At 33.9% G+C, this 121896-nt stretch overlaps 9 protein-coding genes and 2 pseudogenes across 11 annotated transcripts; 7 read left to right on the top strand and 4 right to left on the bottom strand.

Annotated features, from left to right (window-relative positions):
• Positions 1 to 6878: 6878 nt before the first annotated feature.
• Positions 6879 to 14048, top strand: LOC110731648 (N-alpha-acetyltransferase 40-like). Of its 2 annotated transcripts, none has more exons than XM_021911519.1 (8): positions 6879 to 7305; positions 7405 to 7507; positions 9844 to 9923; positions 10318 to 10626; positions 11053 to 11129; positions 12115 to 12157; positions 12271 to 12339; positions 13726 to 14048. In XM_021911519.1, exons 1-8 carry the CDS (start codon positions 7246 to 7248, stop codon positions 13771 to 13773), a joined length of 789 nt encoding a protein of 262 aa, XP_021767211.1. In that variant the 5' UTR covers positions 6879 to 7245; the 3' UTR covers positions 13774 to 14048. The 2 variants fall into 2 exon arrangements, with proteins under 2 accessions (XP_021767211.1, XP_021767212.1); XM_021911520.1 differs by having other exon boundaries at positions 6882 to 7305; positions 13695 to 14048.
• Positions 14049 to 22434: 8386 nt separating this feature from the next.
• Positions 22435 to 25199, top strand: LOC110731647 (NAC domain-containing protein 43-like). Its single transcript, XM_021911518.1, has 3 exons — positions 22435 to 22911; positions 23068 to 23345; positions 24175 to 25199. Exons 1-3 carry the CDS (start codon positions 22728 to 22730, stop codon positions 24904 to 24906), a joined length of 1194 nt encoding a protein of 397 aa, XP_021767210.1. The 5' UTR covers positions 22435 to 22727; the 3' UTR covers positions 24907 to 25199.
• Positions 25200 to 48638: 23439 nt separating this feature from the next.
• LOC110731646 (protein IQ-DOMAIN 1-like) lies at positions 48639 to 51836 on the top strand. Its single transcript, XM_021911517.1, has 5 exons — positions 48639 to 49570; positions 49686 to 50024; positions 50114 to 50359; positions 50448 to 50591; positions 50691 to 51836. Exons 1-5 carry the CDS (start codon positions 49421 to 49423, stop codon positions 51561 to 51563), a joined length of 1752 nt encoding a protein of 583 aa, XP_021767209.1. The 5' UTR covers positions 48639 to 49420; the 3' UTR covers positions 51564 to 51836.
• Positions 51837 to 53896: 2060 nt separating this feature from the next.
• On the top strand, positions 53897 to 58286 carry LOC110731645 (probable L-gulonolactone oxidase 6). The gene is made up of 5 exons (XM_021911516.1): positions 53897 to 54197; positions 55733 to 56155; positions 56237 to 56492; positions 56645 to 56746; positions 56843 to 58286. Exons 1-5 carry the CDS (start codon positions 53922 to 53924, stop codon positions 57562 to 57564), a joined length of 1779 nt encoding a protein of 592 aa, XP_021767208.1. The 5' UTR covers positions 53897 to 53921; the 3' UTR covers positions 57565 to 58286.
• Positions 58287 to 58322: 36 nt separating this feature from the next.
• On the top strand, positions 58323 to 62126 carry LOC110731642 (annotated as a pseudogene).
• A 90-nt stretch (positions 62127 to 62216) lies between these two features.
• Positions 62217 to 63160, bottom strand: LOC110731644. The gene has a single exon (XM_021911514.1). It carries the CDS (start codon positions 62985 to 62987, stop codon positions 62448 to 62450), a length of 540 nt encoding a protein of 179 aa, XP_021767206.1. The 5' UTR covers positions 62988 to 63160; the 3' UTR covers positions 62217 to 62447.
• Positions 63161 to 67948: 4788 nt separating this feature from the next.
• Positions 67949 to 70138, bottom strand: LOC110731643 (3-ketoacyl-CoA synthase 1-like). Its single transcript, XM_021911513.1, has one exon. The coding sequence runs from the start codon at positions 69764 to 69766 to the stop codon at positions 68189 to 68191; it is 1578 nt and encodes a 525-aa protein (XP_021767205.1). The 5' UTR covers positions 69767 to 70138; the 3' UTR covers positions 67949 to 68188.
• Positions 70139 to 77711: 7573 nt separating this feature from the next.
• Positions 77712 to 83218, bottom strand: LOC110731640 (annotated as a pseudogene).
• A 15421-nt stretch (positions 83219 to 98639) lies between these two features.
• Positions 98640 to 103943, bottom strand: LOC110731639 (probable protein S-acyltransferase 12). 2 transcript variants are annotated; one of them, XM_021911512.1, is made up of 8 exons: positions 103341 to 103943; positions 101184 to 101415; positions 100582 to 100673; positions 100164 to 100290; positions 99983 to 100068; positions 99366 to 99446; positions 98991 to 99114; positions 98640 to 98747 (listed from the first exon to the last, which is right to left on the bottom strand). In XM_021911512.1, the coding sequence occupies exons 1-7, from the start codon at positions 103542 to 103544 to the stop codon at positions 98998 to 99000; spliced, it is 939 nt and encodes a 312-aa protein (XP_021767204.1). In that variant the 5' UTR covers positions 103545 to 103943; the 3' UTR covers positions 98640 to 98747; positions 98991 to 98997. The 2 variants fall into 2 exon arrangements, with proteins under 2 accessions (XP_021767204.1, XP_021767203.1); XM_021911511.1 differs by having other exon boundaries at positions 98640 to 99114; positions 103341 to 103942.
• A 2613-nt stretch (positions 103944 to 106556) lies between these two features.
• Positions 106557 to 110701, top strand: LOC110731638 (GRF1-interacting factor 2-like). The gene is made up of 5 exons (XM_021911510.1): positions 106557 to 106692; positions 106797 to 106919; positions 108828 to 108904; positions 109809 to 109893; positions 109975 to 110701. The coding sequence occupies exons 1-5, from the start codon at positions 106582 to 106584 to the stop codon at positions 110410 to 110412; spliced, it is 834 nt and encodes a 277-aa protein (XP_021767202.1). The 5' UTR covers positions 106557 to 106581; the 3' UTR covers positions 110413 to 110701.
• A 1885-nt stretch (positions 110702 to 112586) lies between these two features.
• LOC110731637 lies at positions 112587 to 114315 on the top strand. Its single transcript, XM_021911509.1, has one exon. The coding sequence runs from the start codon at positions 113686 to 113688 to the stop codon at positions 114136 to 114138; it is 453 nt and encodes a 150-aa protein (XP_021767201.1). The 5' UTR covers positions 112587 to 113685; the 3' UTR covers positions 114139 to 114315.
• Positions 114316 to 121896: the final 7581 nt, after the last annotated feature.

The following is a 121896-nucleotide window of genomic DNA, read 5'->3' as shown; positions in this document are numbered from 1 at the left end:
ATTGCCGTAACTCCCTCTCGAGAGTTAGAAGGCAACAATCATACTTAATTAACAAACTTTATTTATAAAACATAGAAATCTATCCATTACAAACATTCTTCTGATCTCTATAATAGCAGATCTATCATAACATAAACTTACTAAAGTAGTTTTGTCTTACTATTCAAATTAAACAACTTAAAACTGTAAACAACTAAGTGGTAACTGGAAAAAAAAAATCCTCGCCACTACTCCTCTCCATCATTCCCAGCAGTACCTAAAACATAAAAACAGTGAACCGAAGACACAGTAATGTAATACTCTAATAGTGTAACATCATTTCAATTCATTTTAGTTAACAAAACAGGGAGAATGGAATATCGTAAAACATTTAATAAATTTCATATATTCATAACATGCTAGTCGGTGGCAAGTATGACATGGCGGAATGTCTTCCGCGATGGGCCGGTGCCCATAGCATAGAGCAGGTGCTCGACATATTTGGGCTAATGCCCATGGGTACATGCATGACCGAAAAGTAACCTGTAAACATATACTGCCGAGTGCCGAACGGACTAGGTCTTTCACTGTTATTTATCATGTTGTGTAACTTTTACATAGGTCATCTATAGAATCATAACATACTTTCGTGAGATCCAAAGATCAATAAAACATCGTATATTCATAAAATCGTTCATATAAAATCATGTGACGGAAATACATCAATAATCATGTTTATCATCCCGCAAGTCATTAAAAATATATCCAAAGATATAAATAACTTTCAATGTGACATCATGCTTTCATAAACATATTTCGAAGGGAATTGCGGGTACTAGCAATAGCCGTTATCTCAATTTATAGTCTGATACCCTTCCGATAAGCTTTTAATTTATCGTTCTCACTGAGCTCCGAGTTCCGATTCCACTTTTTATAAAACAAGAGTTTAAATTATAGTATTAGTAGGGAAATTGATAGATATAAATAATTTAATCATTTTAAATTAAAGCTTTTACAAAAGAGGCTAGCAATCTTAGTTGAAAATTCGTAGCACTGTAGGAGTATAAGCAAGTAAACAGCAAAAATTCATTTTAAGAAATGATAAGGTATTACCCTTTTTTTATAATCTGCTTATGTAACTACTTAGAAAACTATAGGTATTACGTTACTACTACTATTCTTTTTAATAACAAGAAAGGAATAATTATATTTATTTACAATAAATATACTAGTACATAGTAGCAGTAAAAACAAGGGTATTATAGCTATTGTAAGCAAAATAAGATTTCCATCGTACTACTATATACACTACTAATATCTAATCACCAAAATGTATCCATAATCATTTTCAAAGAAAGTAAGAGTTTTTATCTCAAATAAAAGATAAGCTTATACTCAAAATTATATTAGAGAAGGGTAAAATACTCACTTTGACTTTCACGAAATGGAGTAGTGGATATCCTTAAGAACATGCCATAAATGGAGGAGAAAAAAAAGGGCGTGAGTTGGTTGGGTGCGTGAGGGAGGTGACAGTAGCGGCTTCGGGCAGGGAAAGGGTGGCGTGATTGGGGGAGTGGTGGTGGTGTCCTTGAGCTTGATATGTTAGAAGTATTATTTGTTACTAGAAACTTAATATGGAGTAAAAGAGAAGGGAGGAGGTGATAAGATTAGACGTGTAAGTAGATTAACATTAACACAATCTGATCTAATTGTTTTTGTTTGCTTGGTGATAAAAAGAAGCAAAGTTTGTTTGTTTTATTTGTCCATCCACTTTTGTTCTTAACGGTGAAGGAGGTGATAAACGAACTCGTGGTTGGACTCAAGTTGATTGGTTTGGGCATGCAAAAATATTAAGCAATAGGTAAATGAAGAAGCATAACTAACCTTGGCCTCCAATACTTAATCGTGAAGAAAAGAAGGAGATGGGTTTTATCTCTTTTGGTGTGCAAGAGCATTTTGGTCATTTCACTCTATCGGTTAAAATACAGATTTTTGGTGTGCTAATCTCTGGACTTTTAACGAAACATAAAAATAAAATTTGACCCGAAATAGATTTAAAAAAATAAATTACTTTCCTTTGTAAAAATTAGCTTCCGAAAACAATGCGTTTTTAAAATAAAATTAAAGAGTAAAACTTTCGTACTTGGTAAAATAAAGGTTAAAATTTAATTAAGCTTATAAAATTGTAATTAGAGTTTAATAAATCGAGTTTTAAAATAATCCCTATCTACTAACTTGACCATTGGAGCTAAAATATGCAATTAGCTTGGTCAAGCAAATTTGTTGGGAAAAAATACTTGTCAAAATAAAAAAAATTAGAATAAATAAAATGAAATATATAAAAGTTAATTAAGGAGGTGGGGTTTATTTAGATTGTAAGCTAATAGCTAACCATTGGAGCTCAAAGTAGCAAGAATAACAATTAGCTTAAAGTTTATATGGCATACCAAGCTAATTTGACAATTAACTTGTCATTGAAGTTGCTTTTAGAACTTTTGTTGGTCATACAATCATACTCTCTTTAAGGCTCGATCAATTTAACAATTTAACCCCTAAAAATTAGGTTAAATTTTATGCATGGACCCCTTCCTAACCTACCAAACATGGATTTCTAACATTGATTCATTAGAATCATTACCATCAAATTTTACAGGTAGATATGCAGTTGATTAGTAAAATTAACTCCATCCCAATTAACCTCTAAAGTGTTACTAATAAAAGATTTTAGAAAGGGTTTAGATCATGATGACAAATTTAACCATCAATCATAATTATGACAATGAAATTTGTACCACTTTTTGAAGCTTGACTTGTCAACATTAGACATTAGTTATGAGCTCATGACGTACACTTGATGTTTCGATTGAAAAATCCTGTATAACATTTGTGTAGAGTAGCCTTTTATTTAATAGGCTATTCTTAATTTATGTATCCAAATTACTTTCCAATTACAAATATTATGTAGAGATCTTATGCTGGACACATATTACCGATGTAATGCATGTTCAAAAAGACCACATGACTGATGACACCCCATACTAGCTATGGAATATGTGATAATTTGTTTATTAAACATTCATTCCACTTTTAATAATAATTATATTATGTTAATACATTTGCCGAGATATAGCTTTAAATATTAAAAAAAACGAATAGAATGCTAGGTACCATATACAAAGGATACTTGAATAACCAATGTGAAAATTGTTAGTCATTTTATTTACATTTTGTTTGGACAGATAATTCAAATATGGTACATTATTGACACTTTTTTTTACAACCAAATTATTGACATTACTAGTAAGGGTGCTTTGAGATGAGACAATTAGCGGGCTATTTGAGCTTAACTCAGTCAAAACTCGACTCGAGTGAGCTTGACTTGAAATGTTAATGAGTCGAGTCGAGTAGCTAAATAATACTCGACTCAAAAACACGTGAGAAACTCGAATTTCCTTATTTATTATTACAATTAATAAAAGTAAAAATATTTTGATTAAAAAACTTTATTTTACAATAATTATTAATATATATACAGCATTTATGTACTCATATCATCACATGTATATTTTATATAATAAAAAATAAAGAGAAGGAACAAATCTAATATTTTATATAAAGTTGGCATTTTTTAAAAGCATTCGGCGCGCCACATAAGCAAAGACATTATTTCGATCAATTAAAAATCAGATTTCTATTTTATTTTAGAATTAAAAAATTCGTTTGCCACCTAAGTAAAAGTGACGAATGAGATTTAAGAGTTTTGCCACGTAAGTAAAAACAACGAATATTGATTTATTAGGATTTAATTTATTTTAAAAACTAAAAGTTATCTTTTAAACTATTCATCTTTAGATATAGGATTTATATACCTATTGTTATAAGATAAATTTTGATAGTGTTTATGATAAAAAAATAAAAATTATTCCTTAATTATAATTAAATTAAAATTCGTGCTATTTACCATTATAAATTGATGTATCATATCACACCAACAAAATTTCGTATCAATACAAAACCAAACCAAGCAAATTTTGTGTCATTAATTTGTGTCAGTTTTATTAGGTCATCAATGACTGGGTAATTCTTAGCCTAATTTTTAAAACCCATGTTTAAATGCATATTTGTGATTATTGATTAAATTGTGTTTATTTGGGGTACTTAATGATTATATGTTTATGTTTTGTATACTGAATTTTGTTTTTACATGCATATCTAATTTAATCGGAGAATTAAATTCGAGCAAAAATCTTTGGAATATCAAAGTACGAGTTTCTCGCTTGATAATCTTATTGGATGAGAAGGTATTATATCTTTATAAATCGTTTACATTTATTAACTTTTAATGAACCTTTAAGTTTTTATCAATTAATTTTATGATTAAAACAAATTTTTTGTGATTTAGGTAGCTTAATTAAGTCATAAAATTAACTTAATTTTTTATTTTTAATTACAGGGTGATTGCATTCCCTCAATTAAAGTCAACTTTGTTCTACAATTTTTTTCAAAATTGATTATTATAATTTTATTTTTATTTTTGATTTTGTTCTACGTATAATGATTTAGGATTTAAATTATTTTTAAAATAAAAAATTATTATCTTTTCACATTAAAGATTTTATGCTAATATGTAATCAATGAAATATCATATTTACATTTTTTTTAGAGATATCATATTATTGTCATATAACCAACAACAACGAATAAAATACAAAACAACAATAAATTAAGTGGCATTATAAATTACATTAAAAAAATATAATTTTGTAATTGGCAATATCATTTTAATTAAATTATTATTTGTCTTTTTTTGTCTGAAATTATTAAATTGTAAATAAATCAAATAATTATAAAAAAAAAAAAAAAACTTAGAGTATATAGGAAAATATCTTTTCTTGAGATATATGTATGACAATTCGTGCATCGCACGGTATTATTTTAACCAATTAAAAGTTAGATTTGTATTTTATTTTAGAAATAAAAAGTTCACTCGCCACATAAGCAAAAGTGACGAATGAAATTTAAAATTTTTTCCATGTAGGTAAAAACGACGAATAATGATTTATAAATTAAATTATTTTAAAACTAAAATTTATCTTTTTTAAAAGATGAACTTTTGATATTAGGATTTAAATTAAAAAAAAACTATAAATTATACAATTATTATATACAAAAACTTTAAAATTAAATATTTGAAAAAGGATAATATGTGTTCATTTTGTTTTTAAGAAAACGTTTTTTTAAAAGAAATATAAATTTTTAATAATTAACTAATATTCTTCAATTTTTTTCAAAAAAATCAATATTCTTCAAAAAAAAAAAATAACAATAATGTTCAGTCTTTATCAATATTTTTTTTAAAAAAAAACAATAATGTTTAATTTTTATCTTATCTAGCAACCCATTTCATGATTAGATAAAATTTTATAAGAGATTTATTTGCTACTCCGCAAATATATAAGATAGGATGATATTAAAGATTTGTATACATCCTCTCAAAAATATAATTTTGATTTTTTTTCAATTGTAAATAGACAATATATATATATATATATATATATATATATATATATATATATATATATATATATATATATATATATATACAACAAACACAAACATGTGAATATTATTTATCTACACTTTTTCATGGTGTGAATTTTTTTCAGGTCTAATTCATTGATTAACAAAAAATATTGGAAATAATGTAAGTATATCAAGGCTTTCTGATGGTAAACAAAATAAATTGATTGTTATTCATTATTTTATAAGATGTATGTTTTGTTTTATTTTACCTAATCTAATTATGTTACTTATCGTATTAAATTTTGTTAAACAACTTAATTGTAACTTAATATTAATTATTCTGTATTTGAAGGGATTATGTCCATGCGCCAATTGAAAGAAACTATTGGAAAAGTAAGGGTCTATTCTCTTTAGCTTATTCTCAGTTCAGTTCTGTTCAGTTCCTAATTTCCCTCTCTCATAAAATATTCAGTTCAGTTCAACTTCAATCAGTTCAGTTCACCTCAGCTCAGTTCAGTAAATCAGAACAGACCCTAAGTTAACTATAATGTTACAATAGTAGGGAAAAAAAAAATTAAAGATTGTAAGAGATGTCTCTAATAATTTTTATTTTTTGTGTATTGTAGTTTCTGGTAGAATATCTATATTATTATTGTAAAAATCATTGTAGTAGTGTATACATATAACTCTATTATTAAGACATATGATAATGAAATTTCATTATAAAGATTTAATTTTATTCAATTAGATTAATTTAGTAATGCAACACTCTTGGTAGTATATATATATTTCATTTAACTATTTAAAAATTTATAAAGTCATATCTTTTACTATCACTCCCACTGTCTTTATTTTAACCTTATACTTTTGGGTTTACTTTATTAATTTTTCATTGTATAAAGTTGATACGGAGTAAAAGAATAATGGTGGTCTAAGTTATTGGTTGTGAAAGAAAAATAGTAATTCTATAACTATATATGTATAATGGAACAACGTGTTTTCGTTATACAAACGAATCATAGGTTAAAAAAATACGAACAAGATTATGATTTTATTCTAATATCTATCATACTTATAACTTTCATATAACTAATATTAGTAAATTAAGGTCTCATTATAAGTTGCATAAAAATAAAACAAATGATCCGTTTTCTAACAAGCAAAATAATAAAAAAAATATAGGGTTTAATTAAGAATTTTTTTTTTATGAGATTTATGTATAAAAAACCGTGCATCGCACGGACTTCCATCTAGTGTTACACTATACAGGGGTTCTACTAAGACCGAATTAATTAGCAAGTTACTCAAAATCAACACGATCAAAGCTCGATTCGATTAAACCTCAACTCGGTCAAAGTTCAATCAAAAAATCCAACTCGATTAAGCTCGACCCAATATGTTAACGAATTGATATACCCTAAACTCAACTCGACTCGCATCATAAGCAACCCTAATTGCTCGTATTAATATTCCCTTCTTGTGCAACTCCAATTAATTAACAAATTCATCAGAAAAATTAGAATACAGTGATATAGTGAATACCGACTATCGAATTCTACGAAGAAATAGTCAGAAATTTAGAATTGATCAATTGATTTTGAAGACCCAAATTTACTTCTCCCTGTCAATCGCCTTTCGCATTAGCGAGGAATTATGAAATTAGGGTTTATGGATTTCGATTATTATTAAAAAAATTCACATGGAATACAAATGTAGGAAAAATTCAAAGCTTTGGGCATTGTTATGGAGAGAGAAAATGTAAATATCTATAGAAACAAGGAGAGAACAACGAAGAGGAAACAGGTGAGCAATTTTCATCCAAAATTACTTTTTTTTTTAGTTGGGAATTTGTTTGTGATAAATTTCTTACAGATTTTTGGTGGGTGTTGTATAAATTTGTAGATATTAGAGAAGAAGAGAGTTGTAAATGGGTTGATCAAAGCAGCTTCTTCCCTAAAAGACCCTCTTGCTTCTTTTCCTGAATTTCTTCACTATAATCAACAAGGTAATCGTTTCTATCTCCGTCATTTTTTCTAGTAATTTAATCAAATTGATTGAAGAAAAATAGTTTTTAAGTAATAAAATTTAGATGAAATTTAAGGATTACTGAAGGAATTAATTTGCTGATTGCTATTAATTGCTGATCGTTATAATTGCTGAACATTGTAGTTGAATTGTATGAAGACAATAGAAGAGGTGGTGGAAATTGACTGGAATATACTTGGTATATTTTTGATAGCTTAGGTAGTTTTGAGATGCATTTTAATTAAATAGCTCGATGTGTTAGTAAAGACTAGACGGCTAGAAGCAATAGGATGTATGGATGATTTTAAATACCCAATCGGGTGAACTTCATGCTTTGGATCTTGTAGGTACTTGGGTTGGAGTTATGCATTCGCTCACTGGATGAAGTTCACCCGATTGGGAATTATGAAATAGTATCGAATATAATGCTTCAATATTGATGAAGTTAGATTGATTTTGGGTACACTGGATGCTAGTATTTTCCAAGTATAATTTTGAGGGATTCTTAATGAGATGGATATTGTTTCAGCTTTGGAGTTTTAAGATGATTACTGTAGTTGTGATTCTTATGAATGTGGATATCAGGGTTTTCCATGGGCTTAATACTCTAGACTTGCTATTATTACTGAGATTTTGTAGTGAGTGTAGTTTGAAGAGTGAGGATACAAACTTATTGAAACATATAACTTTCAGAACAAGAACCGGATTTTTCTGTTTTCAAATCGCAAATGACCCTGAAAACTGTTTCCTAATAATAACTACAGAAAGTGAGGCATTGTTTGGACTTTCAGGATTTGTTTAACTCTGGTATACAGTTGAGGCAATTTCTTCTACCTTTCCGCCGCTGAACTTTGTGTTGCTTAGTGAAGGGAGTGATTGAATGAGGGCTCATCACATTACTGCTTGCTATGGAGTTGTTTGTTACTGTTGAGGCAAATAAAAGAGAGATTATCAACAGGAGGTTGAAATTTTGGCCTGTATTTGAATTTTTTTTTTTTTTAAAAGCCTTGTTCCTTCGTAGATTCTATAGCATTTAACTATAAATATGCAGATGATTTTACTTAAGACTTTTACTTAAGACTGGTAGTATTTCTGTGAATCAACAACTGAAACCCCATTCCATGCCTGATTTTATATCCAAAAATATGTACTTTGTATGGAAATTACAATAAAAAAAAACTTCAGCTATGCTTGTGCAGTTGTGCTGTGTTACGGTAGGACTTATCCTCCAATCAATTGAGATTAAGGTTTGAGGAGTGAGGACTACTTGTCGGAATTTATTTATTTATGTGTTGGTTCTCTAAGATAGATAATTAGTAGATGACTTTTTGTTTTAGACATTGATCTTGCTAACATAAAGGGATCCTGGATTTGCAAATCTGGCCTTTCATCCATGGAATGAATGGGTTGGTTAACAGTCCTGCATAACTCTTTAAACTGGGGATTCTATAGGTAGCCTGCATGATCCTCTATTTTTCTGCTTACATTCTGGTTTATGGTTTCTGATTTTCCTAATATAGTAATATGCATGCCAGAGAAACACTCATTTCACTTGAAAGAAATAGCTTTTTGTGTGTTGGGCTGATTACATAATTAAGTAAAATGTTTCTGCACAATGGAGCAATTAATTAAGCACATTGTTTCATGATACTTAAGATGTACTTCGTATTTGATATTTAAAATATATTGACAGTAAAGTTGAGGGTGACTAGAGCTTATGAAAAAAATGCACGTCATAACACAAAAAAAATACACATTGTGAGTTGTCCTTTGGAGAAGAGGAGAGATAATAATAACCGACTTATAAGCTCGAGGAACTACTGTTCAGATTCCCTATTAGTTTTGGGGTAGAACCTCCTGTTAGGTTTAAAGTGGACAGCTCTACTCCTCCTTGATGGGTGCAGCCCAGGTCCATTAGAATAAGTCAACAAGGAGAGATAGAGAAGTTTAATAAAATCATCACCGTTTTTTCGAATAACATGCATCAAAGTTGGAAAAATAATACTTTGCTACAATTGCAATATTTAAATCATTTATGCTAACACACCAGCACATTTGATGGTCGTGATGTCTATGTTTGGTAGAGTAATTATTTTATGAGAGGTTCCAGAGCGTAGTCTTGTTAAAATGAGATCATTGTCTGTGTATTAGTAATGTTGAACAATTTATGTGAAATCTATATATACTGAAGAATTAGATGTTTTTTGGAAGTAGATTTTGAGATTAGCTTTAGATTATTATGGTGCAAATTATCAACTTTACTTTTGATCCCCATTGATGTCTTCATATCTATGTCTATGTATATGGCTACATAAGGTCTCTGTTTATGCTTGGAGGGAGGACGTGGGACCAAGCTATCACGTTTCTTGAAGCAGTATGTTCAGAAACTGGTTAAGGTAATCACCAAAATATATATCTATGGCACTTCTTTTCTGCTTACTGTGTTGCCGCGTCTTGTGATTTATTTTGGTATTACAAAGTCATATGATATAAGGTGTAGGCTCCTTTTGCTTTCTCATGTTTTCCGCTCATTTTGCTTCATAGGAAAATAAGCAATCGCTAGATTTCAGCCATGACCTTATATTAACACCCAAGTCTGCCTTCATAATATTACCTATTCATGCCATATTAAAGACTGATGATGATGTGAATACATGACAAGGAAGTAGGCTAAATCTGTACTATTAAGCATTAATGCTACTCACCTGTACAGAAATATTGTGCACATAAATAAGACTGTGGGTTTTTTTTTTTTTTTTTTTTAATTAATTAATTAATTTTTTTATGCAGCAAAACATGGAGCAATATTATGGAACTGAATGGCCCAAAGAAGAAAAGGTGAAATGTAGAGAAATGATTGCTCCAGAGGCACGCTACATTTTTGTGTATGAAGTTCCAATTGTGATTAGCAATACTAAGAAGAGATTGATGCCTACAAATGATCATAAGGGTGATGTTGTTGGATTTGTGCACTACCGTTTTATAATGGAGGAGGAGCTTCCTGTTCTCTATGTATATGAGTTGCAACTTGAGCCATGCATACAAGGCAAAAGACTTGGGAAACTATTGATGCAACTTCTAGAGCGTATTGCTCGTAAGGTGGTTTATTTACTTCCAAGTTCCATCTTCTATTTCTGACTGGTAATTCAATTATAATATTATGAGAATAATGAATGTGAAGTCAATTTTAAACTTAAAATATCAAAGGAAGTGTATACATACTAGCTCAAGCAGCTAAAAGGGCGAGTCTATGTGCTGCCTTGTGCACAATAGTGTAGGAAGTAAGAATTCGAAATGACGTATATCCCAATAAATAAGGTCTGTGTAGCTTACATATTTGTATTTCAGTGATATATGTACTTTTCTGGGTTTCTAGATCTTGAACTATTCTGTTTTGGGGTTTCTGCTGAATGATGGATGGTTTTTTCTGTACATTTAATGATTCCAGTATGATTTATTGGGTAATTTGTTATGTAATATTGGTATGCTAAGATAACCTTTAATATGTCTTTTTCACTTGTGCAGAATTGTATGGCTGCTATAATGCTTACAGTTCAAAAGGCAAACTTGTCAGCTATGTTTTTCTATACTAGTAAACTAGGGTAAGTTTTGTACGCTGATTGTTTGGTATGTTTTACAGTTTATGTAAATATGATTAATGTTTAATGACCCCAAAAAACCTGTCAACCTGTGATATTTTTATTTTACAACAGATTGTATCTTAATGAGGTCCACCAACGTAATATTATATCTATAACATTTTTTTCTAGAAATGCTGAAGCTAATATAAAAAGGAGTCATAATGCTGGACTGGTTAAAAAAGATTTTTTTAAGCTTATGTAAAGGAAATTCTCTAGGAACAGGATTTCAAGTTTGCAACTATGGATTTTTAAAAATGGCTATAGATCCTGTTCCCAGGCGAAAATATAATGTAATTGCCTTCCCTATTTTTTACCCGGACCTGCCACTAGAAAGATTTTCACTTCATAATATGTCTAATGTATGTATTTGGCAACAGGGGAAGGGGTCAGATTTATCTTGACAGAAGCAAGATAGAGTATGTTTGTTATAAAAAACCTAATAAAAAAATTAAAGACTAAATTTTCTCTCCCCTGACCACACACCAATTTTTAATTGGTTTGAGGATAATTTTGTCACTTTGCCACATGTTAGTTTTCTTACTTATATACAGTTTATCTTTACTCAATGAACAATTAATGAAAAACCACAGGAAGCTATACTGAAAATTATTCATTAAATTTTGGAAGTTTGGTTTACAAAATGTAAGGAGTTATAATTGCTGGAAAGTCATGCTTCTCACAATATGTCGGAAATTGCTTACCTGACTGGCTAACGCCCCAAGACAAGTGGTGCTTCATGTGGTCAGCCAAACAGATTTTAGGCTTTTTTATGGAAGTGTAGCATCTAGCAACCCCTTGGTGAAAAAAATTGAGACTTAGAAATAGGAGCATGTTGAGTTAGATATCTGCTGGTGCAAGCCAACGAAGAGAAAATATAATTTTTTTATCGTGAGATTTTTGTTTCTTAAAATGAGTATTTCATACCTTGATTTTCTTATCATTGCAGGTATTGTATATCACGTATTTCCCCATCAAGAGTTGATCCAGTGGTACGGCTACTGATTTTTTGCCTAACGCCTGTAAATTTATTACAAGAAATTAGCTGTTTAATTAATCCTGGTTAAGACTTAAAGCTAGTACCTCCTTACTATGTTTTTTGCAGGTAGGATTAGGAAAGAGTTATGAGATCCTTTGTAAAGCATTTGATCAGGAAGCTAAAAACAAATTGGAGGTATTTTGAGTACCAAACTGTATTCTTTCTTGTAGCATGTCATTTAGCAACCACCTTCCTACAGACTACCAAACTCCAATAACAAGAGTAGAACACTGATTGATCTTGTTGACGCATTTTCATAAGGGCGTGTGTTTTTTATAGTGTCTCTTTTTGTTGCTTGTCTCTTTCTTCTTTACTGCGACTTTCAAACTACATTTTCTGTTAATTTCATGCATGACCATGCTGCATAGAGCATTATATTGTAGTTTTAGGCTTCTGGAAGCTTTCAGTGACAAGTAGTTGGAGTTGAAATAACCAGCTCAAAACTGTTTTGAGATTTGATAACACTATAATCGTTGCCTCCAGTGCAAGTAAACATGTTTGATCTGACTTAGCTTGTAAAATCTTACTGATAAGCTTTTAGTGTATTGGGGTTGCCCGAGTAGCTGTCGGTGCCAACCCAAAATCTGATATGGCATGTAATTAAATTACCATGCCATCCCTCAACATAATTCTACCTTGTTAATCTTGTCACTTTGTCCATATGTCTTAAATTTTTTACCTGTATACCTGATGGATTATGATTTAAGTGGATTTTCATGATATTGACCTTCCTTTACTTGCCATTTGGACATTTGGTGGTGGGGAAAGTTTCTTTTACTTGAGTGGAGTAAATAGGACCCTTGTATTTTGACGGAGAATTCTTTTGTACGGGACTACGGGTAGTTTCTGTTATCCCATACTCCAGCTTCCCAATTGTACAAAGCCTTATTGGCTGTAAAGTTCAAATATTCAACCTTAATATGAGACAGTAAGGTGTTTAAAGTAATGGTTGGCGTGGTATCAAATTATCAATTCTTACCCACTATCTCAAAGAACTTCTAGACGTTCACCTTGACAAACTCATAGGGTTGCTACAACTGGCCACAGGTAGGCCGATTATCTTTGGCTAGGCAAACAGGCTTTCCTCAGTATGAACGCTAACCTGTCAGGAAATTTATGCCTCATCTTTTCTGAAGGAATTATTTTTAGGGGGGGTGTCTGATTTTATTTTTTTTTTTTTTTTTTTTGTTTTATTGTCATACAGAGTATTATTCAATAACCCTTTAGCTTGCTCTAAGAAACTCAGTAGCTTACTTCGAGTACTGAACTAATGCTTCTATTGAGTATTGAACAAAATAACTGACTAGATAACTACATGATCATCAGTCTACTTAAACACATTTCAGCATTTCACCAATTTGAACCTTGTTCAGTGGAGTATTTCTTTTTGGCTCTCTTTTTCCCAATGTGTCATTTTAGATGTTGATCATGTTCAGCTTTCTTTAGATCTCTCTTTGAGCTCATCAATGATATCTAGCGTTCTGCTGCAGTAATCTGATAAGGATACTTGATGTTTCTTAGCAAGAGAGGCGGCAGCAACACTTGCTAGCAAGCAAGTGCACGGGGTAATCATAAACTTGAATTGAAGATTTGAAGCTTCGGATGTTGATCCACTTGTTTCAATGAATCGAGTATTTATTGTTATTGGGATCATACTCGATTACTCGGTTTTGAATGATCTTACAAAAAGGAATAGTAGTCATTCCTATACTTATGCTGTATATACTTTATAACCTGTTATAATCTTATTGATTTCTCTGTAGTCTATTGCTGCACAGGTAATTAAGGTTAATGTCGTTTTCAAATTATAATTAGTGATAATGGAATTATGTGTTCTCATGCAATTGGATACAGCGCTGTTTGAAGGTACGTGGCGTTTACTGTTTTGGTTATAGTACTAACAAGGCTTGTTGTGTTTGAAGATATTTTTGAAAATTTTGGAGTCTAAAAGTAATAATGTACCCTTTTTATTTTAACAATAGGTAGTATTTGATGGTTTAATTTTTGAAAGAGTTGAATCAAAATTTCATAACCATCATTTGCTATATTTTTTTTACAGACTTTACTATGCTATCATATTGTTTTTGTCACATAAAAATAAGTTAAAAGAAAAACAAGTTTCGATAAGGGTTTGAAAGTTTAATTACGAGTACATAAATAAATTAAAAAAAATAAAATAAATAGATAGGGTAAGTAAATTCGTATCAGACAAATGTATGTATAAACAAGAAGAAACTTGGAGCTTTACATTTGAAAATGACTACCTAATGACCTACACAGTATTGTTTAGGATGGAGGAAGCAGTATATTAGTGATTAATTACAATTTGAAGATTAATGACGAGGGCCCACGTCAAATACATAGGATCTTGAATTTGTTTATTGCTACAGATTTTGTTGTTGAGTGAATATTACAAGACTTATAAAAATATAACAGAAATGTTATTTGAAAACAAAACTTAAACGACACATTAGACTCTTTTCTAACGTATTATCATGAAGTAGAAGAAGGTCGTTACGTACATGTCTATGTAATGCAAACATGCATTATCTACGATTCTACGTTATTACAAAATAAACAATTATGAAGAATTGTACGATTTATTAAAATATAACGGGAGATACTATATGTAAATCGACAAGAAGAATAAATTGGCTCACTAAGCTAGATTCTTCTTTTCTAACTTATTACGAAGTTGGAATGTGATGAAATCGATCATTTTCTGTACTATTTCTAGAATAAACAAACAGTTGTTTGTTGCATGATTTCTTTCAAAAATGGGAATGTTATTTATCTGAAAACAAATATAAAATGGCTCATTAGATACTTCTTTCTAACTTATTATTATTATGATGAAATTGAATAATTCTATTGCTATATGATGAATCATTATCGCAAGATATAGAATGGTTGCATACAATTAATCAGTGTATACATTCTTTTTGCATGGTTGATTTGATGTAGGAGTCGCAATCTCTTTAGACATAAGAGTAAGATTATATTCATACTTAGACTATAGTACGAAGTAAATAATATTATACGAATTATTTGATATGAAAGACTGATGTTCATATTTACATGCACTTACAAGAAAGTAATTTCCAAAAATAATGTAATAACATAAACTAATTCTTTATATACATTGGTTCAAAAACTATTTCCCACAATCCGTTTCAAGGTTCGGTATTTTCAATTATAAAACCGCTAACATTGTTGGCGGTTTTAACTAATATAGAAAAGCGGTTCTTTATATAGTGTTCTATATAAAGAACCGCTAATACCAATGAGATTTTATATAATTTGGTTTTATTACTAGTGGTATTATATAATCTAGCAGTAACCAAACTTAGAACCAACCATTAGAGGTTCTATTCTATGCCCATTATAGGTTTTATGCATAAAACCTCTAATGATATTAGCGGTTTTATACTGTCAAATTTCAAACCTAGGAACCAATCCTAAGTGGATGGTATTGTGGGAAATAGTTTTTAAACCGACTTATATAGAGAATTAATTTGTATTTTAGCATTATTCAGGGAAATCAATTAATTATTTTATGAAAACAATAAGAAAAAATCAACTTGTGATTTTTTCACCAAAAACAAGTTGATTATATATTAAGAAATAGTGATCTTTGTTGCTACCGCCATCGAAGATTTTATGCTTTAATCTTCTGCCTTACGTTCACCATAATTAAACTCAAGAAAAATAATAAATTTGATGATAATTTAGGCTTGTGATTTGCCCGAAAGATTAGGTGCAAATAATAATCTGTGAAAAATTTAGCAGTAGAAAGCTTTAGTGGTTAATCAGTCGATTATCAGGCTAAACAGATACCATGAGAAGCAAATTTCTTTAGCAAAAGGGCCATGCTATGATTATAATTGTGACCACAAAAAGTTCTTCATTAACTAGATGTGTATGTCTAATACTGTTTTAGTGTTTCCAGAAAAAGTGATTAATATAATTGACTACCAATTTTTCAGATAAAAAAAGACTTGAAATGTGTACAGTCGTATTACATTATTTATGTCTTTCAAAGATTAAACACATTATTGGTATTATCTTTCTCCATTTTAGCTAAGTAGCTTTAAATTTCATCCACTCACACTTTTAGCTTAATATATATAAACATTGCTGAAAAGCTAAACTTTTTTCTGAGTATGCTTGGTATGGCTCTAATGTTACCTCTAATGCCTCTAATATGTACTTCCTCCGTTTATATTGGTTACGTTTTGTTTTGTAACACTGTTCATAAGATAATAAAATCTTTTAATCTATTCCCAATAAGTAATAAGACATAATATAATTATGTGGGGTTTTATTTAATTTGTCTCAACGAGTACTTTATTAATATTCAATCACTATAATTTTTTACATATATGCAATTAAAGATATTAATGGTCAAACAAGTGCATTGGGAAATATAAAGAGTTAAAATGTAACAAAAAAAAAAAAAGGAACGGAGCTGAGGGATTACCTTTTTTTTTTTACTTCTTTCAAGAAGAAAATATACACCGTACTACTTCTATTACATATTACTCGTATGTGTAACTTTTGGGTATTATTTGCGATATATAAAAAAATTCAAAAGTAGCACTATGTAATGGAGGTAGTATAAGTTTAGATGACAATCTTATGAGAAAGTGATTATTATCCTCATAACTATTGGTAATAGTGATTAGTGAAAACTCATTAGTAAGAACAGTAACCCTATTAACTCATCAATTGTAAGGTCATTCTCTTTTATAGAGTAGTTCTATGCATGGTTGGTAACCCAAGCTATAGTAGCCCTAAATCCTCTATCTGTTCATTTTTGTCAATCATACTATTACCTTTTAGGCTTTTATCACCTTATATCCTTACCGCACTTTCTACAACTTGATCCACTTCATTCTTATATAATATCAATATTACTTATCATTTTACTTCAACTCTCATCATCGATTTTTTTTACACCCACTAAATTACTTTTTTACATTTTGAAACAAAAATTTACAATAAAAAAAAGTTAAACTTTCAAGAACGAAAAGAGTATGCAATAATATTAGTATCCTCATTTGAATCGATAATCAATAATTAGCTCATTGCTTATCACGAAATCCCATAATCCATGCATGCACGCACAATCAAAACCCTCATCTATAACACATTAACACTCCATTGTCTCCATATATCCATCGTCATGTGTCTTATTTAAATTTGTCCCACCATCAACTAATATAAAAATGTAATAACACGCAATATATTATAGTTTGTTTAAACTGTCGGTCTGTAGGTATGAATGAATTGCTTAATGGCGGCACTAATATGAGTCTATTAGAGCAGACGTAATAAAGAAACACAAAAGAATAAAAAAAAAAAAAAAGAAGAAAAAGAAGAAAATAACAAGTCATGTAGTAGTGAAAGATGTCATGCACATTATTTTCATGTTTCATGTGTGCATGCATAGCATAGCTAGTAGCTAGACTAGCCTCTGCAGCCAGTAGATAGGCAGTCCCATTGTATACCATCAACCTCAAACTTTCCATATTAAAGATAAAGTTGATTTACATTCCTATACAGCTAGGAGCAACTTGTAACCATTTTTACATTATTTTCATAATATGAAAAAAAAAAAGATGAACAATAGACATACATGGTTCGATCAACATAATCTACTCCATGGGGCAAGGATATGAACATTTTCTTACTAGTTTATTACATGGAGGAACGAACAACTAAGAGTGAAGTAGAGGAGATACAACTATCTCCCTTACACAAACTCTATCTCATAAGCTAAGTGTACTTATAACTTGACTTGAATTGGCTTTACTTGGCCATTTTGTGCCCTTTTGATAGTACAAATAATTGTTCCTTTTACAATATGATATAAAGAAAATTAGAAACCCTAAATTATTCCCCAAAAAATATCCCCGTAGCCATCAAGAGAAAACTATGAAAATAGAGAACAATTTCAAAAAAAAAAAGGGAGAATGAAAATAGGAAAAAGTTTCATGTTAGCCTCCGAAATATTCAAAAACTTCCAGCTTCGAACATTTTTTTGTAATACAACTATAATTTTCTCATTTCTTGTAAAAAATGAGCTTATAAATAGACGATGAAAAGTTATTGAAACAAGCTTTCACCTTCCATTCAAAGAACCTATGATCCAAAACATTTGCATACATTGAAAAATATGCGCATCTAGTGTCAATCTTTCGCCCTATTCCTTAATTTTAAACAACAATTTACAAAACTTAACTATCGTAATTAATAAAAACGGAAGAAATATGAAATTATCACATTGCAATTCTAAGTAATAAACAAAAGAAAGCATCTACTTTTAAAAATTATTATTGACATCCATCTCATAAAAAAAAAAAAAAAAAAAAAAATCAACAAGTATGACCCCACAATATATCTGAATGAAAGCAAAATGGCTCCCAACCCATCATCTCCTTGTTGTTGCGGTAGTTGCGGTAAGAGAAAAGGTAATTGGAACTTTAGAAAGATCCCCACAATTCACATTCAAAAAAGAGAGAGAAGGGAAGGCCTCTCTTTCCCAAGATATCATAAGGTTGCTAGTCACCGTTACGATAGCGCCCTTCGTCCTACATTCTTGTTTCCACAACGTCCTTTTGTGGGTCCCTTTTTTTTCCCCTACATGTTTTCATCCTTTTTTTTTTTTTTTTTGATGACCAAAACCTTCTCTCTCTCTCTGTTTAGGTTTCCAATTTTTTCTTATTCTAACCACTAATTTGTTAAATGTTTTAAACTTTTTATGCCGTACTAACATGCGTCTAATACTTGCTCATTAGTTTTATATATATGCTTAGCCTAATGATGTTTTTTCAAGTTACGGTATTTATGAAAAATAAAGGTTTGACTGTGTTGAGATGTTATTTGTTTGATATCAGCAAGCAAGCAAAGTGAAACGCCCTTAAAATTCCACTATTCAAAGTTACTTATTACGAGAATTTCATCTTCTTATGCCTATTACGAATAGTTTTGCTCACTTCCTATAATAGTAAAACACATGAGAAATGCAAATTGAAGGGAAAAATAACTTCCTAGTTACATAAAACAAAATTAAAGTACTTGCTATGCTGTCATAATATACTTAAAACTTAAACTATATATTGACCACATTTATAATTTATATACAACTATACAAGGAAAACGTTAACAATTGAGAATTTGTAAAATTAGATTTATTTGACTTTATTTTAATTTTTAATGTATCAACTTTTTCACAATTTTCACTAATACTTAGATCAAGATGTCAATGGTCCAACATGTATCTTAGAAATCTACAAATGGTAAGTAGACAAAATGAGACTAAACACAAAGGGTGTAACTTTGTTATGTTATTACTACGGTTATAAAATATGAGATACTTTAGAGATGAGGATTTCCTTGTCCCCTTCTTTTTAAAAAAGGGGTTTCCCATCTTATAGGGTCTTTTGCCCTTTTCCTTACAATAAATAAATAAACATAACAATTATAAAGCATAATATAATTTGTTACGCACATGTGGTTTTTATGAGCCTAGAAAATAAATTAAAATAACTTTGAAATAAATTGAGATGACATCGAAACTGCAGAAAAAAAAATGATAAAATAAGGTTGAAGAGTAGTTAACATGATAAATAGCCAAATTAAATTAGGGTATAATATAATAATATGGCACCAAAAAAAGGGAATCCAAAACGAGAATCGTCCAACAGTTGCAACAAGCCAACAAGTAGTTGTAGCAGTGTAGAGTGTTTTAAGTGTGTGTGTGTTTTTTTTGTTTTTTTTTTTTCCTCAAAAAAAAAATAAAAAAATAAAAAAGTGTGTGGTATCTCTTTTTTCAACATTTTGTGTAAAGCGTTTGGTGTTGGTGGCCCTTTATGGAAGAAAATCCACCAGCAAAATTAAAAAAGAAATAACCATGTCTAAATTCTTCATTCATTGGTTTTCATATTTCATATATTCCTACTAATTACAAAGTATAAAGTATCATTTATCACTTCATCTATCTCGTAATATAAATACATTGAATGTTTTCACTGTATTTAATTTCAAATCTCATTTTGATTGACCGTATCTTGCCAGTATATACTATCCTCGTTTTACATACAATAAATGCAATGTTTTGACTTTTGTACTTTCTAAGACACCACTTTGACCATTAAATTTGTACAAGTTAATCAATAATTTTTTTAAAGAAATATACGAAGTGTTATGAAATCATTCATTGAGGCTAATTCAACAATACTTAACATGTACAGGTTTCATTTTTATATATGTAAAAATGTGTAGTCAAAATTTATATTAATCCAGAAAGTAAATAGTGTAAAAAGTCAAAATATATTATGAAATAAAGGTACTCGTAGTATGTATTTTATATCTATAAATGAATAATGTGATCTCATTTTCTTTGCAAAGTATTAAATTAATTATTTGAGCAAATCAACAGAAAATTGTATTTGATAAAATAAATAGTTAATTTTGACAAATTTATACCTCTAAAGTCATAAAAAGTCTAATTTTCACTCCTTATTACGAAGTACTTAATTCTCTATTTCAAATTCTTCATTAGTGACTTTGTTTAATCTTTCTTTCAAATAAGCCTATACATATGAAGTTATTTACATTTTCAAAACATTTTTGATGATTTGTGTATGTATATTCATTTTTTCACAACTAAACGTGTAATATGTCTGATAAGATACCAATAATTACCAAGTTGTAATAACACTTCAATTTTGTGGACACGTAATGAACTCAATGAAAAAAGTTGAACCATATTAACCACTTATATCATCAACTTAAAATAATATTATAATGTATTACATGCCTGAAATCATGCAATCATGCATGTTCGTTATTGGTAGAGTGACAATATAAGTTACTCTTGTTCTTGGCTTTCTTGCTTAGCTTAAATTGGTCAATCCATTATCTGTGCTCATACATGTGATTTCCAAGATCAGAGTGGTGAGATAATATTAAGGACCGCAACTACAATTGAGAATAATTTCATACAGTACATGAAATTGAAAATAATAGGGCGGCAGCTACCGTACAATTTTCTGATCAGATTATTGAGCATATAAAACATATTCTTGAGCTTTAACCATCAGCTTAAATTTTTGGTTGAGTTAGTCCTCTAACAAAGCCAATGGTGAATATTATTAGGGCATGTTGTGTAACTTGATTTTTACTTATTAAAATCTATTTGAACTAATTTTGAACTTGCATTGCATGCTATAGTTTATCTTAGTAGGTAGTAAATCGAAATTAGATAACCCTTATTAACATTTATCTAAAAAAAATTAACTCTTTTTTGTGGAATCATCTTATTCGAGCTTATTTGAACTTAGTAACTATATTATTATCTGAAGTTATTTTTCCTAAAATATGTGGAAATAGGCTTTATTGCAATTTAGAATGCACAAAAGATTGTATAAGGTGATTCATTTTAAAACAATATAAATAAAGTGTTCTATAGCTAGATATGTCATTATTATTATTATTATTATTATTATTATTATATTATTATTATTATTATTATTATATTATTATTATTATTATTATTATTATTATTATTATTCAATTCTAATTATACAAAGTATATATTTATACTTCGTATACTACATGCGTTAAGGTATATTTGCGAACATAAAAAATTCCTTTATTACAACTAAAAATTAATGGAGGTAGTATATAATAAAGTTAGTTAGTTTAATTAAATGATAAAAAGAGACGGAGAGTGAGGGCAGTATTACTACTTGGATTCTGAAAGCGCACACATGACGAATAATATGGTCGTATTTCTCATATAGCATGGTAAGACAAAGTTGATATTTTATTAGATAAAAGACGACTTTGATAATTGATTCATAGTTTATAAAGTGACATTATATTCTATGTCTCATGCACTATGCTAGCATTACTTCCCTCTTGAATAATTTATGTACCGATTTGGACAATTTATACATAATCTTAAATTTTGGATTCATTATAATAGACAAATTACAAACTGAGATTAGCTTTTATTTTATACAATGTACTTGTACTATTTTAAATAACCTAGGATATCAAATTTTTTGTCTATATATCATAGTTATATTATATAATTAAATATATTCTGAATATGAAACTAAGTAAATAGTAAAGTGGTTAGCTAGTAACTGTAGTATATTTTGGACCTTATATTATATAATGCCCTAGCTACCTTTTCACATATAAATAATAGACCTTTCTATGCCCCAGTTCGGGTACCACAAAGGTTGACATTAATCATTCTATCAACCCTTCAACCTCTATTCCTATTTTTTTTGTCTCCCTTTATTTTTCTCTCTTCTTCTCTCTATAATCATCGCATAAACATTAATTAGTGCTGCAATCTTAATTATCAAAGCAAATCTTAATCTTCAATTTTTATTAGTTTCTTAAGATAGAATCCTTTGTTTGTTAGAAAAAAAATAAAAATTCTTTTATGTACTTTTTTTTAGTTGGGCCACTATTCTAGCAATAATAAGTATTCTTGCTAGGTAATGCGAGCGAAAATGAATATATCTGTAAATGGAGAATCAAGGGTACCTCCGGGTTTTCGATTTCATCCGACTGAAGAAGAGCTCTTGCTATATTATCTAAGAAAGAAGGTTGCTAGTGAGAAGATTGACTTGGATGTCATTCTTGAAGTTGATCTCAATAAGCTTGAACCTTGGGATATTCAAGGTATGTAATAAACTTTGCCTACACCCTCCAATAAGCCCGTATGCGCATATGTCATTTAGTTTAATTGGTAAATTTGTCTGCACATATGAGCCTTTGTTGTATAGTCCATATCAGAAAAAGATGTGAAATAATTATGTACTTTGTTTTTTTTTTTAGAAAAATGCAAGATAGGAACTACACCACAGAATGATTGGTACTTCTTTAGTCACAAAGACAAGAAATACCCAACAGGGACAAGGACTAACCGGGCCACAGCGGCCGGGTTTTGGAAGGCTACTGGGCGTGATAAGGTGATCTACAGCAACTCTAGCAGGATTGGGATGAGGAAGACGCTTGTTTTCTACAAAGGAAGAGCTCCTCATGGTCAGAAATCTGATTGGATTATGCATGAATATCGACTTGATGAAAGCACCAACAATAACAATGATAACCATGTAAGATTATACTTGTATTACTCTTTTTAGTATTCTTTCTGTTTTTGTTTACATAAGCCTATTTCAGATCATAGTTTATGCTCAATTTAGAATTTGAGTGCAATTTCTTATCCTCTTAACATTTTTTACTTAAATCACAATTTTTTTTTTCTTAGAAAAAAAAATCTAACAAAGGAGAGTGTTTATTTAGGTAGCTATATATTGAGCTAGCAGCTATGTAGTCATCTATGAAGTATAGGTTTTATTTTTCAAGTCAAAAACGGAATAAAGTATCCAAAGTTTCTGTTTATTGATGTTCATATGACTTTATAATTGTATGGTTAGAGAATGAACCACAACCTAATTTCTCTTATAATCATTGATTATTTACTTATTCTCCTTCTTCTGTACTTTTTTTTTTTGAATATTTGTTTATTTCTACAATTCTATTCAATTGATTTACATCATTTTAAGTTATTCTTTGTTTGAATAATTTTTTAATGATCTTATTGAAAAAATTTATATACAACGTACTATGTACATAAATTCATTCCTCTTTATAGCTACGTACTTTGTATGAATGAAAAAGATCAAAAGTGTGTGTCTAGCTATTTCTGAATTGGACAAGTTTTGATAAAAGACCCAAATTAAATGGGAGCAACAAAAAGATATTTCTTGTCACCACCTTTTTTGTAAAGAATATTTACAATATAATAATTTTCGAATTGAAAATGTTATTGTGCTACATATTATATTAATGACTTGTGATATTCTTTTTTTAAAGCATGCAATAAATATAATAATCAATGAATTAATAATATTTTATATTTTTTTATCTTTTGGCATGAAGGTTACAAGTTTGAGAAGTGGAGATTTTGTACAAGAAGAAGGGTGGGTGGTTTGTAGAGTGTTCAAGAAGAAAAACCACCTAAAAGACCTAGACAGCCCAATCAAGACATCATCATCTTCCATGGCATTAGAATCACACTCATCAATAAGCATGCTTGATTCACCAGGTGATCATGATCAACATGATCGCGATGATCAAGGGGCCTTAGAGCAAATATTTCAATACATGGGGGGCAAATCTCAAAAGATCAACAATATTACAAAATCATCCTCCCAACATCAACTTGAAAGGTTCATGAAACTCCCAGGCCTTGAGAGCCCAAACAATAATAGCACCACCACCACCCTATACTACCAAACCCTACCCGAAAACGACCTCGTTTCGATGACCAAACCCGAGACGGATCCCGTCTACACGGGACTCAGTGATTGGGCCACCCTAGACAAACTTGTTGCAACACACTTAAATGGTCAAACCATGACATCCATATACTCACCCTTATCAAATGATCATGAACATGACCTAGATCAATTACCGCCGTTGAGATCATCATCATCAACATCATCATCAGGTGATCATCATAATAAGATATACCATGCAACACTGGATAATTATGGCGGCAGCAACGAGATAGATCATCTATGGAATTTCGCAACAACAAGAACAACAACAACATCATCAACATCTTTGGGGATTGACCCATTATGCCACGTGTCGGACAGTGGTATATAACAGAAAAAAACATGCTTGGAGCTGTCCTAGGAATGATTAAGTAGTATTATTAAATATCATGGCGTTAGTTGTTAAAGTCAGAAAGGGTTATCATAAGGGTAATTATTATGTGGTTTAATTTTACAGTAACTTTGCATATATATACCAATAATAAAGTGCCGTGACGTACGGCTTGCATAACATTTGTAATATAATTAAGGTGAGATTATTAAAATGGATGATTACCATATATAGTTCTTGTTTATATTTTATTTTATATTTTATATACATATATAAAAATCCATTTATCTTTTTGGGTTTCCAATTATGTTGTCTTCCATTATTATTCTAATCGATGTTCTTCCTATAGCTTGGCTAAGCTAGCATGCATGGAACTTTTTTTGTTTCTATAGTTTCATACATCCATTCATGTAATTCTGACGTGGTGATTATCATTGATTATATATAGAGGACATATTTTATCATAACTTTGATTTTAAACCAGTAATTTTAGATATGTTTAGATAAAGTTTATTAACTACGATCAGATCGATAAGTCGAACTGAAAATCAAATGAATAAGACGCTATTTTGACTAGCTAGAAATTTAGTGAAAATGCAAAATAAAACTTATATGGGAAGGAGAGAGATCGAGAAGGTGGGTGGGTGGGGGTGTATAAAGCTATACGTTCTATTCAAAGAGGACTGTAATTAGCGAAAAGAAAGGTACATATGTTTTTTGAAGTGAAAAACCATAACGTTGAAAAGCTAAGCTAGTCAAAATCATTGTGATAGTGCAATGAAAAAAAAGTACGTACTATCATCATAAAAACCTTCAAGTAGCTAACCTTGCAAGTGAGGTGTAAATAATATTCTTGTTTGGGTCTATTTAATTAAGAAAAATGCTATATATAGCCCTTAGGGCTATATATAAAGAGATAAAAATGAAAGAAAAAAAAAAACATTAATTACACTTATTTGTGAGTGATTCCTAAATTAATACCAAATAAGGAAAGTTATTAAATACTTATTCATAGCCCTAAGGCTATATATAAAGAGATAGAAATGAAAAAAAAAACATTAATTACACTTATTTGTGAGTGATTCCTAAATTAATACCAAATAAGGAAAGTTATTAAATACTTATTCATAGCCCTAAGGTTACATATAACATTACCCTTTAATGAAAAATGTTGTTTGATTAAAGCATGCCATTGTTTTAAGTAATTACTATTAAAATTCTATATTATACTCTTTTATATTATGGGCTTTTACTAGGTAGCTCAAAACGGGATTGTATATACTTCTTCCGTTCTTTTAATATTGTACCATTTATCTTTTAAGGAAGTTTCACAAATATTGCACTATTTCTAGTTTAATACAAAAAATATTTCTGTTCACACTGCAAATACCCAACATATCCTTACTTTTTCACACTTATTCTTTAGTTTATGTTTACATCATATGGACACTTTTTATATTTTTACCTTTTTGTCTCTTCCTTTTTCCCGCTACCAAAATTATTGTGCCCAACTTATATGGTGCAATAATAAAAAAACGGAGGAAGTATAAACTAATTATAGGGTTAAAGTAGCTTTTGTACGTCCAACATACCCTAGCTATAGTTGTAAGCTAAACTCCATATAACTATATAATTTTGGATATTTTTATAATAAGTTGCTATTCTAAAATTCCGAATTTAACACGATACACTTTAATTATTGTTTGAACTTTGAAGATGATATTTCGTTCATATCCTCATTAATTATTTTGTGGGTGGATAAGGCACTATGACAATTTCAAGTACTTGTAAGTTATGACTTGTGAAACTTTACTACTCCTTTTGAAGTATTACCATAACATCTGATTATCACATTATTAGTACTACCCTCAACACCACTCAATCACGCACTCATGCATCATCTCTACCTCATCTCTATTTTGTCTCTTTGCAGCATTTTGCACGTATTTCTTATTAAGAGTATCTTATCTCGTCTTTATTGACCTTTTGTTGTCATTATTAGTCTTAATCCTTCTAAATAATCGTCGTATATGCAATAAGAATATATATTATTTTGATATTTGACAATAACTAACACTCGTATAATGTTTTAATCCTATTTTCTTTTGCAATAAGAATATATATATTATTTGATATATGACAATAACTAACACTCGTATAATGTTTTAATCCTATTTTCTTTTCGGCCGAATTATTAATTATAGCTTGATACTATGTCTTGGCAAATCACATAAGACCCCAATTAATGTTGGGTCAATTTTTCAAAAGAAGCAAATAAAACAAAAGGGATCAAATATTTCATTGTCTTAATTAAGATAACTTAGTCAATGAGGGTATGGAGAGAAAAACAGATTTCTATATTGCGTTTCTGAGAATTCACACTATCGTCTTTACGTCTTAAGACGTAAATCGTACTTCCAATGAATGAAACAATAAATTGATGAAGGGACATTTGCTTAATATTTTAAAATTTTCGGGCCGATTTAAAAAAAAAAAAAAAACAATATTCATAGAAAATGTCTAATCGTTATAAATAATATGATCAAAACAGAGATAGTACAATACAAAGTGAATAATACGAGTAAGTGACTCATCATACATTTGTACGTGATATATTTCTTATCATGTGAAAAAGTTACTGTCCATTTCAAATTGAATTTTTTTATGCTACCATTAATATTGATGAGCCACTTACAATTTGAAATGGACATAGTAAAATTGATAACGTACTGAATTGAACTAATCTTTATAACTAATTAAGGCAGCAAGCGGCAAAACGACATGATTTTTATAACGTAATGAATTAAATTGATAAATATTTCATGAATTAATAGATTATTATAGTATAAAATTCATGCAATAATATAATAAGTTACAGGAACTAAATGAAAATGACAAAATGGGATGGGGGGAAAGCCGACAAGCATTTCCGGTACAAACTCAAAGGAAGTAACAAAGTTGGCTAGCAAGTCGTTGTTTGAAGGGAGTGACCACAGCCCACAGATTTGAAAGGCCATCATGCTCCCTGAACCTCAAGTGGTAGTTGCCAAAGACCTTCTCCTTTTTTTGACCCACGTACTATTGTATACATGTCGATTATTCCCTCTACAGACCCACATACGTAAGTACGTACTATTATATTCATGTCGATTATTCCTTCTAATCCTCTACTACTCTAGTGTATGTGATATCGTAGTATCTGTTTCACAAAATTTGTAATACCCATACTTTGACTTTTGTACTATTCAAATACAAGTATAAATTAACCAAAAGATTATTTAATTTTTCTCACAAGCTAAGTATATAGTAATCAATAGTAAATACGAAGTATTATTTTTCTCAAACAAGCTAATTATATTTAAAATCACACTCACATTTTTAGTAATAGTAAAAGAAAAGGAGTTAAATCACACAAACTACTAATGTATATAATCTTTGTGAGACCGTCTCATATGAATCATATGAAGAAAAAAAAATATTTAATCAATTACCAATCTTGATAATTTCAACTTTTTTTTTTTTGAATATATACTACCTTAAATATTTGCAACAATCTTGTGGTTGATACGCTAGTTTTTTAGGTATCAACATAGCTTTTAGGTTATAATATATGACCCCATTGAAAACTAGCTACGCAAGAACAACAATCAATTGATGTCATGTACAAAAGCTTATCATGCACTAATTTGACAAGAAATTTCTGAAAAATAATTGATAACCATATCTCTTTATTTCCGTGCTTATGATGTGTTAAAAGGTTAGACATATCAGTGAGTTGTTGCTCTTTTACTAATTTTTATCGTTGTTTAAACCTCTTTTTCTTCAAGGGTTGCTTTCATTGTGTCTTTCTTTGGGCATCTTACTACCTTTAGACTGTTTATTTATAGAAGTTGTGTTGAGGAAATTCTCTCTTTTGATTTGAGATGACTCGCTCACAAAATTTGACCTCAAGATATTACTACCATATATGATTTTTTTCGATATCCTCTTGTAAAAATTAAAAACTCTTATTGCCCATTTGGTCATGAGTCTCATGACAATATGGTTCATGTTTGACTTTTGTGGTCAATTATTAGACTATCAATCATATTAGAGTAGAAAGTACGAAGTATAAATTTATTACGCGATGAAACTAAGGGTGCGTTCTCTTCATTTGAAATTATCTGAACTTAACTTATTAAACCTAATTAAACTTGATTTTCATCACCATATAATTTTACCTAATTGCACCCGATAAGACTTTAATTTATTTAAAAGGTGAAAAGATTGCACCCTGTTTCGGGGTTTTCTGATGTCCTGCGGGAGAGTTACAATTCCGAGACTGGAACCGGACGCCTGTACCTGCAAAACAACGGAGACTCCTGGTGGTGGGAGCTCCGCCTCCAACGGTCAAGTTAGTACCTGATTAAGGAGTAATTAATGCGGAAATTAAAGTGATTGAGTCTCTCTAGGTGAGAGTGTTTAATGTGTGTAATCTGCTTTTTAGCATGTTCAGCGTAATCTCCCTTAATGAGGATTAAGGGAGGTATTTATAACCTCGGGAAACGTGTCAATCTAGGTTTAGGTTAACCTTGGGCTGATTGGGCTTCCCTCGGAAGTTGGGCCTAGGTGACCGGTTATCCCAGGTGTCATGGGAAGGACACGTGTCGTGTCGTAATTGGTCCATGGTGGACGGATCATTGCTTGACACGTGGCAGGCTCCTGTTGGCCCATGTGACGGACACATGGCGGAACCTGATTGGTCCACTTGTCAGATGGTGATTGGTGGGGAAAAATCCCCTAATCATTTGCCCCTCACAGGTGGCACGTGACTGGTCACGTGTTACCTGTGACAGGTATCGCCCTGTAACAGGCGACGGCCTGCTACAGGTGTCACTCGGCGAGAGGCCGAGAGATTCTCCCGCCAAAATTTTGAATTCTAGAAGTGACCCTTCGCCTTCTCACTTCGCCTATATAAAGGAGTGTTGACTTCGGTCATTTTCACACTTGAAAACTTTGTGAGAGAACATTCGGACCCCTGAACTTGCTCTGACATTTTGGACTCTTTCTGCCTACCGCCTGCTCTGACAAGCCGACTGCAAAGGATTTTCAGAACTTCATCAATCGTCACTCGTTCAGGTAACTGTCGGTTCTCTTACTCTTAATTTTCTCTTTACTTTATTCTTTTTTGAAATGGCATCACGGAAGCACACGACACGACCTAGGTTAGTGATCAGCCGGTCACCGGGGACGGCTGAATCTAGGACTAGGAGTGCCGCCTGCCCTTTTCTGGACCCATCTTTGCCCTTTATACAAAGTCCGACTGTATCTGTGTCTATGCAGAACATGATGGCCAGAACAAAAAAGACTGCCAGGATCTCAAATTCAGACGGCTCCTCCCACAGGGTGCCGATTAGTGAAACATCTGACCAGGCGCCAGATGTGGAAGTGAAACAAAGCGGCTTGAAAGCCGGCAGTTCTGAGGGAGGAGTCAAAGTGACCCCTTTCCATTTTACAGTTGACAATTCTTCATTCTCTCCTGCTCCTTTTAAAGGAGAGGAGGCGGGCCCCTCCGGGAGAGGGGAGGAGTCGTCCTCTTCGGACTCGTCAGAGGACGATTCCGAGTCTAGCTCTTCTGGCCATGCTTCTCTGGACACAGAAGAGAAAAACAGTCGCCTACAAGAGGCGAGGCTTTCTCACGCAGTTGAGAAGGGGGACGATTGGGTGGAGCCATCTGCCTCTCACCGAGAGCAAAATACCCCCTACTACTGCACGGTACCTCGGGGCCGGATCACAGCCATGCAAGAGAAAGTGGAGAGCTTTATTACAAACCACACAATGGGCCCCGGCTTTTTAGTGTTCGTGCCGGATCCAGAAGACACAGTCGTCTGGCCGGCTGGTACCAGTTATGATGGCGCCTGCTTTGGCTGCTACGAGGCGGCCATCAAGGCTAGGCTGCGCTTCCCACTACATCCGGCTGTTCAGCGGATCTTGGATGGGTATGAGTTGGGGTTATGGCAGTTAGCCCCGAAATCCTGGGTCAACGTACTCGGCTATGTGGCCGGGTGCGAACTGCACGGGGTGGAGCCAAGCTTCGAGGCTTTCGCCCACATGAACTACCTCAGCCGGACCCCTAAGGCAGGCGGTACCGGCTGGTATCAATTGACGAGCCACAGGGGCTACCTCATGACGAGAGGTAAAGCAAACAAATGGAAGGACTGGCGGAGCACCTTCCTCATCATTGAGAGTTCAGACACAGAGCTGAACAAGCGCTTCAACAAGTGGAACAGGAATCCGCCCTTTCTTGCAGGCGGCCGCAGCATGCCGCGTGTTCCCCCAAGGCTAAGAAAGAGATCCTAGATAAAGGACTCTTCAAAGTAGAGTCAAAGGTGAACTCTACTTCAGGGGTACGAGAGCAAGTACCCCTGCACTGCGTCCCGAGCTTCAAATGGCTCTACGACGAGTACTTTTTGGCCGCCTGTGGCCTCAGCAGTCGGTGCTCAAGAGGTAGTCGGCCTGTCGAATACTCTGCTGTTCCGTGCATTTCTTGTTATGACTTTTATTAACTTTGCTATTTGTTTTTGCAGCGGACGCCATGAGCAAAATTACCGCCTCCAAGACTGCGGCGGCCATGTTGCGGGCCTCCATCATGCAACAGTCTTCAACCGACTCCCCCAACAAGGGGGCACCCTTGGTGGGCTTCGAACCTTTCACCCTCTTTTTGGAGTTGTGTTTATGTATATACTGACTCTTTTCTTCTTTTTTAGACGGGCGCTCCAAGAGCTTCTTCTTCCCAACAGCCGGACCCCAAGGCCCGGAGGACGACTGTTGCGAGCTCTCCTGGTTCTGCCAGGAAACATGCGGCGGCTGAGAAACAGCCGGCCACTTCTTCTAAAACTCCAGCTGGGCCACCTAGAAGTATGAAATTGTCCTTGTAAATTTTAGACTTGCTCCCTTATTTACTAGGTCTAATCCGTTTGTTTATGCTTGATGCAGCCGGCCCTCAGGAGCCTGACTTGGTCGAGGTGGCCAAGTCTATGATCAAGGTCGTTCCTCCAGCTGAAAGGGAGGCGGTCAGGGGTGTCGGCACCCTTGACCTAGACGGGATTGCAGGGGTCCTTGTTGAGGTATACTTAGCATATTTTTGAGTATTTGAATTCCAGGACGCCTGTTTTCTTTTTTGTTTGGAAACTGACGCCTGTTCCCCTTTTTACTTAGGCCCTGCTCCGAGTGAACGACCTTCGCAAGCCGCTTGTCCGGAAGAACAAAGAGGTAAAGGCTGCAAAAGCTATGGCCGCCTCTGACTGTGATAAGGCAATGTTTCAAATTGCCCAAAATGAAGTTCTGACCATTGATATTCTTTATTATCAGGCGCAGGCTACCGCCGCTATCCGGGCTCAGTTAGAGGCGGCCCAGAAGAGGAATAGCGAGCTGGAGGCGACCATCAACAATCTCAAGGCCGAGCTGAGACCTCTTCGCCAAAAGATGTCCTCATACGAAACCTTGGAGAAATCCTTGGCGAGCGTAAAGGTACGCCTGGTGACCCAGGAGAGAAGAGTCTTACTCAGGAGCTCTCGGAAAAGGCCGAGCAAGAAACTGGTCCGGGAGATGATGCAAGACTCTGCTCAAATCCAGCGCATGACTTGGGGCCGCCTCTTCCCCAATGCCGACTTTGCCTCATGGGAAAAAACGTACCGCTAGTGTTCTGATAGATATAATCAAGAGATCCTGGCGGCTGCTGAGGAAGAGGCGTTGGAGGAGGCGTTGGAGGAGGAGGAGCAGCCGGTAGTGGCGCTTGTGCCGCTTGGGGGTAATGCATCAAAAAAGGATGCAGCTGAAGCCGAGTCCAGCAAGAAGAGTGTTGACCAGGCGGCAGCTGCTAATATTGAAGATCTGCCCCCTTCTTAAGCTTTATGTCTTCTTTCCACGGCCTGCGTGCCGTTTGTTTGTATTTACCCGACCAGGGGGCCGGGGCTCTGAATATTTTGCCGGTCTTTAATGACCGGCTTCTTTTTAATGAATTTTTTTTGTTTTGCTTCAAATTTGTTTAAGTATTGAATATTCTGATATCCAATTGTACACTATACCGACTGTTTTACATGGCCGATAGTTGCAGACAGGTACGGATAGTTAGTCACGCCGCCTATGCCCCTGGACGACTGGTTGTCTGTTTCCAGGCTAGACGATCAGTCGGCCATTTATCCAATCGGTATTCGAACCATTTTAAAGACTGGATCCCCTTTAGGCAGGCGGTTCTGTCATATAAAATTAACCAAGTAGGAAAGTGGTTTCCTACTTGTCATGTTTTTAGGCTAGAGACTTTAGGCCGTCTAGGCCGACTGTATGAACACCTTTTTAGTTTCAAACTAAAATTTTTAGGGAGTGACCAAGTAAACATGATTGTTACCTAGTCGCCAAGTAACTGAGTAGTAGAGGTATCAAGCGGTGGATACCGGTTGCTCCCCTTTATTCGCCAATGTTTGTTGGCTTTTAACTCATAAGTTGTTAACCTAGCAGGAGTAGTGGTTGAGAGCCCCTGTTTGCTAAAAACAGGCGGACGACTCATACCTTTTAGGCTCCATACTAAGTTTGAGAGAGTGACTATGAGTTAACTTTGGAGTTACTCAGTCGTCGTCACTCCTGCTTGAGTAATAAAGGTACCAGGAGGCGGAGGCCGGCTGATACTTTTGATTCGCCAATGTTTGTTGGCTATTAACTCAAGAGGTACCCCCTGCATTTATCCCAAGTAATACAGGCGGTCATCTGACTTAGATGTCAACTGCTACCACTGGTTTGGTTAGTGATAGAGTTATCCTTGTCTCAAAAACGGCTACGTGGTTGCCCTTGGGGACAGTCGTATAGGTGTCGTGTAATTAGTTTATAGAGCAATGTTCCACCCAAAAGGGAGCTGCTCTCTGCGACGAATTTCATCCGGAGGGATGCCGCCGGACGCCTGCTATGATGTTGGGACAGGTCGTATTAGTTTTGAAGATTGGATCAGTTGGCTTGGCGCCTGGTCAGATCATTCGGCCTGTGGCCTTGGTTAGTTCTTGGTGAACGTAGGTGCTAAGTAAAAGGAGGGTAGCCGCCTGTTTAGGCACAGGGTCGGCCAGATCCTGATCATTTTTAGTTAAGTATAAGGGGGGTGGCTGTGTGTTTGGAACCAGTCGGCCCTCTTTTATGGAGAGTAGCCGACTATATGTCCAGACGGCATGCCCCTATAGTGATAGAGTAAAATATTTAATGGAGAGTAGCCGACTGTAAAGGTACAGGCGGCATGCCCCTCTGAAGATAGAGTAAAATACTCAATGGAGAGCAGCCGACTGTAAAGGTACAGACGGCATGCCCCTCTGAAGATAGAGTAAAATACTCAATGGAGAGCTGCCGACTGTAAAGGTACAGACGGCATGCCCCTCTGAAGATAGAGTAAAATACTCAATGGAGAGTATCCGACTGTAAAGGTACAGGCGGCATGCCCCTCTGAAGATAGAGTAAAATACTCAATGGAGAGTAGCCGACTATAAAGGTACAGACGGCATGCCCCTCTTAAATACAAAATTAAACATGGAGAGTAGCCGGCTGTTTGTTAGCAGGCATGCCCCTCTTAGTACAAAATTGAATATTAAGTATGCAAACTTTTATTAAGTAGCCCTTGACTATTTACATCATTCAAAAGAAATATTTCTTAAGATTATCTACATTCCAAGTTCGAGGCAACGGTTGTCCGTCTGGTGTTCCCAGACGGTAGGTACCGTCCCTGACCTCTTCACAGATTCGGTAGGGTCCTTCCCAGTTGGGAGTTAGTTTGCCAGACTCATTAGCCCTACCAACTGCTTCCATTTTTCTAAGTACAAAGTCCCCCACTTTGAGTGGACGCCTGTGTACTTTTTTGTTGTATGATCTAGTCATTCTCAGGTGGTAAATTTCATGGCGCAAGATAGCATTGCCCCTCCTTTCAGGAAGTGAGTCTAATGCCAGGCGCATGGCTTCCCAGTTTGCCTCTTCGTCATATAGCATTACTCGAAGAGTCGGCTCGTAGTGTTCTATTGGAAGAACAGCTTCCGCATCATAAGTTAGGAGGAATGGAGTTTCTCCAGTCGCCCCTTTTTCAGTCGTCCTAATGGCCCAGAGAACATGTGGTAATTCATCCGCCCATAGGCCGCCTGCACGTTCAATCTTTTTCTTGAGACCGTCTGAGATGATTTTTTTAAAGGCTTCTACCTGGCCGTTTGCCTGTGGACGGCCGACAGATGCAAAGTAGTGTGCAATTCCTTGGTCACCCAACCAGCTTTTGAGAACAGGCGTCTCAAATTGGGGACCATTATCAAAAACCATAGACATGGGAACCCCGAACCGAGTGATGACATTTTTCCAAATGAATGAAATTACATCCTTCGTCTTGATTCCCTTTACAGCCTCCGCCTCTACCCATTTAGTGAAGTAGTCGATGGCAACAAGTATGTACCTCCTTCCGCCTGTAGCAGGCGTATATGGACCCAGAATATCCATGCCCCACTTAGCAAACGGTAGTGGGCTATGAATGGTAGTGAGGTCAGTAGCCGGACGGTGAATTAGTTTGCCAAACCTTTGGCACTTGTCACATTTTTCACCATCACCATCGCATCTGCTTCTAAAGTAGGCCAAAAGTAGCCCTGCCGCCTTGCCCGTTGAGCAAGCGTCCTACCGCCTATATAGGAAGCACAGTAACCAGAGTGAAGATCGTCTAGTATCTCTCGTCCCTTTTCTGGAGTAACACATTTTAAGAAGGGTTGAAGGTACCCCCTTTTGTGAAGTTCTCCCTTTATTATTTCAAAACTGGTTGCTCGTTTTTTCAGTGCTGCCGCCTGTTGATGATCATCCGGCAGGGTACCGTTTGTCAGATATGCCCTGATTGGATCCATCCAGGTTGAGCTTCTGTCTAGGATTCCAATAGGGTCTTCCTCGATGCTTCTCTTCTCCATTACTTCCCAAAAAACAGTTCGAGGAGTATCACAGGAGGCGGATGATGCTAATTTTGACAGTGCATCCGCCTGGTTGTTTCGTATTCGCCATTGTACTGACTCACTATCAATTGTGAATTGGAACAGGCGTCTATTTTTCTTTCCCCTGCCGCCTTGCACATGCGGATTCCGGCTAGTAAAGCTTCATATTCTGCCTCATTGTTTGAGGCCTGAAAACTGAAGCGTAGAGCATACTCGTACCTGTCGCCCTCTGGCGACTGACATATGACGCCTGCTCCACAACCATTTGAAGTAGAGCTTCCGTCCACATATACCTTCCAGACTTGGTCTGTAACTTGAGAGTCCGGAGGACGAGTCATCTCAACAATAAAGTCAGCAAAGGCTTGCCCCTTCACTGCTTTTCTAGGCTCGAAAGTAACTTCGAGGCTCTGAATTTCTATGGCCCATTTGATCATTCAGCCTGACGACTCCATGATGGTCAGTGGCCGCTTGATAGGTTGGTCTGTATACACGACGACTGCATGTGCCAAAAAGTAGGGCTTCAATTTTTTAACAGCCATGAAGAGTGCAAGACCAAATTTCTCCACTAAGGGATACCTCAACTCGGCATTTTTCAGTACGTGACTGACAAAATAGACCGGGAGCTGACAGCCGTCTCTTTCAGCAAGGAGAACAGCGCTTAACGCATGATCAGAGACGGCCAGGTACATGTAGAGTAATTCTTTGGGCAAAGGGCTGACCAGCCTCGGCAAGGAATGCAAGTGAACTTTCAATTTCTGGAAGGCCGCCTCAGCATCTGGCCCCCATTCAAACCTTGCCTTTTTCTTAATTGCCTGGAAAAAGTATAGGCATTTGTCGCCTGATCGGCTTAGAAATCTTCCCAAGGCCGCCAGACAACCTGTTAACTTCTGAACCTCTCGGATGGTACGAGGCGACTGCATGTCAATGACCGCCTGCACCTTCTCAGGGTTCGCCTCTATTCCCCTATGATTGATAAGGAATCCGAGAAATTTCCCAGACTCAACTCCAAAGACACATTTCTTGGGATTGAGCATGACATGGTGCCGCCTGAGTGTGGCGAAAGTTTCTCGGAGGTCCGACAGATGATCTTTCTGAAGTTTTGACTTGACAATCATATCATCAATATATGCCTCGACATTTCTCCCAATTTGATCAAAGAACACAGTGTTTATCATTCGCTGGAAAGTGGCCGGGGCATTCTTAAGACCAAACGGCATGACCGTGTAACAGTATAACCCCTGATCAGTGACGAAGGTCGTCTTCTCCTGATCTTTCTTCCATAAAGGAATTTGATGGGAACCAGAGTAGGCGTCCATAAAGCTCATCAAAGCATGGCCGGCTGTTGAGTCGACCAGGTTATCAATTTTAGGCAGAGGGTAACTGTCTTTGGGGCACGCCTTGTTTAAGTCTGTGTAGTCTACACACATTCGCCAGGTGTCATTCGGCTTTTTAACAAGCACCACATTTGCAACCCAGTCTGGGAAGTAACATTGCCGAATGAACCCTGCATCAAGTAATTTTTTAACTTCGGCGGCTGCCGCCTGACTTCTTTCTTCGCCATGGTTCCGCTTTTTCTGCCTTACCGGCTTCTTTTTCGGATCCACAGCCAGTTTATGTACCGCCAGATCAGGACTAATGCCTGGCATTTCATGGACTTCGAATGCAAAGAGGTCCTTGTATTCTTTCAATAGTGTGTGAAAGTCGTCACCTAGGACTCTCAGAGAAGTCGTCCCAACTTTGACTGTTCGCTCAGGACGTGAATCGTCTAAGATCAAGTCCGTATGCTCACCAGCCGGCTGAGGGCGGAATTCATCCGACCGCTCCTCTGCCAATGATTGCTATTTTCTGTCTTTTCTTGCGGCCCCTGTCTGGGATGCCTTTCTCTTCTTGCCGCCTGCTTCTTGAACAGGCGCACTCTCCTTGACATTGTCAAGGTATATTTTTCCACCACTCGACCCAGTGGCCATAACAGTGGGCTTGACATCCGAGAGATAGCACTCTCGGGCCATCCTCTGATCTCCCCTTAGGGACCCGACTGTTCCATTATCCCTCTCAAACTTGAGCAACATAAGAGATGGGATTATAACAGCCTTGGAATTATTCAGGGTTGGTCGTCCCAGAATCATGTTGTTGGCCGAGAGTTCTTTTACTACCAGGAACCGGACTACCATGTGTCGTCCTTCCCCTTTTTCGCCCAGGCGGATGGGTAAATCCACTCGTCCCACTGGGTGGACGACTCCTCCTCCAAACCCTACTAAAGGGTGGGATACCGGATGTATGCAATCAGTCTGATATTTTAGTTTCGACAGACATTTGCTACTAATGAGATCTGAGGAGCTTCCGGTATCTATGAGGATTCGGCCAACTCTCTGGTTGGCCACTTTACATTCAATAACGATAGGGTCGTCATGCGGCCCTCTTACCCCTCCTAGATCTTCTTCAGTGATGACAATCTCAGGAAATGAATATTTGGAGGGCCGTTCTTGGTGAACGGAATTTACATCTAACCGTCTGATATTGTCTTTGTTGCCCCTAATAGTGGGGCCGCCTCCTGAGAAGCCGCCTGCAATGGTGTAGACGACTGCATCATCTGTATCGGAGCTGTCGGCCTTTTGATTCTTTTTGGCCGACTGCTTTTTTGAGGAAGTGTTCCCCGTAGATTTCTTGACATAAGTGTCAAGATCACCTTGCTCAGCCAGGCGGTCCAGATACCGCATGAGACTGATGCATTCATTGGTGTGATGACCAACATCTTCATGATAAGCACAGAATTTTTCTTGGTTCCGATTGTTTGCAGAACCCTTCATGGGGACCGGCTTCTCAATTGAGATCCGTCCCTTGATTTCCTTTAGGATAAAGTGGCTATCCTTGTTAAACGCATACTTTGGGGAGTATGGTTTGAATTCTTTTTTCTTTTTCTGGGCCGGCTGTTTAGAGGAATCAGCCGCCCAGACCTCTTTTCTCTTCTCGTCTTTGTTTGACGACTGTTTCTGTCGTCCTTCTCTTTTGTCGGACCTTCTCCCGTCTGACTGTTTTACCGTACTACAAAGATCAGTCGCCTGTATATAAGCTTCCGCTTCAATCAAGGCCTCTTGAAGAGTCGCCACCCTCTTTCGGACCAAATCAAATTTGAAGGTCGACCCGTCTTTGAGACCTCTGAAAAAGTCAGTATAGGCTACTTCATCCGGTAACCCTTGAATCTGTATTCTCATCAGGTTAAACCGCCTGATGTAAGAACGAAGCCCCTCCTTCTCGCCTTGCTGAATTGTTCCTAAATCAAGAGTCGTCTTCTTCGCAGGGATGTTCATGGCGAAGTTGGAGGTGAATAAGTAAGCAAGCGTCCTGAAGCTATTTACACAACCAGTCGGCAGGTTGCCGAACCATTGTTGTGCGATTCCTTTGAGAGTCGCTGGGAAACACTTGCACCAAGTGGGATCATCCAACCCTTGAAGGTACATCAGGTTGGTGAATGCCATCAGATGGTCTTCTGGGTTAGTAGTGCCGTCATAGGCGCCTACTAATACATTTTTCACTTTGGTCGGCTGAGCGGCTTCAGTAATTTCCTTGGAGAAGGCCGACGGCTGTTCGCCAAGTCTAAGCAACCGTAGCTGCCAGTCCATAGGTTGGACGTTTTTTGCTGCATGTCCACCAAACGGAGGTGGCTGTAAGAAATACTGTTGTTGCGGTACAAACGGTAAGTTTGGTACCGCCTGGTCGCTATGATAGCCGGACTGACGGGAGGTGCCGCCTGACTGACTCTCATGATACGACTGAGTATGCCTCATCGAGGTATTTCGCAGACTGTCTTGGAAGTTTGAAGTAGAGGCCGACTCTGACAATCGGTCACTTTTCTTCTGCTCTAGCAGTAGCCGAGCGTCTGTGTATGTTTTCCTCGACCCGTCCGCCTGAATATGACGAACAGGTTTCCTAGTTCCTGGAGTAGGAAAACGGTATTTTGTGAAATCAAGGGCAGTCGGCTCCCGCTTCCTAGATTTAGGATGAGGAGTCGCCTCTCGCCCTTGAACTGGCTTCCTCTTCTGTGAAGTGGAGGGTTTCTTAGCCGACTGCTCCTTGTCCAGAGCAGGCGGCTTCTTGTTGATCAACTCTTGAATTTCTCCCTTGAAGTCCCTCATGAAGGTCATGAGTTCGTTCCTTGTGATGGGAGCAGACCCATCAGTCGGCTGCTGCCGAACAGGCGGTGCGCCTGCTGGCTCACTTCCAGTTTGAAGATGTTCCCGTTCCCTCCTTTCGGTATGACGGGTACGTCGGGCCCTTAGGGTCCCGTCTGAAGCTGTGTGAGCTTCAACTTCAAATTCATTCTCAGTATCGTGGTCCGACTGAACTTGAGGGTCGTCTAGGGGACGCCTCTCTTCAGGAGTCGGTACAGACGTGGATGCCATCTCAGAAGTACTCTCCCCACAGACGGCGCCAAATGTTTCGGGGTTTTCTGATGTCCTGCGGGAGAGTTACAATTCCGAGACTGGAACCGGACGCCTGTACCTGCAAAACAACGGAGACTCCTGGTGGTGGGAGCTCCGCCTCCAACGGTCAAGTTAGTACCTGATTAAGGAGTAATTAATGCGGAAATTAAAGTGATTGAGTCTCTCTAGGTGAGAGTGTTTAATGTGTGTAATCTGCTTTTTAGCATGTTCAGCGTAATCTCCCTTAATGAGGATTAAGGGAGGTATTTATAACCTCGGGAAACGTGTCAATCTAGGTTTAGGTTAACCTTGGGCTGATTGGGCTTCCCTCGGAAGTTGGGCCTAGGTGACCGGTTATCCCAGGTGTCATGGGAAGGACACGTGTCGTGTCGTAATTGGTCCATGGTGGACGGATCATTGCTTGACACGTGGCAGGCTCCTGTTGGCCCATGTGACGGACACATGGCGGAACCTGATTGGTCCACTTGTCAGATGGTGATTGGTGGGGAAAAATCCCCTAATCACACCCCTAAGATAAACTTAACATTATCATTCTATCCTTTCGTAATAGGATAAAACTTCTATATATATGAGAATCTCTTATACATCAAAATTGAAACTTATTGCATTAAAGTCATTATGCTTAGTTATAGTCAAATCGAAAGTAGCACTTATTTTTTAGAGACGTCTATAATACTAGAAAACGAAGTAAAAGTGCATGCACAATAACAGCAATTACAATTGTTCTTCTTTGTCTGAAATTAGAAAAAAGTGATCTCCTCTCTTTCTCGGTTCCACTAGGCGCTAGCTACAAATATACAGCTTGTGTTTGAGTGCCCAAATTTGTTATATCACGTTGGGCTTCATATCGAATAAGCTCATTAATGGCAAGTACTACTATATTGGATTGTAAAAGGGTTGGCCCATTTAGAAGAAAAAACCAAAAATAAATGCTCTTAATATAAACCCTCCAAATAAATATCCCAAAATATGCATAATTTACACCCTAGTTACAATTATTATCTGAAAAAAGGTTATCAATTTATTTCTACTTCGTATTAGGGTATGTTCAATTCACCTGATTTTCACTTATCAGAACTTAACTGAACTTATCTTAACTAATCTAAAATTAACTGAACTTATTTAAACTCTTCTGAACTTAATTAAATTTATTAAAACTTATCAATACTATTATTTTATAACAGGAAATTGGAGAGACACTTGTCCTCCTCCTGTTTTTCCTATTTTAAAATATATTTTTTTTACTTTAAAAAAAAAAAAAAAAAAAAAAAAAAAAACCTCTTCCATCTCAATCCCCTGATCATGCCTATTCAAAAAAATTATTTTTTTCATCAAAAAAAATTTATACTTATATTTTAATGCATGAAATTTAGAGGACACTTATCTTCTTCCTATTTTTCTCATATTGTATTTATTTTTTTTTCTTTGGTTTCAACACACACACAAACACACACACACACACACACAAAAAAAAAAAAAAAAAAAAAAAAACTCCTAAATGATTCAATCCCCTCATAAAAGATAAGTATCAATTTTCATTTGTGTCTCTTAGGTTTCACTAAATTTCATTATATAAATTTTCAATTATACAAACAAATTAACAATAGTTTATCCTCCCCCTCTCTAACTTTTTACTCTTTCTCTATTTACCCTAACTCTACCATTTCTCTCTTTGACCCTAAATTACAATTTATATCAAGTAATTAAATAAAAAAAAAAAAGTGTCAAGATGTATACAAACTCTTAAAAAATAATAGTGGTATTGAATTTAAGGGAGCAATCAAAGATATATTTTCTCAATAGTATTTACAATTCGTTTTTTTTTTTCAATTTTTTTTTTGCTTTTTCGTTGTTTTTGTATTTTATCATTTTTTTTAACAAATTGTGGTTTAAAATTTTGTCTAGATTTTTATAAAACTTTGTATAATTTTTTTTCCCTTTCAATGTTTAAAAATAAGTGTTTCTATTAATTTTAATTTTTTTTTTAATTTTAACATGTGTCACTTTTTTTTTCAGATCTCAACTTTTATCAAGTTTATGTAGTATTTTAATATCTTTTAAATTTTTTCAGAAATTTGTTTTTGAATTTTTGGGTGATTGGTGTTTAATCATATTTTTTTTTAAGAAGGATTGTGTATCAAAATTTCACATGGATTTTTTTTAAAAGATTTGCATAATTAATTTTCTTTTACAATGTTTAACGATCGAGTTTTTTTTAATTCTATTTTCAATATTCTTAATTTTGTTATATATTTCATTTTTATTTTTTTAGATCTCAATTTTTTTTTTACTTCGTTTTTGTCTATGATTTTCGATTATTGTGTTTTTAATACCATTTTTGTAAATTTGAACTAGATTTGCAAAATAATTTTTTATTTGATCTAATTTTAATTATGCTTTTAAATTGTTTCAAAAAAAAAATTATGCTTTGAAATTGTCATTTCTACTTATTGCTAACATGATGCTTTTCATGTTGTAGAGTAGTTATTTGTATTCTTTTCTTGATGCTACATTGTACTTTCATTCTATGATAAAATTACGAGTATCTATTTTTAATGTTCAAAATGTCCAATTACACATAAGCTAGATTTTATATTGTTTTTTTTTAAAAAAAATATAATCTTTTTCTAAATTTTACATTCTACTCCACTATATATTTTCGCTTTAATAATTGATTTTGATTTTCTTTTCTATTATCAGTTTTCTATTTCTTTTTAGTATTGTTGATTTGATTTATTAGTTGGTGATTTTATGCGTTTCGTTGGTGAATAATTCAATATTCAACAGAGGAACAATATATTTGGATGGAAATTACAGTATATAAATTTTGTGAAGAGACATTTGGAATAATTTAATAAGAATTTTATGATTAGTTTTGTACTAATAATTTTATTTTCATTGTACTCTCATTATCTCATAGTGTCTCTTGATTGATATCAAATAAAGAAACATATATAATAAATTTTTTAATCAGAAGTATTATTGTTTGATTAGTGTTTAGTGATTTTATTATAAATTATTTTGTATTATACAATTTATCATTTAATGCATTCGTATATGTAGGCTAATGTTTCCCATCACAAGTACGTTGGGTTTGGGTTTGGCTTTTTGGTTGATGTAATTTATATTTCTAAATCTCATTTTGATATAATTTTTTTTTTATTATTAGAATATATTGCATTACATTTACGTAGTATTTTATGTTACTAACATAATACAATTTATATTTACACATGTTTTGATTTGAACAAAACCTAAGAACAATTTAAATACACAATAGTGAAATTCTTTAATTGAAAAACATATACTTTGTATTTAGTCAACAAGATTAACCCGGACTAAATACTAGTTTTAGTTTGCAAATTGAACCTGGGTAACCCTTATTAGAACTCATTTTTCTTAAACTGAACTTATCTAAACTTATTTCTCCTGAACTGAACTTATTAAAACTTATCTTAACTAAACTAAACTTATCTCAACTTATTAGCCCTCAGATTAGTGAAAATAAGGTGAATAGAGCATGCCCTTAGTCTAACTATAAGACTCAGATGGGTTGAGAAAACATAATTCTTTTTTACAATACACTTCCTTCATTTTTCTTGATTGCACTATGTTAACTTTTATATTATTCGCCCAAATTATGTTAATTATTTTTTATTGATTAATACTCCCTCTATTCCAAAATAATTGACACATTGGAATTTTTTTCACTATTCATATACTCCCTTTGTTCCTGAAAGTTCGACTAACTTTGTATTTGCGCGATCCCCAATGAATAATTTTTACTACGAATATCTTTAGCTATATATAAGTGAAAATTATAAAAAGTTCATATTTGAAAAATTTATATTAAGGGGAATCTAATAAGATCCCTCATGCTAATTTATTTCTATTGTATAAATCATAACATGTGGTCAAAGTTATTTTATTTTGACCAAATGAATAGTAAGTGAGTCGAACTTTAAGGAACAGAGGTAATATTAACTTTGACTATAATTTTATACTAACATAATAAGAGTGTATTTTACCATATATCATGTTGTTAAATTGGTATTAATATAAAGTTTCATAATGTATAACTTTTTTTATAATTATTATTAATATTTAATTATATAAAAATAAGGTCAAATTTGTGCATCGGCATGTGTGCAAAGTTTAACCGTGTCAGTTATTAGTTATTATGGGAAAGAGGGAGTACTTTACAACAGAAATAATTATGTCAGATCTTGTTATATGCATCATTTCTTTAATTGATTAAAATTTAAAATTTTAAATAGTCGAAATTTTGCACTAATAAGCGCGATGTTATGTGGATGCTCAACTAGATTAATTTGTTAAAATTTTGAGGAGTGATATTTAAAGCCTGAAGTCAAATTCCGAATATATTCTTGCGGGCCATGCGACTCTCTTACACCATTAAAAAATAAAAAAGGTTGGGCCTAGTGATAGGGCTGAAAATTTGTTAGCGAACTACACAATTTTAAATTAAGGGCCATTTTGAGTCCAACATGACCTCGCGAGCCATTTCTGCATTTTCATGTCCCTGCTTCCAACTCTTCGACTTCAACTTCGAGAGCAGACGACCAAAAGCGACGCCGTTTTTGCTACTACTCCTAATTTTCTTCGCTCAACTCACAACTTATTCTGGGTGAATTCTTCATACCCTTTGGCATTTTTCATAAATTCAACTTTTCAATTGTCCTCTTTGATTTCATTTTTTTTTTTTGGTAATTTTTATAGTAAAAATAAATATTACTTTAGTTTTAATATTGATCACCAATTATGCTTAATTATCTTGTCTTTTTCTTGATTACATGATTGTTCCTCAAACCCTAATTTTTTAGTAATGCATCATTGAGATGTTTTTCCCGCCTTAATTTTTGCAATTTAAATCGTATAGGGTTTGACTAAAATGTGCAAAATCACTTTATTATAAAGCAAAGAGTAATCAATTTCAATAGAGAAATTTGTCATAATCTGCTAAATCAAACCCTAATATGCTGGATATTACGAAGTAGCCAATTTTTTTTTTCTTTTGTATATAGGTTTTAATTTGGCAGTTTAGTGTAGTTGTTAGAATGTTAGGTGACTAACATGTTAACCCGTACTTGTATTTCCTGTAAGAATTTAGGCTGTGAGTTACCCAACTAGTCTTAGAGAAAATCATTGGTTGTCCAAGGTATTAAGATAAGGCATTAGGAGAGAATATACTTAATGCTGGGTTCAATGATGTGCATTTTAGCGGTGTTTGCTATAAGTGACATAGCTACATCAACTTACTGAGTCACTGGGTAGATAACTCACTACTAATAGACTAAATTTGAAAGTGATGAGTTGGATTCCACTATCACTAATCTCTATTAAAGCTGCAGCTGAATGATTATAAGATGTGATCATATGTTATGTTTAGGATTAAGAAAAGGGTTTTGCACATTATATAACATATGGATTGAGTAATCTATGAACTCGTATACACTTGAGAGAATAGATATGATATATGGTGCGTTGATATTGTGATCAAGTCCTTACACTTGATTTTTGGAGACATAAATTAGCTCTGCTTTGTACACAGAGAGTGAGTACTAAGAAAAGGAAAACCTCTGCTTAGAACACGATCAACATTGAGATTCAGGAGCAGAGTGAGCTAAAAGTTCTAGTGTAATATGAGGTTATCTGGATGAAAGTCATTGCATTTCAAAGTACTTAGCTTGAGGGAAGCAATCTAAATGTATTTTGTAGTGGATGTAGCTAGGTGAGACCTCGAAAACCAGTATTTTCTGTTGGTATATAACGGACAATTAAGAGGCTGGTCAGTGGAGGTATATTTGGTTGATTCAGCTGTACTCGCTGATGTTGAACTTTGCTTTGTTGCTTTTGCATTGCGTCTGGGAAGAGAAATTTTGGGCTTTGTTTCATGAAATGTTACAATCCAGGTGGGAATTAGGGATGTATATTGTAATGTGGTCCTCTAGAATACACTCTTGTTGGAAAATTACGAGGCAACTTTTTATGTTCATTTAGAGGCCTTATGCATCTACCCTAATTAATTGTTTACAGCAATGTTGACTTTATATTGATTCTGACTTTATTTTGTTTCTGTCTTTAATATTGACTACAACAACCTATGTTATCTAGACAAGATATATTTTACATTAAAATTTATTTTAATATCATTTTGTGTTGGGGCAGAACCAAGCTTGTGATTGTTGTACTAGAGCATGTATGTGACCAAACCACGATGAAAAGTGTTCACATTGCGTTATTATGCTAGCACCTGCATGTGTTGGGTTATGCATGTATAACTATGAAAAATATCTTCAGATTCTGCTGTAGTATTATGAAATTCAAGATTGTAGTTCAGGACTAGAAATATAATCATGTAATTGTAAATGATTGAAATTGATCTTGCTGCCTATGGTCGATTGGTGGTTGGATGTTGCAGTGATTGATCTTGGCTTAGCAAAAAAGATAGGAAAAGCTGATATTCACTAAAAAGTTTGATGTACAAGATTGCATGTGCTCAGATTTAAGTAGGGAAAGCTTGGAGCCTTGGATAAGTTAGCCTCGTATTATTATTGGAAAAGAGGAAACAAAAAAAGCTTCGATAGATTGGTAAGGTTTTAAGACCTCAAAAAGTACCGTTGCAGCATACATTAGGTGCTCCTTAGTATCTACTCTCTCCATCTCTGGAAGTTTTCTCCATTCCCGTAATGTAACCAACTATTTTAAGAATTCTATTGAGTAAATTTGTGATTTTGTTCTTTAGTGTGTCAGTTATGTGATAAAGATAGTAGAGACCGTGTTATTAATAAAGGAAATGAGACAATATTTTAAAAGCAATCCAAAATGAAATTAAGGGCATATTTTTTTAGTAATTGAGAGAGTATTGTGTAGGAACTATACAATACGGAGTGTCCTTAATCCTTAGTCCTTACCCATGACATGAAGGGACAGAACACTTACGAGTTATGATATGGACAAACTTAAATGAACTATTTGAAGAGGAGTTTTACTCTACAAGGACTAGTACTTCACGCATATCTTAGACCCAAAGATTTTACTGGCTGGCCCTCTTAATTCATTGCACACGACCTACCACTGCAGATTTGTATTAATAACTTACTACATTTGTTAGTGGCATCAAATCATGAATTTGTATTATTCATAATTGATGGAAAGGATATATTACCTTAATGATAAGGGAAGCAACCGAGAGGTATTTGAGGACAAGATGAAGGTAGTTCTGTTGTTCTCAATTATGGATTATTTATAACATTAATGACTGAATTATACAGATAAGATCATATTATAAGCTATTGACAAAAGTTTTACCGTAAAAGATAATCAAAACAGGTATTTCCACATGTATACTTGGTATTTTTAATTGATATACATCGTCATTTCTACGGAGTAGTTGTCGTACTTGTCGATGTTAATATTAGTAAGGATGACGGAGAGGTTAGAGAAAAAAGTGGCTTAAAGTAGAATGTTAACTTAAATAACTTTGAGCTAAGCAATCTTTATAGGGCAATGTTAACCTTAATAAGTTACTGAAAGAGAAATTTTTGGGAAAGTAAAGAAGGAGCCCGTATTTTCCGGTAAAAAACTAGTGCCTTCATAGTTGCATTAACATTGATGTAAAACATAAGATTAGGAGAGAGAGTGAGGTGAAGGTGATATATTAATAAACTTGGCATAAGGCATGAGCTCAGAATGATTTCACTGCATTATTACCCTGCAAACCAGAACCCAAACTGGAGAATCATAAATACTTTTGACCAGTCATTCTTGCTCTGCTATTGAAAGCCACCCATTAGCATTTTTTTTAGTGGAGAAAATGGCAACAGTGACACAGCTGCTGCCAAGTTTACAAGTACAGGAGTACTTGGGAGTGTTATTTGTCATGTAATAAGTCCTACAAAACTCGGGACAGCTTGCCAACATGCAACGCTCTTGAATGACCCCGCACCCCTAAGCCTAGGCCCTCTCTTATTATTCATGTAGCTACTAGCCATGTGTGGTGTGGTTTTTGTGACTCTAAATTTAAGTGTTCTTACTTTCCCCCTGATCCCACTACACGTGATTCCATCACCAGAATTGGAGAGACACTTTTTAGCTTTTTTCCCACTCATCAATTCTTCTTACTGGGTTCTGGTATACTGTAACCCGTATACGCAGTATTTCTTAAAATAGCACTCCGTATTACTTTTGGAGTATCTATTTACTTCACGCATCCATTAGTGTATTAATGCTTGATACTTAAGTACTTAGTTATACATAATCGTGTTTATATATTAGAGCTAGATTAGCATCTTCATAGGTAAAGCTGGAATCTGATAAAAAAAAGGATACCCACTAGTGCAACTGTCTTGATTCCTGTGCATGTCATCTCTTCCCTGTTTATAGTTTTTTTTTTTTTTTACCCAGTTTACCCTTCTCGCTACTCTTATGATCTGTTATTATTCTCACTCTCTCATTTCACTCTCAAAGCTTTCAAAATTCTCGATTTTATCAGTCATCAGTGAGCTTGCTCTCTATAAGTCGCTACCTTCAATGCCTGTCTTTATTTATTCTCATTATCCTTTTCCCCAGAATAAGAAACTTAACTTAATTAATTAAAGAAAGAGATCTGTTGTACTTTTTCTGTATTATTGTTGCTGACTACTCTAGAATCTAGATTTTTATAATTTATGAAATAAAAACTTTATCTTATGATGATTATTATTATTATTATTATAGTAGTTGCAAGTAAATGACGCACCCTCTGACACCCACCACGCTTATGCCCACTAAAAACCTCTCACCTTTCCCAGTGAATTATTTTTTTGGTATTGAACCCTCATTTCCTCCTGCAGTCATAATTTGAGTAGCTACTGTTTCCCTCCCATCTTTTTCTTATTTGCATTTATTAATTATCAAACCAAACCTCATTCACCAAATATTAGCTGCTATAGAAAGATCTGATATATATAGGCTTTGTCTTATAGTAGCATCCCATATAACATTCTTTTACTAGCCAAATTTTGATGGAATATGCTGTAGAATAGGGGGGTGGGGTAACAATATAAACATTTTGGGTGGGTTTTAAGATTTGAATGAATGTAATGATCCATGGGGAAGAAAGGGGGTAGTTCTTGGTTGACTGCTGTTAAGAGAGCTTTTAGATCTCCTACTAAAGAAAGTCATGACAAAGTTAGGAATTGCAGAAGAAAAGAAGATCATCATGATACTCCCCTATCAGAGGACCAAGATGATGAAAAGGTTTTTTTTTTTTTCTTAATTAGCTGTTCAAACAAGTGAAAAAAGTTTGAATCTTTCCTGTAAATTAATTTGTGGGTTTTAATGGGTTTTTGTTTTTATTTTTTATGTGGTTTAGAAGAAAGAGAAAAGGAGATGGCTTTTCAAGAAGGCAACAAATCAACAAGAATCACCATCTACTACAGCTGTGCAGCATAGCCCACATGTAAAGAGTAGTAATGGCAGTAGTGGTGTTGGTGGTCCTGTTGTTTCTGCAGCCACAGGAAGTGATGTGTCTGAGCAGAGGCACGCTATAGCAGTGGCAGTGGCTACAGCGGCTGCTGCTGATGCCGCTGTCGCCACCGCACATGCTGCAATGGAGGCGGCAAGGCTTACAAATTCATTGCCAACAAATGCTAACTACCTCGGAGAACATTCTGCAGCTGTTCTCATTCAGACTGCCTTCAGAGGATATTTGGTAAGCACTGCTTTTCTTGTATATCAGAATGAAAAGACTTGACAAAAACATGGTTTATTGATTGATTTTATTGGGTTTGGGAATGAAAGGCTAGGAGGGCGCTCAGAGCACTGAAAGGGTTGGTAAAGTTGCAAGCTTTAGTAAGAGGGCATAATGTTAGAAAGCAAGCCAAGATGACATTGAAATGCATGCAAGCTCTGGTTAGAGTTCAAGCCCGGGTTCTTGATCAACGCTTGAGATTATCTCATGAAGGTAGCAGAAAATCTACCTTCAGTGATACCACAAGTGTTGTTGAATCGCGCTATCTCCAGGATATAGCAGAAAGAAGATCACTTGTAAGCCTCAATTAATTCCCCTGGTTTTCTCCCTAATTTCTTTCATCTAATTGATGTATAAAATGGATTGGATTGTTAAATGTAACAGTCACATTCAAGAGAACCAAGTAGTTTAGCAGATGATTGGGATGAAAGGCCGCACACTATTGAGGAAGTCAAAGCCATGTTGCAGAGTAGAAAAGATGCTGTTCTCAGACGAGAGAAGAATCTCTCCCAAGCTTTCTCTCAGCAGGTAGTTCTCTTCACTCCTCCCTCAATACCCCATTCTCTGTGTTCGTGTTTGTGTTATTGGGCTCATTTGTGTGCCACATGATTTGATTTGGGCAAAAAGATGTGGAGAAGCGATAGGAGTTCAGTGGAAGAAGAAGAGCTGGAGGAGAAACCCAGATGGCTAGACAGATGGATGGCCTCTAAACAATGGGATTCCAGCATTGCCCCTTCCCCTGCTGTTAGAGCCAGAGCTTCAACTGATCATAGAGACTCAATCAAAACTGTTGAAATTGACACTGCACAACCTTACTCTTACTTAGCTCCTAACTTCAGAAGATCAGTAACTTCAACATCAGCAAGCCATTACCATGCTCAGCACCATAATCAACGCCCATCCTCGCCTCGAGCTCATCACAACCAATCTCAGTCACAACATCATTACCACCAGCATCAACATCCACCATCCACCACTCCCTCTCCATCCCGGGCGCGGCCTATTCAAGTCCGGTCCGCCAGCCCACGTTGCATTAGAGAAGAGAGGAACTACAGCAGTCAAGTGTCTCAAACACCAAGTTTAAGATCAAATTACTTTTATAATGGCAACGTCCAACCTAATCACAAAGGAGCTGCCACCAGTGCTACCACAAGCACTAGCAGTGGTGGGCCCAAACCCAATTACATGGCAGCCACGGAGTCTGCTAAAGCGCGACTCCGGTCTCAAAGCGCTCCCAGGCATCGGCCCTCGACACCAGAGCGAGACCGACCCGGAACCGGGTCCGGGGTCAAGAAGAGGCTGTCATTCCCCAATCCTGACCCATACAGTGGGATGGGGTATGGAAACTACAACTTGAGGAGCCCAAGTTTTAAGAGTGTGAATGGTGTTCAATTGGGGATGATGGAGCAACAATCAATTTACTCATCTTGTTGTACGGATAGTCTTGGGGGTGAGATTTCCCCATCTTCAACCAGTGATCTTAGAAGGTGGTTGAGATAATTTGATTTTTCATTGATTGTTTTAGGTGGTGTTTAATTTGCTGCTAACTTTGTTTGTTTGACAGTAAAAATCAGGTGAGTGGGAAAGTTTCATTAATTTTTTCTGATCTGCGAATCCAATGATTTGATATTGGTAGTTGGTTCATAAATGTTTCTGTTTGTAGCTGTATTGAGTTACCGGGGTTTGGTTTTTTTTCATTTTATTGTGTATTAATTATCCATGTAATCATATAATTTGTGACATTCTAATCCAGTAATTTGCTTACTTGTTTTCTTTTTGTCCTGATGTTCTTTGTTATATGTAATGTAATTTACTTTGACGTGGATTTGTCAAAGCCAGATTTTTTTTTTTTTTTAATCTCATTTCCAGCGGAGCATAAGAGTCTTTGTGCTCCTTGTCTTTCTTTACAATGGTGGGGATCTTATGTTCCTATCTAAACGTGCAAATTACATTTATTGAGGGACTTCCAAAAGCGATATTTGGTAGTTTATGATATGATGAAAACGCATATCCACTCGGCAAGCTAACACCCTATTACTCGATCCAAGCTTGAACCTAAACCATAACGCGTGTAGTTTTGGAATAATGTAACTTGATTTTACTTCGAATAGAAATTTATGTAATCCAACCTAATTGGGTGAAAGTGTTAAGATAAAAAAGACTAAAACCAAACTGAACTGAATATGTTTGCAAAAGAACATAATACAAATTGAATCAACTCTAAGTCAAATCGGATTAGACAAATTCATTTGCAAAGTCTAGATCACCAGGGAGTTAATTTAAGATTGTAAATCCTTGAAACAGGAGAGATTGCTAGTCATTTTGGAGAGAAACCCAGTAAAAGATTCTAACTGCTACATGGTAGATATTTTCAGTGTTGTTACAGAAAGTAAAAAGGCTACCGAGAAAGAAAAAGGACCCAAATATGTGCTAACTTACGAGTCAAAAAAACAGAAATCTTTTGTTTCACTGAAAATAATGAAAGACTTCTACAGAAATTGATGAAATTCAACCAACATCACTGACCAGCTACTACTACACGACTACTAGGCACTGACTATCATCATCATCATGAAAAAAATCTTTTACGTAGCAGACAGAATCTTCATACTATGTCAAGAGCAACCCAAATCATATGACATTGTCTTAAAATTGACAAATGTTCCTACTAAATATGTTTCTGTTTGGCTTTTTTCTAAAACAATTATTGTTTAAATTGGAAAAACATTTAGAAACGAAGGAGTATTTGAAACTTAAATACAAGTAAAAAATTTAAGCTTAATAAACATCTTACTCTCAATAACAGCAGAATCTGTTCTACGAAATTTGAGGTATCCATGTTATGAAATCTTTGGATTTAACCCAATTTTTGCATAGGCTGAATGCTGGATTATTCGATACTGCAAAGATTCAAGTAACGAGAATTTGGGCTATTCAAGCCTTAAGTGGGCTCCATCCATTTTAGAGATTACGAGCCATGCATGGATGATGGGCTTTTCATTTGGTTGTTATAGCATTTGCACCTCTAAATAGAATTTGATTTTGATCAAATGTGCCTGGTATATGTAACTTGTTTTGTGCACCCGAAACTACATAAAGGCTAAATTAGAAAAACAATGAACCAAATACTATTGTAGATTAAAAAAATTTATTATTTTGGAAATTAATGGCGAAATATGAATTTTGAAACAATTTTATCGTCGATTTCGTTGTTCTAATGAATCTACTAATAGGGAAATGAAATTGACTAATAATTATTGAATAAAATGGCATTTACAGTTTAAATACTGTATTTCTTAAAGATCAATAAATTAAAAGTAAAATGTAGGCGTGGCTTATATACGTTTATGAACCTCATAGGTTTAGGTTTTTTTTTTTTTTTTTTGGGTGAAGATGTACCTAATAAGTAGCTTATATAAATAAAATGGATTGTGTTTGATATATTAGAATGAATTTAACTTCTAAGTTTTATAAAGAGTGAACAATAATTTTTATTGCTCTTAATACCTTAAACCTTACCATGTATAACAAATTCTACATGTAAAAATATCCACATCCCACGTGTATTATGGCCATATTCCCACTCAATTGTATCTCAAATGAACATCAATCATTTCATACATAGAAATTTATTATAAACTATGGAAAATACACTATGGAAAATACTTCACCTCTCACAGAAGTAAGTATTATCAATAATGACATTGAAAATTGTATAAGATCGACAACCTTAAGCTTGACTTAAAAGCATATTGTTACATAAAATATGCATGTGTCTCACAATCACATCTATCTATTTATATGGTCACTTATTATGATATACGATTAAAGCTAGCTTATTTTAAAAAATACTTCGTAATGATGTCTTTTTTCTCTTGCAAAATAAGTTGTATCTCACCAACAACAATTCTTGTTTTAACTACTTTTGTCATGTTACTTGGTATTGCTGTATGTAGTCCTCCTGAAGATCCGATTAAATGCTCGAACAATCGCTCCGATTGCACCATTACTAACTCTTATGGAGCTTTCCCTGATCGTACCACTTGTCGAGTGGCTGAAGTCGTGTATCCGGCCTCTGAGGATGAGCTCATTGCGGCCGTGGCTGCTGCAACCAAGAACAACAGGAAGGTTAAGGTATTGTAAATTTGTAGTGTCTGTTAATATGTTAGTTAGCTCACTTGTATAGTTGTACGTGTATATAATGTAATATGGTTACCTGCTGCATTTTTCTCATTTGGTTTAGGTGTTTATTTATACATACAGAGACTAATTAATAAATAAATTTAAGCAATATGCTGTGGATAATCCATGGGAGAAATGGGCATGTTAACCATAGAACAAATACCACTGTATTTTCGTATTATGTGCAATATAAACTAAAAGCAACTGCTACACATTATGTGCAATAAATGTTTTCTTTCATTTTTAAGCTATCATTTTACTCTATCTCTATCCTCATCGCTATCTTTCTCTCTTCCTTCAACAATCATAAATAATTCTGCATAGAACTCTGTACAAACTCATTTATTGCAGTAATTGCACATAACATGAACAAGAGGTAATAACGAGCTATTATATGGGAAAAAAAAACACACGAGGCAAAATGTGGGCAGTGGAACCTTTTTATAAGTAGTTAAAGATAATATTAATACGAGCTTTTATTTGGAAAAAAAAAAACACACATGAGACAAAATGTGGGCAGTGGAACCTTGTTATAAGTAGTTAAAGATATAAAAATAGTAAATTAGGCTATGTGAGCGTGAATTTTATAGGACGGTTTTCAAATGGCCACAGTTATACTGTGAACACGGTATAAAATCAAATCACAACTGTTAATTTTTATTGACTAATATAAACAGTTGATATGATTTACTTTTCATTTTATAATTTAAAAAATTTGATAAATTTTTTTTTTTTAAGAAAACATTCTACATTCTTATCAATTCTCTTTCAGTTTCTTCTTTGTTTACTAAGTATTGTTTTTTTTTTTCCTTTAGTTATCTTCAATCTCTTTTCGCCTATTTCTTGGGGTTATCATTTATTGAAATTTGTGAATAATTTTACGGTCTTGAGTGAGATTCCCTGCATTCATTTGTGATTGCATTCATTAATTATATTATTTTTGGGTGGTGAGAGGTTGTATAAGATTTATTTAGTTAAAATGGTGGAGAATTGAGGAAATCTGATAGTTGAAAATTAGGCCGAGGTGAATTTGTAGGTAGTCTTATTCAACGGATTTAATAGTGGCCAGTTGGTTTGGGTCATAGAGATGTCAATTTCTATATAAATTGATTTTTGTCTTATACAATCCCGTAAATAATAATCTATGATTCAATTGATTGTATGATGCAGATGGTGGTATATTTTCAGTATTTTTTGGTCAAATTTAAAAAAAAAATTAATTAAAAGGTAAATCATTTCAACAATTTACATTCGTAAAAAAATAAGCGGTTGTAATTTGATTTAATACAATGACCACAATTTTATTGTGGCCACTCAAAAGTCATCCGAATCTTATAATGCTTGTATGATTAATTATACAAGCATGTCCGCTTTAATATTACATAAAAATGGTTATTTAATCTTTGATGTGTTGCCAAATGGCGCCGACTTTAATCATAGATGGAATTAATATTTTGCCAAAAACAAGTTTCTTATGATGACAATAGGTAGCAACACGTTACTCGCACAGCATACCAAAATTGGTATGCCCAGACGGTGAAGACGGACTTCTCATAAGCACAAAGAACCTCAACAAAATACGTAAAGTCGACACGATGACCGGAACGATGACTGTGGACAGTGGGGTGACTCTCCGGCAGCTGATCAATGAGTCGGCGAAAGCGGGGCTAGCACTGCCCTATGCACCTTATTGGTGGGGGCTTACCATAGGAGGTATGATGGCCACTGCTGCACATGGGAGCTCATTGTGGGGCAAAGGCAGTGCAATACATGACCATGTTGTTGGCCTAAAAATGATTAGTCCTGGTCATTTCGAAGACGGGTACGTTAAGGTTCGAACCCTGAATGAGACTGATGTTGATTTTGATGCTGCTAAAGTCTCCCTTGGGGTTCTTGGAGTTATTTCACAGGTATGACCAAAAAAATGAAAAGATTCATTATCTTGTTAATTTGCATGACTTTAATTTTGATAAATAAATTAATATTTGAAGGTGACCTTCCAAGTACAACCTATATTCAAGAGGTCCATCACCTACACGATGAAGAATGATTCTGACTTGGGGGACCAAGCCCTAACCTTTGGCAATCAACACGAGTTTGCTGATCTAACATGGTATCCGAGCCAAAGAAGGGTCTTGTATCGTACTGATGATCGTGTTCCCCTCACTACTAAAGGCGATGCTCTCAATGACTTCACTGGATTTCGCCCAACACTTTCATCTGCATTAGCGGTCATTCGGTCCTTAGGTACGCATTTCAAACTTCAAAATTATAAATTACAAAAAACAAGTCCTTTTATATTGCAGCAAGACTTCTTTTTTTTTTTTTTTTTTTTTTTTTTTTTTTTTTTTCTGATTGGCAAATTGACATCAGGCACATTTTTCTTGTGGCTATCTCAGAGGAGAATCAAGAATCAAGAGCAGATGCTGAAGGCAAATGTGTTGCTGCAATATTAACAACATCGTTACTCCGGATAAATGCATTTGGATTAACAAACAATGGTAATTTGACATATTTTTTTATTCTACAATCCAAGAGTATTTTTGTGTATGTATATGATCAATTACTTACTTCAAAACGTATGACTTGAATGTTAGGAATCGTCTTTACTGGCTACCCGGTGGTGGGATACCAAAACCGACTCCAATCGTCGGGAACATGCCTAGACAGCCTAAACGACGCGCTTATCACAGCATGCCCATGGGACTCAAGAGTTAAGGGGGAGTTCTTCCACCAAACCACATTTACTATTGGTATGTCTAAAGTAAAAGCCTTCATACAAGATGTCCAAAGATTGGTATCTCTAGAACCTAAATCCTTTTGCGGAACTGAGGAATACAACGGTATCTTAATGAGGTACGTCAAGGCCTCAACCGCTTACCTTGGGAAGGAAGAAGATGGCATAGATTTTGACATGACCTATTATCGAAGCAAGGATCCACTTGCCCCACGACTCTTCGAAGATATACTTGAAGAGCTTGAACAAATGGCGATGTTTAAGTATGGAGGATTGCCACATTGGGGGAAGAATCGGAACTTGGCATTTGAAGGCGTGATCAAGAAGTATAAGAATGGAGGCAAGTTTATAAGAGTTAAAGAGAGGTTTGATCCACAAGGATTGTTTTCGAGTGAGTGGACTAACCAAGTTCTTGGGCTAAAAGAAGGGTTAAGTATTGTTAAAGAAGGATGTGCTCTTGAAGGTTTATGCATTTGCTCTCAAGATAGTCATTGTGCCCCTAACAAAGGATACTATTGTCAACCTGGAAGAATTTACAAGGATGCAAGGGTTTGTAGTAGTAGAAAAGAAATCTTAACTTGATAACTTTGGTAAAATCATAGTGTATGGTATACAAAAGATTGATACAATTCTATTCAATCCCTTTTTTATCATCAATTTTTAGCTGGCCTGTATTTATGTTACATTAGCCTGGTAGATGAGGATGTGTAAGAAGTGACTTCTAAAGTATTAAGCACCAAAATCTAGAAGCTTGATTAGGCCAAAGCTCAACTATCATTATTGTCTGTCTTTCTTTCGCATTAAGAGCTATCTTTTTTATGTCAATATCATGTATCTAACTTTCGCATATTTGTTTAAAGCACATTTTTTTTAGTGATAAAATTAAATTTATCTTCTTCTCCATGAAATACTCTAAGAGTACAGTCTAAGTTGCCAAATTTCAATTCCATTTAATTGTTTTGTGGCAGATATTTATAACTTTTAAGTTACTAGGGTGGCTAATTAACGTGCGCGGTTAGTTATGTCCGGGAAGCTTTTTTGGTTTGGCCTAATGTCACAATTTTAGTGTTGACGGCAATAATGAGGGAAAATATGTAAACAATTATTTTTAGACACTTTTCTTAAGAGTTGAAAAAAAAAAGCGTTTAACATTAGCGAGGACAAATAAGTAAATAATTATTTTAGAGGGTATATAATAGGTACTAGGGATTAACATATCTTTAATAGGGAATAAGAGAGTGAGGGATAGCTCAAGTGGTTAGAGTTCTCCTCCCGTTTTCAGGTGATTCTGAGATCGATTCTCATCCTCCATCCTTGTGGTTCTCTAAACACCAAAAAAAAAAAAAAAAAAAAAAAGGAAAAAAAGACGTCTCAAACTTTTTAAAAGCTAGTAGGGATTAACATGTCTTTAATAGCCAATAACTATCTGTTTTCTACAACCCATAAATTTAACCAAGGGCAACCAAAGATCTGTGGTTGTTGCTTGCAACACACTTCGCACCATAATAATTAAGCAGTGCTGATTTATTAATCACGGACGACAGCAATGTAGGGTAAAAGTATTTTAAGGCCAAATTTCGTATAACTTGTAGAAAATCTGCAAGTTATTAGACCCTGAATAAGATAGTATGCTTTCTTCCACTCATAAATGAACAAAAATATATAATAAAGATTGATTTCTTAACCACTCCCAACCCATCCATATTCCATATTGTGCATATATACAATACAAAGGCTTCCAAATTAATCTGCCATGCCTTTTCAAATAAACCTAACCATGTATATTTATAGTTACCAATATGGAACTATCTAATCAAGAAATGACCATGTATATGTCCAAGTGTTGTTTTCTTCTTCTAATTAGCTATTATTTGCTTCAATGGTGTTTTACCGTTACCTGTGATTGTGTTGCTCCGGAGGATCCAATCAAATGCTCCTCCGGCAACTCCAACTGCATCATCACTAACTCCCAAGAGTCCTTCCCTGATCGAAGCATCTGCCGGGCAGCTGATGTCGTCTATCCTACCACCGAAGCTGAGCTCATCTCAGCTGTGTCTGCAGCAACAATGATAAAGAGAAAGATGAAGGTATGTACATGTTACAATTACATACGTACCCGTACGTACTCACTTGGTCTATAGTCTCCAACTCGATCTCCATGACCAATATTTTATAAAAAATTTCGGTTGTGAACATGTGATGAAGAATGTTGAAAGGATTGATCAAGCCAAGTATATAGCATAGTTTCAATATGATGCTATTGTGTTCTTCATCATGTGTTATCAGATCATTATAAGGCATATATAAGCTGTCCATGCTAATATATGCACGTTATCTTCTACCTATCACACTGATATATGTATATTATTATTGTTCAATTATACGAGTATTGATTTGTATTAACAGATTTATCTAACCCAAATTGAATCGAACAACAATTAACTTTGATCATTTGTTGATTAAATGAGCAAATGACACCTGGTGTACGGTATTTCCGGGTGTATATAACAAATTCTAATGAAATAATGAAATTTTTATTTTTTGACAAGCATTAGTAAAAAAAAGTGTTTTAAAAAAATCATTAACTTAATTAGCTTGTTAATTAACCCAACATATAATCCATTTGTAGCAACTCTGAATCCGATACACTGATAAGTGATAACCCATACATAGAATAATATCTTATGGGCATTTAATTAGTTTCATCACTGAATAAGTACAAGTAGATAATACCATAAGTAACAGTAATATTATTATTCGAAATACATTCTTTTGCATTATTGTACGGATTACATTATTTAGGATTGTTAAGAATTTATTGTTCTTAATTGGTTCCTTGGACCACAGATTTTTGTTACGTTTTATGCAGTACCTCATTACCTACTCTCGTCGTTAGTTACTTTATCCTAATTAAGAGTTTTTCCAATTCTTGATAAATATAAACTTACAGATTAAAAATTTAAAATGTGTCTTGTACAACTTTTAATAAATTTAAACTTTAGTAGGGTAATTAAGGTACGTTAAACAATGAATTTTAACATTTGAGCTATAAGAATATTACTTTAATCTAATTTATTAGGTAGCAACCAGATATAGTCACAGTGTTCCAAAGTTGGTGTGTCCTGATGGAGAAGACAGTCTAGTCATAAGCACAAAAAAACTGAACGAAGTACTCAAAGTGGACAAGGAGGCTAAAACCATTACAGTGCAAAGCGGCTGATAAAGGAGGCGGCCAAGTACGAGCTAGTGTTGCCCCATACGCCATACTGGTGGGGCCTTACTGTTGGTGGGATGCTCGGAACAGGTGCTCATGGAAGCTCATGGTGGCTGAAAGGAAGCGCAGTGCATGACTATGTTGTGGAACTTAGAATCATTAGTCCAGGCAGGGTTGAAGATGGGTATTATAAGAATCGAACGCTTGAGGAAGGTGATGATGATCTTAATGCAGCTAAAGTCTCACTTGGGGTTCTAGGAGTCATTTCTCAGGTACCATTGAAGCTGATCTTTGAAAGTCAATGCTACTACATATTGCCTATATATGCATCATTAAATAACTTTAATCTAGGACTCATAATTTTTTTTTTTTTTTTTTTTGTGTTTTTATTAAGGTAACGTTCAAATTAGAGTCTCTCTTCAAGAGATCAATTACTTTAGAGGAAACCAATGACGACAGTGGCTTAGGGGAGGAGGCCTTAAATTTTGGCAAAAAACATGAGTTCGGAGACATAACATGGTACCCAAGCCAACACAAAGTAATATATCGTATTGATGATAGAGTTCCCTCCACAACTCCCGGCAATGGTGTCAATAACTATCTCCCTTTCCGGCCAACTGCAGCATCTCCGTTGGTAGCTAGCAGAAAAATAGGTAGTTTATTTTCTACCTGATTCAATCAGAAATATCAATGTATACAATCCTGTAATGTAAGGAGAAAAGCATAGCATCAATTTTTGAAGTAATTTTTTATTTATTGGATACTAGATTTTCCTAATTGTGCTGACTCTGGTAATCTAATTAGCAACTTTCCTAAATACATTTTATATTTAGAGCAGTTGGCAGAAGCTATTAACTATGCTGATCTGAAATGTTTTGGGGGAAAGGCGGTGTCAGCCATACTGAAGGGCATGGCATTCGGACTAACCAACAATGGTACTCATCTTCTTCAACTCATATTCATTATTTTGGAAATTTTTTAGATTGTACAAGTATTTGCAAATAGCATGCACGCTGTAGAAATTTCTGATATTGACTAGCTAAATGCTAAGGCTAATCCAAGTTATACTGATGTTTTATTAGGTAAGTACTTTAAAGGCTACCCTGTAATCGGTTATCAAAATAAGCTTCAAGCAGCAGGAGGATGCTTAACTCCAGGGTCTTGTTTACTCAAATCATATTGCCCGTGGGATCCAAGAATTAACGGCGAATACTTTTTCATCCATGGATTTAGTATAGGAATCTCCAAAGTGAAGAACTTCATTCAAGATGTAAAAAAACTAGTTGAACTAGAGCCAAAATCATTATGCGGCTTAGACATGTACAATGGCATACTAATGAGATATGTTAGCGCCTCTACAGCCTATCTTGGGAAGGACGAAGATGGAATAGACTTTGATATTCCTTCCTATCGAAGCAAAGACCCTATGGCTCCTAGATTGTTCGAGGACATACTCGAGGAAATCGAGCAGATGGCTGTGTTTAAGTACAGGGGAATGCCTCATTGGGGAAAGAATAGAAACGTAGCCTTTGAAGGCGCGATCAAGAAGTACAAAGACGGTGAAAAGTTCTTAGATGTCAAGCAGAGGTGCGATCCCTCGGGTTTGTTTTCAAACGATTGGACAGACCAAGTATTGGGGCTTAAAGAAGGATTGAGCATTTACAAAGAAGGATGTGCACTCGAAGGGCTATGTATATGTTCTGAGGACATCCATTGTTCCCCTAACAAGGGGTACTTTTGTAAACCAGGAAGGGTCTACAAAGAAGCGAAGGTCTGCAGAAAAGTAAAATCTATTGGTATTTTTTGAATGTTAAGTCTAGTCCTAAGCTTGTTACATAGATAAAATTGCACTGAATTCAGTAACCATTACAAGAAATTAGCAATTTTAACAACTGTCTTAACACAGACACGATTCGATGTTCAAACTTTTAGCAAATTTGATTATTTCGTGAAATAAAATTATGTTGGAGGTTGTCATTGTATGAAATGTACTACTAATATAAACAGTGAATTGAATAAGTTCCACATAAACTTTACTGTACATTATATAAATGATTACTCCGTATTTATGAATATTTTATAAAATGCTCGACTAGACATACATGTGGTCATATATATGTACAAGAAATTACACTGCAAGAACAGCTAATTATATTGCATATACAGATATACATATACTCCTAACTATTATCCATTGTGTAAATGAATAAAGTGAAGGGCAAAATAGGAAGAAGAAACTCACGCAGCAGTTTCAGAGATTAGAGAATTCTTGAAGACGTTTCTCCAATTCAACCAATCGGGTAGCCCAATCACTCTTGATGGATACGGGTCGGACCTTATCGTAATCGATTACTTCTTTTTTCCCATTCTTCTCTGCTTTCTTCATTTCACCGGACCCTTTTTTCTTCTGCTGCTTCTTAGTGTTTGCTTTTTTGACGCTTGCTTTCTGCAAAGCCTTCAAAATATCCGACCCGCTTATCTCATTCCCTTTGTTGGGCTTTTCTTGTTGTTGGGTTGGATTCGAACCCGTTGATGGGCCGGAGTTGATGGTGCTGAGTACTGCTTGGCCCAGCCCACCAACGTCCTGTGGGGAGGCGGTGGCGAGGATTGCGGGGTTTTGGTTTCTCCGGCGTAACTGGGCGGTGGAAAGGGATTTCGGCGGTGGTTGTGGAAGTTTCGGAAAGGAAATGAAAGGTGAATATGAAACTGGGGTTGTATTGGTTGGAAGGAAGGTTTGAGGGGAAGTGGTAACCCACATGGTTGTGAATAAACCACGGCCTAGAGATCTCATCGACTTGGCATCATATAATTAAAACCAAAATGTGATGGACTCCACAAATTTGGTGCTTCCAAGTTCCAATTGCTGTGGTTGTACTTCGCCTTCCAACCGATACAGAATTGGAAAACCCATCTCTTTTGACTTTTAATTTACGTCTTGACTTTTGATATTATCTGCAACTTCTATTACTCCATAAAATTTTAATTTGTGATTTATGGTTTCAAAAATATAAAAATACTAGATTAGTCTCGTGCGATGTACGATTTTGACAAATAAATTTGTTATATTGTCACAGTTACAAAGTTATTGCACTAAATTTGGATATTAGTTAATATACTAAATTTTCAAATTTTTAAAAAAATGAATAGTGAAATTGATGACCAAAAAATTATATTGTATAAAAAATAAAAAAATTAAATTGATGACATCACATATATTTTAGGCGAGAAAATTTTCTACCACAACTTGACAAGTGTACAGTTAGGAGAAAGGATGATGTCAACTGTTATTATTTTAGTATTAGTTATAGATTTGATTTTATTTTATTAGATTCAAATATGATTAAAAAAAATAAAATTGTTTTTTTTATTTGTAAGGCTATGTTCAGATGTTCTCTCACCTAACTGAATTTATTTTTTTTTATTTTTTTTTGAAGGGGAACTAAAATTTTATTTGCTGAATTGAAATTACTAATACAACAATTAAATTATCTTTGTTAAACTTAACTTATTTATATTAAGTTATTAACACATTACATCTATTCTTTAAAATTATTGATTTTTAGTGATTAAAACTTATTTTCACTTCATTGATCTTACTTTTAGTAAGGCTTAAAAAGAATGAATGCTTTAATGGTCACCACCCACATTCTAGTACTTCGTATATACAATTATTATTATTATTATTATTATTATTATTATTATTATTATTATTATTATATAGGTAAGAAGAAGGTATGTTATCGGATTAGTGTTTCTTCTTAATTGTTGTGCATTTTTCAATTTTCACCATATGTGATAATTGGCTCATACCAAGCATAGCTTGGTCTAGTGATAAAATTTGTATCTCACAACCTTGAGGTAGTGGGATCAAGCCCCACTAAAGGCACTTTAGGATGGGGATTTCCTTACCTTTCCCTCCACTCCCAAAGTGTCTAGCCTGCTAACCCGGGCTGAAAGGACCTGTGAGAGGTTCCGGCTCGATAGGGTCTTTCTCCTTATTAACCAAAAAAATGTGATAGTTGGCTCATGGGCCATAAGCATTATGGGTTTAGTTCTACTGTTGGGTATCCTCCTTCTATTGAGTACATTAATGGACATAGTTAATAGGATAATAGGACTATAGGAGGCCTAAAGTACAAACATTTTGGGCATAAAAAGAGTATGTAACAGAGACATAAGTTCTAGTCCTAACCAAAAAAGATAAGCAAGAAATCACATATTACAAACATGAAACAGAGTCAATGATGAACAAAAATAGACACAATTTTCCAAAGATACCTAATTAATATTTGCATCTTAATTAATACATTGGTAAAAATATCAATCAGCAAAATTTCAGGAGACCTCCTATAAGTCCTCCTAAAAATCAAATCTAATCAAATTTGATCATTCTACAAACATACAGAACCTCTTCAATAATCTTGAATTCTCAATCCATGTTCTTTCAAAAAAACAGAGAAAATGAAATGAAACAATAAGATTAATTTAATCATCTAGTTAAGTAGGCGAAACAAACTGAGAACTAACTGAAGATAATGGAGAAACTATACTATCAGAAGTTGAGCTACTACTACCATGCCCACAATACCTAAGCTCAAGCGAAACTTGCTTCTCATACACTAGATGCCTGTGAAAATTGTCAATAAACGCCTGAGCATGCTTATCAATATCCAACTCTAAGGGATAACTTGTTGCACGTTGCAGTGTTGGAGGTGAGGAGGTGCTACTAGACCCCTCCGATTGACGACCATTATCTTCTCCTTCAGCATCATAAGCATCATCATCATCTGTATGAGAACCATAATTATGGTCTACAACCACAACCTCTACACAAGCTCTTAATCCTGGACGATCACTGAAGCTGTAGGCTCGCCGATTCCAGTGGCTCGTTCTTGTGATGGCCGGTGCTCGAGCTCGAATCAATGATGCTACTTGCCATGTAGAGCTTGTAAGGAACTTTTTAAGATTCAATAGAAAGGTCAACTTCTTCACGGCCCTTCTTAGACGACCTAGCAACTCCATGCTTATTTTTTCCTTCTTTTGTAATTGATCGTATAATAAGGAATATAATATTTGATTAATTAGGGATGATCAAAATCAAAAACTTTTTTTGGATATATAATGAGATAGCTTATCAAATGAGACTAGTTGTTTGGGTCATTCTTAATATATATGCATTGAAGAACGATGTTGAAAAGGAAGTTGCAACGAAATTTAATTATTTGATGCGTGCCTTGTTGGATTATTAGGGGCTAAGAAATTCGAATATTATTTTCATATAAACAAAAAATTAATCATGGTGAAATTTCATGATTCATCTCACTAGCGTCCACAGGTTGGATTCTATCTGTCTTTCTTGTTGTTGGAACTTAAAAATTGTTGAGTGTGATATATAGTCAATGCTCAAACGTTAACTTACAATGGAAGAAGGAAAAGTGGTAAGTTTGTGGGAGGAAAAGACTAAGTCAAACTTATTCATGCATGAATATACTAATTTATAATCTCAATGTATGAATTAGATCTAGAACTTAAAATTAAGGTGGTATTTTGCTGGGAGAGATATGAGGGAGGTATAAGGCTAAAATTGAGGTTTGAGTAGTCCAAATTTGTATTGGGAGTGTTTTTGTTGAAAGGTATTGGAAGAAAGGTTTGAGTACAAAAGGCTAATTTTAAAATAGTTAACCATGGGAGATTTTTTTTGAAATAAAGGTTTGCTATGTATGATGTAGTTGGAAAAAAAAAAAAAAAAAAAAAAAAAAAAAGAAAGAAAGAAAAAAAGAGCATAGTCAATGCAAAACAGCTAATATAATCAACTAGCAGCTAACAATTCATTCAAATACCAATTAGCTAGCCACCGTTAATTTAAATTTTTTTTTTTACAGGATTATTTCATATTGATATGATCCTCACATTATCACATCTAAAAATATTGAGATTCCTAAATGTGTATACTCTAGACCTCAAGTCATCGTTCTCAATAATTTCTTTTTTTTTTTTTTTTGAAAGGCCGTTCTCAATAATTTCTTGCTAAACTAAACTTAAAATTATTAGGAGTATAATTTATTTACATGGTCCATTATAAAATACGGAGTATTTTGATACAAGATTGTTTACCCACCAACCAACAATTTTAGTTAGTACTCGTACTATAATACTCCGTAGTAAAAGGACAGCAAAAGAATGAACTGATCTGAACCCATTAACATTGGGCCGGACTTTTTCAATGTTGTTTCTTGTCCGTCACTTGTTAATGATTTCACTGATTTGATTTATCACCTTTGAATTTTCTCATTTGATTGATTGCTTCTTCCTTAATTCCCCCATGATTGTCATTTCGGCTTCGAGAGCAAACATTTCTGCATTTCATTAAGTCAACATGACTAAGTCATATCTTACAATATACTAAACCGTGGTTTAATCATTGTTATATTCATTAATGGCATAATTCACAACCCACAAGCTTAATATAACATTAGTTTGTGATGACTAGTGAGCAAGTGGTAGCATATTACTAGTAGTATGCCACAACTTCTCACATATTAGCATACAGGTTCGAAGCTTGATATGTACCCTACTTTTATTATCAATGACGGATCTAGGGGCCCCATGATCCTAAAAAACTATATACAAGTATTTATTTAAGCTGTAAAAAATTAGATGCAAAGCACCTTGGCTAAGTTGGCTCCATTCGTGCTTCATAGCCCAATTAATGCTGGTTTTGAGATCGAAACCAGTAGGTCACGTTATTTTCTTCTTTTTTGTGCCTTCCCCCCCCCCCCCCAATGCTCAACTTTTTCTTTATTTTGTTTTTCTTTCTTTTTTTTAATTGATGGTCCTTTTTGTTAGCTTAAGGATAACATTCTACTTCTTATAATCTTTATTTTTATTCTTTGTTGTAGTAAATTAAAATTAGGATAATTTATGAATAAACTTTAGAGATCGATTGGCCCGGTCTATATTTGATTTATGGATCCGTCATTGTTCATTATCCATGAATCTTATTGATGATCACTCTAAAATAAGGCACCTTATTTTCACTTATTTCAAGTCTAATAAATTTGGATAAGTTCGATTAAGTTAAGATAAGTTCAGATCAGAAAAAATAAGTTCAAATAAATCTGGTAAATTTAGATAAGTGAAAATCAGCTGAATAGAACGCACCCTTAACCTGAATCCAATGTCTTTTTCAATACTTCAACCAGATTATTAACTGAACCCAAACACCTAATGTAATATTTGTAAATATCATTGATAGATTATGCAAATGATTTTGTTATGTAGATAATATCGTATATATTATTTAGTTAGTTTAACCTAGCTTAACCTAGAATACTGATGTATATATTTGAACGTATGATTAATGAGAAAGGCACGATAAATATTCTCATATTCTCTCATGATATTAGATCATATATACATAACATACACGAAATTATCTACGTCACACGATTATTTGCATAATCTATCGATTACAATTGATCAGAATGCATATACAAGCTCACATCAATCATTAGAGTAATAATAAGCCAATGTCCCAATAATGGCAAGGTAAATAATCACAGGAGTGGGCAATGGCCCGATAATTAAAAGAGTAATAATAAGCCAATGGCCCAATATTCGAAATATCATTACCCATTCAACTTACTACCACTAGAAAGAAAAAAAAAATCATTGAATTACTCTGTACTATTGAATTTCAATAGTTACTATTATCAATATTAACATATTTTTTTTGAATCTAACAAGATAGAATTTCACTTTTTATCCGAAATAAACTAATAATTTTCAGTTCATCATACACTTACAAGTGAATAGCTCTTCAAATAATCAAACAAATTACAAATATTTGCACCTCAAACAGACTTGAACTAAAATACTACAAATAAATCCAATAATTAGCCAAAAAAAAATAAAATTCTTGGCCAAACATGCACCCAACACATTACACCACCCTCCAACCCACATGTTTTAACAATTACAACCTAACCAAGATTAAAGCTTAACAGGATACTTATCCAACGAATCAATCCATGGGTTTGTCCTACACTTCCCGACCTCAACCTCCCTCAAAGACTTCCAAACCGCGCTATTACACTTAAATCCCGAACCGAACGCGATTTGCCAAACTCGGTCCCCTCCCTTGACACGACCCTTAGCTTCCGTGTAGGCTAGCTCATACCAAAGGGAACTGCTCGACGTATTCCCGAACCTATGAAGTGTCATTCTAGAAGGTTCCATATGCCAGTTTGTAAGCTGTAAATTCTTCTCAATTTCATCCAACACTGCCCTTCCACCAGCATGAATACAAAAATGATCAAACGCCTTCTTAAAATCTGGTATATAAGGTTTGACTTTGACTTGCTTCAATATTTTCCTTCTAATCAAGGTTGCCAAAAACATAAGCTGTTCGGACCATGGTAACACAAGTGGTCCCAAGGTAGTTATGTTGGTTTTTAGCGCGTCACCCGCAACCGCCATCAACTCGCGTGCAAGTGAGACTCCAACCAGCCCTTTTTCGTCCTCGCGTTGGAACACACAGTTGTAACTGTTGTCGTCCGAACCTTTGTGGGTTCGGACCGTGTGGACCAACTCGTACTTGGCTCGACTACGATCTTTAGCTTTGTTAGATAACAAAACAGCTGCACCACCCATGCGGAAAATACAATTGCACAAAAGCATGGATCGGTCGTTACCAAAATACCAATTTTGTGTAATATTTTCCGTGCTAAAAACCAAGGCATAAGAATTGGGCCGGGCTTTGAGTAAGTGTTTGGCTAGGTCAATGGATATTAGGCCCGCACTACAGCCCATTCCACCTAAATTGTAGGTCTTAATTGATGGCTTTAATTTGTAGTGGTTTACTATCATAGATGAAAGTGATGGTGTAGGGTTGAATAAACTACAGTTTACTATCAAAATATCAATTTCATCCGGTTTAACCCCGGTTTTTTCCAATAGGGCATCAACCGTGTTAAACATTACTGAGTCGGCCTCGGCTCGAGCCTCGGCCATAGACAAATTCGGGGGCTGCGACGTAATTCCTCTTGCGAAATACGTCTCGTCCCCTAATCCGGACCGGGTTGCAATCCTTTCTTGAAAATGAACCATCTCTTCGTTGAAAGCACCCGAATCAACAGTCATCTTAAGGAACGACTCAACTGACATTTTCCTCTCGTCTTCCGGTTTATAACACGCGAAATCAACGAGGTAAATATGTTTGTTTCTCTTGGCCCAGTACACTCCCAACACAACGAGCAATACTACTAAACCTGTCAAACCAGTAGCCGTGTCGAGGAAAACAGCCCGGTTGGTCCAAAGATCAGAAACCCGGTCCATTCTTAGACCGGTAAGCTGAACCAAAGTAGACAATAGCAAAGGTAAAGCCAAAAGGAACACAAAAAACGAAGTGGGTGATTTGAAGGAGTATCCCAAGCCTAACTTGACGTACTTAAGCTTGACAGACTGAAGAAAATCCGGCAACTTTCGACGGATTTTTATGACGATAGACGCTTCGTCTTTGAACGCCATTTCCGCCGTTAATCTCTCCTTATCCATCTCAATGCTCGCCATTTTTTTTATTTTTTGGCTAAACAAAAGAATAACACTCTCTAGCTTTTAGCTTAGCTTATTAGGAGTATATTTTTTATATAACCTAAGGTTTTTAAAAAATGATGGTAGAATGGTTTATAATATAGTCTATATTAATAAAGATAACATAGAGAAAAGGGTGTGAATAAAAGTCTAAGAGAAGATGACCTAAAATTGGAGTTTTGATCAAAATCCCATCAAATGGTAGTTTAAACTTTTACGTCTAGGTGCGGTTGTTAGAATGAAACATGTGAGGAAGAAGCTAAAATGAGACTCTTTTTGTAATTGGAGAATGAAATAATGAAAAAGAAAAAAAAAATAATGAATTGTTTGTTTTGGAGAAGGGTGTGTTTGGTTAGGGTATATATAGAGTGCATTAACAAAGAAATATATGAGCTGCGAGAAAGCTGGATAATTTGAGGGAATTAAATGTGAGTAGTTCATGGAATTGGATAGATAGCTCAACCACCCGAACTGGGAAAAAAGGCCGCATTTGAATAAAGGGGGCATTTTACAAACCTTTATTTTATCTATTGTATTTTATTTATTTTTTTATTTGTAGAAGCTTACTCGTTAAAATAGGTAAGCTACTAAGGTTTATTGACGTACTATAGTTTTGATGTAAAATTAATTAAATATCTTATCTTATATTTTTGTTGTGATAAGAATGTCATTTATTCGGCTTTTCACCACCGTCCTTTTAAATCTCATCTGATTAAGTTTAGATAATTTTTCTTAAAATAAAATAAATAAATAATAAAGAAAATTAAATAAAGAAAAGAAAGACCTTATGCACTATCTACCCACATTTACATCAAAGGAAAATAAATTTATAAGTTTTATTTGCATTTAATTCTGTTCATCAACACAAGTACATTATAGTGAAATATATTTCATACAAAGTGTTTAAACTTGTTTACGCGCTTTACACACCCTGGGAAAAAGAAATGTAGGAAAAAGGAAGCAATTGACTAAGAAGAAGTAGGAACATGGGTAGTGGCCGGACTAGTGGGGTAAAAATAGTAGATTACGTTCAAGTAAGCCTTGAAGTAGGAACAATGATTTTCGATGAGTTTCCTTAGGTTTCTAACTTTCTAATGTGGGTGGTTTTTTGTTCAAAAAAGGAGCAATTTTTAATATGGACCCACGTGGCTTAGCTTGTTGTTGATTTATGTTAAATTAGTTACTATATTTAAAATAATGCTTAGAAGTAGTCTTACTATAAGAAGAATTTGAATATAGTATTAAAAAAGGGTACTCCGTATTGTTTAATCAGTGGGACTCAAAGAATAGGAAGGTTGGTGGGTGGATTATAGGTGACTTAGATTTAATGGAGGAAGAAGAGCATTGAATGGTGGAATTGGGAAGATTTATGGGGTTTTACTTTATTTTGGGACGGCAAATAGGATCCTTTTTGTCTTAAACTCAAATTCCTCGTAATATGTCAAGTAGCTACAATGCAAGCTAAGCTAGGCCATGGAAACGAAGGAGGATAACATACAATGATACAAAATAATTATACGTAAACGAATTTTGCAAAGAATTTTTCAAATGTTGAGATTTCCTTGAGCTCAAAAGCTTTCATGTGATTTTTTACTTATTGTTGTTATCAAGAATTTTTTACTCATTGTTGATAATAGAGGCTAAATGCTATAAGATCCGAAATTCAATTAGGTGGAACAATGCAAGCTTTGCATTTTGCTTGTCAAACCATTAGACAAACACTCATTCTACGCAAAGTCCATTGCTATAAAGAGTCATGAGGGTGGCCATGAAAAATAACACACCCTTAGCGGTCCCCCCTGATCGGCCCTTTAAATACTCAATAACAATTTTTCTATTTTTTCATAAATTATACTGCGAAACGTACTTTATATGTATATGTACTTTATAGGTATATATCAAATTATCAATGCTAGTCAAAAAGACATTAATATATCAATATGGGACATTTTATTTTATCAATTCTACATTGATATTGGTTTTTATTAATTATACATGGAATTCTATCTCACTAAATAACACACCTAATACTTTAAGCAATATATAAATGGTTGAAATATAATCCACTACATACTCCACTGCAAAATTATGTTGATAGTCTATTAGTATCTATTGTTGGTTCATCACATGAAATGAAATCTGCCATGAATTATACAAGTATACTGGTAAGCAGAGGTTGGACCGTTTACACTGTTTGGTTGACCATGCATGTCTATGATCATCATAACTCTTTACGTATGTTGCATTCTTTAATTCTATCGTCTATAAGTGTCTAATTGTCAAGTTGCGAAGATGTCTTAGTCCCAAACTCCCAACTGCCGAGCTTCAATTATCAACGTTTACAGTGCGTACACAATGATCACTAGCTAACTGATAATGCTACAAATCTGTACAAACTATGTAATACTGACATATTGTACTAATTACTAAATTGCTCCTATTTGGAATATCTCGATAAAAAGGTAAAACTTTGGCCAAAAAATTGCTCAATGATACCCTAAAAACATTATTTCAAATAGGGGAGGGGAATCAAATATGCGACCTATTGTATAAAAGCTTTTGTATATACTTATATATGGGCTGGGGTCTACTTAAACATGTTTCGATATCTATTTTTAAAATATTATCTTTTAATAAATTTTTATAATACATAATTATAATCGATGATGAAAGATGTGCACTTAAAATTGTAAAATGACTAATGAGTAGTACAATACATCGAATATATAAGACTGCCATTTCTTCAAAACTCTAAGGGGTGGATAAAGATCAAGAGAAGATTAGAAAGAGTAGAGAATTCAGTATTTGTCCCAAATAAGAAAAATAGAAGAATTGTGTAAATTCATATGCATATTAACCATCCCAAGTCCTTTTTTTTTTTTTTTTTTGAAGGGAACCATCCCAAGTCCTTTCCTAGCTAGTGTATTGTCAGATTGTCACCGTATAATGAATGACACTTGATTAATTAGGATCAGCATATGATGACGTCAATAATAATGTGCTGTGCATTGATTGCGTACGTACATTAAATAATTGAATTATGTGAAGTTTAAGACGTTAAATAAAATCTAGTAATGCTAATTAATAAACTTGGACCTTCCATCTTAAATTGGCAAAGGGCAGACAGATTAGAAGTTAATTAGAAGTTCGTCTTTTCGATCATTAGATGAATTTGTAGCAAAATGTGTGATCATTAGATGAATTTGTAGCGAAATGTGTTGTCGTTGTGGATGAGATTAGACACAACAATCATATGTATGTTCTTGAGCAGTATATTCGATCTAGTGGCACATAAAGGCCAACTGGGCTTATAGTTAGGAAAATTGGTTATAAATCAAGTTGTTAAGAAATGACACACGCAATAATTAACGGAATTGTGTGAGAATTGTTCTCTTACTTTTCTAGCTGGGATGCTCTGAAGTTTGTTCAAGCAACTATAACACCCTGTATTGTATTGGCTGTTTTATGAAAAGGACATGATGATAAATGACTAATTATAAGGGAGAAATAAAGTGAGGTGTTTTTCTTGACCAATATGAACACCCACCTCTTTATTTTGTTTTCAAGGACGATACATATAAAGATACAAAGAAAATATTAGTGAGATTTGGGTCATCGAAATATTTGGCAATATGACTTATCTACATGCAAATTATTTTATTTTTTTGCTTCTTCTTGTCGGATCCACTTAAATTCATACTATTTCGTATTTCATTCACAACCGTATTATTTCTCTAATTTAATAATAAAATAATATATTGATTTCACACGCTACTTCTTCTCAGATGAATATTATGGAGCGGCGAGATAGTGGGAAAGTCAACATATGACCAGATCTCAATTCAAGTTCAGACATTACATACCATCTACTTGTATTGTGTTTGGGACTAGAGAAATCTTTAGATCACTTTCTTCTTTAACTCTCAAGCATTTACGTATATAGAAGATGGGCTAGTTAACCTATAAAGGTGATGAAGGTTCAATATAAGGTATGGTCCTTGTTAACGAAAAAAAGATGTTTCCTTTCACGAAACTTCATTTGACCTTGCACTTGTCTATCTTAATGATTTGGTGGAAAGTCTATGTTTGAATTAAAAATATCTATGATCGTATCTCCTCTCTCGAAAGAATTAAGGTTTTTCAGTTTAATTTTACTAATGGTTGTTGTCTGGTTTGATGTCTAAATTCTTACGTACTAAACTTTTACTTAATTTATTACGCTATCAAGTAGAATTTTGTAACTTGACCTCACTATATATATTCTAAATTTCTAATTTTATTAAGGATCTTGCTAACAGATGCCCCCGAGATGTTAGATAAGTATTTAAAATACTTCCTAAAGTGATATTAATTTGGAAATACATGCCAAAATCACGCGTCGTCGATCGGTGTCATTAATGTTCATTTTAATTTTATATTTCTACTTTTAGTTGTCTTATCCAACGTCCCTGGGACGTGTTAATTTTTGCCTTTATACTCAAAATAGTTTAGGTAAACAAAATATGATAAGAAGTTTTCGTTTGCATCTTTGAAGAAATGAACAGTTTCATAATTGTTATAATCAATAATTAGGTCAAATAAATATTTATATTAAATCCAGTAATTTATTGGTGTATGAAATTATTGTCACTCCACAAATTAAATACGAAACCTCTTATTCGAGCCACCCAAATGATGCGAAAGCTACCATTCATGCACATTGCGCGTATTTATAACAGACTATTACACGTTTAGACCCCGCACCATTTATGTATACACTTTAACCAGCTAATTAATCATTTTGTACGAGAAGTATATAAGCTGAGGTATTTTGCTTGGTGGTTTATTAAAAATATAAAGTTAGTTATATAAATGTAAAAATACAGTAGTAGTTGAGTACATTCACAGCATATCACATGGCATTTCTATTAAAAGTCCATGCGCATCTAAGGAAACAAACTCTTTTATGGTCCAACATGTATCAAAATTTATATTTATTTTATAAGTACGTGACATTGTACTACTGTAATATAAATTTAAGGATAAATTATTGTTCAACAACAGAACCAGGATATATCACCATTAATCGAATGAATCTGAGTCTTTGAGACCATTTAATGACCAAATCCAAATTAGGATTGACATACTTCTCAGTCACAATTTTTGTAAAATGTAAATGAGGGGTTAGGTTCGAAAAGAAGCAAAATTATTAAATTAACTAGAAATAAAATGTAACCTCGCCAATCACCACAACAATTTTTTTTCATGTAGGATACGACTCCTATTCAACGATAGAATTTGAATAATCTCTTCCTACTCCGTATATTTAATGATCAGTTTATAGCTCTATTATCTTCTCTAGGGGTTATTACGGAGTATTAATAAGAGGAGTAGGATACTGAAAAGGAAGCTAAGGAAAGTGAAGAACGATCCATTAATTTATGGAAAGTATGTAGTTCTTAATTAATCCCAAAGTTCTAAAATATAGTATGTGAACAAAATGATCTGAAAGCATCGGAGGAAGCACATGCAAGTATGCAACGAAAAATACATACAACTGATACAAGGATAAGATTGCAAATGCAGTATGTCATAACAATCTAATATGCAATGCAACATATATCTTGCAAAAAATGGATCTACTCGGTTATTAGGAATGTTCTTACGTACTAATATATATATATATGTATATATCATGCTTCTTCACTTGTTAATAGAATAATAGTTACAAACAATATAATTTATAGTATTAAGGAACATAAATACAAGTTTACATGGGAAAGATAAAAATTCTTCAATGATCCTGACTCGTTAAGCGCAGGAAACGCTACAACTTGACTTATGTTGGTACATGGTAATAAAAAAAGCCAGGCTATTTTTGATATCTGAAAACTCCACATTAAAATATCACTTTCTAATTATGAAGTACATGTATTGTATAAATCTTTCAGTTTCTATATTTGATAAGTGGTGCAAATATGTTTCTTTCTAAACTGCAGTGGTGCAGCAGTAGACAACTCAACTAAATAAATTGAAGTGTCCTCAACTACCAAACCATTTACCAGAGTCATTCAATTTAAAGCCTTTAAGACTAATTCACCCAATGGACCATAGAGCGCAAAGCAAGATCTAAAAGATCAAAATTGTCATCAAGCAATTCAATTCTACACGTAGTACTAGCTATTAATTTACTCCATTTAAGTCAAAGTTTTAGAATTATACTATTACTCAGGATATGAGATTAAATCTCGTCTATTTCAATATCATATAAAACTCTTTATGAACAAATTTAGGATAAACGCAAAAATTAGCTAGCTCTAGAAAACATGTGTAAAAAAAAGAAATACAAAACGTTTCATAACACCTAAACAATGCATAATTTTGTCATAGATTTCAAAATCAATATCATTATATAGAAAACATATTGTTTATTTCTTTAATTTTTCCACATATAAAACGGATAGTGTCGCTTTTAAAATCAATACCATTATATAAACTATATAATCTAATTTATACAAGTTTTCCACGAATAAAATGAATTGTTCGACAAAACGGTTCACACAAGATTTTTCCACAAATAAAACGGATAGTATCTTCTATTTTGAATTTCGCGTAGCAATACATTTGCATCCATGGATTAATCTAAGAAACATTCGGTAGAGTCCGTACTATACATCAAATCCTTAGTACCTTTTTGAGCCAACTATCACATGATTGTAATGAAATTGTGGGAATTTTCTGTAAGTCTATCCAATGACAATGATGAGTATCATCACCTTTGAGAACTCATACCTCATTACCTTGTATAAACTGTAGAAATTAAGCTAGGGTAACTAAAAATTTAATCTTCAATGCAAAATTAAATTCCACGTGGATGAATAAAAAGTTTTCTTACATTATAGTGAGTAGTGACTGATAACAAATAATCAACTAACAAGAAACCGATCCAATTAATTATGGATTCAACCAACTTGAACCACTATTATTTGATGGAAGAAAAAATAAAAATCTTTAGTTAACATCAAATAAACGAGCTAATTCAATCAATTCTTAACACAGACACTTAACCAAATCTCGAGGTAAGCTTCATTCGGCCCAAGCAAGATAATGGGCTGTGGTCCTTTTTTTTGTGTTTAAACTGTGACTTTGCCCGTCCTATTCCATTCAATTCATGCTTATCTAATTTTTAGACTTAAAAGTAAGTAAATAAATACACTTAAATTCGTGATTATATATTGGACTATTGCAATTTCATATTTTTTTTTTATTTTATTTTTTTCTTTTGGTGGCTGGTGACTGATGAGGACGAAACCAAGGCCAAAGAAGAAACAAGGCTAAAACAAAATTACAAATAAACTACGAAGTGAAACGGGACATTGCTAAGCACCTACACCTACCCCCTCGTATCCTCTTCTAAAATACTACAGTCTACGGAGTACTAAGAGCTAAAGGTATGTTTTTCCATGGTCTAAATTTTATGAGTTAGAGCCATTACAAGGTTGGCTAGCCAATCAGCCGCACAATTTTCCTCCATATAGATCATAGAACGACATTACAAACTTAGATTAGTTGTAATGTCTTGTTTCTAGAGTATCTTATTGTTAATAGTCTGTTGAGTCTTAGTCTATCATTAGCTTAGTCAGTGTGTATCTTTTAGCTTGTTAACATCTTATACAGACAAAGTGCGCTTAAGAGCATGAAAACATGCTAGATTATCAAGTTGGACCCATAATTTGCTTATCGCATTTCTCTAGCTAGTTCAATATCACCAATAAAAGCCATAATTTCTGCCCAAAAAGCATTACAGGGCTTACAATTTGCAGAAAAAGCCAAGACCATAGTTCCTAAATTTCACATTAGCATGTTTATAAGACAAAGTTTCAACATTATTTATCACCTGAGATAATTGTTTTTCTGGGGGTTGGGGGAAACTGATAATTCTTGAAGCAGTTAATTTGATTAGAATAGGATATTGGCGATATTTGATCAATTACAAAAGTTTTAAAAGAAGTTTAATCCTCCAAGACAAAGTTTGGTCGCCATACAAACGACTTCATCATAGTTCAAATGAGATAACAATTTCATAGATTGGTGCACCACATCGCGCCCCTGGTTCAGTGGGGGGATGGTTAACCACCACATGACAATTGCATACACTAGCGTCTAACATTTACAGCAACCATCCATTTTTTGCATGGATGGCCCCATCTTCCCCCAGCCCCTTCCCTTGAATGAAAGGGTTAATATTGACACATTTCCGAAAAAAAAATATTAATGGCCGAGGGTTGGAGGATCAAGGGTCGATTTCATAACTTTGAATCTTCATCATTTGAATCACTTTTCCAAACGACATCTTTCAGTCCTGATGAGAAATTCTTGAAGAACTGTCATGGAACAAGAACAAATGTACATAGTGTTAGTTCTATGTAAACTACCTCAGGCTAAAAAAATTTATCAGAACTAATAAACACTGAAGTTTAAAAGGAAAGCTGCTTACCTTGTGAAATTCCAATGTATCGCCCCCAGTTTTACGCAACTCCACTACATGAAAAGAAGGCGCTACTTCAAACACCTGAGGTCAAGGAGAATGTAACGTATTAAAGATTGTCCCCAATCGAAGTTGTATTGATCTTTACAAATAGTGATACATAGAGTTGTATACAACAAGCAATAAATATATATCTTAGATCAGATACGAGAGGATACCTCTGTAGCCACAGAAAGGCGTCCCTTCCTTCCACTTGCATGACCTTGCAGCTTCATCTAGAAAGGATAAGAAAGAAGAAAACATATAAATCATGATTAACACAGGTATTGGGGCCAAGCATGCTACATCGAATAGAAACTGATGAAGACAGAATGATATGGCATTCAAAAATAGTCACCTTATAATTTTGCTTACGAACATTAAAGTCTAAAGACTTTGCAGCTTCCTCAATCTTAGACACGATCTCGTTTGCAGGGCACTGGGAAGTAAACCTTGTTTCTCGCTTTACAGTACCCTGTAAGGTAAATTTGAATAACAAAGGGGTTAAGAACGAACTTAGTAAAATATATATAAATTAAAGGAACAACAAATATCAATTATGAAATAACTACTTCGGTTATCAAAGGTTAATAAAAAAAAATTAGCATCCTGAAAGAGATAATGGTGAGACCAATTATAGAAAAGCTTGTCAAATCAGCCAAGGACCTACAGGTAACAGGTGCTCTAATATTTCAGATCCTGAGACAGTATCCTATCATCCCAAATTCCCAATGACATAAAAGTGCAGTGAACATAAAAGTGCAGTGAACCACTTGTAGGCTCATAGCAATTGCTCTAATATTGCAAAGATTGTTTCTGTCTATCAGATTCTTGATTTAAAAGGCTAGCCTTCTACTACGTACAAAGCTGCACACAAATATATATATATAAATTCATGAACAACAATTTAGTCCCTTGTATCCACTAGCAACTCTAATGACATCTAAATTTCCACATCTACCAAAAATACAGTTTACTTCAGAGTTAGTTATGAAGACAAAACTCTGCAAGATTAGTAAGAGAAACATACGGGTTCCCTATTGAAGAGACTGTCAAGACTGAAACCTTGTGACCCAGAAATAAGCTCAAAAGCACTCATTGATACAGGCTTCTCCCGTCTCTCTGTTACAAGATTCTCCTGCAATGAAAATAATACAAATGAGAAACCTATTCAAAATAATACTGCCTTCAGTTCAAAAAGAATGTCACCATGCCATAAAAAGCTCAACATAAAAAGCTGGTTTTATTTCTCCTAATTCTCGTAAAACATTGAATTGATTATAAAATTTAAGTGATCAAAATGGACACAACTAACAAAAAGAATGTTCACAGTTATTGGACTGAATAACATGACTCAAGGAATGTTTGAGTAGTTTGAAGTGGTTTACTCGTTTTCACAAAATGCCACATACTTTAGAATGAGAAGATACAATTTGCTCTTAAACCTCTAGCTAGCATAGCCTCTGTAATCACTATGGAAAAGAAAAGGAGTTTAGCTCTCATCATCAGATCAGAATCCAAATCTAGTATTACAAACATGATGCTCACCTCTGAGTCGTCAAAAGCAGCATCTACATCATCAAGATTCACATCACTTTCCTCTGCAAAACTCGGTGGATGGTAATCCTTTTTAAACCATTCATCTTGCAAAATTTCTGAGATTGTAATTCTCTGCAGATAGACAACATTCTCATTAAAGAGCACCAACTTTGACCAAGTGTGAGTAGATGCACAAGAGTTATTCAATGATGGGATCTTACAGTCAGAGGATTAGGATCAAGAATACGTTTGATAAACTTCCTAGCACCAGAAGAAAACCATGAAGGAGTAACAAAGGTACCATTTTGGATCTGCAGTAGAAAATTAACTCCTGTCAATGATTTTTGTTAATAAGTAGTGCATCAGATGGTAAAAAAATATCCTCAACGCTCACTTTTTTGTACAAATTCATGAGGTTTGGGTCATCAAAGGGCAAGTACCCTGCCATAAGGACAAAGAGAATGATCCCACAAGACCATATATCGGCTGCTGTACCGTCATAGCCTTTATCAGTGAGCACCTGAATGGAAATGCAGGAAATTAGGACATGTAAATTTAACAATAATGGTAGATATAATACTACGAGTGAGTACCTCAGGAGCAACATAATTAGGAGTTCCACAGGTAGTGTGAAGTAGACCATCTTCCTGCAAAATTCCAAAATACTATGTTTAAAAATACTTTCAAAAGACAAGGAAAAAATCAGTTCAGCATTAAGGTATTCAACTGATAAACATAGGTCTTTATAAACATGGAAACCAAGTATTCTTACCCTCACTTGCTGTGAAAATGCACTTAATCCAAAGTCGGCAACTTTTAGAACACCATAGGAATCCAAAAGCAGATTCTCTGGCTGCAAATAAATTTATGTGTGAGATAGGGAGAAGAAGTAACCAATACAGAAGGACAAGTAGGCATGTTAATACTAGACTACATGCAGATGGAATTTTCTCTCACAGAAGGAAAGGAAAAACTATAACCAAAGTAAAAAAGGAGATGAAAAACCTTTAAATCCCTGTGGTATACACCTCTGCTGTGGCAGTAATCCACAGCGTTAATTAGCTGCTGAAAGTACATCCTGGCTTCGTCTTCCCTAAGTCTGCCCTGTTTAGCCTGTACAAGAGTGAGCTTAGATAAGACTTCCTTCTAAAACAGAACAATAGTACATGGCATGATTTCATTCATACAGACAATTGTGTGCAAGAGAAATTCATCATTATAACCTACACCATACTAGGGAAGAAATTTTCATAAAAAGTACTCACAATTAAGTCAAAGAAGCTCGCCTCCATCAACTAGTTCAAGAACAATATAGATCTTTGTTTTGCTTCCCATGACCTGCTCAGAAAGACACAATAAATCACATTCAGACACATGCTATCGTAAGTGCATTCTACACATTGTATTTCATCCTAAAATACGATGGAAAGAAATCAAGGCAACAGCTAGGCAATATGACCTAGTAGTAGTACATTGCAGATTTAACTTCACCAAGACCCAACCAAGAGAATGTCACACAGATCGCCTTTAAACATTGATGATGCAGTACTTATTTGAACCTACTTCACCCTTTTAGTACTTATCTAAGCAAAGAAAGTCCAATTTGACATCTAACCGAAATTACATACAGTAGGTAGGCCGAGAAAGATCAGCTTTTTTTTTTCACAATCCAGGCCATTTGAAGACCAGTGAAGGAGTTAATATCAGACCGAATTTCACCTTTAGACTACCTAATCAACATTGTGCACTACATAATACCTCCGGCCCTTATGCATATTGGATTAGCAGGTGGGAGAGCCGAGTAAAGGTATTGTCTCAGCCTGATTAAATATGAAAATGCATGCCTTTACCAATGTTATTCAATGTTTATCAAGCAAAGGTCTCTTTTATGTAAAAGACTCAAAGGTCTAAACCTGTTACATACTCTTTGTTTTTTAAACTTTTGTTCGGCTTTGAAATGTAAATTCTAATCCTTACCTAAATTTATCCGAACTTAATCTAAGTTCTGAGAAGTTCAATTCAGGGCCTTTCAGGCTAATCAAACCGAATTTCACCTTTAGACTACCTAATCAACATCCGAACTTAATATAAGTTCTGAGAAGTTCAATTCTGAGATTTTTCCGTGTCCTTGTTAAACAAAAGACCAATGTAACACGTATTGATGAAGTTTAAGTAAAAATTGTAACTTTATACGGAATTACTCTATAATTTAAACCATTGAAGAATAGGCAAAGCGATAATTAACAAGAAGTTTAGTACCTCATAAAGTTTAACCACATTAGGATGCTTAATCACCTTCATTGTCGAAATCTCCCTCTTTATCTGATATAAATATACATAACAAAATATTAATTATTGAAAATCATTTGTACAATATAATTATGCTTTATTATGATTACGGAATAATGTTTATAGAATATGCTTCAATTATGCTCATAACAACAACAATGAAAGTGATAGTATAAGAAATCAATGATTATGTACGGTCCGTAGAATACAACTGAAAGTCAAAAATCAAGTCAGAATAAACATCATAAACCAAAATAAAAGGCATCCAAATTAAATTAAAAAGTGAGGATTTTCCAAGAATTACAGAGCATAAAATAATCTTCCAGTCAACTTTAAGAGGTCATCACACCAGAATCATCCCAGATAAATTTTATTTAAAAAAAAAAATTAACTCGTTCCCGGTTGGTAACGACTAACGAGTATCCTCCTAATAAATTAAATAATTTTTAAAAATAAAATTAAAAGCAACCTCGTACGATATTATGTATACTGATATTACACTGTACTGTATTGTTTATTCATGTAGATCAACCAACTCCAAATTAAAATCAAAATTATAAATAAAAAATGTCAAATTTCAATAATCACATATATTTTTTAATAAATAATCGTAATCAACATCATCAAATCATAATTCAATGGTAAAACAAAGAAGAGAAGGAAAAAAACCTGTTCAACCATCTTGTGTTGGAGAAGATGTTCACGACTAAGAATTTTAACAGCTACAAAATCAGAAGTTTTAACATTTTTAGCTAATTTCACCTTCGCAAAGTTTCCCTCACCAAGCGTTTTTCCCAATTCGTATTTACCCACTCGAGTTCGAGTTCCCGGAGTTCTTCTGTTCATTCTCCGCTGATGATATCTTTTTTTATTTTTTTTAATTATTATATTTGTTCTAAATTTCTAATACAAATACAAGCATGTTGTTTCTGTTTTGTAACTTATAACAAAAATAAATAGGAGAGAAATGAATGAGGATATGGAATTTAAAAGAAATAAATAAATGACTTGATCTGGTATGTTATAAGAGGGGTATATCAGGTATGGGTTTGTCTGGGGAAAAATGGGGGAGAAAATGAATGAAATAAATGAAGGAAATTGATAAAGGTCAAATAACAGTAATTGAGAGAGGCCACAAAAATACTACACGGTGTTGACGTGGCACGTGGGACCCACACTCTTAAGTGAGTAACCTCCAAAAGTGGGGTCTTTTGGATTTTCCATCAAGTATTACCAGATGGTCCTTAGTCCTTACTCATTTTTAGACAATCAATTTTGTGTTTGTTAACGACATCCACGTTTAAATTTGTCACATGATGTTATCATACATTCATTATCGTCTCGCTTATCTAATCTATGATTAATCGAGTCTTCGTCTAATTAGGAGAGTGCATAATCGGGTTTATTGTGTGAGCTTATGAGTCTAAATTGTAATTGCAAAATTTTTTTATCAGTTTAATTATGTGATTAGAATATTTAGTTGTTTGAATTTGGAATATATATATATATACACACACACTAAGTAAAATAACTTTAAAAAAAAAAACCCTTAAAGCTAACATCATATATTGTATTGGCGGGAAATTTTTAAATGATAGCTTGACATATGTCCAAAATAGTCGAGGTAAGTGTAGACACCTAAAAATGTCTCCCCAAAATCATACCCGATGATGAATAACCTTTCACCGCCATTATTGGTCGAGTCGAGTATTTAATCTCGGGAGTGGCTTAAAATCCATATTCAATCAAACACAAGCTACAAATCAGTCCAAGTATTTAGTCAAAGCATAGACCAACCCTCATTTCAGCCCAAATCATTTTTAATCCATTTCATTTATTTATTAATTAAGCCCGATTAATAAATATTAAACCCTAAACCTGAAATAGGTCCGGGATAGCTGAAACGGCGCCTAATTATCCCATACCTAATGTAAAATAAAAGATAAAAATAAATTTAGACGAAATTCCATAAAAATCCAGCTGCCGTGCCATGACAATTTCCTTGACCCGGTTTTATCTTTTAACGCGCTTTGACCTTCTAAAATGATAGAATTCACTGCCGAGCCACGTCACAATTACCGTACCACGACAGAATTGTCGTGACACAGCAATGTATACCGTACCGCGGCAGAAATGTCGTGGCACGACAATTTGTTTCTCTGCAGTGCCTCATTTCTAGGGTTCCGGACCTCACCCTTCTCATTTTCTCTATAAACACGAGGCTAATTTCACAGTCTCGGGGCACCAAATAATTCTCTCTTTCTCGTGTATGCTCTAGCCTAAACACTAGCCTCTCCTATTTTCACAATTCGTCCCCCAATAAGCACTCCTCGGAGTCCGTACTTTACCCAAAATTCTATACTAAAACCAAGGCGTGAAAAGTAGAACTGTTTGAGAGTTTGGCCCCAATTCAACTTTACTTTTATTTGATTTAATTTCCATTTTATCATTTCTTGAAGTTACTAACGTGTTTATTGTTTTATAGTTACAAGCAAACGCAATCAAAGTAAGGAATGATGTTCCTTTTGCTCCTTTAATATTTCTAACGATTTTTGTTATGTTTGTCATATATTAATCGTTATTATTATGGTTAAATTGATTCCAATGTTATTGTTGTTCTATTATTATTGTTGATGACCATATTGCATATTAAAGGGAATATGTAATTGAATATAACGCCTAAAAGATAATTTGGACAACCGGTTTAGGATCCTTTTTAATCTTGTTGTTAATCAAAGTGATCACGATAATTAGAATTATATGTTGCATTAACATTCAACCAATTTAGCTTAATATTAGTTTGGAGCAAATTGAATATTTGTTTGTGTGCCTTTGAGATCACAGGAATACTTTTCACAATAAGAATCGAGTAAAGGCCAATACGGGCGAATATGACTCCATGACTCACTTCGTACCATCACCCCGATCCTCCTTTCGTGGTTCCGAACCATATGAAGTTAGTAATCTCATAGATTATGAATGGGGTGTAATCTTCACGGGTCAATCGTTATTGCCTATCGTTGTCCCTTTATCATGGTTGCCTTATAATGATGCGTGAACGGTTTACAAGTTCCTTAAAAACTTGTTGGCGGCTCCCTACTTTATTTGTCCCTAATTGTTGTCCCTAATTGATGCGGGAGCAACAATCCGATATGGGTTTTTTTGAAATTTCATGGAGTTTCTAGAAATCTACACTATCCTTTAGTTATTATTAATTATTAGAAATTTTGTCTATGGGTTTTTACCTTTCACTTGAAAGGATTTTTCCTATTTTAGACTTTAAGAGTTCTAGTTATTATGATATTTATTTGTTTTATTTATTTATGGTAAGATAGATTTAATAGTTGGTTACAAATATGATTAAAAGATATATTAGGATTCTTAATATTCTATCTTATTTTAGAATATAATTATTAGTTTCCTATCTTATCTTTGTACGATTTTTCACCCTATAAATATGGGTGCATATCAAGAATGAATAATGAGAGAGATTTATTTTGGGAATTAATCCTTTGAGCGTTGCTCGTTTGATTGTTAATAAAAAACATCACTTGTTGCGACTTGTGATCATCTTCTAGTTGCAACTAAGAAGAGACCTTCTATTATTCTTGCGAGAATTAGAGTACTATCCATTTAATTTTCATGTAATTTCTTTAGTTCTTGTTAAAATCCGAAGATCCATGCTATTATAGCTTGCGAGCCTTGTGAGAATCTTGATAGATCCAACATATGAGTGCCAAGCATATTCACAACATGCTCAAGTAGGCGCGCTTCGAATGACGCCTATAGTAAGCATGACATGTTTCAGTAATAGTTAATAGATTTTTTAAAGGAAAAAAAAAGTTAGTTGGTAAAATTATTACTACTTAACAGAAAAGTGAGAAAACTAGAAAACTAACTCTATTATTATTATTGTTGTTGTTGTTGTTGTTGTTGTTATTATTATTATTTCATAAGATTTCAAATCAACATCATGATTAGAAATTTGTTTCTTTTTTCCATTGAACCCCACTATTGTACAACTATATAATGGTAATTTAAATATTAATTGTATTTTTGGCCCCGTTATTTTATACTCTCCACCATATTTCAACCTTCTAAATTATAGCTTATTCTCCCTTAATTAAAAAGTCTCAAATTCTTGTGTAACTATTTTAAGTTTATAGAACACGAAATAAAAATTAATAAAATTATTATAAAGATAATATATAAGATAAGGAATAATATATTATTAAAGTTGTATTATACAAATATTCCAAAAATAAAATATTTTTGCTAAAAAGGGAGGGGGAGTTTTGGAGGGAAAAAATACCACCAGGAAATGACACGGGTCATTCCCAGTGTCTGTTTTATTATTATGTTATTGATTATTAATCTAGTATATCTGATTAAGTGATTTTTTTTAATAATATTATATCTGATATATATTTATTATTTATTAAAAAAAAATGGGTCCACGGGTCGAATCTGGGTCTACACCTTTTGGACCCAGACCCCATTAAACTTAGACCCAGACTGAAAGGAATGGTGTCCTTCGAACTAGTGTATTATTCCGATAAAGGGTTCGGAATTAATTAGGAAAGTTAATTATTCAGTGAGGTCAAGTGATCGAAATGCCTAGCTGGAGGCCGCTTCCGATCAGTAATATTAATGTACAATTAATATTACAGCTTGCTCTTGACTGAACCCTTCGGGTCACACCCAATCATGTAACCAAATCGAAGCGACGAATTAATCCGAAGGATTAAATATGTCAATAGAGATTTTACGAACTAAGACGACGGATTTCAAGCGTCAAGCGTCGAGACAATTTTTGGAATCAACAAAGACGAGAAAAATAATTTAAGCGACACGATGGTCAAAACCTTGGTCGTACCTCCGCATCGATATAGCATGGTGTTGACCATGCAGGGATAGGCCAAGGGTAGCTAGCTAATGCCGCAAGCATGGCAGCTAGGCTAGCTAGTCATGTGCGCAGCATGGCAGCCAGCTAGCACGCCACGCGGGGCATGGCTAGCAGCTGCACGTTGCGTGTGCGTGCCAGCCCACACACTAGCAGCTAGCTAGCAGGCCGGTATGCACACCAGCCCACCAACCAACCACACACGCTGGCTTGGGAGCAACTAGCAGGGCCAGACGAAGGGCCAGGTCGCCAACGTGGCATGCCTTGGAGCCCAAGGCTGGGTCTGTTAGCTGGCTGAGCCTCATGGGAGGCCGATTATGCTTGGTGAACAAGGGAAGAGAAAGTGGTCTTCCTCCCTTGTGGTCCTCCCACCTACCCTCCTTGTTCTTGTACCACTTGTCGTTTATTAATTGCTTGGATATTTAATTTAATTTGGAATTAAATTAAATCATTCTTTTTGGCTTTTTACCAATAATCCTACATTGAAAGATGATGGGAATCTTAGGAACTTTTCCCTATAAATACTAATCATTGGGTATTGGGAAATTCACTTGAGTTGGTGAACTCTAAGGAATCTCCAAAAGCGAGAAAACCTTTGTTCATAAACTCTAAGTTATTTTTTGTCTAGCCCCGTCTAAGCTACGGGGTAGGGACTGGTTTCGGTTCGGTAAGTGAGGGTGTGAACCGTTGGAGATTTCACACTTGCGGAACTTGAAGCTTTCAAGTCCGAGCTTATTGAGTGAGCGAAGCACGTGTCGAGGGTGAGTTCTTTCTCTCTCTTCTCTTTATGTGTTCGTGTTTCGTTTATTTGCATGCTTTTGTTTATTTTATAATTATTACGCATGCGATCTGGTTTCAGGGTTTTGTTTCTGCGTGGTGTCGGACACCGCAAAACCCAACACAAACCTGACCCAGACCCATCGGGTCTAAAATTTAAGGACCCAGACCTTATAATTTGGGTCGGGTCCAACCGGGTCTGGGTCGGTTCCATGATCCATTGCCATCCCTAATTCCTATCTAAACCCACCATAGGGATCAATGAATCATGAGAGAAGAGAGATATAATATTAAAATATAACTTTTTGACAAAAAAATAAAAAAGTATAACACTTAAAAAAAAAAGGAAATAAATCTAGCATCTCTCTTTGAGGCCGTTCTTGTTATAAAGTCAATTAGAAAACCATTAACATATTACGTTTTAATCATATCAATTGGAAAACCATTACACATATTACGTTTCAATCATATCGATCCAATAACAGTTGGTACATACTTCTAAATTATGCAACAGAGAATCATAGATAAAGGATCCTCGTGTTTCATTATTAAAGAACATTGTCGATTGAAGGGTAAGGTGATTGATAAATTTCATATGCATTGTTGGATTTGATCATGAGCATGGGGCTATAGCTAGCCTGGAAAACATATATCAATGTTATCTTTTTTAAATTTGTAACCTTACGTGTCCTCTTATACGCATTTTATTGAATTAACATCAAACAAAATCACAAGGATATATGTCATAATGCCTTACGTACACAGATTAAAGACTAGTAGATTGAATAAAGTTAAACTCCATATAACGAGTGTATTGTATTATTAGTATAAAATATTCAAAAAAAAAATTAATATTTACAATATAGAGGCCGGGGAGGTGGGAAGAGAGTCTATTTCACAAGTTAAAAAGATATTTCGTCCCAAAACTATATGAACAATAGGAGAAGTAATTTCTTAGCTTTATAAACTGTTTAACTTTATCTTTTTTTTTTATTATTATTAATAATGTAGGATATGAAATGTGCGGTTTGAAAAGGTAACACCTCAACGATATCACTCAAAATCACATACAATTGATTAAAATATAATTCGATAAGAATTTTTATACCATTACAATAAATAGAATTGTTGCTCCGTATAAGTATAAGCATGGGGCAGGCTAAGATATGAATAATGACATGTCGTGTCTATTGTACGTAATTGTTAATATGGTTGCTCATCATTATTAAGAAAATATTATAATATATTCCCTTTGTCATAGTAGTAGTTAGATAGAGTAGTTTATGTCAATGTGTCTAAAAAACAGTATGCAATGTATGTTTATACAAACAGCCGAGTATAGGAATATGCGGGGAAAGTGATCTAAAAAAAGAAAGAGAACAAAAAGGAAAATGAGATTAGTAAAGTAAAGGCGTATAAAAATAGAGTTCCTAAAAATCTAAACTGTAATGAGGAATGTGCAATTATCGAAAACATCCAAATAATAGCGTCGCTTTACAAGTTTACAGTGGTAAGCTGGCCTAGCTGGGTGGGCTCTTTCTGCAAATCCGGTAGTTGATTACATCCATTTTCTCACCGTCCGTCATTCCGTGTAATTTAATGACAAAACTGACAATAGTATTGTAAGGTTTGTAATAGTAGTTGTATAATCTTTACTTGTATAATCTTCCTCCACGTCATCTTTTACATTATCATGCAAAGTCCACACATTTTTTTTTGCAAAAAAAAATTATTATTTTACGAAACTATTAATAGTACTCAAATTAATTTTGTATTTTTTTTTAAGAAGTCACATTACATTTATAATTGATTCATGTCAAGTATATTTCCTTTCATAAAAGCTACTCAATCCTTTAATTTATAATGATTATATATAAATTCAACAAGTTCAATCTTAAATTCAATTGGCGATAGGTGAAATAATTATCGCATACATATATACTCTCAAGTCTCAACCTTTGTGAATTTATCGCATACATATATACTCTCAAGTCTCAACCTTTTATAATCAAGAATATGTGATGATTCAAGTTTATAAACTTTGTGACAATATATAAACACATAAAATTTGACTACAAAAACTAGGTGAGGACATACTCTCAGATCATATCATTCCCCACATGTAAGAGCTTTCTTTAGCTAGTGCTAGTACATTAAAATTGAAATAATATTATCCATGATATTTGTATAATTTAAAAGTTAAGTTATACATACACTACAATGTGAATCTATTTTGTTATCAAGATAATTCACATCTATAATTTGTTAGACAGCAAAAATAATAAAGTATACTCCATATATTGTTATATCCATGTCACTAGTTTTTTCTATTAAAAAATAATAATAATAAAATAAAAAAATAATCCTAAATTTTATCAAAACTCTATTTATACATATGGGCTGGATGTGAACGAATTGATCTGTATGATTATTATTTGAGACCAATATGAAAACCGATAAGCTAGCCCTTTAAGCTTCACATGAATTGGACTGTACTTTAGTAGCCAATTGTCGCCTCCAATATGTCAACGCAATTCCAATCAACCAGCCCTGTTTTGTTCTTTGGGCCAGAAGATACTCTGGGCCACTGGCCCACCTTTTTTTCTTCAAACTTTGTTTTAACGTTGGTCAAATATCAACAACCATTACATATCTTTTTAGTGAGAAATGTTATACGAGCAGTTTGGAAAATCATCCACATTGTAATTTGTAAGATAGGATAATCCTCCTTGGAGGCTTCTATTGATTATTCACAGAGTATATTATACTTCGTATATACATTGTCATTTTAGGAGTTACACACAATAATACCCTAATACATTACAATTGGCTAATATGGACAAATAATATTTACATATTATTATGTGACAAATAATATTTACATATTATTATGTCTAACACACATATGAATTGGAATTAGTTGTCAACTTGTTATATAATAAATACAAAGAAAAAATAACTAGGAGAGGTGTTATCACCAATTGAGCTCAATACACTAATAGGAAATGCAAAAGAAATTCAATAATCCAATGAAATATTGGTTAACTATTAATTAGTTTATTACTAATACTCCAAATTAGGTCTATATGTACTCATGGGTGCATTGGTAATTTTATATTGAGAGGGACTACTGCTGGAAAAAATGTAAAAGTGAAAATGAAATGGACTTTGATCATACACAATCACATACCAGCCACAAATTGATAACAATTGATGAAGATGGTTGTCTTTTGACTTTCTTCAAACACCCATTTTTTCCTATTTTATTTAACTATCCCTAATTTCTCGTGCAATATACGCTTTATCTATGATTGATGACTACTACATATCTCCGTTCTTTGTTTATGTTAACCATCTAGACTCTATAGATCATTTTTTTATATATATAAATTTTTATATATACTCTTCAATTCTTTAACTGAAACTATTTTGATTTTAGCATTATTATCACACTCTTCTTTGACAAATATATAGTCATGTAAGTCCATCTAGGCGCATCTATATTATACTATTAAATAATAGGTTGTCTTAGTAATACTATTATATCTCACAGTGGTATAAAATTTAATGTCCAATTTACATACTTATTTGTACCATTAAAAAATATATTTGTACTCCTACAACATTTAATGGTACTATTTATCTATGTGATTGTACTTTATAGTTTATACTCATATAAATACTCCCTCCGTCTCATAATACTTGACACAATTACCATTTTCGTCCGTCCTAAAATACTTGATACATTACTAAATATGGAATGGGACCACTAATAAAAAAAAATATTTTCCTATACTCTCTTTGGGACTACAAACCCCAAAACCCAATAAAATCCTACATTTTCTCTCTCCTTACTACCCCCACTTTTTGTTTTCATACAATATAAAACATACAAAAGAGAATCCTTTATATAATAAACAAATGTTTTAAATGGATCCACTTGTAGTTTTCTTAAATTACGTGTCCATCCCAACGCCCAAGTATTATGGGACGAAAGTAATATTTACAATTTAACCATCCTATTTGTTTTACAACATATAGGTGTTATGCGCCAAGAGTTATTCGTCATGTAAGATTTTGTTAAAATTACCTCAATTCATAACATTTATGTTTTCTTTATATGGCTTTTAGTAGTTGAGAATCAAAGACATGATACTTACAATTACTCATTAGTAAGCATGATAGATAAAACCTAACAAGACAAATAAAAAAGAAGGAAAGAAATATATAGTTGAAGATAATAAAGGCTAAAGGTGTGAAATAAGATGTGTTAAATTCTAATAGTTGCAACTAATAAAGAAATTTAAAAAAAAAATAAAAAAATTAAGTATTACAAGTTGCAAATGGTGGATCTTTCCAAAAGTAGTTTAATCACACGAAACTCTCTTCTAGAAGAACTACAATAATTGTAATGAGATATGACACTCATCCATGCATGACCTATTTCATGATAATTATTCCATATTTTACTCCACAATGAAGTCAAAATTATACCATGAGTCATAAGTCATTTAATCATAACACTTAATAAGGAGGCAAAATTAACAATTCTAAAGAGAGGATGACCTTCTCAAATACTTCCAATCTGAATCAAATCATTAAGAACGAAATCCCTAAGAATCCAAGAATATAAAGTTCGAGCAGAAAGATATAGAATTTGTATTGTGCTGCACTTTGTTATAAACATGTCCAAAGCAAGCTAGTAGCCTTACAAAATTGACATCAATTGAAAACGACCTTAAGAAAATCCAATCAAGAACTCTACTTTACTGAAAAACAAATTAATCCAATCATTAGTGCTCAAACAATTAATCCTAGATTATCTGCTTAAACTTTATTCATTACTTTAGTTAAGTAAAAAGGCATGCAACTAAATACAGTAGAATTACTTCATAAAAATATTATAAAGCAATTGTATCTAGAATTTTCCTAACATTTTGGCACATGGGTTTTAATTTAAACTAGTTTTTGGCCCAGACGATGTCGTGGATCATTGATTATATTTTATTATATTGTAATTATTTCTTTAAAAATTCAATATTAATTGTTTAATTAGTCACTTTAATCAGACATTTTAGGGAGTAAACTAAAAAATATATTTTGGAAATATTAGATCCCATCAATGGTTACAAAATTTCAATATTGAATTGAAATTGAAATTAAAAAGGGAATTTAGGTATACTTATTAATTGAATAATAAATAATAAAACAATAATATAGTATTGAGTAGTTAATACAAAGTTGCGAAATAAGGAGCATTACAGTCAAATTAGAAAGTTACATCGCGTAGTTTAAATCATTCTATTAAGAATAATAAGTATTAAGAGACATTGATAGTTTGATGGTAAATGTCGTTCTTATGTTTAGTGGTTCAAATTATATTTCAATCATAATTATGCATTGAATTTTGATATTTAGTGTAAAAGAATAGGTCTTGACATGTCATTGTTCATGTAGCGCCAAATTTATTAAATGAAGGATGACACATGACAATACCATGTTGTCCCATTGAGTTTTAATAATATTATAGATTGTAAAATACAAGTGAGTAATTAAATTGCAAATCACCAATAGCGACTAAATAAGAGCAGCCATATTAAATTGGTCCCACATTCATAAAATGAGATTAATTAAAGTAAATAAAGGGAGTATATTTAAGTGGCGCCGGCGGGCTGCTAAGCCCAAACACATAATCTACTTTAAGCCCACCAATGTGTATAAAACGACCAATTTCAAGATTCTACACGTTCGTTTAGAATTCAAAATAGAATTAATGGCGTGCCCACTAGGTTCACGGAATTAGACCAGTTACCGGAGGCAGTCTCAATCAGCTTGACTCAAGATTGAACCAACTCACTCATTTGGGTCGGGTTTTCAACCTTTTTGATAGCGATTACTAGATTTTTAACCAGAAGCTGGCTACTATTCCAGTTGATGCCTCACTTTTATTCCCTGCATTTGTCTTTGTTGGTATGTACTACCTCAGTTGCCTATTGTTGGTAAATTTTGAATTTTTTGTATCACAAAAATTATACGAGTACCTAAAAATTGCATATACTGTAATATGTAACGGAGTTACGGAGGTAATATAAATACAATTGTTCTTGAATACAAGTAATAATTTTGTGAGACGAAATAATCATTAACAAACTTGCACACTTAAAAACAAAAACGGTAAGGAGCATGAGCATAACTTATACACTAAAATTGAATTTTTTATTATATGAAGTATATAAGTTTCAATTTTATTCTCTAGGAAATTAGGAGTGTTATGCAAAATTAGATTAAAAGTAAAATATTAATACATTAATCCGAAAGGTTGAAAGATAACATATTACGTACGCCACACACTCTCTCTATATATATATATATTGAACACATTACGCCACTATATATAACTGTTGCACGGCATGAATTCTGATAATAATTAGGGAAGATCATGCCATACCAGTATGCCACATGACTACAAAAAAAATCAATCAACAATTAATTAATCACCACCTAATTAATTACACAATGCACTAATATAGTATTGAGTAAAATCTGATCGAAAACATCTTTCCTCAGATACGACCATTATTTCCAAGTCGTCAGTGACAGGCAGCTTATTGTTAGACTTGGAAAAAACCCACTTTTGAAACGTAACTCATTGGAAGTGTGAGTTTACTTATTTTTAATACTTCGTAGAATAAACATATAATATGCTCAATTGTTCATACAAAAAAGACCCGTTTGTTGAAAACTTATTTTAATAACAACACTCTCCTCTTATTTATCCCACCTCAAACAAACCTAGCTCAAGAAACCCAAACAACATTCCCGGTAAATACCTCTAAATGAAAGTACTTCATATGCTTAAAGTCGTTGATCATTTGTAGGAATGATCGATCCTTAAGGTAAGGTTGTGTACATCTCACCTGTCTGAAATCGCGAGTTTTTAGTTCACATTGTATATTTTGAATGTATTTGATGGGAGTTGAGAGGAACGGTGTGCAAGAGGTCCCAAGGAAGAGGAAGACACAAAAAATCCTAGCTTTATTATTGTTAACAACTTTGGTAAGCATGATTGGAGGGGTAATTTTGGTATATTGGATTATTAAGTACCACCCAAAAAACAGAGAATTGTGGATGGTTCCTTTTGGGTTGGTGTTGTTCACTACTCCTCCGCTTGTTTGGTTCATCTCTATTGCTGCTGATTTTTGCTGCCCTAAGGAAGAACAGCTCGATGATTTGGAGCTTAGTCATCAACTCGCTGTCGGCTCGGTCAGTCAACCGGTTCAAGACATGGAAAGGAGATGATTGCTTGATGCTGGATCAAAATTTCAAAAATTAAAGGTGAATATGAATTTATGATGATCATGTAAGTAAATTGGAATATTTGAATCTTTAATCTTTATTTTAGAAAGGAAAAAGTTAACGAATATCCTGAGGGTGTTAGATAAGATGATGACTAAAAGTAGAAATATTAAACTTATCTAATGTTCTAGGGGTGTTCATTAGCAAGATCCTTTTAGAAATATATATTTTGTGTTTAGAATCCATCAGTGACTAGTTTTACTGTTAATATACTAGTATATGTTTTAGGTTGTGCACTAGATTAGCTTCCTAATTCAATCACCACACATACTTTGCTTAATCCGGATTTGGTTGTTACATTACAAATTCAAATTACGCTATAAATGTGATTGTTCGTTATGGAGTAGGCTCGAGCAAAAGGGCGAAAAGGCACCAGAATTTGCTGTCTTTGGCATAATTTTGTTTAAACGATGACTGGCCAGGAACAGAGGAAGGGTGCAAATTTTAAGGGATACTTAAACAGGCAGGTCTATGTTAATGTATGCTAATTACCGATCATTGTCATCATGTACATCGATGCTATCTGCTAATCCTTGGATGAGTTGCTTTAACATTATACCTTACCTTTTGGTAAGCAAGTCGAACTTTTGGAAATGGAGGGAGTATAAATATATAATACAAGTACTAGTAAAACACAATGGTAGGGGATTGGGAGTGTGAATGACTATATTCGCTCACCATTTTCAGTTTTAAAAATCAGCGATTGACCAATTTAGATTACTTAATTATCAAAATCAACTAAAAGGAACAACTTCTTAGCAAATGGAGACTTAAATAAAATCTAGATTTTCAAATTTATAATCCGTAATAAACAATAATTGAAGAATTTAGAAATAATATTGGTTAGAAAAAGAGGAAGTTGTTGTCACAGGCTTACAACCTTCCCCAGTAGAAGGCTGTACCAGTCAATATATAAGCTTAACAATACTCTGCTTTTGCTTCCGAATCAAATAGCCCTTAATTCAAGGTGACTACCTTTTGCTGCGCTACCACTAGCACGCCATATAAATCATCACATGTAGTGACCCCCTTTAAAAAAAAAGATATTAGTATCTAAAAAATAGACCCTTACTCCCTTAGTATTTATTTAATTACTAATGGTGTGACACAATATTATTATTTCATACGACTATTCTAGTAAAACCTAGGTTAAGAAAAGTTTAAGAGACCCTTCAAAACAGTAAAATAACAGCATGTTGTTGGAAGGAAACAATAACCCGCTTAAAAGTCATTAATGAGCCCACACTTTCCTCATGTCTTCACCATAATCTGTTCTTTATTTGCTAACCTATTTCATTTTCGCTAACGTTTCGGAATCTGTTTTTCAATCACTTCTATTCGATGTAACTTGAGCTTCCCATAAGAGGTATCGTAAGAATCCTAACTTAAGTACGAGTACTATTTTTAAGGGTATGTTAGTAGCTTTTCCATTGTTCGAATCAATCGTCTCATCTTTTCATGTGAAATACGAACTACAGTTGCATAATACACAGTACAAAATACAAAAGATTTGGGTGAAAAATGAGATAGTCAGAAAATAAGAAAATTTATTGACTAGCATGATTAAATTAATTTTTCATGTTTCTAAAATTGTCTTTAAAGCTGACCATGCATATTGACTTGCAGGATATCAATTCATAATAATTATCAAATTAAAATGGAGAAACATCCAAATATACAACAAAGTCATGCTTGGCCGAAATTGAGAAAGCCCCAATTAAATTCCCTAAGTAAGGCCCTGTTTACTTCACCTTAAAAAAAAAAATCAGTAAAAATAATTTCAGTTCAGCAAAAATAAGTTCAATTCAGTAAAAAAAGGTTCAGTTCAATAAAAATCAATAAGCTTAAAGGAGAAATATAACAAATAATTAGTAAAAATAATTTCATTTCAGCAAAATTAATTTAAGTTCAGTAAAAATAATTTAAATTCAACAAAAATAAGGTGAAGTGAACGAGGCCTAATTGTCGTAGGAAAGCATAACGGTCCATTTACATGAAATTCAACGGCTATTGAAGGTCCAAAATTGATGTCAAGGTTTTAAGCTAGACAAATACTTGTAGACCATAATAAGAGTCAAAGGTATAATGCATGCATATAGGATAATAGATGCAGCGTATGGAGCAAAGGGGAAAAACGAATGATTATTGACTATAAATTCACAAGCATAAGTCCGTCCTTTAATACATGCTCAAGGGGAAGTAATTAAAGGACCACATAATTTTGGGAAAAGGCAATGCTGCATGAATAGGAACCTTCCCTAAGAATAATCTGCAAGTTCGTAACTCTTAACCAATTAACCATATCTTACCTAAATCTAATACCGAGTACATTGTAACTTATACGAAGTATAACCTAAATTGCAAACTCAACAGTTACAATGCAAATTCTAACAGGCTAACAAGACATGTTTGCTCTAGCGTATCATGGACCTAGTTCTTGGAGTGGCCAACACAAGACAAACTTAGTCATGCCTTCGGAAGTCTCAACCAACGGGTAAAACACGTGCCATTACCACATCTAATTCCATGCTTATTATAGATCTTTAAGGTTTATTTAGTACTCGTACCTTGGAAATAAGATACGGAGTATATCTTAATATCTTATACCCTCTCCGTCCCATAATATAGTTCCTATTGTATTTTTTCACGGTATTTAAGAAATGAGAGGAGAAATGAAAGAAATACATTAAAAGTAGAAAAAAACTAGACAAAAGTACAACGCAAGTGGATAATTTGAGGGGAAAAAAGTGAAAAGTACAATCATGGACAAAAGTTAGAGGGAGAAAGTGCAAAAGAAGTACAATGCAAGTCGATAAGTTAAGGGTAAATCAAGAAGTTCAATGAATAAAGTTTAAAAAATGAAAGTATAATGATATTTACATACTATCTAAAATAGAAAAAGGAACAACATTTTAGATCTCTTAAATAGAAAAACAGAAATTATATTGTGGGACGGAGAGGGTATACTCATAGTAAAATTATTCCCATTGTAAGTGATGACTAAGAAAACTCTAGTCAAAATCAAAGGTGTGTCATACAATACAAAGTATTGTTTTGGAACTATCAAACTCTAAATTGTGTTGGATATCAACACCTTGTTTTTTAGTGTAGACCAAACATCTGATATAGTGATATTAGTCAACAGACCGGTACGCTTGGCTTTTCAAATTGTTCCCATCATATCTACTTCGTATTCAGTGGGAGTTTTTACTCTCTCCCCTTGAGTTCTTAAAAAATCTCAAGGGAAAATAAGGTAAATTGACTCGCGCTGCCACGAGTCCACTTACCTCCTTTCCTGTATGTATTTCAAGAATTCAAGGAGAGTTAAAGCTTTGCCCTTAAATCCATTGCACGAAAACATGATAATGGATTCAATTACTGGTTAAAATCTCAATCTCTACATGACAGCCACTGGATTTAAGGGCAAAGTCTTATGTGTGGCGCGGGAATCACAGTTTGTGAGGAATGATAACACATGAGACTTGCTGCAAACGAAAGATAACATCCGCATGACCAATTCATACAAATCTGAAGCCTGCAGAACCGCAAAGGGATAATGAGCAGTATATGCTGAAGACGCAGGTGCCACACTGCAATATAAATTTTAACAAGGGAAAATAAATTTTCTACACTCAAGAATGAATGTAACAGTTATCACCTACTCGTATTTTTGAAAATGATGATGTAAGAGGAACTATCACATAAACAAGTATTATGGAACAGGTTTGCCAATCCAGCCGTTGCAATGGTGATGCCGCACTCAAGTTCAAATATTACAATGGCGTCATCTGGCTGGTGCTCAATAACACTAGGGTCAACTAATCTTTACTCACCAGATTTCTACGACTCAGAATCATCACGCACAGGAAAATGTGTGCCTTGTAGTGAGGGTACATTGTCTAAATCATCCTTTGTAAACATCGGAAGAAACCATAGTGCTTTTTTTGTGCCAAAGACCTGCAAAATTGTGATAGAAGAGAATACATTTAAATTTTGCTTCAGCTTTCACATAACATGGAGGTCAGGATCTTGAAATAGAAGAAATATGAAAAATAATCGGAATATAATTCAGTTGAAACTTTATTTGCGTAATCAGCTTGAGTTGGGAATATCGTTTTAATAAGTGCACAGAGAAAAAACAGCAAAATTAAATTCATTCTTCTACAATGCAACTTCAAGAGAGAAAAAAAAGGGGAAGCAAAGTTAACCTGCTCAACATTCTTTCTCCAACCCAAGTCATACTTCCATCTGGATGCCGTTTCCTTTTTATCCCTCTTCTTCTCATAAACCTGGAATAAAAAACACAAGATCAAATAATTATAATGTTAAGTGATGCCATTATATTATATAAGTCATCATAACCTAAGGATGTCTCACTTCCATGCTGGAGGTGAGCTGTAAACCAGCAATGAGCTAAGTTTTGGGCTGATCAAGATTATTGTTAAAATTGGACATGTTAAACAACTTGCACCCCAACTTGCTTACTTGCACATGGAAAGCTCCTTTAACCCGTCTATCTAGGTAGGGTCCATAGTGGGCTTGCTCGTCGCCATAAATTTTTTTTATCTTATTAAAAAAAAAAAATTCAAATTAACAAAGAGATGTCAAACTAAAAAAAATCTGAGGACTGGAGTGGCAATAGGACATTAGGAAGGTTATAATACATTACAAAGCTTATAACAGTTATAAGATCAAACAGGCAAAAGTCAAAAACAGCTACAACCTCATCTTCTATAGCAAAGCTCTAGTAGAACACAATCTAATACAACAACAAAATTGAAATTATAATTTAGGACTGCATTAAGTTACTGGGGGGTCTCCTAACCTCAATAGTTGTTGTGTTGCTCCAAAGAAGTGTTGCATGCATGATCACGAAACAGAGGAGACTAAGGGCAAAGGCCAGATTTAGAACTGCATTAAGTTACAACATCTGTAAGAAAAACCGAAAAGATGAGAATGCTGAAATATGTAAATAATGACATGATCAGTGAGAGAAAAACCCTTACCAAATGCCAGAACCATGACTGCCAGATTACCGGGAGAGGCAGAATGTTTCCTTGCTTCTCCAAATAAAGTAATAACTTTAGGAAGCAATGCAAATGTGTTCAATGTTGTCTCCAGGAATGTATATATCTAAACAGAAAATCAGGAAGATTAAAGAGGACAAAAGGAAGTTAATCCCATCTGCCAACATTCAAAACATACTCGCATGAGATCGTTAAGCTAAAATAAAATCACAATTCAAAAAGTTCTTCAAGATAACAGCCTTTCTAACTCAGAAAAGATACAATATCAGTCATGATAAAGAATTAATCTTATCCAATCCCAACACTCAATTTTCGGAAAAACGTACCTTCCTGCCATGAAAAATTAGAATCCGAAACAAAAATAAAAATAAAATAATGATAGAGATTAAAGACTTACAAGAAATAAGAGGAAGAACTTGTAGTTGCGAGCCCCAACACAATTAACTACCCATACACAATGGTGATCCATTTTGAAAACACATTTTTGGCCTACATAAACAAGCAGTCTTCATCAGTTAAAGTCTCTGAACAACGAAGTCAACCCTCCCCCCCCCCCCCCCCCAACACACACACACACATACATGAAATAAAATAAAAATAAAACAAGTAAAGAACAATTCAGCCTGATATGTAACTAAAAGAATAAAGGAATAAAGATGGTGGAAGGCAGGTATCAATTACAAACATAACTAGAATTCCCTACATATTGAACAGATTACAAACAGGTAGAAGTATGTGATGCCCACAGCACTAGAATTCCCTACATATCAGAGTAAAGCTACAAAGGAAGAGAAAAAGGCTGGGAATTATGCGCAAATGCAAGTGTTAGCTTCACTTTTTAATAAGATACCGAAAGAAGAAAAAGAAAAGATAACCATGAAACTAAAACCAAACTAACACTTCAGTTCTAAGAAATAAAACACCTCAACCTTTCTGAGGAAAACAAAGTAATTGAATTTAATTTAATATTAAGTTTTCAGAATAGTTGGAGTAGCTTACAGACAGAACAATGGTGGCAACGGGGTGGCCTGGGATTCTGACATCGACTACAATACCCCACAGTCGATCTTCGCTCTGATCCATTTGGTGCAGGCCATGGAGACGCTAAAGATGAAGATGAAGATGAAGTACCTTCCTCCAGATTAACATTCAATTCAGGAGCCCAGTTTTGAGGAATAGAACCAGGGTCTCGGAAGACTACCATAAAGTAGCTCCAGGTTAACAGTATAAGCTACAAAAGGAGTAGTCTACAAACAATCAGAATAACCAATCACAAACAATACGTATATGATACATGAACAAACAACAACGAATAGGATTACTAAGGATGTATAGTCAAAAAGGAAATTATCAAGCTCACAACTTTGCTTATCAGTCCATTAGATATAACTGCAGTCCATTAGTCCGATGCCATTGATATTAGGTCTTTCTATACATCAAGAGCACAAATGAACAATCTTAAGACTTTGAATAGGATTACTAAGGATGTGCATTGTCAGATAATACTCACTTTAGTTCATAGCCCTATATGATTCTCTTTAAAATTCATTTTAGAACTTTCTTAAACTCAAAGTCAGCATGACACACATAACTAATGCAGTGAAAAATGAATACACAAGAGGATTCCAAAACTCTGATTACATTACAAGAACTCTATGATATCATTGTAAGAAGCTAAGTGTTATCCAGTTCATTACACTAAGACCTACATTACATCATAAGACAGAATCTATTTTCCAACTAAACATGTATTTGGAAGAGTTCTAATGTTAGGTAAGATCCACTATCCAAACACCACAATTATTAAAAGGCAAAAGCTAACAAGCGCCCCCGGGGCGTTAGATAAGAGAACTAAATGTGGAAATATTATAGTAAAACTAACATTAATTACACCGATCAACACGTGATTTTGTCATGCATTCCGAATTTAATACTATTTTAAATAATATATTAATCCCTTATCTAACGCCCCGGGGCGCTTGTTAGCAAGATCCTTATTAAAACTATAAAAGAAAGGATAACCTTTTATCTTAATGTTCTAGCTGTTATAAAAAACTACAAACTCCATCTCAAATATTGTGGACATTTGACTTTGGTAACCAAAGCTAGTAATTAATACATCAAAAAATTTATTGCGTTGTAATATGAATAATATCTAAATACCATGCTATGTAAGACTCAAAAAATACAAAGTATACCTATCGTTTATCCATGTAATTACTCCACCTCTTTGATTCCATGCCGGCCTCTAGAACCATAACATGCCCACTTCACAAAGGGAGAGTTCTGCACAAAACCGCTTGACCTTTCAAAGACGACTACTTGATGGTTTCAGCCCAAACCAGTGTCATACCTTCGTTTCTCAAAATAGATCCTGCTCACTCCTTTACAGACTACAGTACAAAGAACCAAGGGTGTGAACTGACAAATACTAAATTAAGTGTTCTGTATGGTTTAGAGTACGTGATCTAAGAGCACAAATCTCAACACCTAAGGCTCCTAGGAGGACAATTCCGAAAAATAGCCAATTGGCAAATCAAGCCAATCACTTTGACAAAGAGAAAATACTACATAGTATAAAGTTGACATCTTTCCAGCCCACCAGATTAGCTGCAAACTGATAACTATTCAACTTATGTTCAGCATCTCTTACCAATAAGCCTCTAAAATCTAAACAGTTACTCTACCTTCGCGCAAGGCCCTCGTTTCTATTTCCACCAAATTCCTACCAATATTTAAATTTGATCACTCGCATCCTCAATTAGCAGGATTGGGATTGAGCCTAGATTTACATCTTGACCTCCTAAACCCTGCCAACCTTGTAATCCAATAATCCTATCAATTGAACTACTCCCTCCGCTCAAACATAATCCTTTACCAATTATTCGGAAAACTCGTAAAAGTTGTCACCTTTCCTACCAGTGATAAATCCCTAACATAGCAATAATAACAATCTAAATAATCATCTCCACAAAATCATAACCAAACAACTAAAATACCAATTTCAATTGAAGCCCCAAATTAGCCAAATCAAGTAGTAAATTTAACAATTAGAATAACTAATCAAAATCATCTAAGGAATAATCAAACAGAAATCAGAAAACATGCTAATTCAAACAAACAAATGATGAAACAGTAAAGAATCAGCAAACTCACAAGAACATGAAAAAGAAGAACAATGAATGCAGCCAAAACCGCCGGAGCACCACCGTGTATCAATTTGGGCCCCCAAACAAGAACGATAACAGCCCAATAAGAGAGTGCAATGATACCCAAAACCATAAAGATCATCAAGTAGCCCAAGTAACGGAGCCCCGAACAATACTTAAACGGGTTAATATCCATTGTTCGTCGGAGCATCCGATTTTGGGGGACTGAGAGAAGAGGCGGGGATTTAGTTCTTCTGGGTTGAAACAGCGATTTGCAGAAATCTGAAGCCAGGATTTATTTATTTATGTTTCTAATTGGGGTCGTTTGTTTTCAGTTGGAAAGTTGTTTTCTTGATATGCGAAAACCAAGGAATGATCTTGCTTGGTTATTTAAAAAATTGAATCTTGGGAGATTTGATTCGAAGGTTGGTTATTGTGGGGAAGAAGGAAATTAGGGTTATTTTGGGAATATTTATGGAAGTAATCAATCAATCAATGGCGGACTATAAAGAAAGTAAGCCATGAACAGTTTATAGGGAGTAGTAGTTGAAAACCAGATTTGGGAATTGTAGAGTGACCAAATGATTCTATGCCTATCACATCACGCAACTCATTTTGTCTTTTGATTTGAGGCCCTGTGTTTTTATTTTTCGGCTCGATCTTAAATTTTGAGTATCAATCTAGGTAGCTCAATTTTTACCTAAGAAATTAAGTTATGGAGTAAATTCAAACATTGATATGATGAAGAGTTGAGATCGTTAGAATTTTGATAATTTTTTTTATTTATCTAATCTCCTTCTTCAATGTTGTGTCTATAGTATGTATTGCTAGTATTTTAAAATGAATGGCGTACAATAAAATTCATAAAGTTAGCAAAATAGATCAGCGGATGAAATAGTTCAATACTAAAATTAGTTTATGAGTAACGATTTTGTTGTGTTATAGTGATATGAGAGTTTTACTCATGTTTTACATACTTTTTTTGGAAAGCTGAAAAACTCTTTTTTCACATTGAAGGAGTATAAGATTCTCTTGCTTCCCTTGAAACGATAAGTTCTATGTTTTGGACTTCATTCACTCCCAAATAAGTATTGACTAGTTATTAAATTTTTATAAAGAGTTATTGTATTGAATTTTATAAAAAATTATACTCATAATACTAATTCAAAAATAAATATAACTTTAATTTTATACCTAGCTGTACCAATGTCAAGATTAGTGACACTTAGACTTGATTTTTTTTTTTTTTTTTAAAAAAAAGGGTATATGAGATTTTATTTTAAAAATAAAATTTTAAGGATAGTACCTGCGCATGCTGCGTTATTATTGATACGACTTTTAACAGTAGAAAATAAAATGTATATATATGTGTGTATTAACAAAATGATTTTATTTTTAATTGAATTAAACATTATTGCAAAAGTAACAAAATTGGAAGAAAAAAAAAGGTAATAGTATATATATTAGTTGGACTTATATGGAGAATTTATTATTGCTAAGAATTTTAATTGAAAGAAAGATATTTTGAATTATTATAAAATTATTTTCTTACAGAATCTGCATAAAAACGGATCAGAAAGTAAAATGGGTGGGAAATTTTTTAACCAGGAGATGACATGTGTCATTCTTGGTTTCGGTTTTAGTATATATAATATATAAGTTATAGTTATTGATTGATGGAATCTTATGATTGATAATATTATGTATACAATAGAATCAATTACACTTAGAAATAAGCAACACATTAAACACTAACCAAAATATTGCGTCAATCCTTTCTCCAAAAAAAAATAAAAAAATAAAATTGCATTAATCATAAGATTTCTATATCCATAGTTAATCACGCATATTATGTAATATAATCTTATGATTGATAATATTATGTAATAGAATCACGCATATATAAAATATACTAAAATATTAGTTATTTTTGTTAATTGAAGTAAAATTTATCTATTTATTTTCTATACTTTTATTTATTTATATAAATAATCAATAACATAATGAAATAATGAAAATGGCGGGAAAATTTTTAATGACATCGTGACAAGTGTTATTTTTAATTCACTTTTAGTATTGATTATTATAATTGATTAGACATGGACTTGTTTTCTTTAATATACTATAAAAAAAAATAAAAAAATACTATTAGGTTCAACGATAAAAATGGTAATTTAAGATATGTATAGATTTAGTAACAATTAAAATAAAAGAATAAAATTGGAAAACAAAAAATTGGAGGGAAAACTTTTTACAAGATAATGACATATGTCATTTAAGGTTTCACCTTTAGTATAGGTTTATAGATAAATTTGAGTTGGAGGGAAGAAATCCCACAAACACGTCATTGCAACCAATGCGATAATTGTGCTCGGTGCACTTGTATCATTTCTTATTGATTTGACACACATTTATTATTACCAAGGGGGGAGAACAACCACACGATTCAATATTGTCAGCAGCTGATAAAGGAAACGGGATGGCAAGTGAAGGTGGCACATGTATATCGAGAAGGGAATAGAGCGGCGGATTGGTTGGCCAACCGCGGAGTCTCTATAGACTCTCAATTGATTATCATTACAGTAGTTCCGTCAGAGTTAGGTCGTATCTTAGAGGAGGATGCTAGGGGGGTGGCTCTCCCACGCCTAGTTCCTCCGTAGTTTAGCTTCTTTGCTTATTTTGGTTCTTTAGTTTTTGTGTTTGCTTTGTTTCATGTTGCTTTCTTTTCTTTGGTTACTGGTTAACCTCTTTTGAATAAAAAAATAAAAATAAAAAAAAATAAAAAATCATCTCCATCATAATTAATAGGTGAGGAGATTCAATAATTCGTAACCTTATCCGAATATCCTAAATCATCAAAATGTCACTTAACATATTTCCCAGTTAATTCCATAATCGTAATTCTCTTATCAAAACCGTTGCAACATCCATACAATAAACAACCAAACTACTAGCTTAACATAAACAAGTTTCATGATTTCTATACAGGTATTTCCTAGTAGAAATTGCTTACATTATTATAATGATTGTCTTGTACCCTATACAACCATGGTAGAATAAATCAAGAGAGACAAGAAAGTGATACTACCTCAGACAACACGTGCCAGGAGACCCTCCCGGCAAAATAGACAGTGTTACTTACTACTCGTACTAGTACTGTATTAAAATACGGTTACTGTTTTAAGTGGCACTCGTACTACTCAGACACCTGATACTTAAACCCAAACTTTTTATTTTTATTTATTTTAATGTATTTGTTTGGGGTTTGGTTCAATATTCGAGAATCATCGACGATACCTTGTCTTCCCCTCCAAATTCAAATTTTATTTCACATTTTTTCTCTTTCATCTCATCTACAGGTAACTTTACTAATTCTTCAATTTCCCTTTTTCTTTCATTATATTATCAACTAATTTTGGAAAATTAAGAATTAGGGTTTTATTTTCTTCAATTAAATTTGCAGAAACTACGAAATTATTTAGGGGAGAAATTCATTGATAATAAAATGCAGCAGCCTACGCCTTCAATGATGCCTGTTATGCCTTCTTTTCCTCCGGCTAACATCACCACTGAGCAGATTCAAAAGGTTTTTCTCTCTCCTTTCTTTCACAAAAATTTAATTTATTTGAATATTATCTATAATTTGATTATGATCTGTTATTAATTTTTGAATTACTTTGATTAGTTTGTTTAATTTTTGCTGTTTGATTAGTTTGCGGGACTTGTAAGTTTTAAAATTTGAGTAATATTTGGCAAAATTAGTGCAATTTGGTGCAAAATGAACAACTTTTCGAGGGGATTTATGCTAAACTTTTAACCATGATGGTAATGTTAAAGTAGGTTATCGTGATTAGGTGTTTAGATGTTGGAGTAATCGGTGATGCCTATTGTTGTCGGCCTTACTAATTGTTATTCTGTAAACGAACTATGTATGTATTATGGAAATGGTGTATAGAATCTAGATGTTATGTACAAAAAACAATGGTTTATGTGGACGATGGCGGTGAGGAGGACACTTTCACTGGGTTGCCTAATCGGCGTACGATTTAGTGATCAACCTATTATTATACGGAGTATGATTTATATCCGCGTTTTTAATGACTTTCCGAATTTGGAATGGGTTGTGGTTGTCTGAGGGGATACAGATGGTACAAATTACTTCAATCCACTGAAGTTTATAGCCTATAGCAAAGCTGACTGACACTATCTACTAAAAAAAAAAAGGGTGCTTTGGGGGTTTTAGTCTTATTACTGCCTGAAAGTCCTTGACTTGTTGTAGAAAAAAGGATGGGGATACTTAAGTCTATATAGTGATGCTGACTGGTTAGGCAGGAGAGGCCCAGGCTGAAGGACGGGAGATGGTTGATTGGACACGATGTTATATGGGAGTTGAGAAATGAATAGATGACACAGTTAAGATGCCGTAAGTACGGGGCTTTACCTAATGGAGAAATGGAGAGGTTGGTGCTAAAGGATGACATGTGTTATTTCTGCTAATCTCTAGACCTATTGACCAATTTTTATGGTTACTGAAGTAAATTTTATTTTCAGTCAAGCTTCAGCGCCAATCCTCCCATTGATGTGTTGTTTATTGGACTTGACACTTAAGCCTTATCTGTACATGCTTCTCCTAGTCTTTGCTTAACTTTTTGCTCAGCAGGCCCGTTACGTGACCTTATTCAAGTTGGGTACTTGTGTCACTTTATGCATATGGATAGGCCATTTCTTAAGGCAAATCTCCTTATCTGGTGCTGTGTGATTTCGACCCGAATAATATTCATCTTAATTGCAGTGCGTTTCTTCATTCATTTGGCACTCTATGTGTAGTTCTATAGACCCTTCTTATCCTTGTCAAATAGAGAATAGTTCTATGCATATGTTTGTATTGATTCTAGATTTCTTTGGAAGCTTTCTGTACAAGATTTGCTCAATCAATACAAAAATGAAATTCAGTCATGCTTATGATTTATTTTACAGATTTGATTTCAAGTGTGTATACAGAACACGTAAAAGTTTTTGTGATAATATTGTGTATGTAGTAATTATGATTTCTGTACATTAATCTTCATCTTCCCTTCCAGTTAACCCCCTCATATTATTTCGTCCAAAGGTGAGGTAGTCCAGCCTGATTGTAAAGAGCAGTAGTGTGCTTGTGTCCCTCAGATCTTCAAATCTTGTCTTTGTCCTAGTTAGGTTCACACTGTATTTTCCTCCAGTGACTCCTGCTTTCTTTTGATTTGATCTGTGACTAGATTTGTTCTATTATATTAAACTACATTTAGATGTTTTATCTTGACATATTGACAGTTATGTAACCTCGTCATAGCTATAAATTATATGATCTAGTTGCTTCTTTACATGGCAACATAGAGATTGACTCTAACTGGTGACTGTTTTAGAAGTTTTGATTTGCTTGCAGTTATCATATTCACTTGCAGTATGTTTATAACCACTTCCTTTCCTTTCCTGACCTGATATTCATATTTGATTGCAGTATCTTGACGAGAACAAAAAGCTAATCCTGGCTATATTGGATAACCAAAATCTTGGGAAGCTTGCTGAGTGTGCTCAGTAAGTTGCTGCTTAATTTTTGTTCAGCTTTCTTGCTTATCCACTGAAACTGGTTGCTTATCTCTCTCTTGGTCATGGCTCATTGTTGGTTATTCCGGTTTTTTTTATTCAAGGGTTCATTGGATGGTTTCTTTTATGATCTGGATTTGTATCTGTGTGACCAGTTGTGCCTTATCAGAAGTTTATACTCTGGTAAACTTGGAACATGCATCCATGTGGTTGCTTCTCTAGGATTGCCCTTTCTTCAGTTCTTTTCTCATCAAAGAATCCCTTAATGTATGCTGTTGATTATGATCCCCTTTCTCCCACCCTTCTACCCTTTATATCTGAATCACACTGCGATGCCAGAGAAAATAATTCATGGTCAGCGAGCCAAGTACCAGGATGGTTTTATCGTTTTAGTGTAAGGAAACTCAAATAAGTATCATGGTACTATCATATGGCTACTAAGTCTGAATGATGGTGTGTGAAATTGACTGCTATCTGTATATGTTAGATCATATAGACTTAGGTTTGGGTTATTAAAGCTCAGAGATACTGAAATTTATGTAATGTGTGGTATATTAAAAGTTGTGTAGATGTTATCAGTATCAACCACTTTGTATTTAGATGGTTGGATAAGACCATGTTTCATATGCTTGCTTTGTAATAGTATGTCATGGCATTGATATTGACCTTGAATTTGAGGACTGATAGCTGTGATAAGCACTAGACTTGAAGAGTTGAGGCCTTCAGTGACCTATAATATTTCTGTGGCAATCATTAACTCAACTTCTATGCATTGTGACTAGTAGAAGTGATGAATTGATGATGGTTATAATGGCCACAATCTTGGATGTTCTGTTTTTGGGCAATGTTCCATCCATTGATTTAACTAATACTACGTATATTTTGAGTTCTACAGATATCAAGCACAGCTTCAGAAGAACTTGATGTATCTGGCTGCAATAGCTGATGCTCAACCTCAGATGGCAACAGTACCTGCCCAAGTATGCTTGTGTGCAAAATCACTAAATGACTCTCTAATTATGATGTAGTCTCTGTGCTTATGTATAGAACATCACCTGCAGGTGGCCCCACATCCTGCCATGCAACAAGGAGCATATTACATGCAACAGCAAGCTGCTGCAATGGCTCAACAGCAAGGTTTCACTCCTAGGATGCCTGCTCAGTTCACTAATCCGCTTCAGATGCAGGAGCAACAACATCAGCAACAATCTCAGGTACATCAGCAGCAGCAGCAGCAGGCCATGGCTGGGCAGATGAACTTTAGACCTGCAGGACCCAGTGACGGGATGCATCCCATGCAAACTGAAGCAATGCATGGAGGTGGTAGCGGTGGTGGACCACTTGCATCGGCCAGTCCTAGTGACACACGTGGGGGAAACAAGCAAGATGGCCCTGAGGCAGGGTCTACAGGTGACGGACCAGGAAATTCCACTGCAGGTGCAGGGCGCAGTATTGAAGGAGAACCGTCTTACCTAAAAAGTTCAGAAGAAGGAAAGTGACAATGCCTTTTCATTTATAGGCATATGAATGTTGATAAGTAGGATTATGTGTTTTTCTCATACAGGAAGAAGGTGGTGGTGGTCTGGCCTCATCTTTGGTAAGCTTAAAATAGGAAGTGTAATTTTCGTGTTTGTTTCTTAATTTAGCTCAAGTTAGTGGAAGTTGTAGGGTTTCTGTTATGTTGTTATGTCCTAACATGTTGGCAAAAATCAAGTCCAGCATCCAATTATGATTCTAGACCACCTTTATCTATGGAAAAGATTGATGTTTGATCTTTCCTCTTGGCTATTCATGTACTCCTTAGGGTTATGCAGCGGATGTGGATTTGCAGCTGTGCCAGACGAATCTTCTGAAGTAAAATCTCTCTCGCTGTCTTTCCATTTTAACACTTCCTGCCATAGTTTTGTTCAATAAGTATTTGTAGTTATAGCATGAACAATACATCTGTATTTGGTTAAATGCGACGGGGGAAGGTTTCGAGGATAAAGAAGGGATGTTATATCATTTGGGCTGATGACGGTTTGGTTGGCTCTTTGCTATCTCAATCATGAACGAACTGGGAGACCTATAATTTGATAGTCTAGTATTATTAGGCTTAATGTAGTATAAGTCTATTAACATTCTTTAGATGATTAGGTTGGTCCTGGTACTGCAAACTAGTAGGAATTAATGTTAGTGGGTGAGAAATTAAAAAGAAATATTCATATACAAGCAATGAAGAAAAAGGTTAGGGGGGATATAATTAAAGAAAAAGGACGTCGAAGTTAGCCATATTTTAAAAGCAACAAAAGGTTAAAGTGAGACGTGTAGTGGTAATAGAAAGGAGCTGTGGTTTCTGTGAGGGCTTTATTTCATTTGTAAGGAACAACATGAATAATGTACGGACTAGTAGATAAACTAGCAATAATGAACTATGGAGTACATAGTACGGAATACTTTGTAATAAACAAGTATGGAATTGCTATCGAACAAGTCTAATTAGTTACCAAGCTAAATTTGGTCTAGTGGTAAGGATTGTACCTTCCAACCTTGATGTTGGGGGTTCAATCCCCACTAGAGACACTTTGAGGGTGGAAATCTCTTACCCTTTCCCCCTCATTCTCAAAGTGTCTGACCCGCAAATACCAGATAAAAAAAATCGTGAGGGTTTCAAGGTCCTTCTTCTTACCTTAAAAAAAATTAAAAAAATAATAATAAAAAAAAAAGTCTAATTAGTTGAAAGTTATACTGTCATATTTTATGGACAAATGATATATATTTTGTAATAGTTCATTAATAATTTGACAACTAGTGATATTATAGATATAGTAAAGTGGCATCAAATATTGTGCCGGTATCATATAACAACCTAAATTTTAATCTTATTCTATACAATGACTTTTAATACGAAGTAGCAAATTGCTATTGTATTGTCATTGTTTTAAAGAACACTCGTAATTATAAACAGCTTGTAATTTGGATCATGGTTTGTTTAAAAATTTGGATTAAGTGCTGAAGTGGTTTGATAATACTCATTATTTTTTTTGGTGCAAATGATAATACTCATTAATTGGACGTTTGATATTGTAAATTTGTAATACCATGTGCTTTGTTTTAAAAGTCAATTTTGCAAAAGTCATTTCAATCTCATGGACAACAAAATTAAGCAATAATAGATTAGAGGGACATAAATTAATTTATAATAATTCTACAAGAAAGACAGAATACATACCTTTGAATTGTTTAGTGTTACTAAAATATAGTCCAAATTATTGTTGATAAATTAGTGGTTTGCATAGGTTAACACGACGTGCAAGAAATATGAAGAAGATGAGGTTTATGAACAAATCTTTGAATGTTGCAAATTATGAACAAATCCTTGAATAATAAACTATGCACAACCTACATTGACATTTGACAGTAACCACAGAAAAATAAACAGCTGCTAATGACATGCAAGCAACGAATGGTCCATTGACAAATGTCCATGATTAATTAAGACTATAACATTGAAATGATACAATAAAAGGTATGAACAGTTTAAAATATTGAGGTAAAACTCCAAAACCATCCTTCATTTTTAGAATTTTAACATACGCGTATAAATCAAACTAGTGATGGTCTTTGTAGCTTTCAAACTCCTATATTAAGGAATAAGAATATAATGTAGGTCATAAATGGTAATTAAAACAAATACTTAATAAAATTAGAAACTTACTTCATATAATTTTGGAGGTTGAAACAATGAAGTTTTTTTTTTTTTTTTGAAAAGCAAACTTCTATATAATATTGTATTGCTTTTCCAAATTCAATTCTAATACATGTTTGATTTAACTTAATAACCGTACTTATTTTTAAATCATAATTTCCATTTACGTTATTACTTTTGTCACTCTATTCAATATTCACAGTAAAATTTCAAATCCATAATATGAGACCGAAATATATTAAATCAAATCAAGCTCCGTCAAGAAATCCATAATACTTTCAACAACAAAAAAAAAAAAAAAAAAAAAAAAAAAAAAAAACATAATACTTAATTCGTAAATAACTTGACAAAAAGTTGAATATTCACATTCCAAATGAATTAATTAATGAATTAATTAGCCTCACATTCAAATACCATTATCGGTTTATTATACAAGTATACACTTTCCCACCTTCCATCCATCTCAACCTCCTTCCTTCCTTCTCCTATAACCCCTTTCTTCTTCCTTTCGCTCTCCTCAACAAAATTATCATGAAAGACAATCACCACCACCAACGTCAACAACACCAGCAGCAGCTACCGTTACACCATGAAGTTTCTGGAAGAATTCCTCAAACTATCTACGTTACCCAAAACCAACAGCGTACCTTATCATCCTCATCTTAACATACGCCCTTGGCTACTTTACCGCCTCACCTTCTCTCTCCTCCAACGAACAACTCACTTCTCCTCCTCCTGATTCTGCTTCCACTACTCCAACTGTCGTTAATCTCGTTACAACAACTAAAAACTGCCCTCTTGCCACGTCATCTACTGTCCTCGACAAGAACGACCACAACCGGTTCGGCCCGGTTTGTTCCAACCGGTCCCACCCGAAACAATCCGGTCTATAATCCTAAACCGGGTCTACAACGGAACCTCGCCCTACGAGAACTTTCCACCACCCCACGTGGCAGAATTACTACGTCCTAAGCGAGTCAAAGGGTGGGGCTCATACGGCGCCGTTTTCGAAAACCTTATCAGGAAAGCCCAACCAAAAACAATCATTGAAGTCGGAACATTCTTAGGCGCATCAGCAACTCACATGGCTCAGTTAACTCGCCAACTCGGACTCCAAACTCAGATCCTCTGCCTCGACGATTTCCGTGGTTGGCCCGGGTTTCGCGACCGAGTTGACTACGTCCCCGTCCAAAACGGCGACGTTTTGCTCTTCGCGCAGTTTCTACAAAACGTGATTTACCTGAACTCGAGCGAGTCAACACTACCGATTCCGTTTACAACGGGGTCAACGCTTGAGAAGCTTTGCGAATGGGGGGTAATGGCGGATTTGATAGAGGTGGATGCGGGTCATGATTTTCACTCGGCTTGGTCGGATATAAACCGGGCTTATAAATTACTTAGACCGGGTGGTGTCATGTTTGGGCATGATTATTTTACTAAGTATGATGATAGAGGTGTTAGGAGAGCTGTTGATTTGTTTGCCAAGGTTAATGGGTTTAAGGTTAATGTTGATGGTCAACACTGGGTTATTGAGTAAACTCGGTTCGACTTGTTGTTTTATACATACATAGATAGATAAGACATTGCAAATAGTGTGAGATCAGATACGAGTAATATTTTGTTTTACGGTTGATTTGATTTGCACAAATGTGTAGATTATACGGTTGTAGAAAATAAAGAAATGAATTGAAACAAAACGATGAGATTTTTTTGAGGGTTTTGTGTTATCTTCTTAACTATTAGTTTGTGGTTGGAAAATGAAGTGGATATATCTATACAAGATTGAATACGTATATTGGTTGCATCATGTGACTCAGATTTAAAGCTTGTAGAGCTCAACTTATGTTTAATGCCATTGTTAGCCTTTTATTGTTGTTTAAATGTTTGATCGGCCATAATAAAAACGAGTTCGTGCGTAATTTTGTAATGATTATATTTTATGCATATTTGTGATCTCTGTTGTATATCTTTCGCCTCTTGCTCGCTTTCTCCGTTTCTCCCTATGATGCAGTGATAGTTTAGCCATTGGAAGGCGAAACGATTTCAGCTCTATCTATTTTGCATTATGCATCTACATTGAGTTTAAATGACAAGCTAAGTTTAACAAAACTTTTTATGATTTGTTGGCATCATACAACGTACTATTGTATGGCATATTTTCTCAAGTCTTTATTCTGATTGGAATAGAAGATGCAAATTTAGTGGCTCTGAAAGTTTTCATGATCATCGTACAGCCCATATGACGCTGCTGCATACTGTAATTTATATCAACGTGTAATGTAGCATTTCAAGAGAGGATCTATTGTGCAAGTAGTTTTGAAGTAGAACTATCAGATTCAATATGATGTACACAAAGAAGACAATTGTTGTGACATTTCGCAGGTATTTATCAACAAATTAGTTTTTGTTCAAAATATGAAACATCTAAAACAAGCCTCCAAACTCTTGCAACGTATATGAACTTGACCTAGAATATAAGTAGAATAGAAGGGAGTGATTTGTAAATATAAACCTAAAATCTACTTTTGTGAGACAATATTGGTCAAAGTAAGATGATCGATATGAAACAAATGGAGTAATAAAAGAGAAAAATGAGGCTTATACTTTGTATATTACGGAGTACTATACTTGTATTAGTGTTGTCATGCTGGTGCATACTCCCTCCATTTCTTTAATTTGTTTTCTCGAGTCTCTTTTCAATTTGTTCCTTTGATTCAATTCTAACTCCCTATTATAAATGATTATGAGAAATCACAAATGACGAGATTTTATCTATTCAATCGGTTTATTAATCAACTAATCTACAAATTTTATTGTTATTAGAGAGCAAAAGCTGAAATCATTTTAATATGGGTTGATACAGGCAAACTGGCAAAGCTCTTATACATATGCTGTAGTGGGGTGAAGTAAGCCTTTAGAATTCTGAATTCCTGCTGATGGAGTAAATCTGTCTGAGATAGTTGAGCCCATTAACGAAGTGGGTTCGATCTGTAAAATTGAACACAGTCCATATCCCTAAAGTATTATGCAATCTCATCTACCGCATAAAACATTTCTAATTCATAATCGGCCATGTTAAACTCAAAAGATATTGAAGAAAACGGCTTAAGCTTGTATTGATATTCACGACAATATATATAGTACAATACAAGGAACTTGCCTAAAACTCCTAAAAAATATACTTCTCTGTTTTTTTATAGTTGCAACACTTCTCTTTTCACGCTTGACCGATGCATGTTTTCAATCGTTAATATCTTTAATTACCAATATGTAAAAATTATAAATATTTTATATTAAAATTGTATAAATCGAGATGAATCTAACAAGTTCCCACATGACTATATTTTTACTGAAGTATAAACCGTCAAATCTAGTAAAAGTGAAACACATAAATAGTGTAAAAGTCAAATTGTTGCAACTATAAATAAACGGAGAAAGTACATGACAAATATACAATATTACTATAAACCAATCGACTTCCAATTTTATTTTATTTTTTTTCCCGACGGGGTGCATAGTTTGTTCTAAAGACATACTTTGTATTTATCTCCTGTATTTTCATTTTCAAGCTTGTTAATGGACAATTATGGCTTGTATCGAGATCCAATTAAATACTATGAGTACCTCCGTTTCTTAATATCTGTAAAATTCATTTGTTACAAATAAAAAGAAACGTAGGTAGTAAATAAAAACTAAATGTCATTAGATAAACCACCAGTTTTGTTTCAAAAAAACTAATAAGATAAACCACCGGTGAACATGAATCACTCGTCCAAAATTCTTACTGAATAGAGCATATACCAGTACCTATTAAATCAAACACAGTTTCGACAGGCTAGCGGAATTTTGGATCGTGTTTATGCCAATGTAATTAATGGGCCTTGGGCTGTTGAGTGTTGGCTGGAACTTGGATAGGACAAGTGGACAACATGAAGCCAATGGATAATCTTTAATGTTGTCTCCTATAAAAATTTACCCATCTTTAATTTAATTTAGCTCTATTAGACCCTATTCAGTATTCAATACTTTCAATTTAGTAAAAATCAATAATTTTAAAGAAAAAATATAGCATAGAATCTGTAAAAATAATTTTCAATTCAGCAAAAAAAAGATAAAGTGAATATGGCTTTACTAATATTTAACCATCCGTTTTTTTACAAAATATTTGAATAATCCTCTTGTTTATTGATCCAATAAAATTCCTCTTCATTCATTTTTTTTTACTTGTATTTTTTTGTACTCCTTTGTTTCTAAACAAATGCATTACTTTGATTTTTATTGTTGTTCATATACTATCTTTGTTTCATAATGATGTTAGTGCTTCATATTTTTTTCCACATTCTCTAGTATGAAAGTTTGAACAACAATATGTATATTGGTAATTGTGTCCTTATAAAAATTATAAAGAGTTGAAAAAAAATCAAAAATTCATATTGAGACGTACTTCCTCCGTTCCTAATTAGATGACCTGTTTCTATTTATTACGTTTGTCAATGCATAAATTTAACGGTAAATTTCTCTAATTACCAATAAGTAAAAATAATTAAAAAAAAATTGATTTTTTGAAACCACACATTAAGAAGATTCCAAAAAGATCTTATATGACTATGTTTTTACATATCTATAAATCACAAAAGCTAGTCAAAAAAAAGTTAAAACGTGTCATCTTCTTTAAAATAGATGAATCATTAAATACGAAGCAAGACTTTACGTGATTGTAAATGATTTTTTTTTTCTTAAAGATATTTCACAAAAGATGATTAAAGTGAATTTTTGAATATTTCCATTTATTTAGGAAAGGAGTAAGTATCCACTTACCATAAACTTTTGTTTCTAAACGAGTGAATGTATGACCAGAAGAGAGAGAGAGACAAAAAAAAAGGGGGGGGGGGGGAGATTACAAATACACTTGGTTTGCTAAAATTTTTAACCTTAAATAAAGTAGGTTAATGATAACGACATGAATATAATTCCTCTATTCTTACTTTATTGCAACAATGTTATTTTGGGAAATTTCACAATTATTGACTTATTGTAACAAATTTATTTTTGGAGTATTTTATGATGTGTTGATGCTAAAGTTACAACTTTAGACTTGTCCAAACCTTTGTCTAGGGTCTATTGGTCCAAAGCTTTCCCTTTCAATTTTCCTTAAAATTGTGATGATTCATCCATTTATCTATTACATATTATTAAAGGCGAAATTAAAGAGACACTTGATATTGGCTTAAAAAAAAATTCTTACACCCATGTAAGTCTATAACACTAACCGAGTAACCCCTATAACAATGAACGAGTAATACCTATGATGACTGGCCACACGGTGTGGCCAGCCACATATAAGAATTAGTGCGTTTTCTGTGTTGTGGCTAGCCACACCGTGTGGCTGACTAACACACACCAAAACACTAAACGGTAACCCCTGACCGATTGAGTAACTCCTGACCAACCGAGTAACCCGTGACAAAGTAACCCCTGACCGACCGAGTAACCCCTGAACGAGTAAACCCTGAACGAGTAAACCCTGACCAAGTAACCCCTAACCGACTGAGTAACTCCAGAATAAGTAACCCGACCACACGGTGTGGCTAGCCACATATGAAACTTTGTGATATTGCACGAGATTCAACCTAGTTTAATATTATAGTGAATAATTTATTTTTTATTTTTTATTAATTTTTTCGACAAGAAGAAAAAGGATTTCATTAATAAAAGATAGTCAAACGACACTTATAAACATTTCCAAGGAAATCTAAAATTCCAACACAAGTACAAATCACCTTAGGACTAATTACATATTTGATCAACTATTGCCTTAGTAAAAAAACTTCATCCAAAGCAATACAATTTGTGAGCTATTATCTCTAATTCGGCTTGAAACCACTGATGAATACTTATTTGAGTGAAAATACTCATATGGTCTTTTAGATACTTACGGAAATTATGAAACCCTAAATCTTCAACCCTTAATAGACGAACAAATAAAGAAATTAAGCCAAATAGAATAACCACCATCTTAAAGATGGGCATCATTTATTTAAAGCTATTAAAAAGTATTTGGGGCTCTCTACAGTGATTCACAATTAAAAGCAGAAGAAAAAAGATGAAAGAGAAGAAGAGTGAAGGAAAACTTTAAAACCTTAAAAAATATATAATAATAAAAATAAACAGAAAAAATCTAACAATGAGGCTAGAAAAACCCTTCTAAGAAAGAAACCTTAAAAAAACCAAAAAACGCCCTATTATTATGAATAATTAAAAAAAAAATATACATGAAGGTATGATATATGTGTCGTTTTATCCTTTGTATCACATGGTTAAATTAGATATACAATGACAAGAAAGAGATTCAGGTTCATGGAACATTTCCACATTTCTGTCAAAGAAGAATTACTTCAACACTAAAATATACATGAGGTCAAATCACTCAGGTCAATTTTCACTCGGTAGTTTAATTGTTTATTTGTTATATTATCAATTTTGTGGGGCCCACATTGATATTAAAGGGTCAATAAATACATGAACCACAACATAAACGAGTACTGAGATGGTACAGTCTTTGGATCATCGTTCGTGAAAGTAACCAGTAAAGAAGTATGCATGAACTTGATTTCTTTATGCCTTGAAAATATTTTGGAAAGTCAAATAGAAAGTTGAATCAATTAAATACTCATTTTGAGCACGAGGTGCATTATTATTATTCTAATGTACTAGAGATACATGTCCATGATAATGATTTAGAATCAAAATTATGTCCCATGAGGAAATAATAAAAGCAAACGAATATCATGTACAATGTAAATATTAGCCGGCCATGCATGCATATATTATTACTTCTTTAATTATTTTTGGTATCTGATATATATTATCTTTTGGTACTATCCACATTTTCTACTCTAACTATATAAATTCTTAAATAAACCTGATTTACACTAATTAATTGTGTATCACTAACATTAGAGACACCATGGTTGTTTTATTAATAAAAAAAATGGTCACTATATTTCAATAAAGGTTATTAACTTATTTTGTTGAAATAAATGTCATTGTGGTATTATAAAGGCTATAAGAGTTTTTTTTTTCAATGAAATTTTTTATATATTGGTTAATATGAGTAATGAAGGTCACTATGTTAAAATTAGGGTCACTATGTTCAACATAAGGGTCACTATGTTCAATATAACGCCAGTTACGTGCATATAAACCTCAGGTACACAGTAATATTATTGTGGACCAGGTCCACACAAGTTTTTTCCTTCTAACTATAGATGGTGATTTATACGAAATCTTTTACCGAATTGGCTAATTTAACAAAAATATTTACTAATATGGCTATTTATAAATAGTCTGTCTTGTGAGCAACTGGCCACGCCGTGTGGCCACTTGTAAAATAATAAAGTAATCCCTAAAATATTGATCGGTAACTCTTATAACATTGATCGAGTAACCCCTATAACACTGATTAAGTAACCCTAATAAAGTAACCCTTGAACACTGACTATATAACCCTTATAACACTAATGAAGTAACCTCTATGATGACTGACATAATATAAGAATTTGTGATTTATAAATTAGAATTCCAAAACAAACTAAATAATAAAATTCTTTTTTTTCCCTTGAATTGGATTTTTTGCCTTTTTTTTTCCCCCTGTTAATCTTTATTTAAACTTAAGAATCAAGATCAAGCAATTAATACAGACTTTGGAAAACTAACATTCAACACAATATTTCTACAGCGATTCTCAATGATATTAGGTAACAGTGTAACACTAAGCAAAATATCACCCATGCAAGGAATAGAAATTTCATCTCCATTTCACTTCCAATCCAATGATATACTTAATTATAATACAAGCACACCGAATTATATCTGCCAAATAGTTGCTTCAAACTTCCAATTATCAAAAAATAAAACTATGTTAATAAACTACCAAAAAGATACTATTAGCAAGAATATTTGTGATCTACAAAGAGATTTGCTAAGCTACCTACTACCAGTGAACAATACTACTTGAAATTACGGATAGATAGAAACAAACTTACAATTATATGAAATCCAGACAAAAATTTAAAATTAGGTGGAATAATAAATGATTATATGGAAGGTTTATGGGAGTGATGAGAATGGTTGGGTAGGGTACTACTCGTACTAGGGCTGCCTGCTATTGCTAGCGGCTATATACAATTATGACTTAAAAAAAAAAATACCAAACCAAATTGGGTTGAAGGAAAAAAAGAATAGGAAATTTTCATTCGAAGTTAATTTAGCTAGTTTTGGAATTTGAATTTATGAATAACCATTTTGATAAACACTTTTGTTAAATTAGCCAATTCAGTAAAATATCAAATAATATAGCAGGATAATAAGATATTTAGTGTTGAAATAATTCGCCTAATTACATGTAAATTTTCAAGACATTAGCTTTATATACTTCCTTTACTCCATAATATAGTTTCTGTTTTGTTTTGTACATTACTCAAGAAACACCTTTCACTATAAATATTTTTTATTACAATTACATATTGGTGTTATAAAATTTTAATATATTAAAATATGCACACTGATATGAATCTAACATCTCATATGATTATGTTTTTGTATACATTAATGAAAATCTTTGGTCAAAAAAATTTAAATGTGGACCAAAAAAGTTAAAATTGCACTGTATAATATATGGGACAAAGGAATATTTTTTAATTATTTAAAATTAAAGAAATTCCGTATTGATAATCGAAGTTATGCATTGCTCGATCAACATGATAAGAAAAATGTGTCAACTAAACCAAAACAGAAATTAAATTACATATTAAAGGATCTTAGTTGTGTGTGTGTGTGTTTTTTTGAAGGGATTAAAGGATCTTAGTTAAGGGTTATTTAAGTTAAGTTTATGAAAAAAGTTTTTATACAATAAGTGTTAATAAGGGTTTCTCAATTTAAATTTACAACTTAAATTTAGATAGGTCATAAGTCCATATAAAGTAATTTTTTTTTTTTTTTTTTTACCAGCATATAAAGTAAATTTAGATAAGTAAACAAGGGAATAGAAGGCTTCTTAGCTACGGAGTAAAGAATAATCAAGTGAGGCGCATTTTCAAAGTTTCAAACAAATGTACACCCAACACGCATGCTATTTTACTATTTCAAAGCTATTGTAAATTTGTTGTTGCCTAAAAATCATTTTTTTATTTTGGGAAAAATGAGTACATTCTAGAGAACGGATGGGTTTAATATGCATTGCTGTTTTATTAGGAAAAAAAAAGAGTAAGGCTCCATTTATTTCATCTTATTTTTA

Source organism: Chenopodium quinoa, unplaced genomic scaffold (assembly GCF_001683475.1).
Source record: "Chenopodium quinoa cultivar QQ74 unplaced genomic scaffold, ASM168347v1, whole genome shotgun sequence".
Lineage (NCBI taxonomy): Eukaryota > Viridiplantae > Streptophyta > Magnoliopsida > Caryophyllales > Amaranthaceae > Chenopodium > Chenopodium quinoa.
This window is presented reverse-complemented; position numbering and strand designations above follow the sequence as displayed.

Excerpts from the sequence above, each read along its gene's own strand:
- LOC110731637 (XM_021911509.1), top strand. The coding sequence starts at position 113,686 with ATGGCTCAGTTAACTCGCCAACTCGGACTCCAAACTCAGATCCTCTGC.
- LOC110731644 (XM_021911514.1), bottom strand. The coding sequence starts at position 62,987 with ATGAGATCTCTAGGCCGTGGTTTATTCACAACCATGTGGGTTACCACT.
- LOC110731645 (XM_021911516.1), top strand. The coding sequence starts at position 53,922 with ATGATGTCTTTTTTCTCTTGCAAAATAAGTTGTATCTCACCAACAACA. Across the intron at positions 56,493-56,644 it reads AGCGGTCATTCGGTCCTTAG|AGGAGAATCAAGAATCAAGA; the intron begins GTACGCATTTCA and ends TGGCTATCTCAG. Across the intron at positions 56,747-56,842 it reads ATTTGGATTAACAAACAATG|GAATCGTCTTTACTGGCTAC; the intron begins GTAATTTGACAT and ends CTTGAATGTTAG.
- LOC110731643 (XM_021911513.1), bottom strand. The coding sequence starts at position 69,766 with ATGGCGAGCATTGAGATGGATAAGGAGAGATTAACGGCGGAAATGGCG.
- LOC110731639 (XM_021911512.1), bottom strand. The coding sequence starts at position 103,544 with ATGCTCCGACGAACAATGGATATTAACCCGTTTAAGTATTGTTCGGGG. Across the intron at positions 101,416-103,340 it reads TTCTTCTTTTTCATGTTCTT|CTTATACTGTTAACCTGGAG; the intron begins GTGAGTTTGCTG and ends CTCCTTTTGTAG. Across the intron at positions 99,115-99,365 it reads GGAGAAAGAATGTTGAGCAG|GTCTTTGGCACAAAAAAAGC; the intron begins GTTAACTTTGCT and ends ACAATTTTGCAG.
- LOC110731648 (XM_021911519.1), top strand. The coding sequence starts at position 7,246 with ATGGAGAGAGAAAATGTAAATATCTATAGAAACAAGGAGAGAACAACG. Across the intron at positions 7,508-9,843 it reads TCTTCACTATAATCAACAAG|GTCTCTGTTTATGCTTGGAG; the intron begins GTAATCGTTTCT and ends TGGCTACATAAG. Across the intron at positions 12,158-12,270 it reads CATCAAGAGTTGATCCAGTG|GTAGGATTAGGAAAGAGTTA; the intron begins GTACGGCTACTG and ends TGTTTTTTGCAG.
- LOC110731646 (XM_021911517.1), top strand. The coding sequence starts at position 49,421 with ATGGGGAAGAAAGGGGGTAGTTCTTGGTTGACTGCTGTTAAGAGAGCT. Across the intron at positions 49,571-49,685 it reads AGGACCAAGATGATGAAAAG|AAGAAAGAGAAAAGGAGATG; the intron begins GTTTTTTTTTTT and ends TATGTGGTTTAG. Across the intron at positions 50,592-50,690 it reads CCCAAGCTTTCTCTCAGCAG|ATGTGGAGAAGCGATAGGAG; the intron begins GTAGTTCTCTTC and ends TTGGGCAAAAAG.
- LOC110731638 (XM_021911510.1), top strand. The coding sequence starts at position 106,582 with ATGTATTTGTTTGGGGTTTGGTTCAATATTCGAGAATCATCGACGATA. Across the intron at positions 106,693-106,796 it reads CTCTTTCATCTCATCTACAG|AAACTACGAAATTATTTAGG; the intron begins GTAACTTTACTA and ends TTAAATTTGCAG. Across the intron at positions 109,894-109,974 it reads TGGCAACAGTACCTGCCCAA|GTGGCCCCACATCCTGCCAT; the intron begins GTATGCTTGTGT and ends CATCACCTGCAG.
- LOC110731647 (XM_021911518.1), top strand. The coding sequence starts at position 22,728 with ATGCGAGCGAAAATGAATATATCTGTAAATGGAGAATCAAGGGTACCT. Across the intron at positions 22,912-23,067 it reads TGAACCTTGGGATATTCAAG|AAAAATGCAAGATAGGAACT; the intron begins GTATGTAATAAA and ends TTTTTTTTTTAG. Across the intron at positions 23,346-24,174 it reads ACAATAACAATGATAACCAT|GTTACAAGTTTGAGAAGTGG; the intron begins GTAAGATTATAC and ends TTTGGCATGAAG.